This window comes from Salminus brasiliensis, chromosome 11, assembly GCF_030463535.1.
Source record: "Salminus brasiliensis chromosome 11, fSalBra1.hap2, whole genome shotgun sequence".
Lineage (NCBI taxonomy): Eukaryota > Metazoa > Chordata > Actinopteri > Characiformes > Bryconidae > Salminus > Salminus brasiliensis.
Genome location: NC_132888.1, coordinates 1,125,272 through 1,242,771, shown reverse-complemented (window position 1 = coordinate 1,242,771; position 117,500 = coordinate 1,125,272). Strand labels below are relative to the sequence as shown.

At 43.1% G+C, this 117,500-nt stretch overlaps 7 protein-coding genes, 1 long non-coding RNA gene and 2 other non-coding genes across 14 annotated transcripts in view; 6 read left to right on the top strand and 4 right to left on the bottom strand.

The window, feature by feature from the left end:
- glis1a (GLIS family zinc finger 1a) overlaps positions 1-17,675 on the top strand; it is a 38,012-nt gene extending 20,337 nt beyond the window's left edge. The window contains exons 3-9 of one of the 3 annotated variants that reach the window (XM_072690972.1): positions 671-832; positions 5,506-5,616; positions 6,758-6,887; positions 12,553-12,712; positions 13,519-13,619; positions 15,221-15,331; positions 17,276-17,675. In XM_072690972.1, the coding sequence (XP_072547073.1) occupies positions 671-832; positions 5,506-5,616; positions 6,758-6,887; positions 12,553-12,712; positions 13,519-13,619; positions 15,221-15,331; positions 17,276-17,409 (909 nt within the window). In that variant the 3' untranslated portion in view covers positions 17,410-17,675. Of the gene's footprint in view, positions 1-670; positions 833-5,505; positions 5,617-6,757; positions 6,888-12,549; positions 12,713-13,518; positions 13,620-15,220; positions 15,332-17,275 lie in introns of all 3 variants that reach the window. The other 2 variants (XM_072690973.1, XM_072690971.1) reach the window with 2 other exon arrangements.
- Positions 17,676-19,973: 2,298 nt separating this feature from the next.
- LOC140565381 (uncharacterized) lies at positions 19,974-26,810 on the top strand. The gene is made up of 3 exons (XM_072691265.1): positions 19,974-20,193; positions 24,568-24,717; positions 25,346-26,810. The coding sequence occupies exons 2-3, from the start codon at positions 24,645-24,647 to the stop codon at positions 26,584-26,586; spliced, it is 1,314 nt and encodes a 437-aa protein (XP_072547366.1). The 5' UTR covers positions 19,974-20,193; positions 24,568-24,644; the 3' UTR covers positions 26,587-26,810.
- A 13,698-nt stretch (positions 26,811-40,508) lies between these two features.
- On the top strand, positions 40,509-48,367 carry best4 (bestrophin 4). The gene is made up of 9 exons (XM_072691687.1): positions 40,509-40,660; positions 42,012-42,106; positions 42,525-42,758; positions 43,762-43,916; positions 44,995-45,072; positions 45,784-45,939; positions 46,473-46,553; positions 46,649-46,785; positions 48,067-48,367. The coding sequence occupies exons 1-9, from the start codon at positions 40,509-40,511 to the stop codon at positions 48,365-48,367; spliced, it is 1,389 nt and encodes a 462-aa protein (XP_072547788.1).
- A 1,028-nt stretch (positions 48,368-49,395) lies between these two features.
- Positions 49,396-70,888, bottom strand: rps8a (ribosomal protein S8a). Of its 2 annotated transcripts, none has more exons than XM_072691270.1 (6): positions 70,885-70,888; positions 52,379-52,486; positions 52,020-52,119; positions 50,818-50,993; positions 49,762-49,891; positions 49,396-49,556 (listed from the first exon to the last, which is right to left on the bottom strand). In XM_072691270.1, exons 1-6 carry the CDS (start codon positions 70,885-70,887, stop codon positions 49,447-49,449), a joined length of 627 nt encoding a protein of 208 aa, XP_072547371.1. In that variant the 5' UTR covers position 70,888; the 3' UTR covers positions 49,396-49,446. The 2 variants fall into 2 exon arrangements, with proteins under 2 accessions (XP_072547371.1, XP_072547372.1); XM_072691271.1 differs by lacking the exon at positions 70,885-70,888 and adding an exon at positions 53,435-53,495 and having other exon boundaries at positions 52,379-52,485.
- Positions 50,424-50,493, bottom strand: LOC140568450 (small nucleolar RNA SNORD38). Its single transcript, XR_011980629.1, has one exon. It is a non-coding gene; the product is annotated as a small nucleolar RNA SNORD38 (small nucleolar RNA).
- Positions 52,199-52,303, bottom strand: LOC140568451 (small nucleolar RNA SNORD46). Its single transcript, XR_011980630.1, has one exon. It is a non-coding gene; the product is annotated as a small nucleolar RNA SNORD46 (small nucleolar RNA).
- Positions 57,902-79,583, bottom strand: hectd3 (HECT domain containing 3). The gene is made up of 21 exons (XM_072691266.1): positions 78,950-79,583; positions 77,648-77,808; positions 77,322-77,414; positions 77,040-77,175; positions 75,647-75,768; positions 74,328-74,441; positions 74,132-74,214; positions 72,870-73,035; positions 70,654-70,735; positions 69,198-69,380; positions 68,613-68,665; positions 68,460-68,524; positions 67,058-67,161; positions 66,032-66,145; positions 64,671-64,760; positions 63,238-63,444; positions 61,893-62,022; positions 60,712-60,786; positions 59,674-59,755; positions 59,236-59,307; positions 57,902-58,118 (listed from the first exon to the last, which is right to left on the bottom strand). Exons 1-21 carry the CDS (start codon positions 79,295-79,297, stop codon positions 58,034-58,036), a joined length of 2,565 nt encoding a protein of 854 aa, XP_072547367.1. The 5' UTR covers positions 79,298-79,583; the 3' UTR covers positions 57,902-58,033.
- Positions 79,584-81,861: 2,278 nt separating this feature from the next.
- Positions 81,862-89,646, top strand: LOC140565380 (uncharacterized). Of its 2 annotated transcripts, none has more exons than XR_011980586.1 (2): positions 81,862-84,542; positions 87,728-89,646. It is a non-coding gene; the product is annotated as an uncharacterized lncRNA (long non-coding RNA). The 2 variants fall into 2 exon arrangements; XR_011980587.1 differs by lacking the exon at positions 81,862-84,542 and adding an exon at positions 84,555-86,581.
- Positions 89,647-90,120: 474 nt separating this feature from the next.
- On the top strand, positions 90,121-99,672 carry acadm (acyl-CoA dehydrogenase medium chain). The gene is made up of 12 exons (XM_072691269.1): positions 90,121-90,279; positions 92,775-92,883; positions 92,972-93,069; positions 93,190-93,259; positions 93,611-93,711; positions 94,522-94,602; positions 94,802-94,932; positions 95,839-95,947; positions 96,349-96,489; positions 96,936-97,031; positions 97,746-97,994; positions 99,118-99,672. The coding sequence occupies exons 1-12, from the start codon at positions 90,262-90,264 to the stop codon at positions 99,187-99,189; spliced, it is 1,275 nt and encodes a 424-aa protein (XP_072547370.1). The 5' UTR covers positions 90,121-90,261; the 3' UTR covers positions 99,190-99,672.
- Positions 99,673-100,669: 997 nt separating this feature from the next.
- Positions 100,670-113,870, top strand: rabggtb (Rab geranylgeranyltransferase subunit beta). The gene is made up of 9 exons (XM_072690978.1): positions 100,670-100,718; positions 104,266-104,373; positions 104,557-104,754; positions 105,706-105,811; positions 105,915-105,967; positions 106,892-107,002; positions 107,897-108,022; positions 110,023-110,172; positions 111,970-113,870. The coding sequence occupies exons 1-9, from the start codon at positions 100,716-100,718 to the stop codon at positions 112,108-112,110; spliced, it is 996 nt and encodes a 331-aa protein (XP_072547079.1). The 5' UTR covers positions 100,670-100,715; the 3' UTR covers positions 112,111-113,870.
- The last annotated feature ends 3,630 nt before the right edge of the window (positions 113,871-117,500 follow it).

The window sequence follows — 117,500 nt, the reverse complement described above, 5'->3', positions numbered from 1 at the left end:
ACAGGTATACAAACAAACCAGTAGATAAATAGACAGTCAGATAGATAGATAGATAGGCAGGTAAATAGGCAGATAGACAGACAGACAGACAGACATACAGACAAACAGACAGACAGACAGGTAATTAGATAGACAGACAGAAAGATAGACAGGTATACAGACAGACCAGTAGATAAATAGACAGTCAGATAGATAGATAGATAGGCAGGTAAATAGGCAGATAGACAGACAGACAGACAGACAGACAGACAAACAGACAGACAGACAGGTAAATAGATAGACAGACAGAAAGATAGACAGGTATACAGACAGACCAGTAGATAAATAGACAGTCAGATAGATAGATAAATAGATAGATAGACAGACAGACAGACAGACAGATAGATAGGTAGATAGATGGACAGAACGACAGGTATACAGACAGGTATACAGACACGACAGACAGGTATACAGACAGGTATACAGACAGGCAGACAGACAGACAGGTAGAAGGTGCTTCAGTACCTCAAACGCTTCCGTCCTTCTTCTTATCATAGTTTATCATAGTTCTTTCAGCTGAAGCTATGACTTGTGTAGCAGTGTGTATGTCTGTGTGAAATTTAGTGTGTGTGTGTCTGTGTGAAATTTAGTGTGTGTGTGTGTGTGTGTGTGTGTGTGTGTGTGTGTGCAGTTTGAAGGCTGCAGTAAGGCTTTTTCTCGGCTGGAGAACCTGAAGATCCACCTGCGGAGCCACACAGGAGAAAAGCCGTATATCTGTCAGTATCGTGGCTGCCTGAAGGCCTTCAGCAACTCCAGCGACCGCGCAAAGCACCAGAGAACACACCTGGACACGGTACACACACACACACACACACACACACCTTCACTACATACTCTAACACACTCTGACACATGTAGACAAAACCAGTATCACAGCTGGGACTGCCAGTACAGACACAACTCATACATTTACAACATGGGTGAACTTCATCAGTGTGTGTCTCACACTCTATCTGATCTGGGATCAGACAGGACCTGTTACACATCAGTTCCAGCTGTATACACTTTTCCTATTGAATGACATCACATCTCAGCCCAAAACCTAGTAATGAAAAAGCGACCCAGAGGGGATAAACACAGCCATGTGACCACCATATTTATTCATTCAGAAAAGATAAGAAACAATGGACCAGCCCCTCACCTGGGCCTGTAGACCACCTCTAATGCGACACACCTGCATTTGTGTGAAAGTCAAGGCCACTTTGGGTTGCTCAGAAACAGCGTGTGTGTTGCCTCTGTGCTAAGCTAACTACTGGGTCATCTTAGCCACGCCCCTTCAGCATCCCCCTAAGCAGCAACAAGAACTCCACTGTGGAGGAGTTCTGGTCCTGGTCCACTCCTACCTGCAGAAGTGCTTCAGCTCCAGCTAGTGAGAGGCAGGGTCTCACTAATCACCCTCAGGGTCCCTTTTATGCATTTTTAGGTGTTAAGATAAGATATGATGTCATTCAGTGTTTGAAATGTGGGCAAATTCAGGAATTCAGAAGAAACTAACACCTTTATCTAGAACCATAGCAGCTCAAAGAAGCACTGGGTTCTGAAATGGTTCTTCAAATTAACAGAAGAGGTTCTATATAGAGCATTAAGCACCAAAAAGGTGCTACATAGTTATAAGTATATATTATTTATGTGTAAATATATATATATATATATATTCTAGAGTTGCGGATACATTTCAGGGATGGAACCATTTGACTCACCAGTTACTGGTTAATACTTTAAACCATTTAACAGAGCTGACAGTAACTTTTCCACCATTTTGTGCTAATCTCAAACTAGATTGCACACGGCACGACTAAAAACAGAACTTTATGGATTTTTAACACATTATTATTTATTACAAACTGATCAGGAGATTCACTCAATATTACAAAAACAAATCTATTCTCAAAAACCAGATTTATCCTCAACATTTTATTAAAAAAATAGGATTAGAAGTTTGACATCTCTCACCGCTCACACTTATATCCGAGGTGACAGAACTGAACAGAACAGACATAATATGAATTTGAATTGGATTTGAACTTATAATCCTGTTCTCTTCACAAGCAGGCCGTTAGACAGTCGCTCCACTCTAGAGCAAATTTAAATTTACTCAGAACTGGGTTTTTATGGAGAGGAATTTCACAGCACTTGACCGGCCCTACGGTCTAACTGCTGTTCATCAAGTGTGAGGAGGCCATCAGTTTAAACCCCGGCAAGGCCTCAGAGAAGGACTGACTGTACAGTTTCTAGATTTTCCTCAGAGCAGCACCTGTTCTGAGCGCTCCTGCGTTCCTACTCTCTCTCCTGCTCTCCGAGCTGTCAGGCGCTGGGTACATATCAAGCAAATTAGCTCAGAATAAACAAGCAGTGGAAGTGTTGAGCTGTCAGTTTTTCCATGCCGGAGCAAAGCTGTTAAATATTGAGGGTTTTGGTTTACACACATGCTGGAGGAAGAAATTACATGCAGCCAAACGGTCATATCTCCTTTCACTTTAATGGCCGGAGGCTGCGGACGCTCGTCTTTCTGCACTGTGCTCACAGTGTGGCTTTCACACCAGCTAATAAAGCCACAGAGCTGCAGAGCTTACCCTCCGCTCCCCTCCACCCCTCCGTCAACAGCTCCCGTCCGCTCACTGCTGGGTGGTTTCTGAGTGGATGCAGACCTCCACCTCAAACACAGGGGAACACTTTATATGGAAAAGACACTTACATGCTTTATAGATCCTTAACCTCTACAGCCGAACACCTAAACTCACTGCAGTTTCCTCCAACGCTAAACCTCATCATTTACACTGGTCCTGATAATTCGCCAGATACACTGCATGGCCAAATGTTTGTGGACACCCCTTCTAATGAATGCATTCAGCTACTTTAGTTAAGCTTTTCTCACTCATTGCTGACACAGATGTGCAAATGCACACCCAGCTTGTCTTGTCCCTGAGAGAGAGAAGTACTGCCAATAGAATAGGACTCTCTGCAGGAGCAGATCAACATCATGACCCTATTGGCTCCATGCTGCCTAATAATGCCAGGCGTGGGCTAGAGGGGTATAAAGCCCCCCAGCATTGAGCTTGTACAGTGTCAGAAAGTACATAGGCAAGTCTATGAGTGTATGAGGATTTAGGCCTGCAGTTAACATCATGCTAATTAGTGCACATAAGCTGTAAAATTAAAGGAGCAAACACATCCTGGCTGATCAGCTACGGCAGGAGTCTCTTCACAAGCCGGCAGTTAGGCAGTCGCTCCACTCTAGAGCTGTGAAGCCGTGTCCATTTCTGAGTCTGAGAAAGAAGGGAAGGTAAATTTACTCAGAACTGGGTTTTTATGGAGAGGAATTTCACAGCTCTAGACCGGCCCTACGGTCTAACTGCTCCTTCTATTTTTTATGATTTTTTTGTTGAACTGTTCTTTTAACCACTGCCAGTACGGATCTGACAGCTACAGCAGAGCCTGGGCCATAAATCTGTGTGGAAAACATCTGCACAGAGCGCTCAGTGTTGTTATCGTTCTGTAAATCTGTGTTATTAACATACACCATGTTGTTATTCCCAGCCTGCAGACGGCACGTAAGTGTTCTTTAATAGAAGTGAGGAAGCATGAGTGCATGTCTGAGGACTTCCTTTCCCCCTGCCGTCTTTTCCGTCTCCCTCTGGCTCTCGGCTCTTTGCTCTCGGCTCTCGGCTCTCGGCTTTCGCACACCTGTGTGTTTCTGATGGTGCTGTGTTATTATTCAGCATGCAGCTCATTCACATTCCTCAGCGTGTGTTTGGAGTGTGCAGGTGCAGAGAGGAGACTGACACTTATACACTCTATCTCTGTATATCACACCGCACCTGCACCACAGGCCAGGAGATCTTTACAGCTGAGCATCACCAGAGGAGGATGAGGATAATCATGTAGACACGCCTACACTTAGAAATGTTCTCCATTATTTTACACATTTTAGAGCCTCTAAACTACAGCTCCGGAAAACATGAAGAGACCACCCTACATGATCAGTTTCTCTGGATTTACTATGTATAGGCAGTGTGTTTAAGGGAAATGAACATTTGCGTTGTATTTCCTTAACATTTTCCCTAAATTCCAAATATAAATATTTACTATTTAGAGCATTTATTTATTTGCAAAAACAACTGCTCAAATACTGCAGATGAATGATTATAATAATTATAATGTAAAGAAGTTATTATTCAGATTTAATCACAGTACTAATATCTGAACTTTGAGAGCATTCAGAATCACTATGCTGAAATAACCTCGACGGCCAATCACAGCTCTCATGTCTCGGCCGGCTCTCCTCTAGTCTTTCACACTGCTGTTGGGACTTTATGCCGTTCATAGTCTGCAGATTCAGCTAAATCAGCTCTGTTTGATGAAATACCTGGAATAAAACGTAGAGATTGCAAATTTAAGAAAATAATATTAAGTGTCTCAATTTTTTTCCAGAGCTGTATCTGTCTTACTCATAATAATGCTGCCTGGGAGCACCATCAACATCAACACATTCATGACACATTATAATGCATTCATATTATTAGTATATACTGTAAATTCTGTCCCTGTTATAATACACTGTGCAAGAATGTCTTAGAAACTGACAGTGTAAAGTAAACAGTTAATAATACATAATAACAAGCCTTACACACGCATCACGACATGTTATAAAATCTACATATAATATAAGCATTATGTTTACTATTTATAATGCATAATAAAATGGCTATAAAGTGCATTTTGTAAATAAAAGCCTTATGGGTGGAACACTGCTTCATACTACTTCATAATGCTCACTAATGGCTATAAAGGGTAATGCGTTTTTGTCCCGGTCATGTTTATAAAGTCTTATGAATGAACTATAGTGTGCATGAAGTGATTCCTATAGATGTGACATGACTATTCGCACAGCTGTACAGATGTTCATGTTCTGTAAATGTGTATATCATCTGTAACTTTCTGTACATAACAGTGTGTGTATAGATGTCTGCTCAGGCTACATATGGATAAATACTGATGTTTACATCTCTCTCAGCTCCCTCAGCTCTTTATTCGTTTTTTTATTCTATTTATCGTTTAGTGTGTTTTCCTCTCTCAGTGTGATGCTTCAGTCTGTGTGTTTGTTATATGTCATACTTGTGTTGCTCACACTAAGTAAAAGTTCTTGTATGGGTCACATACTTAGTGAAATCCTTGGTGAGATTCTGACATTCACAGAAAATATTACAATTTCAAGAATTCAAATAAAAAAAAAGTAAAACTACCTTCAGTCAGATGAGTCCAAACCCTTACTTGTTACTGTGTGTTTATATGCACGTTATTTAACGGGTTGCAGATTAGGCCCAGAGTAAATTCCTCTCCTAATTAACACTAATAATTAAAAACTAAACTGTGTAGTCTAAACTGGGCCTAATCTGTTTATTTAGTGCTAGTGTTTTTTTTATATGTGCTGTCCCTGACCTATTTGACCTCTGTGACTTCTGACAGAAGCCGTACGCCTGTCAGCTCCCGGGCTGCACCAAGCGTTACACAGACCCCAGCTCCTTACGCAAACACGTGAAGAGCCACTCCACCAAAGCCCTGCACACACTCGACAAGGTAACACCCGAAGGCCTGCCGGCTAAATTAAGATTACAGACACTGGCCAAAAGTGTTGGGACACCTGCTTATTCATTGTTTTTTCTGAAATCAAGAGGTTAAAAAGAGTTGATTCTGCTTTTGTTGGAGTAACTGTCTCTACTGTCCAGAGAAGAAGACTTTCTACTAGATTTTGGAGCAGCATTGCTGTGAGAATTTGATTGCATTCAGCAAAAGCAAGAGCGTTAGTGAGGTCAGGATGTTGGATGATGATCACAACCCAAACTCATCCTGAAACATTCTGGATGGAGCTCCACCATCATTCCAGAGAACACAGTTCCTCAATGCTGGGGGGCTTTATACCCATCTAGCCCACGTCTGGCATTAGGCAGCATGGAGCCAATAGGGTCATCATATTGATCTGGTCCTATTCTTTTAGCTGTGCTTTTCTACAGGGCCTAGATAAGTAATGGGTGCAATTTAAAGTAGATGAATGTGTTAATTAGAAGGGGTGTCCACAAACATATGGACATATCATGTACATTAGCCTTGTAGCTCCAGTGTAAAACTAAAGAAACAACAAACATGACTTGGCTGGTCGACTACATTTGGGATAAGAGCTTTATTGGGGTTGTTTATTTTTGCCAAGCTGTTCCTTCTACATCCTTTAGATTTAAATTGTGAGCAGAAATCCAGTTCTGCACTTCTAAGGGGGCTGCGTTCCTCTCTACTCGCTCTGCTCTGTTCTGAAAACAATGTAGAACTAATGAAATTAGCTCAATAATCGAACAAATTGATTTATTCTTGCTGGTACATTTTGTAATTCTGCTCCTTCCTCAGCAACCTCACTATGAAAGCTCTATTGTGTTTGGCCTCATAAAACAACAGTGGATGAAAAGTGTGGATTCTCATGGCTTTGGTTCTCTAAGCAAGAACACATGTGTTCCTGTAACACAGTGGATTATGCTATTCCCCAAGTGACCTAGATGGTGACACACACCAAACACCAAACATGCCTGCCAGTGAATCACAGCACAGCCCTGTTCTACGCTGTCAGAGGCATTCAGGCCTGAGCCTCATTACGGACAGGGGAAACAGCATTCTTTGCACTTTTCCAAGTTTAAACTGTAAAATGTTTGCTTTTTTTGTGTTCTGACGACAGCAGTCCTGTTTGGAGGCGGATTCGGAGTGTCTGGAGGAACATCTGACCGGCAGCTCCATCCATTCACTTCATACAGTTGGTCAGATGGAGCACAGTTCTCTCTACCAGCATCAGCAAAACAGCTTTAATGGTAGGTCCTGAAATAACTTACACATGAAGCATCTAAAGTGACAGCCTTTACATCTAATTTACCCCCCACCCTTACTTTAAATTCAGTCAAGCAGCCAAGATACATTTACACTGGGTACTATTGCTGGACATATAGGACTTATATATGGAACCATGGGCCTTTAGAAATAGAGGACATTGGAAACACTGGTGATACACACTGTGTGCAGAATTATTAGGCAAATGAGTATTTCGATCACATCATCCTTTTTATACATGTTGTCCTACTCCAAGCTCTATAGGCTTGAAAGCCAAATACCAATCAAGTAAATCAGGTGATGTGCATCTCTGTAATGAGAAGGGGTGTGGTCTAATGACATCAACACCCTATATAAGGTGTGCTTAATTATTAGGCAACTTCCTTTCCTTTGGCAAAATGGGTCAGAGGAGAGATTTGACGGACTCTGAAAAGTCAGAAATTGTGAGATATCTTGCAGAGGGATGCAGCAGTCTTGAAATTGCCAAACTTTTGAAGCGTGATCACCGATCAATCAAGCATTTCATGGCAAATAGCCAACAGGGTCACAAGAAACGTGTTGAAAAAAGGCCACCAGTTTTGCCATTTCAGAGCTGCAACGTTACTGGAGTATCAAAAAGCACAAGGTGTGCGATACTCAGGGACAAGGTAAGGAAGGCTGAAAAACGACCACCTTTGAACAAGAAACATAAGATAAAACGTCCAGACTGGGCCAAGAAATATCTTAAGACTTTTAAGAAAGATCTTCAGGTTTTATGGACTGATGAAATGCGAGTGACTCTTGATGGGCCAGATGGATGGGCCCGAGGCTGGATCAGTAAAGGGCAGAGAGCTCCGCTCAGACTCAGACGCCAGCAAGGTGGAGGTGGGGTACTGGTATGGGCTGGTATCATCAAAGATGAACTTGTGGGACCTTTTCGGGTTGAGGGTGGAGTGAAGCTCAACTCCCAGACCTACTGCCAGTTTCTGGAAGACACCTTCTTCAAGCAGTGGTACAGAAAGAAGTCGGTATCGTTCAAGAAAAACATGATTTTCATGCAGGACAATGCTCCATCACATGCATCCAAATACTCCACAGCCTGGCTGGCCAGTAAGGGGAACCTGTGGTCCCTCATAAAATGTGAGATCTACAGGGAGGGAAAACAGTCCACCTCTCTGAATAGTGTCTGGGAGGCTGTGGTGTCTGCTGCACGCAATGTTGATCGTAAACAGATCAAGCAACTGACAGAATCTCTGGATGGAAGGCTTTTGAGTGTCATGGTAAAGAAAGGTGGCTTTATTGGTCACTGATTTGCTTGTGGTTTTGTTTTTGAATGTCTGAAATGTTTATTTCTAAATTTTGTGTTATATTGGTTTACCTGGTGAAGATAAACAAGTGAGATGGGTATATATTTGTTTTTTATTAAGTTGCCTAATAATTCTGCACAGTAATAGTTACCTGCACAAACAGATATCCTCCTAAGATCTAAATCTAAATAAACCCCACTCCAACTTCCAAAAATATTAAGCTTTGATATTTAAGACAGTAAGACTCTATAGGGCTCTAGGAACATTGGACTTTGTGAATGTAGGTCATTGGACACTCTGGGAACAGTAACACATAGGGTTCTGGAAAATTGCTGCGAACATAGGACTCTGGGAACATAAGGGAACATGACTCTGGGAACGCTGGATTCTAGACACTTAGGGCCTTGGAAACCTAAAGTCGTAGAAACATAGAACAGTGGGCCACGGGAATACAGGACTCTAGGAACATTAAGGCATTTAGCTGTGGAAACATAGGACCCTGAAAACATAGGACCTTGGAATATTGGCCCCTATGAAATATAGAACCCTATGAGCATGTGGCTCTGGGATAATGGAACCTTGGAACAGTAAGAAGTAAGATGTAGGGCTCTGGAAATATCCTCATTATGGAATATGGCTCAGGGAACATCTGGGAATCTGGAATATTAAGGACATTGGAAACCTAAAGCCTTGGAAACATAGAACCCTGAGAACAATGGGCTGTGGAAACATAGGACCTTGGAAGCCTAGTACATTGAGAACATAGGACCCTGGGAACATCAGCCATTGGGAACAATGGCTCCTGAAAATATAGGACTCTGGAAACTTAGGATTCTGAGAAGGCAAGGCATATCGCTCTTAAAAATAGCTGAAAATATAGGACTCTGGAACATTGCTGAGAACATAGGACCTTGGACTCTGGGAACATTAGGGAATATGGCTCTGGGAAAGTTGGATTCTGGAAACGTATGGCATTGGAAACCTCAAGCCGTGGAAACATTGAACCATGGACAATAGGCCATGGGAATACAGCAGAATATTAAAGCATTTGGCTGTGGAAAAACAGGGCCCTTAAAACATAGGACCTTGGAACATTGGAAATATGGAACCCTATGAACATATGACATATGACTCTGGGATAATAGAACCCTGGAAACAATAAGACGCAGGGCTCTGTATGGCTCTATCCATAGAATTATAGGGACATTGGAACTTGGAAACAACATACATTGAGAACATAGGACCCTGGGAACACTAGTCCTTGGAAACATAGAACCCTGAGAACAAATAGACTCTGGGAACGTTAAGGCATTTGGCTGTGGAAACATAGGGCTCTGGAACATTGGCCCCTATTAAATATAGAACCCTATGAACATATGACATATGACTCTGGGATAATAGAACCCTGGATTAAGACAAGAAGACAAGCGTCAAGTGGAAGACAAGCGTCCAGGCTTTTTTCTGTCCTGCACCAAAGTGGTGGAACGAGCTGCCCCTGGGTGTCCGAACGGCCGAGTCGCTCGCTGTCTTCAAACGCAGACTGAAGACCCTCCTCTTCAGAGAGTACTTGGACGAATAGTTCTATGGACGCCTTATTGTCTTGTGTTTAGCAATGTTGAAGCTTGGTGGTATCTTTTGTATTATTAGTCTATTCTAACTAGCCAATTTTTTTATTGAGTAAATAGCAAAGCACTTTGTAAGTCGCTCTGGATAAGAGCATCTGCTAAATGCCGTAAATGTAAATGTAAATGTAAATGGAAACAATGGCTATTGAAAATGTAGAAATATAGGATTCTGGGAATTTTAGCCCTTGGGAACATATGGCTCTGGGATCATACGACCTAAGGTCATAGTTAAGCTCTTGTTTCCATTATTTATCAGCGTGACTCTATAATAATCATCATCTATAATAATTTAATAATCTATAATCGTCTATAATAATTTAATCATCTATAAAACTGGGCAAAGTAAGAAAGTTACCCAGCCAACGACCGCACCTATAGCAGCTACATTAGCCTTGCAGCTCCTCCGCAGAACTAAAGGCCTCAGTGGCTCTTGCTCTGATTCATTTTTCATCAGAAGCTCTCGTTATGCAGCATCGCTTCCAGGGCTACAGTAGACGCATTCAGCAGAAGTGTCAGATTCCTGTAAAATGTGTGCGCTGGTTTCTGATCAAGGCTGTGTGGTCATGTGGGTCACTTTAAATAAATGTTTACTTGTAAATGCCAGTCAGGATTAGTGAAGACATGGCGGAATGAGTGCAGACTGGAGGCCTCTTTCTCCCTCTTCCTCTTCTCTGCTCGCCTGGCTTCAGCGCTGCACACCTTCTCTGAGATCAGTTCTTCCAAACCCATCAGCTGTGTGTTTACCCAATTACTGCACTCGTCTTTCCAAGCCTTTCCACTCCCTCCATCCTCCTCCTCTGCCCCCGGCTCGCTCCTTCAGTCCTGTCACAGAGTCAAGAACCTGTCAGGTGGGCTACAGCGCTGAACCCGAAGTCCGTGCTGATTGAAGGAGACGAGAGGCTGTTTAGCTCAGAGAGTCGGTGGGGAAAGAAGGAACCGCATTATTTACTCTAGACTGATTCTGACCAGCGAGAGTTAGAAGATGATCACCATCAGCTGGGAGGAATTACGGTGGAGTCCCTCACGGCCTGCTGTGTTTATTTCTGTAGACTTTGATGGATGCGTGCGATGATTGGGGTTTTTATCACCATCAGTTTCTGCTTTATCTTAAAATACACCAACTTCTCAATCCAGATTCAGACCAGTAGAGCCGACGTTCTAATGGCCTATGAGGGAATAGGCCATCCAAAGTAATCCAATTACAATTTAGACAAAGTAATTACTCATTACTTTGTTAAGTATCTTCTTCATTATATGTAGTGTGTAGTGAGATTACTTTAACTCATAAGAAATCAGTAATCGGTAAAGTAATTCCATTACAAATTAAATGAAGTAATGAATTGGAAATTTATTTGTCTGTTGTAATTGTCTACATTTTTTGTATTTTCCTCAACACTGGGAATATATGTAGTCTATAGTGAGATTACTTCTTCTGGGAGGGAATCAGCAAAGTAATCCAATTACAATTTAGGCAAAGTAATTACTCATTACTTTGTTGAGTATCTTCCCCAACACTGGGAATAGATGTAGTGTGAATTGAGATTACTTTTACTAGAAAGGAATCAGTAATCAGTACAAGATATTTAAAAAATCTTCCTCAACACTGGGAATATATGTAGTGTGTCGTGAGATTACTTTTTCTAGGAGGGAATCAGCAAAGTAATCCAATTACAATTTAGGCAAAGTAATTACTCATTTTTTGGTTGAGTATTTTCTTTAATATATGTAGCGTGTAGTGAGATTACTTTAACTAGTAAGAAATCAGTAATCAGTAAAGTAATTCCATTACAAATTAAATGAAGTAATTAATTGGAAATTGATTTGTCAGTTATAATTGACTACTTCCTCAACACTGGGAATATATGTAGTGTGTAGTGAGGTTAGAATTTTGAAAGGGGATCAGTAAAGTAATATTTATAAAGTAATTACTATTTATAAGTAATCCAATTACAATTTATAATTGAGATAATTGTTACTAGAAATGAATCAGTAATCAGTACAACTACAAGTAATTCCATTGCAATATAAATGCAGTAATGAACTGGATTTGTCGGTTGTAATTGATTACTTTCTTTTAGTATTTGCCTTACACTAACTTAACACTGGGAATATGTGTAGTGTGTATTCAGAGGAGGGAATCAGCAAAGTAATCCAGTTACAATTTAGGCAAAGTAATTACTCATTACTATGTTCCTCCTTCTTCTTCCTCAACACTGGGAGTATATGTAGTGTGTAGTGACTTTTACTTGGTAGGAATAAGTAAAATAATTACATTACAATTTAAGTGAAGAAATAAATGTGTAATTGATTTGTCATTTGTAATCGATTACTTTTTTAGTATCTATCCCAACACTGGGAGTGTAGATAGTGTGTAGTGAGGTTACTTTTTCTAGGGGGTAATCAGTAAATTAAACCAATCACAATTTAGACAAAGTAATTTCTGATGACCTTCCCCAATACTGGGAATGTATGTAGTGTGTAGTGAGATTACTTTTACTAGGAAGAAATTATTACAGTAATTCCACACAATTTAAATGAAGTAATTAATTTGTAATTGATTACTTTTTTTAGTACCTATCCCAACACTAGGAGTGTAGATAATGTGTAGTAATATACTTTTATTTGGGTGGTGGGGGGGGTCAGTAATGTAATCCAATAACAATTTAGGCAAAGTAATTACTCATTACTTTTTTTTACTTATTTTCTGAAGTAATTACTGAGTGTGTCTGTCTCAGCAGGGTTGTCTGAGAACAGGATCAGATGTAGCAGAAGTCCAGCAGTGTCCAGCAGCGCATCGCTGACCCAGACATCCAGAACCAGCAGCACCGAGTTCAACTTCCCTCGAAACCACCCGAACCCTCTACACAACAACAACAACATCAGCCTCACGCAGAACAGGTGAGGTTAAAGGCCAGCCCCCCACCACTGTCATACCCGGGTGCGTTCACTCGCCTTCAGCGTGGCACAGGGGTTTAACCTTAATTTAAAGCCTGAACCATTGAATCACAACTAGACCTTCATTCTTTAGTACTGGATAGTTTATTTAGCTACTTTAAGCTGCACCCATTACTGACACAGATGTGTAAATGTACACACACAGCTTGTCTAGTCCCTGTAGAGAAGAAGCACTGCCAATAGAATAGGACTCTCTGGAGCAGATCAATATCATGACCCTATTGGCTCCATGCTGCCTAATAATGCCAGGCGTGGGCTAGAGGGGTATAAAGCCCCCCAGCATTGAGGAGCTGTGGAGCAGTGGAAGAACTGTGTTCTCTGGAATGATGGTGGAGGAGCTCCATCCAGTACTTTTGGGATGAGATGTATATACTGAACAATTTAAAATCTTCTACACAAATCATATGTAATATCCAGTCCAGTTCAACATGTTTCGGCTGATCAGCTGAATCTGATCAGTGATCAATCATGTTGATTAGAACTTCTCCTTTAATGAGTCACACAGGACCTGCTCCCTTCATTTAGACCAGAATATTAATATTATTTAACAGTGTAACTGATGACTTGTTAAACTGCATGTACTGTATATGCATACATTATTATTAACCGCTAATACTTTATTAATTATAAACAATAACAAATAAGATATCAGCAATATTAGTATTATTATTATTCCTCTAGTGTTAGACTCTCAGTGTGGGAACTACAGTTGTAGCTTTTAACCACTTATGATGCTCGTCTCCTTCCAGACTGACCTGTCCACTGTTGTCTGAAAGCAAAGCAGCGTCCTTTAGCAGCGCAGCTCAGAAACCCAGCCTGCTCCACCATGAGCACCCTGTGCACCAACACTGTGAGTAACCTGTGCATCAGTTCAGTCCTCACTCCTCATTTACCCTGTTCATATTACTCAGCATACTCTCATAACCCAGCCTCCAGTCAGTGTTTCCCATCACCTCCCAAGTTTCTGTATAGCTCAGTGTGGGAGCGGAGCTCAGTCTGGGCTTATATGGAATGATGATGGTAAAATTCCAGTGGTGTTGCTAACTGGTTGCTATGGTGCTATAGACTATGATGTTGCTACGTGGTTGCAATGGTATCCCAGATGCTACAGTGTTGCTTAGTAGTTGCTGGGCAGTTGCTGTGTCAGATAGTTGGAATAGTTTTGGTAAAAGGTTGCTAGGTAGTTGCTATGGTGTCCCAGGACATTGCTAAATGGTTGCTAGGTGGTTGCAGTTGTGTCCCAGGTGTTTACTATGGTGTTGCTTAGTGATTAATAGGATGAGGCTAGGTGGTTGGTAGGCAGTTGCTGTGGTACCCCAGGAGATTGCTAAGTGGTTGCTGTTGTGTCCCAGGTGGTTGCTATGGTGTTGCTAAGTGATTGCTATATAGGTGCTATATCGTTGCGAGATGATTGGCGTGTTATTTCAGGTGTTTGCTATGGTATCCCAGGACATTGATAAGTGGTTGCTAGGTGGTTGCTGTTGTGTGGCAGGTGGTTGCTATAGTGTTGCTAAATGCTTGCTAGATAGGTGCTATATCGTTGCGAGATGATTGGCGTGTTATTTCAGGTGTTTGCTATGGTATCCCAGGACATTGCTAAGTGGTTGCTAGGTGGTTGCTGTTGTGTCCCAGGTGGTTGCTATGGTGTTGCTTAGTGGTTAATAGGATGAGGCTAGGTGTTTGGTAGGCAGTTGCTGTGGTATCCCAGGTGTTATGGCGTAGCTGGTGGTTGCTCAGGTGTTGCCAAGTGGTTGCTGTGGCACCCCATGTGGTTGTTTGGGTGTATCATCATGACATAAGACAGAAAATATATTTACACCCCATTCATACAAGCCTGAATCACACAATCAGACCCAACACTCACAGTTGGAACGATCAAAATCTCGTAAACTGTGAGATGAGATACGCAGCAGAACAATAGGAGTTAACTGGAGGACTGATGTATAAACACTATATGACGCCTTGCTTTGCAATATACGACCTGCTCAATGCGTTAGGTCTAGTAAAGCTGCAGTAAATCTGATGCACTGTGGATGAAGAGCCACTTTCACAGGCCTCAGGAAGTCCCTCACTTACGGGAACGCTGCTCCGCTCATGAAGAGCGCTATTGTTGCTGTGGTGGATTTATGGTTTATTTGCTTGTTCCCCATTGTGAGTGTGTGTGTGTGAGTGTGTGTGTGAGTGTGTGTGTGTGTGGTTAGTTTGCCATAACGAGTGGTAATGATTTAACTCTGGCTTCATTAACCCAGCGGTGAAGGCCTGCTCCATGGCCAGTTCAATTAGAAGAAGGAATGGGATCCATCTGTCGGAGCGGATCCTGAAGAGAGACATTTCCACGCATCTGTAAACACTCCCTGATCTAAACGAGGCTCATAAATCCGCAGCCTGGCTGGGAGGAGATAATGAAGACGTGTGCTGGTTCTGACGTCTGATCCGTTGTGTTGTTTCCAGTGTTCCACAGCTTCTCCGCCCCGCCCGAGCAGAATTACGCCGACAGAGGGAGCGATCTGCACGGCTGTGAGCAGAACGGATACACCTACATCCCCGCCTTCAGCCCACCTGGTGAGGACCACCGTCATCCTGCAGGCCCGCAGTCAGCCAGATAGAGTTACAGTCAGTGTGATTAGGGTCATCATACGGTTCCTCTAGGGTTCTTTAGTAAAGGCACCGGTTCTGGGACCACTTGAAAGGTCTATTGGTTCTATGCTGGGTTAAATGGTTCTTTTGGTTCAGTGTAAAGATGCAATCAGCCTACATGTAGTTCTGAGTTCTCTTTACAGTACTAGAACCCTTCCCGGTGCTATAAAGGTTCCACAGTCTAACCCAAATATTAATACTAATATAGTACTAATATTGGCTCTTTCACTCATTATCTTTCAACGGGTTCTACACTCAAACAAACAAACAAATAAACAATTAAAAAGGGGTTCTAGATTTTACTAAAAGGGTTCTTTTAGTCATAACAATAATGGAAAACAATCCGAAGCTATACAGAACCTTTCAAACAGTTCTACACTCAGTCCAAACCGGTTCTATATAGTTCCAAAAATGGTTCTTTAACAATAGCGGAACCGTTTTTGCTACTATATAGAACCATCTTTCAAAACATTCTACCCTTTAAGCAAAAAAAGGTTCTATATATAGTATTGAGGTTTCTTCGAGTCATAACAGTAATGCACCTTTCTGGTGCTATACAGAACCTTTTTTTAATGTTCTGTAAAGAACCCTTTACTAAACACTTTCCACCAATGCGCAGAACAATTTAAGCATCCAAACCTGTTTCTATAAAGAACACAAGTTCTGCACTCTACACAAAAAAAGGTTCCGTATATTAAGAGGGTTCTTTGACTTTGCATGTTCTTTACATTTCTCATCTGCAAAACGTTCTTCTCTCTAAGCAAAAAGGGTTCTAAATACTACTGAAAACGGTTCTTTAATTTATAACAATACTCAAACCCTTCCAGGGGCTATATAGAACCATTGTTCAAAAGGTTCTACACTCTAAGCAAAAAGGGTTCTGTACGGTATTCAAATTGTTTTTGAGTTGTAACAATACTGGAACCCTTTCTGGTTCTATACAGAACCATTTTTGAGTTTTCCACTAATGCAAAAAACCATTTAAGCACCCAAACCTGTTTCTATAAAGACGGTTTATAAAAGGGGTGGAACACATTTGGGGCTTTATATAGAACCATTTGCCATCTGCAAAAGGTTCTTCTTTCTAAGCTAAATGGTTTCACATACTACTGAAATTGGTTCTTCGACTCATTACAATTTTAGAACCCTTTCTGGTCCTATGTAGAACCATTTCAAAAAGTTCTAAGCAAACATGTTCTATATAATAGTATGGTTCTTTGACAGAAGTGGAATACTTCTATATAGAGCTATATACTATATACCTACATACAGCACTGTGCATTAGTTTTAGTCCCCCTGTGATAATCAGAGAGTAGAGCTGCTGATCTGCTCAGTAAATCACTGATATCAGAATAAACACTAGTAATATCACTCCTACAGAAAGAGGTGGAGGTTCTCCATCACTGTGTTCATCATTAGAACATCTCCAAAGTTCTCCTCATGGAGTCTAGTATTATTTAGAGCTCTCCTCAGATCAACACCTGGTTTGGTGGTAAATCAGGGCTTAATGATGGTAAATCAGGTGAGCTGCTGCTGCTGCTGCTGCTGCTGCTGCTGCTGCTGATGGAGTTGAACACATCCTCCACGCTGTGCTGGCTGGACTGGGGGGCGTCCAGGAGAAACCTGGAGGAACCGAGCTCTGTTCTTCAGACTAGCTCACCGACAAAATCTCACTGCTTTCTTTCTTCAGAATGAGAAGCTCTTGTTTCTCCTTTTTACTGGATTTATGTTCAGCTGCTTTATCTGTTCTGAGGAGATCTGGAGCTTCTACAGTAGAACCCTCTCACTGCTGAGAGACGGGGGTAGAGTGATGGGATTAGGAGACTCTGAACAGAGCTGTTTACATGAATGCCTTCTTCTTCTCTTCAGCAGACTTCAGCTCGTGTCAGGATCCTCAAGCTGTCAGTGGACCTTTCTCCACCAGTGATGAAGGCCTCCTGCTGCAGATGGGTGTGTATGACCGCTGCCTGGGTCAGATCTGCTCCCTTTATGCTGAGACATGAACCCACCCATCCTTCCATCTCTGGAAAAGACTGACCTGGATTAATATCCACTGCACTGAGGTACTGGAGCAACCAGCTGGTCAGCAGGTTCTGGACTTTTGGATTTTCAGTTGTTATGAGGCACCGTACTGAAGATCCAGAGATCTGTGCAGATCTTCAGCCTGGAGAACTGGAGATGATGTTTACAGTAAAGCGTGTACTGAGTGTAGTGTGTCCTCGGCTGTTCAACAGTGTGTACAGATCAGACGGCTTCCTTTCTTAAATAAAACCTCTGTAAAAAGAGCAGATGGCAGTTTTCACCTTTAGTTTCAGAGCCACTCAAAGCCATTGTGTGTAAAACGTCGACACCTAGTGGTCAGTTGGATCACAATTTTTTATTATTAAAATACAATTTGTAGAAGAAAATAGCACTTTAGTTCATATTTTAAATATTATAACCATTTGGGGTTTTTCTTGTTATTGATTAACCTTAAAAGTGCTTATTAGTGAGCCATATTCCCTAATAATAGACCAAATACTTTAAAACATCATCTTCATCATCGTTATCATCATCAGCATCATCATTATGGCAACTGGAGGTAAGGCTCAGTGAAGTTTGTGCAGGTTGTGAATTTAAAATTGCAGTTTTATGTATTTAATATTGGAACTCTCCATTGTGCTAAATAAATGTGCCTCAGGCGCCCTAATGTAACTGCTGCACCATTTAAGGTGGAACGGAGAGTTCCGGTAAGAAGCTAAATGAATCATTGTTTTAGTGTTTTTAAGAACTAGAATTGTAATTTTAGTACAGCACATTTATTTAGCACAATGTTACAGAGCTATTCACAGAAATTAATCAATTTAAACTCGACAACAAAACACCTAGCTAGCTTTAACAACTCATTATTATAACCATTTTGGCATTTTCTTGTTATTGATTAACCTTAAAAGTGCTTATTAGTGAGCCATATTCCCTGATAATAGACCAAATACAGTTAGCATCAGAATCAGAAATACTTTATTGATCCCAGGAGGGAAATTACATTTGCAACCATTCATGTAAAAATAAACTATATAAACTCTATAAATAAACACTCTATAAATAAACACTCTATAAAATAAAATACATTTAGAACAAAGAGAGAAGAAATTGAGAAAACTTGAAAAAATTGCATATATATAAATTATATGAATATAGTAAAGTGACATATTGGTAATAACTGTGATAATAAATATGGAAAAGTACTGCACCAGAGGTATTGTACACATTAAATAAAATTCCAGTACTATTATTATTATTATTATTATTATTATTATTATTATTATGATTCTCTATTTACCCATTAACATCACAATGTTTCCAGTGTGCTCAACACTGTAGATATGAGGAGTAGCATATTACATCAACAGACAAACTATACACCATAGCGATATAATCTATAGCTGTACTCCAATCAGCCATAACATTGAAACCACTGCAAGCTGAAGTGAAGAACACTGATGATCTGGTTCCAGTGGCTCCTGTCGAGGGGTGGATCTACATATTAGTCAGCGAAGGCGATGAAGCAGGAAAAATGGACAAGCGTAAGAATCTGAGACACTTTGACAAGAACCAGACTGTGATGTTCTAGATAATGACTGGGTCAGAACATCTCCACCAGAACATCAGGCAGGTCTTGTGGGGTGTTCCCTCCCGGTATGCAGTGGTCAGTATCACCAAAAGTGGTTTCAGGAAGGATTAGCAGTGAACTGGTGACAGGGTCATGGGCACCCAAGGCTCATTGATGCTCATGGAGACCCACCTCACAACTTACAGGACTTAACAACCCTGTCATCAATAGCCCGGAGCCCTGACCGCTGAACCACCACTGCCCCTAAGCTTCACAACCCAGTAGAGGATGGTGTAATCCATTGACCTTTGGGTTATGGGCCACTCTGCTACATCTTCATCTTCACCCCAGATGGGACCTGAACCCACAATCCCTGGCTTAGAAGGGCCAGTGTGTTCAGATACAGCTTCAGAGGTCCTGAGAGGCCTTCAGAGCTCCTGTTCTGGGGGCAGGAAGGGGACCTACACAATATTAGAAAGGTGGTTTTAATGTTATGGGTTAATATTTGCTATTTTTGCAGAATTTTTAAATTATTTTTTAATATTAAATATTTATATTTAAATATTGAATCTGCCTTTATAATGATTGACACGCCTCTCAGCCAATCAGATGTTGTTAACTGAGCTGTGGAGCTGAGCGTTGCTAACATTAGCGAAGTCAATAACTGGCCTAATAACTATATTAGCTGTATTTAATCAATTTTCAAACAACACAGCATTTCTGCACTTGCAGATTGTTAAAATTAATCTATTTAACTATTTAGAATGCACTATTTGTTAAATTCTCCTCAATGCTAATGTTTATGTCTGTTACCACAAGCATAGCAACAGTAGCTAGCTAGCTAAGTGGTGTACAATTTTAAAAACGGCCATTACTTTTATTATTATTGTAGTATTTCATAAATTTATTCAAGGACCACTAGAATGACTAGCGCAGAATGACTTGTATTTGTGTGTTTGTGGGGTCGTCCAATGTTGCTGGGGACGCTGCAGCTCCCCACAAAGTGATAAATACACACGCCAACACAAACACACACACACACACATATACAGGGAGGAAGCAGAAAGCCTGTTGCTGTATGGACACACCCGCGACGGAAAGCAGCCTTACTTATCTACCCCAGAGAGGAAAATGACAGGAGCTTTGCTTTAAAACATCATCTTCCTCATCGTTATCATCATTATGGCAACTGGAGGTAAGGCTCAGTGAAGTTTGTGCAGATTGTGAATTTAAAATTGCAGTTTTATGTATTTCTTATTGTAACTCTCCGTTCCACCTTAAATGGTGCAGCAGTTACATTAGGGCGCCTAAGGCGCCCTAATGTAACTGCTGCACCATTTAAGGTGGAACGGAGAGTTACAGTAAGAAGCTAACTTAAATCAGTTTTTAGTGTTTTTAAGAACTAGAATTGTTATTTTAGTACAGCACATTTATTTAGCACAATGTTACAGAGCTATTTGCATAAATTAATCGATTTAAACTCCAATATCAACAATAATAAACCTACCTAGCTTCAACAACTCGTTTTTTTATCAGTTAAAAACTTTATTTTTTCACCTTTTTATCTTCATTACATGCCTTTAAATGTAAAAGCATTATTTATTTATTAAAAACAAAGCTTAAAATCTACTCTCTTACTCTTACTCTATTCCACACATGGGCTGTATCTCAAATGGCCCCTACATAGTGCACTACATAGCACATACAGTCACTGAAATAGTGAAATAGTAAATAGTGCACTAAATGTTAAACAAGGATCATGTCCCAAACCCAAATAGCTTTCTACTAGATGCATATTGTAGTATGTGGGTGTATTATGTGTTATTTTGTGACCCAAGTCGTGCACTACATAGGGTGTAGGGTGCCATTTGGGATGCAACCATATGTTATATTATGAAAACTCATTTGCATATGCATATGGATATATATATATATATATATAGTGTATATATATATATATATATATATATATATATATATAGTGGCTATTAAACTGTTCTTACAGTTCTACTACAGTTTATTTACAATCAAATGAATTAGTTAAGTGCAAAAGTTTGTGCACCCTTGTTTAAATGATGATGTGTTGATGTTGAAACTTAAATAGGACAATTTTCAACACATTATAGACATAATTGCTTATGTCCTACCTTATTTAACATATTACAAACAAATAAACATATAAAAGGGACAGATGCTTTGTACACGGCATGATTAATGTTGTATTTTTAGCACAGTCGTTTGTTAAATTCAGTAAATAAACAGTAAGTGTGTGTTCGAGTCTGCAGAAGAGTGTCTCTGAAGAGGCCGTATCAACTATACATATCAAATAACTACATAAATATAAGCAGCTTTAGGTTATGCTGCTAAGAATGAGTTGTTATTATTTAATAAGGGAACCTGTAAAATTCTGAGAGGTGACATCGCTATCTACAGTGTGTGAGAGGAAGAGGATGTGAGGGTGGAAATTATTGTTGGATGAGGTCATGATGAGGTTTGTGTCTGAATATAACTGTTCACTGAGTGGCTTTAGGTATACAGTACCCATACTCTTACTATAGTACAGTTTCAGCTCTTTAATTGAGTTAGATTGGGATACAGTACCCATACTCTTACTATAGTACAGTTTCAGCTCTTTAATTGAGTTAGATTGAGATACAGTACCATACTTTCACTATAGTACAGTTTCAGCTCTTTAATTGAGTTAGATTGAGATACAGTACCATACTTTCACTATAGTACAGTTTCAGCTCTTTAATTGAGTTAGATTGAGATACAGTACCATACTTTCACTATAGTACAGTTTCAGCTCTTTAATTGAGTTAGATTGGGATACAGTACCATACTTTCACTATAGTACAGTTTCAGCTCTTTAATTGAGTTAGATTGGGATACAGTACCCATACTCTTACTATAGTACAGTTTCAGCTCTTTAATTGAGTTAGATTGGGATACAGTACCCATACTCTTACTATAGTACAGTTTCAGCTCTTTAATTGAGTTAGATTGGGATACAGTACCCATACTCTTACTATAGTACAGTTTCAGCTCTTTAATTGAGTTAGATTGGGATACAGTACCATACTTTCACTATAGTACAGTTTCAGCTCTTTAATTGAGTTAGATTGGGGTACAGTACCATACTTTCACTATAGTACAGTTTCAGCTCTTTAACTGAGTTAGATTGGGGTACAGTACCATACTTTCACTATAGTACAGTTTCAGCTCTTTAATTGAGTTAGATTGGGATACAGTACCATACCTACACTGTAGTACAGTTTCAGCTCTTTAATTGAGTTAGATTGGGATACAGTACCATACTTTCACTATAGTACAGTTTCAGCTCTTTAATTGAGTTAGATTGGGGTACAGTACCATACTTTCACTATAGTACAGTTTCAGCTCTTTAATTGAGTTAGATTGGGGTACAGTACCATACTTTCACTATAGTACAGTTTCAGCTCTTTAATTGAGTTAGATTGGGGTACAGTACCATACTTTCACTATAGTACAGTTTCAGCTCTTTAATTGAGTTAGATTGGGATACAGTACCATACTTTCACTATAGTACAGTTTCAGCTCTTTAATTGAGTTAGATTGAGATACAGTACCATACTTTCACTATAGTACAGTTTCAGCTCTTTAATTGAGTTAGATTGAGATACAGTACCATACTTTCACTATAGTACAGTTTCAGCTCTTTTAATTGAGTTAGATTGGGATACAGTACCATACCTACACTGTAGTACAGTTTCTGCTGTGGTGAATTAGGTTACTAAGCGGTTCCTGGTGCCTGAGGTCAGACACTACCACCCACAGAAACCCTGATATGGACCAATACATTTGCCCTGAGGGTGTGTTCAAACATCATGCCACATATCAGTCCTGCTGGACCGTTTTCTAATGTCTGTTAATCTCTCCACTGCTGTCTAATCAGGCTGGGAGTGGACGGCTAAGAGAAAGCAGACTTATCTCTGCGGTTCAAAGTTTATGCTGTGAGATTTCTTGGCTGCATCGGCGCTCCCTTTTTAAACATTTTACAAGGTTATGAGATTCCGCTCTACGTCCTCGTTCCTCATGCCTATATATTTATATATTTGTATACACACACATATAAATACACCAGTGAGCTCAAACATTAAGACCCCTCCCAGATGAAGGTAATAGTGTAGATGATGTGGTAACAGTGCTGCAGCTGGACCTTTAGAGTGTCTCTCAAACAGCTACAAGGTTTACAGGGGGTCTCCTAGTCATCAGTGGTGAGTATTTTGCTGAAAGTGGTCTGAGGAGGGACAGACCACCAGCGACGACAGATGAAGGCTATGCCAGACGTTCTTCTGCGGCACAAGAACAGAGATGTTTAATGATGGTTACGGGAGGAGGAATGTGTCATATGAGCTGTGTATCTGCAGACTGGTCAGAGTGCCCATGCTAACCCCTGTCCACCATTGCCTACAGTTGACATGTAAGCATCATGGCAACAGTATTCCTCAATGGCAGTGGCCTGTTTAAGTATCTGCAGCTCTTCACACATACAGTGTATTTCTCAGAAACTGTTTGAGGAGCATGACGAAGAGTTGAAGGCCTCCAAATAATCCAGAAATACGACTACTACTGCCAACTTCCAGGATTTGAAGGATTTGCTGGAACGTCTTGCTGCCAGATACCACGGATCTCACCTTCAGAGGTCTTGCAAAATCCATGGCTTGGCGGCACGTGAAGGACAAACAGCATGTTCAGCATATTAAGCGGAATGTGCTGGGTCATCGCTGTATATATACACAAAAGAGGTTCTTCAAGGGTTCTTTAGTAAAGCTGATGGTTCTACATAGAACCAGGACCCAAAATCATTAATGAGAGGATTTTTACACTGAACACATGATTATGGCAAAATTTCCCATGTAGCATATTCAAATGAATAGGGCTGCAAATGGTTCTCTTGGTTATGCCATAGAGGAACCACCTTTGATTTCTTTTGAAAGGTTCCTTTATGGCATTGCTTAAAGAACAATTTGTAGCACCTTCAGTTTGAGATATATCAGGATGAAACTGATTATTAGTTATTGATTAAAGTCTCAGTACATTTAGACGGTTCCTCACAGTAACGTCTGTGAGAAGTACAGTAGAGCTGGAGATTGTGGAGGTGGGCTGGTCTCTTGGTTACTTCACACATTCCACTCTCCATTGTTTACATCAGGAAGGCCGTGCTGCTGTCAGGGCTACACTGGCACAGTAGGGGAAACACACACACACACACACACATACAGAAACACACACATTGCTAAGCAATAGGGTGGAAAATGTATCTCAGAGCAAAGTGCTCTCATCCACAGCCCTTATCGACTCTGCAGCTCTGAGGCTGGAGCAGAACCAGCTGTCTGCAGACGTCAGTTCAGCTCGGTTTTATTTATACAGAGCTTTTTTTCAATTTTTAAAAAAACATTTTTACAACCCCGTCACAGAAGCAGCTTCACCCAAATCTGCTAATTATCTCCTCACACTGCCTGAGCAAGTCCATCTCCAGTATTTGTTCTTTTCTCACTCAGCCCTGCTATCTCTCCTGTGTTTGCAGCGTGGACTCCTGATCCCAGCTCACCTGGTCACCATGGCAACCCCTAGACAAACCACAGGAGCCCTGAAACCTTGGCAATGGCTCTGCACCTGGAGACAGAAGCTTGGAGATCCCATAAGGTCTCCTCCAACAGCAGAGAAGGAAAAACACGTGAGTGAACGCAAGCATCCAGAACACACTTTAGGACTAGATTGATGCACTAGTGATGCACTATATGGACAAAAGTATTGGGGCTCTAAGCTCTACCAGCAGCAGCAGGTCTGGAGCTCTGCCCCCGCTCTGTAACTTTACGTGGTCTGACAGACACTCGGTGGCTGAGCTGCTCTCTGTGAGCTGTTCCTCCTAAACTCTTCCACTGTTCAATAATAACACCACTCACAGCTGATGGAGGAAGATCTAGGAGGGAGGAGATTTCACCAGCTGACTTGTTGTAGTTGGTGCAGCGGTGTCTCCTATTACATACAGAACCACGCTGGAGTTCAGTGAGCTCTTCAGAACCTCCCGTTCTTTCACTGGTGTGTGGAAGAAAGACAGACTGCAGGACTAGAGGCTGGATTTATACAGCTGTGGAAATGAGACTGAATCAGACACCTGAATTCAATGATTAAGAGGAGAAGTGTCCCAATACTTTTGTCCATATAGCATTATGAAATAAAATGCACCAGATTGAAAGATTTTAGGGAGAAGGGGGTGGAGCTGTACAGTCGATTTCTGGTCAGATCATCACTTTAAGATCTCTCCACCGTGTTTCATCTCTAACTCTGTGCTCTTCTTGCAGGAATCCTCTCTCTTTGTGCCGTCTTCACCATTCTTTACCTGGTCTCTGGTTCTGAGGGACGAACTCAGACATGTGAGTGCCTGAGAGCCACCAATTCAGACCAGTTTCCTTCCATGCTCCCCAACGACACCTGCTGTCTGAACTTCACGGGATCTTCATTTCTTGTGTCTTGGGAGGCTTTAGGGTCGTTGGAAAGCCTTGAGATTTTGGATCTATCCCAATGTAATCTCACCCATATTAATGAAACTGCTGCAGGACTTGTTTTCCCTTCATTGCGCGAGCTGCACCTGGGTCAGAACAGGCTCAAATCACTGCCCAGAACCTTCCTAGCTAATGCTGAGAGTTTGGAAGTGCTGGATTTGGGAGGGAATCTCCTGCAGGATCTGCCTGTAGATTTCTTGCTTAACTCAAGCGGTCTTCGTGTTCTGCTTTTGGATGGAAATCGCCTGCAGTTTCTTCCCAGCTCTGTCCTCAAGCCTTCGCTCCAGCAGCTAGATTTGGCAGGTAACCCCTGGAACTGCACTTGTGCTTTGGTGGAGGAGCTCCAAAATGTCCAGCATGGCAACTCCACCATACTGGAGGACGCTTTGCGTAATCTGACCTGTGCTTCTCCACCAAGACTGGCAGGCAAGATGGTGTGGTCAGTTCAGGCTAAAAACATTTGTCCGCCAGCACCCACCAGCCTCAGCGCCCTCTTTATACTCCTCCCACTTTTTCTTCTCGTCATCCTGCTGCTCTGCTGGTGCTGCGGCAAAAAAGAGAAGAAGAAAGACTCCCAAAGCTCCAGGACCTGCAAGAAGGACACCCACCTGAACAGAAATGGACGCTGGGCTCAGGAGAAGCCGCCTTTCGGGGAGAAAGCGGCAGCTGGAGACAGAGGTGAAGAGGCTGTGTTGAAGAACCAGCTGATGCTGCGCCCTTCCTCAGCTCTGCTAGGCAGCACCAGGGACATCTATGAAGAAGTGGAAGTCAAACTAGGGTCCGTGGACTCTCTGGGGCCTCCACCTTCAGCCTCTTCTGCAGATGGGATTGTGGGTAAGGAGGAGCGCGAGGAAAGGGAGGAGGAAGACAGCAAGCAGGACCTGGAGACGGTCAGCGTAACCGAAGTGATGAAAGACTCAGCTGACCGAGAGAAAGCCTACATGACTCAGTCTACCAAATACTACAGCCTGGTTCCTGGGCTGGAGATCGAGGATTCGGACCATGGAGAGTATGAGAGTGTGGATCTGTCCTGCTCCTGAAGTCTTATTGCTTAGATCTTCTAGTCTTCCTTGACGGTTCCTGTGCGGGTCTGTGCTGCACTGGTTGATGACCACAGAGAAGTGTGGAAAGAGTAAAAAAGGTCATTCTGATTCTGAAATTCCCACTCAAGAGTTCTTGAGAGAACATTCAAAAGTGAAAAAAAAAAACTTTTAATATTAGTTATGTTATAATATTTCATTTGAGAAATGTCCTACAGTTTATGTTGGTGTGTATCTTTTTAAACTATGTAAAAAAAAGAATAAAAAACAACAACAAAAAAAGGTTAATTCCATTAGTGACTACTCATACTTACACTACATGTCCAAATGTTTGTGGACACCCTTCTAATGAATGCATTCAGCTACACCAGAGGAGTTCAGGATGATGAGGTGGGGTGGTGATCAATCAGCCAACATCCTGACCTCACCAACGCTCTTGTTTCTGAATGCAATCAAATTCTCACAGCAATGTTCTTTCAAAATCCAGAAAGTCGTTACACCAACAAAAATACAGAACAAGAATTTGACAGCTGGACGTGAGAGTGTTGGTTTGCTAAGTTCGGTAAAGCCAGCAGTTACTAACCCCATAACTCATAAGACCCCATAAGACTACATAAGACCCCATCCCAGGTGAAAGTAATGGTGTTGATGTGGTATCAGAACTGCCGGTGAAGGTCAAGGTTCTCTGGTAGACTGGTAACTAACAGTTGGTTCTCGTGGTGGCCGTGTTGGATGTGGAGAAACTGGCAGTGTTAAGACTTGAGACACTTTGATGAGGGTCAGATCTTTATGTGCAGACGTCTGGCTCGTCTCAGTGTTTCCCAAACGCCTCCAGGGTCTGCAGGGGGACTCCTGGTCAGCGGTGGTGAGTACCAAGGCTCATTGATGCACGAGAGTGACGAAGGCTGTCCCGTCTGGGTGGAACCGACAGAAGTTCTACTGCGGCACGAGAACAGAAATGTTTTATGATGGTTACAGGAGAAGGAATGTGTCACAATGCTGGTCAGACCGCCCATGCCGACCCCTGTCCGCCCTGGCCCCAAATTGGACGTGCGAGTGCCAGGACTGGACGGCTGGGTGCATTTGCTTTAATAAACTTGTAGGAGGTGCAAGTCCAACTGTACCCCAGAACTTACAGGACATATTCTAAAGGATCTGCTGGAAAGTCTTGGTGCTAGATACCAAAGATATTACTTTCAGAGGTCTTGTAGAGGAAGCTGTTTCGGCACACATAGAGGAACAACAGCATATTAGGAAGATTATAGGTTTTAATGTTTTGGCTCGTTAGTGTAAGAATAGTTAAAGGGGCGCCATAGAAACGGATTAGTCTCAGAACAACACCTGAAGAACAGCTAAGAACATAAACACCACAAACACGGTCCTTCAGTCCAGTACTAATCTGTCCATGATCGCTCTGAGCTCAGAGCAGGTGAGTCATGTGGACAGGTGGAAGAGTGTCTGTACTGGCCTGAACGTGCCCACACGAGTCCTGCACTAGTCAAATCAGGAGGTTCTTCTGGATAACATCTCTATCTAATCAAACCGACACATCAGGGGAAGGATAGTGTCGCTCATTTGAATGGAAAGAGTGTTGGAAGGTCCAGAAGAACAGGAGAACGTAGTGTTACACTGAATGAGAGCTACTTCACCACAGAAGCATCTCACATCCATACCTGAATATCATCACCTCCTTAAACAGATATTATAATAAGCAGCGCGTGAACAGTCAGTTCTTGAAGGTGATGAAGGAGATGAAGCAGGAAAAATGGACAAGCGTAAGAATCTGAGACACAAGAAGAACCAAACTGTGATGTTCTAGATAATGACTGGGTCAGAACATCTCCACCAGAACATCAGGCAGTTCTTGTGGGGTTGTTCCTCGCAGTATGCAGTGGTCAGTACCTACGAAAAGTGCTCAAAAGAAGGACAACCGGTGACCCGGCGACAAGGTCATGGGTGCCCAAGGCTCTCAGTGATGCTCATGAAGGCCACGCCCACCTCACACAACTTGAAAGGACTTAACAGGACTGCTGCTAACGTTAGTCTTGATGTTCTAGATACCACAGGACGCCTTCCGAGGTTGTGTGGAGTCCATGCATCAACAGCTCAGAGCTGTTTTGACGGGACCTACTCAATATTAGGCAGGTGGTTTTAATGTTTTGGCTGATTTAGTATAGTTTACTATTGTGATCAAAGCTTTCCTATGCTGCCAAAAATATCATCTCAAATCTCTTCTAAATAGTTAATATCAGTTAAAAAGAATTTGGACACCTGCTTGTTTACTACGTCTTCTGAAATCAAGAGTATAATTGAGTTTCTCCTGCTTCTGTTGGAGTAACTGTCTCTACTGTCCAGAGAAGATACTTTCTACTAGATTCTGGAGGAGGAGCATTGCTGTGAGGATTTGATCGCATTCAGCAACAAGGATATTAGTAAGGTCAGGATGTTGGATGATGATGATCAGCATCCCACCTCATCATCCCCAACTTATCCCAAAAGTCCTGGATGGAGCTCCACCACCATCATTCCAGAGAACACAGCTCTTCCACTGCTCCACAGCTCCTCAATGCTGGGGGGCTTTATACCCCTCTAGCCCACGCCTGGTATTAGGCAGCATGGAGCCAATAGGTTCATGATGTTGATCTGCCCCAGAGAGTCCTATTCTATTGGCAGTCCTATTCTATTCAGTAGATGGGTGTCCACTAATTTAAATAATCTTATAATTATCTTACTACCATCTACAAAATAAGAAATATTAGATATTAGAGGAGATTTTAGATGATTTTGCTTGTTAGGATCTAGTGGTTGGTGGTCAGGAACCCTTCAGAACAGCTCAAAACACTCATTAATCGTTAAATCCCCAAAACAGGCGAGTTTTTTAGACTAAATTACATATAAACATCTAATAGAGTAAGTAAGTGAGAACATCCATAAAACAACAAAGACCCGGATCAACCCCTAATAATCATCGACTGTGATGGGATTGGCCATTTCTTCGTCAGCCGCTTTGTTCTAATGTAAACAATATTTTGCTTATGGTAACTTTAACGCCCCTGCGTCTGCGGTGCACGTCCTCCACAACAGGAAGTGAGGTGTTTGATTACTGGTTTTATGTCTGGAGCTTCTTTCCCAACATTCCTTGCCAGCATTTTCTACTGGATCCGGCTGAACCTGTAAACAGACCGAAACAGACACCCTGCAGAAGCTTTTAGAGGCCGGAAATAAAGCAGACATGTCCAGAGAGTCTCCATGAAGAAGAAGCAGAGTGTAAATGCCAGATGTTAAAACCTACAGGGTGGATGATTAATTAGCCGTGATTTAACCAGCCATAACATTAAAACCATTTGCGTAACATTGAGTGGGTCCCCCTTGTGCTGCCAACACAGCTCTGACCTCCACAAGACCTCTGGAGGTGTCCTGCTGTGGTCTCTGGAGCACCAAGATTAGCATCAGCAGCAGATCCTGTCCTGTGAGTTGAGGTGTGGGCGGAGCCTCCATGAGCATCAGTGAGCCTTGGGCGCCCATGACTCTGTCGCCGGGTCACCGGTTGTCCTTCCTTCCACTGCATACTGGGAGGAACACCCCACAAGACCTGCCTGATGTTCTGGTGGAGATGTTCTGACCCAGTCATTATCTAGAACATCACAGTTTGGTTCTTGTGTCTCAGATTCTAACGCTTGTCCATTTTTTCTGCTTCATCACCTTCATCACCTTCAAGAACTGACTCTTCACTCACTGCCTAATATGTAGATCCACCTCTTGACTGGATCCACTGTGTACCTGGCAGTGGTTTTAATGTTATGGCTGTTTTTTGTTTGTTTGTTTTTTTGTTTTTGTAACTCCTCCCTTCAGAAACGCAGTGTTTTCTCCTCTCTCTCTGTTTTACTCTGCAGTTCTGCCCCGGCTCTGACCCGTTTCATTCTTTGTCATCTGAAATCTCTCAGCAGCTTCGAGTCCCTGCTCTGATTTCAGCCTGTTTTGGGGGGTGTAATTATAGCGTTGGGTTTCAGAGGCCCATTAGAGCCACGGCCAGATTCACCTGGACAACACTGGCCTTTAAATGAGGGTTTCCACTCGTCTGTTTGGGTGGTGGCTCTCCATTATGCAGCATTACTCCCACACACACACACACACACACAAATACACGCTTTCACTCAGTTACACTCACTGATTTTACAGCAACAGAGCAGTTAGAGGAGAGGTTTCCCTTCTACAGGACCACATAAACAGAGCTATGAAAACAGTCGAACCTGAATCACTGTATTACAGAAGATCCAGGTCGGCAATACGGCACAAATGTAGCAATACCAATATACTGCTTATATATATATATATACTATTGTTAATATCACTTTCAGTAGACAAAAGTATTGGGACACCTGCTCATTCATTGCCTCTTCTGAAATCAAGGGTATTAAAGAGTTTCTCCTGCGTCTGTTGGAGTAACTGTCTCTACTGTCCAGAGAAGAAGACTTTCTACTAGATTCTGGATGAACATTGCTGTGAGGATTTGACTGCATTCAGCAACAAGAGAGCTAGTGAGGTCAGAATGTTGGATGATGGTCACTCCCAGATGGAGGGAGGTTAAAGCTAATTAACTTTAATATATATCACATCGGCTCTGAAGAATTCTTGCCCATTCCTCCGTACAGAACAGCTTCAGCTCTGGTATGTTTGTGGGTTCCCTTCAGTGAACTGCAGCTTCAGGTCCTTCCACAACATTTCAGTTGAATTAAGGTCAGCAGAACTTTGACTTGGCCACATTACCTTCATTCTTCTTTAACCACTTTCTGGTAGAACCTCTTATGTACTGAGGGTCATTGTCTTGCTGCATGACCCACATTCTCTTGAGATGCAGCTCGCAGACAGTGATCCCAACACTTAATTCATTTAAGATTTGCTGGTATCATTCAGGATTCATTGCTCCATCAATGATGGCAAGCCGTCCTGGCCCAGACCATGATACTGCCACCACTGCACTCTCAAGCTCTGACTGGCTCAGAGTAGTCCTAGGTGTCTTGGTGTCCTCCCTCACTAGTCTCCGTCCTGCACGCTTACTCAGTGTGTGAGGACGATCTGCTCTAGGCAGATTTTCCAGGAGATGTTCAGAGGCTTGGGCAGTTTTCTGTATCATTCCCTGACTGATCATCTTCAGTGAGCTTCTCTCTGAGCTGTGTGGAGGGTTCTTCTGTCTTCATGGTGTGACATTTGTGTAGCCAGGAATACTGATTAACCCGTGACTGGAGCCACAGTTCACTGCACTCAGGTGATCTCCATTTCACTAACTTCATTTTTCACGAACTATATTTCACAGGACCTACTGCCTGCTGGATCTCTGTTAACCCCTTCACACTCCAAGGCTTGTCACACACTACAGTGTATTACTCAGTAAGTACAGGGACTTCTGTACGGACCGGTGGGACAGCTCTCTGCTAACAGAAGTTTTTAATAACTTTTGGCCCACCAGCGGACCGTAGACGAATATAGAAGGGGGTCAGTTAGCTCAGTCCCTTCAAAGGGGGTGAATATTTATGCAGTCAGTTATTTTACATTATATATTTTTGTATATATATAATTGATGTTACTTTGTAGTTTACGTTACTTTTCACATTTAGTTTTTTAAATTCCTGTTGAAAAAGATAAATTATTTTGACCATGATTCCTTCAGCGACCGGCTGCTTCACCCCGAGTGAGTGAAGGGGGGGTATCACAGGTCCTTCCTTCCTTCTGCCGTCAGACTCAACAACCAGCACTGCTCCCAGCGGACCACATACACACACACTTAACTACACACACATGTTCAGGGAATAGAGATCCCTCAATGTAACAATACTATGTGCAATACACCCCCCACACACACACACACACACATGCAATTAAGAGTCATTTGCAATAACCTGTAAATAATATTGTTATTGCTTTTTTTAAATTCTTATTTATATTGTGTTTATAGTGTAAATTATTTATCCATGTTTTTTGTAACTGAGTGTCTTGCTGTCCCTTTCTGCTGACCCTGAGAATTTCTCCACTGTGGGACTAATAAAGGACTATCTTATCTTATATATATATATATATATATACAAAAAGAGTATTATGAAGTACTTTATCTTGATAACATCAGCTCATATTGGGTTACCTGAGGGAGCTGCCTGCCGCAGTCACTGTAAATAAACTCTAATGTTGTGGTGAGCAAAATACGGTTTCCTGTTCATCCACAGTTTTGAATAACTGATTGCAGATAATGTGGATGTGTCACTTCCTGGGAAATAACCTTTAGCATCTACTGCAGCAAAGTAAAGACAGTCTATTGTTTATTATATATAGATTATTAAGGATTTATATCAGAGTACTGTTATTAATAACAAATTAGTGAGTGTCATGAACGATTTAATTTATTTTCTTTATTTATTAGTAAGTGTTAATAACATGTTAGGAAGTCAAATACTGTTAACAGGAAGTGCAGCAGCAGTTTACTCTGATATATTCAACCCTGTCACGTTCCTCCCCGTCACACTCAGTGTAACAGGGCTGTTACTCTGACTGGTACTGCACAGCAACATACACATCATCAGTGAGGGGGCGGAGTCTGAGAAATTATACAGAGCAAAAAACTCCCCATATTCCAACTCCCACTACAACCCATTCAAATTAGAAACAGTAAGACTTCATCAATAACTTACTACTACTGTTAGACACTGTCTACTGCTACTACTGTTAGACACTGTCTACTGCTACTACTGTTAGACACTGTCTACTGCTACTACTGTTAGACACTGTCTACTGCTACTACTGTTAGACACTGTGTACTGCTACTACTGTTAGACACTGTCTACTGCTACTACTGTTAGACACTGTCTACTGCTTCTACTGTTAGACACTGTCTACTGCTACTACTGTTAGACACTGTCTACTGCTTCTACTGTTAGACACTGTCTACTGCTACTACTGTTAGACACTGTCTACTGCTACTACTGTTAGACAATCTCTAATACTACTACTGTTAGACACTGTGTACTGCTACTACTGTTAGACACTGTCTACTGCTACTACTGTTAGACACTGTCTACTACTACTAATGTTAGACACTGTCTACTACTACTACTGTTAGACACTGTCTACTGCTACTACTGTTAGACACTGTCTACTGCTACTACTGTTAGACACTGTCTACTGCTTCTACTGTTAGACACTGTCTACTACTACTGCTGTTAGACACTGTGTACTGCTACTACTGTTAGACAATCTCTAATACTACTACTGTTAGACACTGTCTACTGCTACTAACATTAGACACTGTCTACTGCTTCTACTGTTAGACACTGTCTACTGCTTCTACTGTTAGACACTGTCTACTGCTTCTACTGTTAGACACTGTCTACTGCTTCTACTGTTAGACACTGTCTACTGCTTCTACTGTTAGACACTGTCTACTGCTTCTACTGTTAGACACTGTCTACTGCTACTACTGTTAGACACTGTCTACTGCTTCTACTGTTAGACACTGTCTACTACTACTGCTGTTAGACACTGTGTACTGCTACTACTGTTAGACAATCTCTAATACTACTACTGTTAGACACTGTCTACTGCTACTAATGTTAGACACTGTCTACTGCTTCTACTGTTAGACACTGTCTACTAGTATCACTGTTAGACACTTTCTAATACTACTACTGTTAGACACTGTCTACTGCTTCTACTGTTAGACACTGTCTACTGCTACTACTGTTAGACACTGTCTACTGCTTCTACTGTTAGACACTGTCTACTGCTACTACTGTTAGACACTGTCTACTGCTACTACTGTTAGACACTGTCTACTGCTACTAATGTTAGACACTGTCTACTGCTACTACTGTTAGACACTGTCTACTGCTACTAACGTTAGACACTGTCTACTGCTACTAACGTTAGACACTGTCTACTGCTTCTACTGTTAGACACTGTCTACTGCTTCTACTGTTAGACACTGTCTACTGCTACTACTGTTAGACACTGTCTACTGCTACTACTGTTAGACACTGTCTACTGCTACTAATGTTAGACACTGTCTACTGCTACTACTGTTAGACACTGTCTACTACTACTGCTGTTAGACACTGTGTACTGCTACTAATGTTAGACACTGTCTACTGCTACTAACGTTAGACACTGTCTACTGCTTCTAACGTTAGACACTGTCTACTGCTTCTACTGTTAGACACTGTCTACTGCTACTACTGTTAGACACTGTCTACTGCTACTACTGTTAGACACTGTCTACTGCTACTAACGTTAGACACTGTCTACTGCTTCTACTGTTAGACACTGTCTACTGCTACTACTGTTAGACACTGTCTACTGCTTCTAACGTTAGACACTGTCTACTGCTACTACTACTGTTAGACACTGTCTACTGCTTCTAACGTTAGACACTGTCTACTGCTACTACTACTGTTAGACACTGTCTACTGCTACTACTACTGTTAGACACTGTCTACTGCTACTAACGTTAGACACTGTCTACTGCTACTACTGTTAGACACTGTCTACTGCTACTACTGTTAGACACTGTGTACTGCTTCTACTGTTAGACACTGTCTACTACTACTACTGTTAGACACTGTCTACTGCTACTACTGTTAGACACAGTCTACTACTACTACTACTGTTAGACACTGTCTACTGCTACTACTGTCAGACACTGTCTACTACTACTACTGTTAGACACTGTCTACTGCTACTACTGTTAGACACAGTCTACTACTACTACTAATGTTAGACACTGTCTACTACTACTACTGTTAGACACTGTCTACTGCTACTACTGTTAGACACAGTCTACTACTACTACTAATGTTAGACACTGTCTACTACTACTAATGTTAGACACTGTCTACTACTACTACTGTTAGACACTGTCTACTGCTACTACTGTTAGACACTGTCTACTGCTACTAATGTTAGACACTGTCTACTGCTACTACTGTTAGACACTGTCTACTGCTACTAACGTTAGACACTGTCATTCACCATGATAACAGGAACTCAGTGTGGGATTGGCCAGCTCCGCTGTGTTGGAGCAGTGGTAGTGTTAGTATGGGACTGATAGTCTGTCCTAACAGGAGTGACATGCCTCCAGGGAGTCGTCCTGGTATTAGAGAGGGTGTGTAACTTTCCTTTACATTCTTCAGTGATGAGAGCACTGCTGCTGCCCGGCCTGCAGAACAGCCTCAAGCTTAAAGGAGCAGATTAATGAGGAATCAGATCAAATCCACATGATTATTCTCTGATCCAGAATCAGTCCAACAGCCAAGACATTTTCGGCCTCCTGAAACACACCCAGAATCTTACTGTAATAAACAGCATGGATTTATACACTTACACTGGAACTACAGGAGTGCCCTAACCCTAACCCCTAGTCTGTCCTGGGATTTAAACACACAACCTTCTGGTTTCTGTGTTTTTACATCTCTGATCATCTTTGTGAGCATAGCAACCACCTGGCAACATCCTAGCAACCACTAAGCTAATTCATACAAACTATCAATCCATTATCTGGAACACCTTACCAACAACCTGGGATACCACAGCAAAACAATTTAAGGTTTATATTCAGTAATTCATATTTTATATGAATATTTATTCAGTAAGTAATGTTAATGTTTAGAAATTAATTTTGATATGAAATAATTCAGATTGTTATTCTGCATTTAAAATGCTATTGAATTATATTCAGTAATGTATGTCAATATTTACTTATTTTTTAGGAATCTAAGTAATTAATGTGTATATTCAGTAAATAATGTTAATAATAATTAGTAATTAAGCTTAATATTCTGTCATTTCTGAATTAAATAAAAAATATTACTAAACTAAGAGTGATTAGAATTTATGGGTTTATTGATCAAATAATCCTACTCATATAAAGGTGTGGGAGATGGTGGTTGGACGATATGGTCGTGTGGTTTGACCGGTTTGAGCACCCCTGTTCAAATGACATGTTTTTAAGGTTCTGAGTGTAAATAAGTGAATAAATATTCAGCAAAGAACTTTAATCTGATATTTCTCTGCATATTTTGACACATTTTCTCCAGTCTGTTAGATGAGTACATTAACAGTAGGTTTGACAAGGTTTGACCCTTGGGAATTTGACCCTTGGGAATTTAATCTGACCGGATATGAAAGGTTCTAATAATGCAAATCATAAAGACCAGTGTAGCTGCAAACACCCCACCCCTCAACTCTGTCTCTGTCTTCTGCTGCCCTCTAGTGGCAAACTCAATGAGCATCAACACAAACTGGGGGAAACTAGACACCATGGTCACTGTCAAAACATTACAACCACTGACAGGTGAAGTGAATAGCACTGGTGATATTAGGCAGCGAGTGAACAGTCAGTTCTTGAAGGTAAACACCAGGCAGGTCTTGTGGGGCGTTCCCGGTATGCAGTGGTCAGTACCTACAAAAAGTGCTCCAAGGATGGAGGTCCCACCTCACAGCTCACAGGATTGAAAGGATCTGCTGCTGAAGTCTAAAGTGGAGTCCATGCCTTGACGGGTCAGGGTTTTTTTTGTCGGGAGGAGGTTGTAGACAGGTGGTTTTAATGTTATGGCTGAACTGTAGAGATCTGTAGAGAACACCTGGTGAACACACCTGCTGAAGGTAACTTCAGTGTGAAGGTGTGAAGGCCAGTGCTCTGACAGCAGGGTGGATTTATGGGTATGATTCACTGTGTACGTTGTGAACCCCCCCCCCCCCCCCACCCCCACCCTTCCCCCCATCACAAAGCAGAAGTTCAGCAGAGGGTTTAAAGGGCCGGTATCCTTATATCATATATCATATATTCATAATTCTAAAAATAACTCTATTGATATCACTGATGAATATATTCAGACTATATTCACTGTGTGTAATTCAGCTGCAAGGCTCCCGAGAGGCACCAGGAACAGGGAGAGCATTACTCCTGCAGTCCTGCACTGGTTACCAGTCAGACAGAAAGATCAATTTAGCGCTTTATTGTATGATTGTATATGGCATGGCTCTGAGCTACACCTCTGACCTCCTTTCCTTTACCAGCCATCTTTATTTTTAATGTCTATGATGATTATGTTTAATAGTCTGTCTTTAGTCACTTTCAGGTGACCTTTTTGTTGGGACTCCAAAGACTTTACAACACAACGTCTCTTACATCTCATTGTTTCAAGTTAAAATGAAATGGAACAAAACATTTGACACTGCTTTCAATTGAAAGATTTTTCCTGGATTGGAGATACAATATTTAATATTTAAACACCTGGAGATCTGATCTTCATGTGATCTTCACTGAGAGATGGAGGTAATCTAACTAAACTCACACACCTGAAGAAATATCTTTAATCATCATTTATAAAATGAAATTAATAGAAATGTAAATAAATAGCTCTAATAGCTGGTATTTCTTCCTTTGGTTGAAATAAGCTCAATTAGATGTTGCCTATAACCATCTATCAGTCTTGACATAGACTGGGAGAAAGCTTTTTCCCACTCCTCCATGCAGAAGTCTTTCAGCTGTGTGATGTTTGAGGGGTTTCTGACATGTAAATCCCCCCATAGCAGCTCAATATGACTAAGAGCCAGGCTTTGAATCAGCCATTCCTGAATTTTCCATTTTGTTCTTTTGAGCCTTTCCTTGGTGGAATTATTGAAATAGGTTGGGTCATTGTCATGTTACATGATCCACCTCCAGCTTTAGTTTTTGTGTGCATATAGTCTCACATTGTTCTAAAGCACTGTCTGATACAATAAAGAATTCTTTGTGGATGTTTTGATGGAGAACATATACAGTTAAGGTCAATATTATTAGCCCCCTAGAAACTTTTGAATATTCCTCTAAAATACTGGCCAATCCTTGCAATATTCATAAAACGTTATATAGTAAATTATTAATCCATGATATGGCCCCATTTTTAGCCCCATGTAATTTTGTGGTTATAGATAGTGGACCTTCATTTTCAGGGGAAAAGGATATACTGCCATTTCCAAGTGTTTCAGGGTTTCTAGAACAGCTGTTCGTTGCATCATCGCAAAGCCCCGGACCTCTGCAAAGATGATTGTTGCTGAACTGGCTTCTTCTGGACTTCATGTTTCACGCAAGACCGTAGTGAGGACTCTTCATCGTGGTGGACTTTGTGGTCATCGTCCAAGAAACAACCTGTAGTGGCACATCAAAGCCCGGCTGAACTTTTCCAGAGACAATCTGAAACTGAGGGTGAGTTTTGGAAGTCTGTCCTTTGGTCTGATGAAACCAAACTTATAGATGCTGATTTTGGGCGAGGCCTTCAACCTTGAAAATACTGTCCCCATGCTGGTGGAAGCATGGGGACAGCCTGTGTGGCTGCTTTGCTGCTTCAGGGACAGGACACCTTGTTTGGGTGCATGCCAAGTGCTGCCAGTCTAGGGTTAGGTTGTCACTGGGTCACCCAACAAGACAATGACCCGAAGCATACATGAAATTAGTCCAAAACTTTTTGAAAGACAAACAAACTTACTAACTCCTCCAAACCATTTATACTGTCTCTCGACATCTCAACAGTGTAAACTGCTATGCTGAGCCAGGAGGGGGCGTCAGAGCTGAAAAACTGGGGCTTCACAGTTTCCTTTCGCCAATGACTGTAGAAAACATGGAAGCTGTGGTTCCGTTCCCTTCTGTCCTACCATATATTGAGAACAGAGGCAGAGCCAGATTCACCTACTCATTTGGTAGACCCGCCCCTTTCTCCCAGACTGAGCCTCAGTGTCTCAGACCGTCTTCACTGAGCTTCCAGTGCAGAAGCAGAGTGGATTTCCCCCTGGACTCCCAGTCTGTCCGGTAAGTGGACAACAGCTCCACCAGTAAAAGTGCAGCTCATGGAAGTTCCTCTACAGCTCAGCTTCTCCATGTACTGAACAGAGAGGACGCCATGCAGGTCCTGCTGCAGACGACCGTCCTCGTACAGACAAGACTGTCTGTCTGTCAATCACTTGCTCAAGATTCGGGTCCATGCTCGGAGACCAAGCGATTTGCATGATCTTGAACAATTTGCCAAGGAAGAATGGGCTACAATCCCTCAGGAGACGTGCCAATTTACTTAGAAACTACCAGAAGAGGTTGTTTTCAGTTTTGAATCAGATGGCTAATCATTTTGACCATTGCATCTTTTTCACTTCAGCAAACCAACAAAAATGTTCATTTGACCTCATACAGATGTTGTCTTTGTTCTTGTGGACGCACACAAACCATAACGACTCAAGGTCATGGCATATGTAATCGGAAGGATAAGGGTTTTATTTGATTTCATAAGGGGGGCTAAGAATTTTGACCTTGACTGTATGTATGTATAACGTGAAGTGTCTAGAAAACACTGCATTTTTACTGGAGAAGAAGGTCTGGAGAAGTGCCAGAGCCGATTGGGGAGCCACTGCATCCGCTTCAGCAGTGGAGGTATCTCTGTACGTACGTTGGTGCTTCATTAGTGATCAGAGGTTCTGCTTCTGGTGTGACAAACTTAGCGTAAACATTTGAAAATGAGAAATCACAGAAATCCCATAAATCTCCACTGTCCAGAGTTCAGCAGTAATAGAGAACACTGCAAATTACTCACACTGACAGCTTCCCTGCCTGGACCTCAGCTCTGGTTCCCAAACCACAAATCACAGCATGGATGGATGCTGCCATTCTACAGAGCTTATAAAGGAGGAGATGAGGGATGAGCTTCCTCTCACTGTTGATGGACCTGCAGCAGTAAAGGTAGGGTGAACATCAACACCTGCAACGCTTTAACACACATTAATACTCCGACCGGTCACTCAGCAAACTTACTAACTCCTCCAAACCTCTTATACTGAAGTTACACGACTAAACCAGCCACTGACCCTCTGATGCTCTACTGCTTTGTGTTCAGGTTTCCTGAGTTCTGACCATCATGACCGTCTCCTACACGTTGGAGGTCGCTAACGCCAGGTTCGCTGGCTTCACTAAGCTCCTGTTCAGATGGAAGGGCAGCATTTATAAACTGCTGTATAAGGAATTCCTGGTGTTCTGCTGCCTCTACAGCCTCTTCAGTGTCGTATACAGGTAACACCTCACACAAAATAACAGCGCCGGTACGAGCATGGGGATGCCTCACCTCCCTCACACACACACACAATATATGCACAATTTCCTGTGTGTGTGGGAGTGTGTGTGTTACACTAAGTGTCACAGTAACCTATATAGCAATATTATATATATCTGATAATATATTCACACCCACACACAGGAAATCTTATATAGGTATATATTATAATTATTTTTCTAACATATTCACAATATAGTTCAATTCCATAAGAGGTTCTTTTGAAGTTTCTACTAAAGTTTGATTTTCAATTACTTCATTTAATTCAAAATATGATGTTTTGCTAAAGTAAAGCAGATATTGGCATTTTCTATCCTCAAGCTCAGATTAGGTTAAAATGTGGTTTAAACATCTGAAAGGTTCGAGGGCTGATGAGTGCTCATTATTTTTTTATTATTACAAATATTTGTTTTTGCAAAACACGAAACAAAACATCCTTTTTTAATGAAAACACTGTAATTTAATGATTTAATTGTAAGTCACTGTAATTTGCCAGTGTAAACTGCTATGCTGAGCCAGGAGGGGGCGTCGGAGCTGTAAAACTGGGGCTTCAGAGTAATGACACTGCGTGTCCTCCTTTCGCCAATGACTGTAGAAAACATGGATGCTGTGGTTCCGTTCCCTTCTGTCCTACTATAGAAATTAAGCCAAAACTGTTCGCCATGTTCTCAAATCTACAACCAGAGTCTGCGCAGTAGAGAACAGAGGCAGAGCCAGACTCGCCTACTCATTTGGTAGCCCCGCCCCCTTCTCCCAGACTGAGCCTCAGTGTCTCAGACCGTCTTCACTGAGCTTCCAGTGCAGAAGCAGAGCGGATTCCCCCTAGATTCCCAGTTTGTCCAGTAAGTGGATGCTCCACCAGTAAAAGTGCAGCTCATGGAGGTTCCTCTACAGCTCAGCTCCTCCATGCAGGTCCTGCAGACGAGCAGTCTGCTCCAGCCAAGGCTGTAGCCCCGCCTTCTTAGGACAGAGCAGAGTGAGAGTTAAAAACAAAAATTAAAACTGGGTCAATATCAGCTCAGGGAGACTAACTGCTGGAATCTGGAGACACTGGAGACGGAGAGACAGTTTAGAGGAGGAGGAGGAGATGGAAAATGGGCGGAGCTGTTTTGGCACTAAAACATATAGGCATGGGTTAAGCGACACATCTTACAACCAGCCAGCAGAGGCGCTAGACCTGTGGTGGCTTCACTTTTCAGAGACGTTGTGCTGTCCATGCTTTCCACAGTCATAGTGTCAGTGAAATGCCCCCCGATCTGTCAACTCTCTCAATGTCGTTCATGTCGATGCTCTACCTGGTGCACGTTTCAGGTGTGTCCTCACTGAAGGTCAGCAGGAGCTGTTTGAGAGAGCTGCCCGTCACTGTAATAAATTCGCCAAGCTGATCCCCATGTCCTTCGTCCTTGGTAAGTCAAAGATCAGGCATTCATTTACCAAAGGTTTATCAATAAATCCTTAACAGCCAAGCTGACCACTGTCCATCCAACCGATTGGATGTGTTCTCTGGAATGATGGTGGTGTAGCTCCATCCAATACTTTTGGGATGAGTTGGGGCGATGGGGATGATGAGGTGGGGTGGTGGTCATCTATCCAGCATCCTGACCTCAGTAACACTCTTGTGTTGAATCAAATCCTCACAGCAATTCTGCAAAATATGAGCCCTGGGTAGAAGAGGCAGTTACTTTAGTAGCTGAAGGCTTTCATTATTAGGGGCGTCCACAAACATTTGGACATATAGTGTATCTAGCACTGTGTGTGTGTGTATGTGTGTGTGTGTGTGTGTGTGTGTGTGTGTGTGTGTGTGTGTGTGTGTGTGCTCTCCAGGCTTCTACATCACTCAGGCATTCCAGCGTTGGTGGGGTCAGTACACCAGCTTCCCCTTGCCCGATAACCTGATGATGGTGGTGTCCGGTAACGTCCACGGCTCTGATGAACGAGGGCGTCTCCTGAGGAGGACGCTGATGAGATACGCCAACCTGTCCTCCGTCCTCATCCTGCGCTCCATCAGCACACGCGTCCACAAGCGCTTCCCTACATTACAGCACATAGTGGATGCAGGTGAGATACGGGCCTGCAGAGTTCTGGAGTGTAATGTGGGTGTGTGCTTCATATCACTGTGAGACACTGAGGGGCCCATATCTCACAGGGTCCTGTATTGTCCTGAGGCCCACCTATTACATATGTGCTGGATTACCCACATTTTACCCTGATTGTAGGCCCACGCTTCAGTTCGCCCCTCCTCACAGAAGCACAACTCTGTCATAATTAACGTTAATTTCATAGGCCTTAAAATAGAACCCTGGGGGACTCCGCAGGATAAGCTAAACCAATCAGATACCAAATAATTCCCAATAGATTCTGCATTAGATTTAATAACAGAGTAACTAACATGGGCTGAAACTTTAGTGTGAGTGGGAGGGGCTAAACATCTATAAGGTCAGAAACGATCAGTTCAAAGCTGGCTGTCTTTGAAGCTATACGTTTATCTGCTAGGGTTATATACTTTAGTATAAATGAAAACTAAGGTTTTTATGATATAGGTTCTTTAATATAATATTAACATAATTACAACAAATATGGTGTCCCAGTGGTTGCTATGCAACTAGGGGTTAGGTTTAATAACAGTTATTAAACCTAACCCTGATTTGCATAGCAACCACTGGGACACCATATCAACTGCTTAACAGAAGCATAGCTCCACTTAGCACAGTTTAGTTTCCCTGGACTTAATTCTGAATGCTGTGTTTATATACTAGCTTTATATATTATTTTATCAGATTTTCATGATATGAACTCTTTAACGTTAATTTAACGTAAGTAAGGGCAAAACAAAAAGCCAGTTTCCCAGACCAGGATTAAGCCTAGACCGGGACTACACCACATTTTGGATGGATATTATCTCTGGGAGAGAACATACACAACAATGGAGTCCATCATTAGGCTTAAAGTCCGAACTGGCCCAATGTTCTCCACACCTTCAAACCATGCAGTGTAATCTAGGTCCTGGTTAGGGTTCTAACAGTTACAGCTGTGTAATGTAAGGTGTTTATCCTGAGTGTAGGATTTATGACGGAGGAGGAACTGAGAACTCTGGATCATCTGTACTCCGACTTTAATAAGTACTGGATGCCTCTGGCCTGGTTTGCAAACCTGGCATCGAAAGCGAGGGAGGAGGGCCGAGTGAAGGATGACATCGCCCTGAGACTGCTGATGGACGTGAGTCACAAAAGTTATAATAATAATAATAATAATAATAATAATAATAGTAATAGTAATAATAATAATAATAATAATAATAGCATTTAGTGATTTACACATATTGACACCATTCCAACTCCAGAATCCAGCTTTCTGATTGGACGTACGGTTTCCGAGTAGCAACCGCTATTCATTAGATTGTTTTTTATTAGAATAAATGGCGCCCTCTTGTGTTTTCATGATTCTAGTACACTGAAAACATCATAGCAACTACCTGGGATACTACAGCAACTGCATAGTAACCACTGGAACACCATAGCAACTGCTTAGCAAGAACATAGCAGCTACTTTGAATAGCAGCCACATAGTAACCACTGGAACACCATAGCAACTGCTTAGCAAAAGCATAGCAGCTACTTTGAACAGCTTAGCAACTGCATAGTAACCACTGGAACACCATAGCAACTGCTTAGCAAGAACATAGCAGCTACTTTGAATAGCAGCCACATAGTAACCACTGGAACACCATAGCAACTGCTTAGCAAAAGCATAGCAGCTACTTTGAACAGCTTAGCAACTGCATAGTAACCACTGGAACACCATAGCAACTGCTTAGCAAGAACATAGCAGCTACTTTGAATAGCAGCCACATAGTAACCACTGGAACACCATAGCAACTGCTTAGCAAGAACATAGCAGCTACTTTGAATAGCAGCCACATAGTAACCACTGGAACACCATAGCAACATCTTAGCAAGAACATAGCAACCATTTAGAACAGCATCACAACTGCATAGTAACCACATAGTAACCCTGAAATACCATAGCAACTGCTTAGCATAAGCGTAGCAATCATTTAGAATGCATGCATATCAGTTGTTATTATTATTATTATTATTGTTGTTGTTGTTGTTGTTGTTGTTGTTAGGATCACCTCTATTCTTATGCTATGTACTGAAGGTATTTACTGGTAGCATACGTCTGTCAGGAGCTCTGGTGTAGGGGTTTCTCTCACCTGCTCACACTGATAATAAATCTTGTGGAATGACGTCAGTGCAGCGATACCTCACATCAGCTACTTCCCGTTGTGTGTCAGGAGCTGAATAACTACAGGGCAAAGTGCAGCATGCTCTTCCACTACGACTGGATCAGCATCCCTCTGGTGTACACTCAGGTAAAGTGACGTTTATGGGGAACATCGTGACACAGCAGTCTGATTTAGAGCCCCTATCTGGAGTTTTCTACAGACACAGTCACTTACACTGATAACACTGCTGCTACTGCCTGCTACCCAGTCCAGTAACAACTGCTGACAAAAGTATTGGGACACCTCCACACTATTCCACCTACAGGAAGCTCTACCAGCAGCAGCAGCAGGTCTGGAGCTCTGCTGCAGTTACTGAGTCAGTTGGAGGCTTTTCTGCACTCTGCTCTGAGCTCAGCACTCGGCCCTGACCCCGCTCTGTAACTTTACGTGGTCTGACAGACACTCGGTGGCTGAGCTGCTCTCTGTGAGCTGTTCCTCCTAAACTCTTCCACTGTTCAATAATATCCCCTCATTCAATGATTAAGAGGTGTGTCCAAATACTTTTGTCCATATAGTGTATTTTCTTAAGGCATATTTATTCATATGTGTCTGTTTATGTGTGTATATGTATGGTTACAGTAATTAAGTAAGGGAACCACTCATCCACCCAACCCCATATCTATCTATCCACCCACACACCCATCAGTCCATCCCCCCCTAACCATCTGTCCACCCATCCTTCTATCCATCCATCCATCCATTCACTCATCTATCTATCCATCCACCCATCTGTCCACCAACCCACCCGCCCACCGTTATGCTGAATCTAACCCGCAGTCTCTGCTGACCTGTGTTCAGGTGGTCACTCTGGCCGTGTATTCCTTCTTTGCCTTCTGTCTGATCGGCCGGCAGTTTGTAAAACCTGAGAGAGCTGATGAGCTCAAAGTTCATGTAGATCTGTACGTCCCCGTCTTCACCCTGCTGGAGTTCTTCTTCTACGCCGGCTGGCTGAAAGTAAATATATCTGCATTACTGTCTCACCGTTCTCCCCAGCAGCCCCTGTTCTCACTGAAGGCTTGTCTGATGGAGGCTGCAGCACTGAGAGGCTGAGGGGTTGAGAGGTTGAGGGGCTGAGGGGCTGAGAGGCTGAGGGGCTGAGAGGCTGAGGGGCTGAGAGGCTGTGGGGCTGTGAGGCTGAGAGGCTGAGGGGTTGAGAGGCTGAGGGGCTGAGGGGTTGAGAGGCTGAGGGGCTGAGGGGTTGAGAGGCTGAGGGGCTGAGGGGCTGAGGGGTTGAGAGGCTGAGGGGCTGAGGGGCTGAGAGGCTGAGAGGCTGAGGGGCTGTGGGGCTGTGAGGCTGAGGGGTTGAGAGGCTGAGGGGCTGAGGGGTTGAGAGGCTGAGGGGCTGAGGGGTTGAGAGGCTGAGGGGCTGAGGGGCTGAGGGGTTGAGAGGCTGAGGGGCTGAGGGGCTGAGGGGCTGTGAGGCTGAGGGGCTGTGAGGCTGAGGGGCTGCTGAAGTGTCTCCTGAAGTGTTGGCTGTGTTTCTACAGGTCGGGGAGCTCATCATCAACCCGTTTGGAGAAGACGATGACGACTTTGAGACCAATCAGCTCATCGACCGGAACATTCAGGTTACACGTCACATTCACCAGTGACGAATTACCCCAAACTGCTTCCCTGTAAACAGACACCCGGCGTAACACACACACCTGCCCCTGTTCTCCAGGTCTCCATGCTGGCGGTGGACGACATGCACCAGAACCTCCCTCCGCTCCAAAAAGACAAATACTGGACTGATAAAAGCTTCAGTCTGCCCTTCGGCCCGGCTAAGCCCATCTTTATGGGTTCCACCTATGACATGAGGTGACCTTTAGCATAAACCTGATGACCTGAGACTACAGTAGCATCAAAAGTTTGGACACCCCTGACATAATTAATGCTTTCACACCACACACTCCTCCTCATTACCCAGCAAACACACAGTGCCACAAGCTGTCTGCCTCCTTAATACTGTATATTGCTACAATGTTGTACATAGGTGGCGCTGTTTACATTTCCTCCTAACAGCATTTTCACAACCTCATTTTAAGTAGCGTCACCTTTTAATCACCTTTCCAAACTTTCCAACATTATCCTTTAGATATTTACCACCACATATTTTACAACACAGTGAACTGAATATTAATAATAATTAATAATTAAAAAAATAATCATTTATAATGAGAAATAACATTTTATATTTTTTATAGAACATTGTTATATATAATTTTCTTCTTCTTCTTCTTCTTCTCCTTATTATTATTATTATTATTGAAAGAATTATAAATCAAATTTTGGCTCATGAGGGACGAATGGATTATGCGTAAATGTTTGCGTTTTATTAATATTATTTATTTTATTAATGAATTTTAAATAATATTTTGTAGGTTTTGACAGAAAGTGGTCTATTATTGTAAAAGCATACGTTCTTCGATTAACTTTTGGAGGTTCTTTCATTTGTAACTGTGGAGAACCTTTAAGAAAAGGTTTCTAGAAGAAAAAGGTTCCATGAAAGTTCCTCAAAACACCAAAGTTCCTCCACAGTTTCAAACTGAAGAACCCCTAAAAGTTCCTTGAGGAACTTACGCTTTTAACAGTACAGGAGTCTTTTATGGTGTTCTCACTACACTCTAGAACGTCCCACGCTTATACAGTAGACATGCTTATCTGGAAGACGGAGCAGTAACAGTCTACAGTAACCTGCTCTCTCATTCCTCAGGTAGAAGTGAGTGGAGATACGAGGGTTTAAAAGACTTCTATAGAAGCTGAAGTATCAACTGAAGCTTTTTACTCCAGTAAAAGTGTAAAAGTACTGGTTTCAGAACCACTTCAAATAGAAAAGTAAAAGTAATGGAAGGAAAATAAAGGCCGAAAGCTTAGGCAGCACCACAGGGGTCTATAGCGCACTATTTATCTGGAGAAGGTTTTTTTTTAATGTAAGCAGAAGTAGTAAAATTACTCCAGTATAGATAAGTATCTACTTAAGTAAAGTAATTAAGTATCTGTACTTCACTACTTGACCCCTCTGCTTCACCCTCTCTCGCGCCTTCTGTGACCACATTAAACACTCTGGTTATTAATGATGGCTCTCTGCTGGTCTTGCAGGGCGGTGGTTGATGATGATGAGGTGGAGGACCTGACCCACAGCTATCAGTCCTCAATGCTGCCGGTCAGCGTGTGGCCACCTACTCCACAAAAGCAGAAGAGCCGGGGACTGTGCTGCTGTGCCAAACAGAAGAAACCCAAAGCCCCGAACCTGGACACGGAGACCATCCACATCCTGTCTGCTAAACCGTGTGTGTGTGACCAGCGGGAGGCAGAGCGGAGGCCTCAGTGTGTGCTCACTTTAGAGGAGGCAGAGACTCCACAGGCCGCTCCGGAGGACACCAGCAAATCAGCGCAGTGACCGACTCTCCATCAGACCCGGAGCTGCTGATCACATGAATCTCTGGACACTTCATTGGTGGAGTTCTGACAGTTCACACATTTAAGGAGCAGTTCTGAACTTCTGAGCCCAGATTTAGTGGACTGGCCTAAGCAGGTGTGGTATGGGAGATACAGTGCTTCTCTAGTTTACAGCAGGAGATGATCGGCCAAATAGCTCCTAACCCCCTCTATAGACACACCTCAGAGCTCCTCCAGATCATCAGCTGGTAGATGGTCAGGAGGTTTAGGAAACAGTGGGACTGACTTTAGTCTATAAACCCAAACAGAACCACAGAGATCTGAGTTCATCTTAAAAAAAAAAAAGGTTCCTCTCTCCGTTCATACCAGATAACCTTGTATTAAAAACAAATCTTTTACATTAAGAGTAAAAAAATATTTTGGGCATGTGTTCAGAGATTGGGGACTGTCCAAGTCCAGGCTAGCCTCTTATCTCCTGCTGCAAACTTTTAATAAGAAAAAAATAATAGTAGAGCTCAGCGATCAAATCAACAGTGTTCATCTCACTTCGCCAGAACTGCTCCTTAAATGCAGAAATTGGCAAAACTCCAGTCTTCAGACTTTCTACATTTTTCACCAAATCGTCTCTTTAGAGAGAGAGGTTTTATATAGTCCAACTCAGCAGTTTAAACACTCAACTACAGAGGGGGGTTTTAAAGATACAGCCACAGAAACTGTAGTGACATTTATAATTATGGTCATCTGAAATAAAAGCCATTAAGTTCAGCTTTACACTAATTTACATTTGACGGTCCATTCTTAAATCCTTTACTACTTACATTAGCTTGAATATGCACAGGAGAGGTGCAGCAGAAGTTTTCCCCAAAAGCTTCTAATCCCAAGGCTGAAACTCAGTCAAGTGAGCATGAAAGCATTATTTTAAGCATTATTTTTTTTATTTTATTTTTTTAAGTGTAACCATGTACTCCAAACTTTTGAATTTCCGTGCAGCATTGCAGAGTCATGAAATAAAGACAAATACACCAAATCTGTAGGGCACTTTCCTTTTTAATGATGGTAATATCAAACAGAGCTGTACATTTATTTGCCTTTCCTGGCCTTGATCTTCCTCAGGTAGAACTCCAGTTCTTTACCCTCGAGAACGTAGCCATCAGCCCGACCACACTGTCCCGGTCTGGAGGAGATGCAGGCTGGGGTGGAGAAAGAAAAACACAAACACGAACACATGACTACGTATCTGAGTGCGTGTGAGAACGGCTCCACGGAGCGCTGCTGCACGGGTCAGAAGGTTGAGTGAGTTCGTCACTGGTCTCAGTAGCAGAACTGGTTAAGATCTCATCATATCAATGCTGGACAGTTAAAATGTGAACATTTTCGGAGGAGGTCGAGTCTTACCGAGCAGCTTGCCCTGCTGGAACTGCTCGTCCAAGATGGCACTGATCTTGCTGTTCTTTCTGCGTACATCTAACTTCTTCTGAACCTTCTTTGACCTCTTCTTGTTCAGAATTTCGTCGTCTTCAGGGCTCTGCGAGAACAGACAGGACGGGGTTAAACCAATTACTCAAACAAGAATTAAGCAAATGGAAGGGGGTTCTTTATCCTAATAGTTCTCCAATGGTGCACCGTGATGTTTTTGGTTGAATACGAGCCAGAACAGAAGTGCTTTATTTGGGTCAAAAACTCCAGCATGGGGGACTCTGGTCCTGGACGTCCAGATTCCTTCACAATTTGGTGATTTTCCTGCTTAAGCACATCTCAGCTAACTCAGCAAGGTTCCAGGTTTATTAAGTGTACATCAGGGAAATCAGTAAACTGTACTGTACTCCAGCTCTCAGCTCCTCATCCTCTCTCCCAGCCCCTATTTAAAGCTGGAAAGTCTGAATTCTACAGAGTTCAGAAGTGGGAAACTTCCCAATTTAATAAAAGCATGCCTCTTCCACCTGGCTTAATCCAACAGTGTTCTGGTATTAGGCATTTAGACCACATTAAAAGTTTCCATATCTAAAGGGCACTATTTAATAAAACCTTAAGGGCACGACATTGGTCACTTTGTTAGTCTTCCTCAGAGTCGTCAAGCTGCATCACTCTACTCAGTAGCAGAACTGGACAAAGCTATCATCACAGAAAGACAAAGACCAATCCGTTGACCCGAGATTTCACAAGCCCTTCAAGTTTGGTTGGGTGAAAATTTCAGTTCTCCTCAATGTAAAAACACTTAATCACCAAAGACATCAAGTTCAAAATCTGCTTAAATTAGTTTAGTCCAAGGAGCAAGAAGAGCGTCTACACCATCAATGGGGTGCAGGCTTCCAACACTCCTTAAACCCACCAGCCTAAGCAGCTGTACTAAAGCAGGGCTGATCAGCTACATTCAGGAGAACAGAAGACACATGATCTAACCAGCTCAACAGCGTTCGCCCTCGTTTCCACAAAAACTAAACCCACACATACCAGTTTGGATCCCTTCTTGCGTCCGAGAGGAAGGGCATAGTGAGCTTCATACCAATGCCTGAACGGGCCGCTGTCAACAAGCACCACGCAGTTCTTCACCAGGGTCTTGGTTCTCACCAGCTCGTTATTGGAGGCATTGTAGACCACGTCAATGATCCTGGTCTTACGGGTGCAGCCTGATGGAAGACGAGACACTTGATTCGCTGGTGCCAAGAGCACATTCTGAACAGGTAAGGGCTAAGGGCGCTTCAGACAGGTCTTTCTCAGCGTTGGAACACCGATATCCATCACAAATGTTCAGTAGCAGAACTGGACATGTTTTCATCACTGAAAGACTTGTTGTGTGTTTAGAAAGTGAGATCCAGCCAGATCCAGGTGGCGCCCCCTACACACTTACCCATTTAGCTACTCTCTCATACAAAATGCATTTGGACACTTGTCCCTTATTAAGGCCCTTATTGGTACACCGGTCCATGTGTGGGACCATGTGACCCAAATGGTACGTACATTAACGCTGACCCTGCACTGAATGCAGCTGCATACCTAGCCAATGCTTAAAATGGATCAATAACCGGTGTATTGGGGAAATTATCGGCAAAACCCTCCAACATTACCATCTAGAGTATGAGAAACATGGGGCTCAATAGAAAGTGGTGAAGCTTTAGCAAACCACTGATCCTGGACCCTAAAGCCTGGACTAGACTTAGACTAGCATATCACCAATTAATCAATTTCAGACTGGTTTCCTTCAGGTAGTCTCAATTCGAGTCCATTAATTCAATTTTCCCAACTATATATTTAAAGTTGTAGGATTGAGTTGATTACAGTATGGAAAGTAATGTTTGGACACCTGGAAGGAGCTTAACCTTCACACCCATCTACATGCAGGCTACAGAACCTTCAATCCACCACCCGCTGCCTAGTCCCGGCCCGGTGCTTAACAGCGGTCCAGTGTAGTGTAATGTTCTAGGACAGCTTAGCATCCTGAAGGACGTAGAGACACCTCAGTCTTGGGAAATAAGGACCAGGCTCAAAAGGAACCAATTAATAGATCTTGGGCGCTGAATGAGCCTAGTATTGGCCTAAACTGGCTTTATCAGCAGTAATCTGGGTCCATCAGTTCTACACTACTCCACCCCAACTTTTAAACTGTGGAGGATCTGGAAACATGGTGGAGAACGGCTCAGTTAAAACCCACTCACACTCTGAGCCCCATGAGAAGTTGCCCACATCCAGCTTCAGGGCACGGAACTTCTTGTTCCCACCACGGACCCGGATGGTGTGGATGCGCTTGGGTCCAAGCTGGAGAGCAGAGAGAACACATTAGACAGCCAGAAAACCACCTTCAGCAACATACAGCACCCACATCACCGAGCCGGGCCATGTGTCAGAGTAACTATGACAAATCCTAACACTGGACAGTCCAAAGCTTTGACCAAAACGGCCAAAAAGACCGGCCTAAGGACACGCTTACATCACTCACATGGGAAGGCTCACAGGGGCTGAACTATCCCCACCAGTACCCAGCCTAAACGAGCCATGCGGGCTCCGGACCCTTTACCTTGGTGTTGGAGGCCGGCCGGCCGAGCTCGTACTTCCTCCTCTTGTGGACGGGTTTGCGCTTGCCGCCGGTCTTGCGGCGCTTGTGCCAGTTATCCCTCGAGATACCTGCAAGAGAAGAACCACACGTTAGAACCCAACAGAAAGGTACGGCCCAGCCCAAAGACCTCAGGACCGAGAGGCTTGAGTGTTCAGTTCTCCAAGGTGTTTATCCACACGTTCACATCAGAGTCCGCAAAGAGAGTCATCATGTACACTCAAGCCCTCAGGCCCATTTACAGCTATCTAGAACATGTGGGACGGCATGAGGAACCATGAGGTTCTACAGGGCTAATACACAAAGCACATTCCCAACCCCTGAAGATCTGCATTAGAGAAACTAACAGTACTGGAAACAAGGAACCCAAACCCAGCAGATCAGCAGAACCCATGAGGTTCTACTGAGCCAAGTTAATGAATATGGGTCAAAAAGCAGATTACTGAGGCTGTAAAACAGCAGTATGAGCTCCTGAGGTCAGTCCTGAAACACTACACATCTGGATATGAGCTCCTGAGGTCAGTCCTGAAACACTACACATCTGTCTGAGCTGTGAAGCACGAGGCTGAAGCCCCTCCAGCTCCCAGTCCACCTTAAATAGTGCAGCAGCTCCACGCAGGCCTGCTCCGTTAAGGTGGACCCGGGCACTTCCACACGGCCACAGCGAGTCACAAGTCCCCTCCACCCCCAAATTTAACACACAGCTCCAACCTTCCCCGCAGAAACTCGCTGTAAGACACGTCCATGTCCTAAAAGGCAGCTCGGCCGCGCTCGAACCCCCGCGCTGCTCTAGCCCTGCGCGCCCAGCGCGGCCATCTTAAGCCATGTCCCCTCTGCTCCACAACTCCTCTCCGAAACAAAGAAATAAAACCGCTAAAACACCGCATAGCGCCGCAATACGGCTCTGCAGTCACTCTAACATATCTACTACACCGCTGAGTCTAAACATTAAAGCAGATAGTGGCGTTAGAAAGGCAGATGAGAGCGGATTATCGCCGCTCGGTCTCCGTAAACACGTACCCATTCTCAGGCGCCGGCTAGAAAGAGGGAGCCCAAAGCATCATGGGCATGTTTCAAGGACACACCTATCGCGAGATTCTGACGAGAACACAACGGGGAAGCGGAAATCGGCATACACGTTCCCTACCTAGGGCACTAGCGAGGGTACTAGCGAGGGTACTAGGTTTTGTTGCTTGCTGTTACGGATTAAATTACATTAAATAATATTTACGGACATGAATCGATCAGTTTTATTACTTTGAGGGATTGTTTATTGTATCGAAGGCAACGATTTATACCTATAAATATTTATTTCTACCTTTATACTTTATAATTTATACTATAATTTCTAAAGTATATTAATCATGTGAAATCATTGTTTTCAAAAATTTTAAAATCAGTTAGCACACAAAAATACAGCTGTACAGCATCAAAGCTTTATATATATATATATATATATATATATATATATATATATATATATTTTAAACATGTATATATAAAACATTGCAATTATATATAAGTATTATATATTCAGCCCCCTTAAACGTTTCAACCTCAACCTCAAAACATAAAGATATGAAATTGTAATTTTTTGTGAAGAATCAACAACAAGTGGGACACAATCGTGAAGAGGAACGAAATTTGTTGGATATTTTAAACTTTTTTTTTAGAAGTAAAAACTGAAAATTGGGGCGTGCAATATTATTCGCCCCCTTTACTTTCAGTGCAGCAAACTCGCTCCAGAAGTTCAGCGAGGGTCTCTGAATGATCCAGTGTTGACCTGGATGACTGATGATGATAAATAGAATCCGCCTGTGTGTAATCGAGTCTCCGTATAAATGCACCTGCTCTGTGATAGAGTTCTGTTTAAAGCGCAGAGAGCATCATGAAGACCAAGGAACACACCAGGCAGGTCCCAGATACTGTTGTGGAGAAGTTTAAACCTGGATTTGGATACAAAAAGATTTCCCAAGCTTTAAACATCTAAAGGAGCACTGTGTAAGCGATCATATTGAAATGGAAGGAGTATCGGACCACTGCAAATCTACCAGGACCCGGCCGTCCCTCTAAACTTTCAGCTCAAACAAGGAGAAGACTGATCAGAGATGCAGCCGAGGGGCCCAGGATCACTCTGGATGAACCGCAGAGATCTGCAGCTGAGGTGGGAGACTCTGTCCACAGGACAACAATCAGTCGTACACTGCACAAATCTGGCCTTTATGGAAGAGTGGCAAGAAGAAAGCCATTTCTCAAAGATATCCATTAAAGGTTCGTTTAAAGTTTGCCACAAGCCCCCTGGGAGAAACACCAACCATGTGGAAGAAGGTGCTCTGGTCAGATGAAACCAAAATCGAACTTTTTGGCCACAATGCAAAACGTTATGTTTGGCGTAAAAGCAACACAGCTCATCACCCTGAACACACCATCCCCACTGTCAAACATGGTGGTGGCAGCATCATGGTTTGGGCCTGCTTGTTCTTCAGCAGGGACCGGGAAGATGGTTAAAATTGATGGGAAGATGGATGGAGCCAAATACAGGACCATTCTAAAAGAAAACCTGTTGGAGTCTGCAAAAGACCTGAGACTGGGACGGAGATTTATATTCCAACAAGACAATGATCCAAAACATAAGTGTGTGTGTGTGTGTGTGTGTGTGTGGAAAAACTTGTATCTCCAAAATAGTGACTTTACAGGAGAAGGTAAAAACTCTGTGTGAACAGTAATTTCTCATAAAATGTGATTTGATCCTCATCCAGGTCAAGTGTGTCTAAAATAATAAAACAAAACAATTCTGATCATTCAACCAACTATTCATTCCAAAGGTTCACTTACCTTTCCCACTAACACTTTGAGCGTTAAATAAGTGTTCAATAAAGACCTGCAAGATCCTTTTTTTTGTGTGTTATTATTTTAGGCACATTCCCTTTGATTTCATTCCGGCTCGTCATCAATAAAAAATCCTCTCCAGATAAATCCTGTGAGTCTGATCCTGATTGGATGAGAAGTATAAACAGACACCATTCTGACCCCCTATTGGTTTATAAGAGATCCATCACACCTGCACACGTCCCGTCACTCTCCAGCAGCTCACAGCAGACGTCTGTAGTCTAGTATGAAGACTGTGTCCGTGGCAGAGACTCAAGAGAACTGCAGTGAAACGTCCCGACTGAGCCCCACATTTACACTCCAATAAAGCTTATTGATCACACGCCTCTGAAGTCTGACTTTCTGCAGCTTTACAGAACTTCTAGACAACGACTCCTCATATTTCCCTCCATGATGCTCATGTTGATGCTCAGTAGAGCACAGAGACGCTCCTTTAATAGAGCTGATATTACTGAAATGGGCCTCCTCTTGTCTGAGGATTGTTCTTGGACTAACACCTCCTGTTAAAAAAGCCTCTTTATTTCCAGAGGAGGGATCATTCATCTCCTCATTTACTCGCAGACTTTACAGATGCACCGTTGAGAGCGTACTGACCAACTGCATGACTGTGCAGTATGGAGGCTCTGCTGTGGCTGTCAGGAAGCACAGGGTGTTGAAGGTCACTCAGCACATCACCAACTACCTACCATCCACGACCTTGAGCAGGCACTGAGCACGCAGCAGCATTAGGGACTCTGAAGTCACTCACTGTATAACCTTCTACCCTGGGGGAGGAGATCTAGGAGCATGCCAGAATCAGCCGGCTCAGGAACAGCTTCTTCCCTACATCCATCACACTACTGAACTCCTCAATACACTGACAGGCACAATCTACCACACTGCACTGAACCCCACCCCACACTGGCTATACCCCCCCTCATTATACTTATGATGCACTGCTCATATATCAATAGTTCCTTATTTATTATTACTACACGTTTAGCTCTGTTTTGTTACTATTTGAACATCTGGAATATGCTGACTGCATTACATTGTCTTGTAAAGAGCAATGTCTATAAAGCTGAATCTATATATACCACCCTGGAAAAAATACATGATCAGTTTGATTTTACTATTTATAGGCAGTTTTAGGAAAATTATTTATTTATTTATTAGCAGAAATGAAACTGCTCAAATACTGCAGATGAATGATTATAATAATTATAATGTAAAGAAGTTATTATTCAGATTTAATCACAGTACTAATATCTGAACTTTGAGAGCATTCAGAATCACTGTGCTGAAATAACCTCAACGGCCAATCACAGCTCTCATGTCTCGGCCGGATCTCCACTAGTCTTTCACACTGCTGTTGGGACTTTATGCCGTTCATAGTAAATTCAGCTCACTCACCTCTGTTGGATGAAATGTCTGGAATAAAACAACTGCCAGACTCATAGAGATGCAGATTTAATAAAGTACTATTAAGTGTCTCTTCATTTTTTTCCAGAGCTGCATATAACCCCAATAGAACACTACTTTCTGTACATTCTGTGTATATTTTATATGTTTGTATATTTATTATATTATATTTAGTAATGTATATTAGTGTTATCCTGAAAGTAGGGAGAAGGAATGGGGGGTGTAGAAAGTAGGGTGTATGGAGAAGGGAGTAGGGTGTAGAAAATAGGGAGTAAGGAGAAGGAATGAGGGTGTAGGTAGTAGGGTGTATGGAGAAGGGAGTAGGGTGTAGAAAACAGGGAGTAAGGAGAAGAAATGGGGGTGTAGGTAGTAGGGTGTATGGAGAAGGGAGTAGGGTGTAGAAAACAGGGAGTAAGGAGAAGGAATGAGGGTGTAGGTAGTAGGGTGTAGGTAAGATCACTATTGAATGAAACGACAGTTTTTCTCTGAAGATGTTCTACTGCATTTTCCAACAAAAGAAGACAGACTGCCCCCTAATGGCGACACCCTGGTAACACAGAGTTACTCTATATCCATACAATAATTTAAATACTCACCCATAACATTAAAAACACCTGTCTAATATTGTGCAGGTCCCCAAAACAGGTCTGACCCGGCAGGACCTCCGGCACCAAGACGTCAGCAGCAGATCCTGTAAGTCGTCACACCTGGGTGTCCATGACTCTGTCACTGGTTCACCAGTTGTCTCTTCCTCAGAGCACTTTTGGTGATACTGACCACTGCATACCTGGAGGAACGCCCCACAAGACCTGCCTGATGTTCTGGTGGAGATGTTCTGACCCAGTCATTATCTAGAACATCACAGTCTGGTTCTTGTCAAAGTGTCTCAGATTCTTACTCTACGACTAATATGTGGATCCACCTCCTGACCGGAGCCACTGGACTCAGATCCTCAGGGTTATCAGACGGCTGCCTGGTGTTTCAGTTCTAATGAAATCATTTCCAAAATGAGGTTCTAATTCGTTAATATCCAGAACACAACGGAGCTGCTTTGCATCAGTTTAAATACACAGTTTATCTGCTGCTCCTGAAAGTCTGAAACACGGCTCACGGCTCACGGCACAGCAGCACTGCTTAAATACCACCAGCGTTCTACAGGTTTCAGTAAAGCTGAGAATGAGCTGAAGGAACAGCGGGTTTTAATATATGTGTTTATTATGTACAGCTGGAATTGGCAACAGTACAGATGTGTTTTTGTGGACAGTGATGCTAAAGCTACTGATGTAGAAAATCCCGAGGTGTAAAACTGGTGATCATGAGGTGGGTGGGTCACTCCTCCCAGGGGCTCATGTCTGTGTCGATGGCCACGCAGTTATATGCAGCATAGCGGAGCTTCTCTTCACACACCTTAGCACTGTGCAAAACAAACACACACACACACACACACACACACACACAGAGTGAATTAAACACTGCATATTTGTATACACTCTAGATCACAAGGACTATTTGAACTATTTGATGTCACAAGAACTACACAGAAATGATCGTGATAAATGATATTATTGACATTTTAAGATCATTTTATGTTGTTATATAAAATGATATAATTGAATAATAATAAAAATAAATCAATAAATAGAGAGTAGTTCACTTTTAATGATTAAAAATAAAACAGTTTATAAAAACACTTTTTAAACAAAGCTGACACTGCAGCTCATTCACACTGATTATCTCTTCATCAGTTAATCATAATGGGCAACACTGAGGTCAGCAATATTGAGTGAGGTCATTTACTGTGCACTAAATTAATAACATGATTATCGTGACGGGCCTGAAATACTCAAAACATCCTACATACCACTATTGGCAAGTATAGTAAAGTGTAAATAAGCCACACACACACCAGTGTCCTCAACATGACCCTGTTAGAGTTACTGGTGGGTTTTTATTTATTTGTTTGTTTGTTTTGTAATGGTTTTACCCTGTAATGGTGTGTCTGCCTGGGTAAAAGACAATTATTTTAATAAAGAACAAGGGTGTCCAAACTTCTGCATATGACGTGTACTCTCACTCCCACTCTCACTCTCTGTTCTTAAAGGAACCAAAAGTGGTTCTTCTATGGCATCAGGTCTATTGTCCCGTCACATTGCACAGGTGTAGAGGTGAGTAGAACCCCTCACTGGAGTAAAGATCTAGAACCTACACTCTGCAGTAAACATGACTCCAACCCCCACAATCCACTAAAACTACCACGACAGGAGCTCGCAACACGCCCACCGTGCTGAATCTGAGTCATTAATACTAATCCTCTAATAATACTAATTACTAATAACACTACTAATTGTTACTAATACTCTAATAATAGTCATTAATACTAATATACTCATTGATACTAATCATCTAATAATACTAATTACTCATAATACTAGTCATTAATACTAATACTTAATAATATTAATTATAATACTCAAATAATACTAATTTTTAATAACAGTAGTAATTAATACTAATACTCAGGGTAAAGTTACCTTGGGTATTTTGGTAAGTAGAGGGTGCTGGAACAGGTCGAGGACTGCGGGAGCGCGTCTGTAGTTTCAGATCTGAGGACAGACAGACACGATCCTGTCAGAACACAACAGCAGATACCACACACACACACACACACACACACATACACACACACATACACACACACATACACACACACATACACACCCCCACACACACACACACACACACACACACACACACACACACACACACACCCCCACACACACACACACACACACACACACACACACACACACACACACACACCCACCCACACACACCCACACACACCCACACACACACACACACACACACACACACACACACACACACACACACACACACACACCCACACACACCCACACACACACACACACACACACACACACACACACACACACACACACACCTCTTACCCCTGCTTATCTGGAAAGATGTAGATTGGAGCAGGAAGGCGACTTCTCCCCGTCACGAACCTCAAGAACCTGCTGCGGTCCTCTGAGAGACACACGTTCAAGTTTCAGGTTTATTTGTCATTTGCACAACATGTCAGGACATTTATGCATTGAAACGCTTGTGGTGAGGTTGTTGCTCTACAGGAGGACAAAACTGTATACATACTAAACATTAGTATGTATATAAATAAAGTTATCTAAAAATTATATTAAATAAATACAAAATACACAAAATATACACAAAATATAGAATACACAAAGACAGGAGGGATCTGTAGAAATTCTCTGATATGTACATTTATGAGACAGGTACAGTCTGAGAGAGAGTGGAGCTAAATATTAATATGTATGTTTATGTCTATTCCTGTTGTATAAAGTGACTTAGTGATGTTGTTCATAGCAGTGATATATAGAGTATTAATAATAAATACTATATTTATGTCTGAGTGCAGTGGTGTTGGTGAATAAAATAAATATGTTTAAAACATCTATTCTTTTTAAGACTTTAAAGGCCAGAGAACTCTGTTAGAACTCTGTTAGAGCTCTGATACAGGCGCTCTGAGACTAAATACAGTGTCCAGCAGCGCCCCAAAAAAACTGAGTCTAAATCGATCAGACGAGCGCGGAGTTCAGCTGAGTTCAGTGAAGAACTATAGGTAATACAGGGTGTCACTTTCTCAGAGGATGATGGGAAAAAAAAAAAAAGACACAGACATGGTCTATCCGGACAGGATCGACCATCGGCCATCGACTATGAGCTCCAGGCTGTTGATAACAGGGTTGTGGGTTCGTTACCCAGGCTTGGCAAGCTGCCTCTGTTGGGCCCTTGAGCAAAGCCCTTTACCCTCTCTGCTACCCAATGGCTGCCCACCGCTCCAGACACGTGCTCACTGTCCACTGTGTGTGTGTGTGTGTGTGTGTGTGTGTGTGTGTGTGAGACTTCACAAAAATGTCACAAATGCAAAATGAGACCTAGTCCTGGTCTTTAAATCCACTCACCGTTAGTGAAGTTGGTCAGGGCCTCCCACAGATGCTGCACTCTGATGTCCGTCTGCTCCAGATCTTCATAGCGTGCTGAAGGAGAACAGATAGCACTCATTACTGTGCATCCATCCATCCATCCATCCATCCATCCAGAAACAGCTGCCACTACTGCAGGCATTTACCAAGATATCAGCAGTAACAACCTTAATATTCATATATATTAAAACAGTATACAGTTCACCCCCAAGTCAAATCAGCCAAACCAGGTCTGAGGTCTAAGTTTAGCTTTTTCAGTCTAGTATTTTTCCTACAATCAGCTCCAGAAACAGATAAAACTACACTGCACAGCTAAAAACAGGGGCAGGATTTAGAAACCTCAACTGTGTCCACCTTCAGTCCACGGCTACAGAAGACCCACAGAGTCAGAAACCATGTGATCAAGACACACGAGAGTCTCTCGTCACTTCAAGACTTGACCATTGCAGCTCTCTTCCTGCTGGTCTTCCTCTGAGCACCATCAGACCCCTGCAGCTGATCCAGAACACAGGCACGGGTCGGGTCGTCTTCAATGCTTCTGAGTTCAGCCATGTTCAGCTCCTCCTCTGCTGCGTTCTCTCTTCACTGTAGCTTCCTGTAGCTGCTGCCCTCATCAGATTCAGACCCTGACTCTGGTCTACAAAGCCAAGACTGGACCAGCCAGCCCCTCCGTACTTGATGGAGATGGTCAAAAGCCGATCTGCACCAAGAGCCCTTCCAGCTTTAAGTACGGCTCGGCTCGACCCGCCATCCTTTAAGATCCACGGAAGACGAGCGTCCAGACTTTTTACTGTCCTGCACCGAAGTGGTGGAACGAACTTCCCCTGGGTGTCCGAACAGCAGAGTCCAACACTCACTGTCCTCAAACCCAGACTGAAGACCCTCCTCTTCAGAGAGGACTCAGTGTGCAGAGTGTAGAGTGTGTGGAGTATTAGGGTCTCCAGACTGACTTCTGTATTTAGTAGAGTCTAAGATTAGAGGATCTTCTGGACTCTAGTCTATATAAACTAGATAAGGCAGGGCAAACTGTAAATGTGACTTCCACTGTAGAGGAGCAAGCTATGGAGTGATGTACGTAACATTTGTGCAAACTGACCCTCATGTTACTCTGAGCTCTAAATCTGGTACAGCGTCTTGCTTATATAAGACTAATGACTCACTGAGGCGTTTGAGAGCCTCCACAGTGATCTCTGGGTCTCCACACACTTTCTTCTCCACCTCCTGCCACGTCAGAAGATCCAGAACAGCCTGCGGCACCACCTTCATAAGGCCTGCCTGGATGGCCGCTATCTACAATACAGATACAACAGAACGCTTAAGAAACAGCATATCCTAATAAAATTTTATTCATAGAGTAAAGAGCGCCCCCTACACTTCATGTAGTGTATTACAGTCTGTCAGAATGAGAGTGTGGATCATATGAACATTATAGAGCATTATAGAGCGCCCCCTACGCTTCCTGTAGTGTATTACAGTCTGTCAGAATGAGCGTGTGGATCATATGATCATTATAGAGCGCCCCCTACGCTTCCTGTAGTGTATTACAGTCTGTCAGAATGAGCGTGTGGATCATATGATCATTATAGAGCGCCCCCTACGCTTCCTGTAGTGTATTACAGTCTGTCAGAATGAGTGTGTGGATCATATGAACATTATAGAGCTTTATAGAGCGCCCCCTACGCTTCCTGTAGTGTATTACAGTCTGTCAGAATGAGCGTGTGGATCATATGAACATTATAGAGCATTATAGAGCGCCCCCTACGCTTCCTGTAGTGTATTACAGTCTGTCAGAATGAGCGTGTGGATCATATGAACATTATAGAGCATTATAGAGCGCCCCCTACGCTTCCTGTAGTGTATTACAGTCTGTCAGAATGAGCGTGTGGATCATATGATCATTATAGAGCGCCCCCTACGCTTCCTGTAGTGTATTACAGTCTGTCAGAATGAGTGTGTGGATCATATGATCATTATAGAGCGCCCCCTACGCTTCCTGTAGTGTATTACAGTCTGTCAGAATGAGCGTGTGGATCATATGATCATTATAGAGCATTATAGAGCGCCCCCTACGCTTCCTGTAGTGTATTACAGTCTGTCAGAGTGAGCGTGTGGATCATATGAACATTATAGAGCATTATAGAGCGCCCCCTACGCTTCCTGTAGTGTATTACAGTCTGTCAGAATGAGTGTGTGGCTCATATGAGCATTACAGAGCGTTATAGAGTGCCCCCTACACTTCCTGTAGTGTATTACAGTCTGTCAGAATGAGTGTGTGGCTCATATGATCATTACAGAGCGTTATAGAGCGCCCCCTACGCTTCCTGTAGTGTATTACAGTCAGTCAGAATGAGTGTGTGGCTCATATGAGCATTACAGAGCGTTATAGAGTGCCCCCTACACTTCCTGTAGTGTATTACAGTCTGTCAGAATGAGCGTGTGGATCATATAAATATTTACACGTTCAATAATGTCAGCGCTGCAGTTTTGTGTATAATTGTGTTGTACCTGCTCCCTGCTCTCCTCCAGCCTGGCTTTCTGCACCAGCCGGACGAACTCCATGCGGTCCTCATAACGCACCACTACTGAGCCGCCCCCAGGAATGAGCTCCACCAGCCGGCCATCGCTCAGTGGAGTGCTGTACACCAGCTCCTGACCAAACTTAAAGTCAAATGTCTCCTTATCCATGTGTTCCATCGCCTCCAACAGCTTCACCTGAACACACACACACACACACACACACACACACACACACACACACACACACGGGAGATATGAGAAATTTTGTATATATATATATATATTTTTAAAAAGTATATAAGTTAACTTGGAGAATATCTTGCTTTGTGAGATCCCCCCCATGTTCAATCAAATGTTATTTATATAGCACCTTACAGGTGTTTCACAAAGAATTAAAATAGGTTTAGAAACCAGACTTTTCAACTAAAGGCGATGTCAACAAAAACAAAATAGATGAAAAAAGTACTATGTAAAGTAAAAATTTGAAATGCTACTCAAATTAAACTTAATAAAAAGTAAAATTGATCAGAAATAAAAATAAAATGAATAAAGTAAAATAAATTAAATAAAAATAACAAATCTAAGACCATAAACAAGTTTAGAAAACACTAAACGAAGTGAGTCTAAATATGTACGTTTTCAGTTTGCTCCCCTCAGCTCTACTGGAAGGTGGTTTCAGCGGTTTGGAGAGTTATGACTCAAAGCAGCTTCGCCATTAAATTCTTGTCCTGCTTTGAGCAACAAATAAAGGATCTTTCTAGTTCATAAACCAAAAGTGTTTCTGAGACGTATCCAGCCTGACCCTGATGGAGGACTGACTGGGCTCTCCAACCTGCCCTAGACCAGCTGCTCCATTACTGACTACAATGAAGTTTACATGAACTTCTGCTTTTTTTATTATTATTATTATTATTATTATTACTACCATGAATTATCATTACTCATATTTTACCATCTCTACTATGATAATATTAGTTCTATTATATTATGCTAATATGATGATGTTGCACACCTGAGCAGTAAAGCAGTTTAGATGGTTCAGTGACTTTTATCAATAATGTATAAATAGTTCTGATCAGAGGAGGACGGGTCGGGTCCCCCTTGTGAGTCTAAGGTTTCTTCCTCCAGCTCTGAGGGAGGTTCTCCTTGCCACTGTCTCTGTTGGCTGCTTATAATTTAGTATATTACATTATCTTTGCTGCTGATCTTTAATTTTATTACCTGATTCCTGTAAAGCTTCTTTGTGACACCAGCCATAAAAAGCTCTATAATAAATAAAGTAATTAATTTGATTTGATCATTCTGTTTATGTTACTGTAGTTTGTGGTAGAGCAGATAGGAGAGCACTACAGCAGTCATCTGTGACACATTTGGCAGCGCAGACTGAAACAAAACACTGTTTATATACTGCCACTGCTGACCAGCACAGAGTCCACTGCAGGGAAATCTTCATTCCAGCTGACCGACTCTCCAGTGAGCTGCTTCCACACCAGCCCGGGCAGAGCCAGAACCTGCACACAGAAACCCACAGAAACACATACATGCTTCAGAATCCAGAACAAAGCGCTTAAACAAATCATTCAGCAACAAACAGCGAAATTTACTGTAAATTTCAACAGAATATTAAAACGTTGAAACATCGTCACTTAAGAGAGGGAAAATAATCCAATTATTTACCCACTTCTCCCTAATTTGGGGCACCAAGTACCCAACCCGTACATCCTCTCCCCGCCATCCCACACCATGCCCTAGTCACCAGTGAGGACAGACCAACAGGCCGACGCGTGCACAGTCAAGCCTCTAATTTCTCGAACTGCTGCCAGCATCCAAAAGCCCCTACCCGGATTCAACGCACCAGCCTGCAGACGCCAGTGACGGCCAGTACCGCAGCAAGGCGATGTGGGGAGAGAGTGCCATCGACACACCCTCAAGAGAGCAAGGCCGATTGTGCTCTCTCGGGGCCTTGGCTGCCTGACCGGGACTCACCCCAGTGATCATCAGGTCATAGTGAAGCGCCTTAGTCCGCTGGACCACTGGGGGCCCCATCCTAATTTTTAATGTACATTAATTTTCCCCCCAAAGTCATATCGGATCATTTCTATTGGCCCATTTTTGAGATAGAGGACCGTATTTCTGAATTATGCCAAACTATGTACTTAAATGAGTACAGGCTGAACTGTAGGATACATGGCTGTGTTTATCTGACTGGACCTCTCCTGTAACTCTGTGTAGGGTGGAAGTGATGTGCCTCTCGTGACGTTGGTCCAATAGCATCAATATAAAAGGCTCATCACATGACATCACCTGCAACACAAACGGGAGCTACAGGTGTCCGGACTGAATCAACTCCGGGTTTCAATCCTTTCCATCAGCTACGGAGCACGGCAGTAAAAACAGTAAAACAGTAACAGCATCCCTATAGTTTCTCCTGCTTCTGTTGGAGTAACTGTCTCTACTGTCCAGAGAAGAAGACTTTCTACTAGATTCTGGAGGAACATTGCTGTGAGGATTTGATTGAATTCAGTGACAAGATTGTTAGTGAGGTGAGAAAATTGGATAGATGATCACCACCCCACCTCATCATCCACACCTCATCATCCCCAACTCATCCCAAAAGTACTGGATGGAGCTCCTCCACCATCATTTCAGAGAACACAGTTCCTCCACTGCTCCACAGCTCCTCAATGCTGGGGGGCTTTATACCCCTCTAGCCCACGCCTGGCATTAGGCAGCATGGTCTTGATGGCTTTATGGCTTGAATAGGTGTGATTTTGACACTCACCAGAAAGTCTTTCCCACGGAGAGCTGCTCCCATGAGCTGCCCGATCCACTCAAACTTCTGGAACTCTCGACAGGATGGGTTCGGCACGTAAAAATCTCTCGCCTCTCCAGCCACCTGAATCACAAACATCAAACATCAAACACACACACACACACACACACACACACACACACACACACACACACACAGTCATTCTGCTGCTAAAACCATGTTTACACACACCAGCTTCACACAAACAGGCAAAGAGTGTAATCACAGTCAGTTCACCTAGCATACACAGACAAGCCGCAACATTATGACCACCTCCCAATACACTACTGTTCCTCTGCAAGTTGCCAAATGCAAGTGTTCTCAAATGCTGGCACCTCCTCTACCCCAGACTATCAGTGAGGACCTTCTCGGAGTTTAGCTGTTGGTGTTCAGCTCCTGGACTGCCTTACTGCAGATCACTCTTCTCACTCTGGAGCTGCAGTGTGTAATTTTATACCAACACACTCCGGCTCTTGTGCTGAGAGATGCTGGATGGAGTCGGAAGCTCGACTGCAGTTCTGTAAGTTACTCAATACTTCAGCAGTCCTTTTGTTCTTCTCTTTCACTGGAAGGTGGGGTTAGGACACTCTACACGCCTCTAGAGGGCACGGTAGGTAAAGTGTTTGCTGAGTAAGAGCACACAGGTTGTGTATGGCGGGAACACACCCAGCAAAGAGTGATATTTTAGAAAGTGAAATCCTATAAAATCCTGTCTAATATATTTATCCAGATTATTTCTACCTTATTTTGTACTTATTTTACCTCCTGAACGTGTCTTTATTACGCTAACAGCTTGCTTGCTGTAATTTTTAACAGAAGCTGAATTATAGATTATATAAGTTATATATATTTTATAATCACAGTGGGAGATAATATGTCAAAATTCTTATAATAATTCTATAATAACCTCAGAATGAGAAACAGTAGATATCTAGTCGAGGGCTACGCTTGCTGAGATATCAATAGTTTTTGCAGGGCAGGTGTTAGGGGAGTTACCTGGTTGGAGGTTCTGGTGAAGAAAGGCAGAGGCATGGCACATTCAGCTGAGCTGGGGCAGAGCTCCTCAGACATGTCCGCCAGACTGTCCCGGAAGCCTCCTCCTATAAGAGGGGAAGGAGGGAAGGAGCTGAGTGTTTACAGTGTTTAGGGCTTATTCAGTACAGCAGTGGTTCTCAGTTCTGGTCCTGGAGCAGCACTGTCCTGCAGCTGGAGGGTTTACCCTGCTCCTACACTCCCAGTTCAGCTGGGCAAGAGCTTATTCATCAGCCCAGAGCTGGGTCCGGTGTGCTGGGAGCAGGGCAGGGGTTCTCCAGGAAAGGAAAGGAATAGTTTAACCAAAAATAAATAAATAAATAAATAAATAAACAAATAAATAAAATCAGCTTTACCCAAATTAAAAAATAAAATGATGAGATCAGTGAAAATGTGTATGTGTTTTCTGCTGCAGCTCCGAGGCTGAGGTACTTAATGAACGTTTGGATTATTAAAGGACTGCGATCACAATGTTTCCTCTACTTTTTCTTTAAAACTTTAAAGTTAATGTTTAGTCCGCAGACCACACGAGAAAGATGAGCTCGATTCCTGTAGCTGCTGCCCTCATCAGATTCAGACCCTGACTCTGGTCTACAAAGCTAAGACTGGACCAGCCAGCCCCTCCGTACTTGATGGCGATGGTCAAAAGCCGATCTGCACAGAGAGCCCTTCCAGCTTCAAGTACGGTTCGGCTCGACCCGCCATCCTTTAAGATCCACGGAAGACGAGCGTCCAGACTTTTTACTGTCCTGCACCGAAGTGGTGGAACTAACTTCCCCAGGGTGTCCGAACAGCAGAGTCCAACGCTCACTGTCCTCAAACCCAGACTGAAGACACTCCTCTTCTGAGAGGACTTGGGTGAAGAGTAGAGTATTATGGTCTCCATATTGACTTCTGTGTTTAGTAGAGTCTAAGATTAGAGGAGCTTCTGAATTTTAGTCTGTATAAACTAGATAAGGGTCATAACATACATTAACATACATTCACCTACTCAGCCTGCAGCAGTTGATGTTGGCCCCACCCAGCAAATTCTACATTTTTTATGAAAACTAAACAATTAAGGTTAGAAAATGATCGTGGAAAAATTAATTATGTTTTTGGTTCCTAAATCCACACAAACAACAAACAAATCATATGTAAAGCTCAGGCTGGAAAATAAAAAACACACAAAACTAAAAACTACAATAGAAATGTTGTATATTTTGATAAAACAGCTCTGAAGACGTTCACCCCTCAGGTTGACGGTCTATAAAAACTGAGCTCCTCTTGTTCAACCGACTGAATCTGAATCAGATCAAAACACAGAGGATGCTCAAAAGGTTCAGGCTGCTCTAAAACTCCAGGGGGGTTGGTGTGAAGCGGATACCTTGATCGATGATGCCCTCTGCGATAAATTTGCATTCCCACCACTGGTCGTGGCGCGCAGGCCATCTAAGGTCATGAAGATGAAGTTAGTACAGCATTAAAAACAGAGCATTCTCCTGTCCTGTGCAGCTCTCAGTAAAACACAGCTCAGTACCTGTAGTCCAGAGTCTTCTCGTACTTATCTGATGGCTTCAGACCTTCATACACCTGAGAATCAGAGCAGAAACAGTGTCTCACCACTCGTCTCGTAAATAGCTCAGTTTACAAACACAGATACACAGTGAGTCCTCCAGTGTCCATTAGAGACTGCTGAACACCTCCAGACGGTTTGTGCGAGGAGGTAAAACCTGCACATACACATATACACTATCCATATGGAGTGAGGCACAATAAAGAGCAGCCAATCAGAAGAGAGGTCATTTACATATATATGAGTACTAAAGAGGCATTCTGTTTAACTCCAAGGGATAAAAGAAGTTGAGTAATATGAATTAAGACTGTATACACACATGCATGTACACACTATTTTCTATTTTATAATATTAAATTTCGTATTATAATTTTTTTACTTTGATGTTTATTCTGAATACAATGATAAAACACTCAAAGATGAATGAAGTCTTAACTAGTCGTGTCTTAAATGGAGCTCAGGGGATGGATATAGAAACCCTGGAACATGGATATAGAAACCCTTCAGATTTCAGAAACCTGTACTAAGTGAGCTGGCTGACAGGACTACCTGAGTGAAAACAGCGTTTTTGCAGGTGGGGTCAAGGCTGGGGTTGTCCCGGTGCTCCATGGCCAGACGGCGGTTAATATAGAGGCGAGGCATGAAGTTAGGCTTGCTGGATTCGGAATCTTTCAGGCACTGGATGATGAGGGCTGAGCGGCGCTTGGACAGAAGCAGGAACTGCTTTATACTCTAGGGGGCAGCAAAGAGCAAGTGGCATTATTCTGGAGGTTCAGAAATACTGCTTTCATATTCACACACTTCAGAGCTGTTGACAGTAGCTGTGTGATACAGTATATAAGGTGCGAAAGACAACAAAGAAAACTCCAGAATTCAGATTTTACACACATTTACAGGTTACACATCAAACATCAAAGGGTTTCTAACATGGAAAACTGAAACACAGCGTTCACTCCTCCAGTTCCTCCAGTCCATACACTGAAGCTGCAAACCCCCCCCCCACTTTTAATCTCATTTGCATATCTACAGAGCATGTGGTGCAGCAGATAACACCACTACCTGTCAGTGAGCCACCACACCATGTGGGAGACCGGGGTTCGATTCCCGGTCTGGGTGACTGTGCTGCACTACATTAATAAGAGTCCTTGGGCAAGACTCCTAACACTACATTAGCCTGCCTCTGTAAAACCAGTAACCTTGTAAATCGCTCTGGAGAAGAGCGTCAGCTAAACGCCGTAAATGTAATGTCACAGTTTAGCCCCGCCCACTGATACTGCAGCTCTCAGGAGTGCTTTCTAAATGGATCACAGCCAATCAGCTCATTTCCATATCTCAGTCTTAAAAGTGCTCTCTTTAATTCTAAGGGATAAATAAGTTTGGGAAATCGTCCTGAAAAATGATGAATTATGTAAATGGACCTCAAGAAAAAATATAAAATACAGATAAATGTAGGATAGTGGACTTTTTATGTAATTTAGACACTTCTAAATGTGCTTTTAAATAGTGCAAAAATGTAAAATATAAAATAACTAAATTCTACACCCACTTCACACTGCCTTCCATTTTCTATTTATTTTTTATTACTGATAATATTCTTATTCACTCATATTTATATCTCTGTATATATGTAAGGTTGTATTTGTCTCTTCTCTTAACTTTACTGCTGAGTACAGATTACAGTTATCATCATATAAAGGGTCATTACATCACTTCTCTACTGACAGGCTGGACTTTGGTCTGGGAGTGACCAGAGAGCACATCCAGCTGACGGGTCAGGAACGACAGCAGATTATGGCTCCAGGCATAAAGTACCACACCTGATTCAGGCAGGTCAGGAGAGCCAGGTGTGCTGGGTGTAGGTTAGAACTAATCTGCACAGGCCTCCAGATCTCCAGGATTAGGGCTAACAAACCCCAAATGAGCCAATCAGGGTAACATAAGGGTTCATAATCCTACAACAGCGCTAACAGGTGCTGGCGTCTGTCCACTGTGTCCGAGCACTCACTTTAATCTGGTTAAAGGTGCCCAGGCTGTAGTCCCAGGCTGGCACCAGGTGAGGCAGAAGGCCGTCCAGGAGTGTGATGAACCTGCAAATGTGTGATGAATAAAAGAAGATCAGCAGGAATTAGGGACAGACAGAAGATTGCTCCTCGTGGATAAAGCTGATAAAGCCGAGCAGCTTTACTGAGCAGTAAAAGAACCTGTATTACACAGCTGTGAATCATTCTCACTGAGTCATTCTCAGAACAGGTGGCATTTGCATCCGCAAAGTATAAGAGTATATGGTCATTTTCACATTTCCGTACTGACCAACATAAAACTTGCATCTAAAATATACACAAACAAACACACAAAAGTTTGTGGACACCCATTCTAATGGATGCATTCAGCTACTTTAAGTTGCCCCCATTGCTGATACAGATCTGAAGTACTGCCAATAGAATAGGCCTCTCTGCAGGAGCAGAAATACATTCACCTATTGGCTCCATGCTGCCTAATGCCAGGCGTGGGCTAGAGGGGTATAAAGCCCCCCAGCATTGAGGAGCTGTGGAGCAGTGGAGGAACTGTGTTCTCTGGAATGATGGTGGAGGAGCTCCATCCAGTACTTTTGTTTGGGATGAGTTGGGGATGATGAGGTGGGGTGGTGATCAATCATCCACATCCTGACCTCACTGACACTCATGTTGCTGAATGCAATCAAATCCTCACAGCAATGCTACTCCAGAATCTAGTAGAAAGTCTTCTTCTCTGGACAGTAGAGACAGTTACTCTAACAGAAGCAGCTGAAACTCTTTTAATACCCTTGATTTCAGAAGAAACAAGGAATGAACAGGTGTCCCAATACTTTTGTCCATGAAGTGTATTTCCAGGATTGTGTGTTCATGTTTATGTTAGATATATTTATTCAAAAAGACTTATTTTGTATAGAAATGATTTGATTTGGGTTTGATTTGATCCCAGTTTGACGTACCACCCTGTCACACTTCCCTGGTTTGTCTATAAATGACGCACTGTTGCTTTAAATGACATCACAAACAGGAAGCAACATCATTCGACCATCTGGAGCAGCCATTAGTTATAAAATTAATTTAGATTGTTTACTTGTTGCTTTTTTATGTTAGATGAAAAAAAAAACTGTCTCACGCAAAACAGTGATTGAAACTGTTATTTATGTATTAATTTATTTACATTTTTACAGAATTAATTTAAAGAAAACTATACTGGCACGAGTGCTAGGTAAGGCTACATGACTACATGAATAATTACGGCATTTTTAAGACGCAATTCTAATATTTTATTGCGAAAGCAGCTCCCACGTCTAAATAAAAGGCTAGAAAATATGTTTATATTTAGATTCAAATATAAATTATATGTTATGTTATGAACTGATTAAATCAAGTGTTATATCACATAAAATAACCAGCTAAATTAAAAGAAATAATATTTAAAATAAATTTATAATACAATTATATTAAATACAAATTAAATAAATAAATAAACAATCATACATAAAATAATCATAATAACAGCATAATAATAATAATAATCATAATAAAAGGTTACAGGAAAATAACAATAAATCATTTTAAGTAATTGTAAAACAAATACAAATGAATAGTTGTAACATTAAATATCACATTAAATATCCATATCACATAAAGCAATCAACTATTGAAACTAGTAGTTATTTATTGATTTTAATCATTTTAACAGAATTAATTCAAAGAAAATGAAAATGTCAGATTAATGGGCGTGTGCTAGGTAAGGCTACATGACTACATGAATAACTATGACGTTATTAGGACGCAATTTACCACCCCGTCACATCGTACTGTAAATGCAGCTCTGAATAAAAGAGTGGAAATATGTTTTATTTAGGTTTAAATATGAACACACATTTTATGTTATAGATTTTTAGAAATCAGAGAAATATTCACCCCCAGGCTGCGGGTTGAATAATTATCTACAGTATATTGTTGGAACTGAGCCAGGAGCTGTAAAGAGTCTCTCTGGTGATGATTATTTAGATTAGTGCTTTAAAAACCCACAGAGCTGATCAGAGCTTCAGTGATGAATATTCATATTTAGAGCAGGTAACCTCAGCGACACACGGCCGCAAAACAACCGCAACTCGTTTATCCCGGAGACGGGGCCGGCCTGGACTCTACAACCCGAAGCGTGTTTGCTTTAGAGCCGGTCGGAGCTGCAGGGGAGCTTTACCTCATAATGACGAGGGCGCGGCGGTACAGGATGTCAGGCGGAGTTCCCTCCAGGCGGGGGTAGCGCACCAGGTGAGGCGACTGGAACACCTCGGCGTTCAGCCCCAGGTCTCGCTCGCACGAGGACTTTATCTTCAGCCCACGGATCCGCACATCAATGCCCCCATCTGAGGAAGACCCCCCGTCAGGTTTAACAGTGTTTCAGGACCAGGACTATCAGTTTAATCATCAGTCAAATGACACATGATTGATCCCTGAGCCCAGATTCAGACCATCAGCCAAGACATGTTCAGTATCTGACGTGAGCTTCTTCAGTTTATCACAGGAGATGCTAGGCCAACACTGCTAACTAACACTGCACTCAGACTGTCACCCATTTCCTCTCTCAGAGCTCCTCCAGATCTTCATCAGCTGGTAGATGGATGAGGTTTAGGAGACGGTGGAACTTCCTTAAGTCTATAAACCCAAACAGAACCAGAACCACAGAGCTGAGGAACGCTGGAGGAACCGCTGAGTTTAAACTTTCGGCTTTTTTTTTTTTTTTAAACTTGTTTACACCAATTTTTGAACCATAAGCTAACATTTATAGTTCAGATTGCTAACAGCCTAAGTCCAGTGTTTGCTCAATCAATCAAATCAATCAATCAATCAAATCAATCAATAGAATAAACAGTTAAGCAAGCTATGAAAGTAACAGAATTAGCTTTGAGGTAAATAGACATTAAAGGAAATGTACTAAACAATGATAAAACAAATCAGACTATCAAATAAAACAAAACTACCAGTAAATAAAATAAAACTATATCACATAAAACAATCAGCTAAATTATTAATAATAAACTAAATTAATAAATTAAATTATCTGAAATAATAATAATAATAAATAATAATAATAATAATCAATTATATATTTTAAATGTCATAAAAATACCAAAAAAATGCAAATGACTAAACGTTAGTCTAAAGTAAAGTAAGTATAATTAAACCCACAGTAATAATAATAATAATAATAATGACAATAATAATAATAACAGTCACATCAAAATAAATAATAACTTATTTTATTAACTGTACTAGTTGAGACGAGATGGTTTGCTACATTGTTAGCAACATTAGCCTAGCCTCCCCTGCTGTGAACTAAAGAAGCTCACATCAGATCCCAAACACGTCCTGGCTGACGGACTGAATCTGGGCTCAGAGATCAATCGTGTCCATTTGCTCCTTTAATCCACCGGAGGTTGAACAAAGTCTGCCGGGTCTCACCTCTACACTCCTCAATCCTGATCTCGATAATCGGCAAGTGTATGGTCATGTCCTCCAGCACACACACCTCGCCAATCAGATTACTGTGGAAGAAGAGCGGAACAGAGAGTGTGTGCAGGGGGTTACGGCCGGGAATCGTGACGATGAGCTGCAAAATGTACCAATGTACTGTGGAACGCCTCTGTGAGGAACTCACTCATCGATGGTGACGTCGCTGTACTTCTTTAGGTTATCTCCCTCCCCTCCGAACACCGTCACTCTCTTAGGCATGTAGGTGTCGTCCGTCGAGTCCACCGTCAAGATCACTTTACTGAAGAAGACAAACACACAGAAACACAGTCAGCACCAAACCAACGTCCGGAAAAGTGTCCAAAAGTATCCTTTGGTTTCGTTAAATAAAGTGGCCAGTGAGTGGAAGCACAAGGTAGGGGTTTCTAATAAAGTGGCCAGTGAGTGGAAGCACAAGGTAGGGGTGTTTCTAATAAAGTGGCCAGTGAGTGGAAGCACAAGGTAGGGGTTTCTAATAAAGTGGCCAGTGAGTGGAAGCACAAGGTAGGGGTTTCTAATAAAGTGGCCAGTGAGTGGAAGCACAGGGGAGGTGTTTCTAATAAAGTGGCCAGTGAGTGGAAGCACAAGGTAGGGGTTTTTAATAAAGTGGCCAGTGAGTGGAAGCACAAGGTAGGTGTTTCTAATAAAGTGGCCAGTGAGTGGAAGCACAAGGTAGGGGTTTCTAATAAAGTGGCCAGTGAGTGGAAGCACAAGGTAGGTGTTTCTAATAAAGTGGCCAGTGAGTGGAAGCACAAGGTAGGTGTTTCTAATAAAGTGGCCAGTGAGTGGAAGCACAGGGTAGGGGTTTCTAATAAAGTGGCCAGTAAGTGAAAGCACAAGGTAGCGGTTTCTAATAAAGTGGCCAGTAAGTGAAAGCACAAGGTAGGGGTTTCTAATAAAGTGGCCAGTGAGTGGAAGCACAAGTGTAGAGGTTTCTAATAAAGTGGCCAAAACGAAACAAAAGTGTCCAAAAATATCCAGACGGCCCTTTTAAACGGCCCCTCGGCTGCTTTAAGGTGTCTGACGCAGGTGTTTACACACTGCAGTAAAGCCTCCATAGAAAAGCTCTTACTAACAGAATGAGGTGCTTTGGAGCAGCTGTGATCACGTGACCCTAAGGGCTTGGGCATGAGGGGTACAAAGCCCCCCAGAATTGGGCTTGGAGTTCTTTGCAGTGATGATGGAGCTCCATCCAAGACCTTTGGGATGAGCTGGAATGTCAGAACTACTCATCCAACATCGGAACCTGACCTCACTGATGCTCTCACTCTCGTGGGGTTGAATGCAATCAAATCTTCCTCACATCAAATGCTCTAACATCTAGTGTATAGCCTTCCCAGGAGAGTGGAGGCGGTTGCTGCAGTAAATGGGGACAGACTCCCAGCTAATTTCCCTGCTTTCTGCAGAAACTCTGGAAACAGGCTGGAAAATGCCGCTGTGATGAGGTAAGAGCTGAGCTGTCCTCACTTGACCACAGTGCCTCTCTTCATGTGCAGGCGGATCCAGTGCTGTCCCTGCATGCCGTCGCTCTCCCAGTAGGTCTCTGTGTCTCCATCAGTCAGGCAGCCAGCTCCACCACTCGGGTCCTCCTTCACAAAAACACATTTACTAACAACCTGATTCAACCTCCACACTCTGCTTCAGCCAAGCTCACTCCTGAGCCTGTCCCAGCCTAACGAAAGCCTACAGGGGGTTTGTGCTCTTGAGTGAAGCCCGGCAGACTCGGATGTACTGAGCATCGCCACGCTGCAGGACGAGAGGGCATCCGCGTACAGTGCAGCTTGACTTTAGGGTGCGTCTGTGTGTGTTTGCTATCGTAGGGGTGGGAAATTTTCACCTTGTGCGGCTCAAAACTCACAAAAGTCGTGTACTGAGTCTCTTAATTAATCAGGGGTGTGTTTTTTTTGGGCATAACGTGCAATAATAAACCAATCAGGGTGTCTCTCGCCGTTTCCTTTAAGAGCCAGGTGCAGTCTGATTTTGGCTGTTTGCTATTTCAGTGGCGTAAAGCGTGGGGGGGTGTAGGGGCGTCGGGCTGCACACCCCTGTCCTCTCGAGGGTGCGGTTGTTTTCGGTGTGATTACAGTGTTCACACCTGCACAAACGAATCACTGCAGTGCAGAACATAACGGCTGCCGATGAACTCATTATTTTCTGACAAATGAGAAAATATTAGAATTACAGTCCATGATTATATAATTACATCTGATTCTAGCTTATTATTATTATCTTCCATAAATCATTCAAAATAATTTAACAAATCTGATCAATTTCTGAAATATGGTCTGATCTAGCCGTCGTTGCTATGCCGTGTGCTCACTACACTTCATATATGGATTATAGTGTGAATTCGCTTCATAATACAATAATACATAATACAAAAAAAACTAACAAACAAAAAACACATGATCATTACTGATATCAGTATCGACTACAATGTGGCATCAATTATTGACAATGGTATCAGACTACACTCAGCACTCTCACTGGTTTATGTTTACATGTGTAGCATTTATCAGACTCTCTTATCCAGAGCAACCTACAGGAGAGCTTCACTGTCCACGCAGAAGATATCCCTAGCTAGGGTGAACAGACCAGAGTCCAAACACACCTCTAAGCTCAGCCTCTGACACGTATTAGTAATGGCTTTCAGTAAGGATGCCGGGCCAGACGCTAAGGATACTGGGCCAGACGCTAAGGATACTGGGCCAGACGCTAAGGATACTGGGCCAGACGCTAAGGATGCATACCTCTAAGCTTAGCCTCTGACAAGTATTAGTAATGGCTTTCAGTAAGGATGCTGGTCCAGACGCTAATGTGCAGAGAAAACTCTGCTCTAGTGTTTCTAGTCTCAACACACCGAGCATGAGGAGACGTCAACGCTGCTCACACACTGCTTCACACTGCCCAGGTTTTCATCCTCTTTGCCCACATGATCGTAAAAGTAGTGAACGAGGTCCTCATCACACTCAAAGGTCCAGGTGGGAGGCACGTATCTGAAAACCAGCACACAGAACACAAAGTTAGCTGTATTGGAAATTCAAAGTCAATCATAGCCTTCTATAAATATGCAGAACACAATTAAGGAAAACAGAAGAAATATTAATGCCTTAATCAACATCCTGTATCCAGACCCCCTCACCTGAGCTTCTGCACTGCAGTCTCATCACGCTCTGCCACTTTGGGTCGACCACCCAGGTGTAGACAACTCTCTGCATCCACCACCTGTTCCCACCTGTAAAGACAATAAAGTGGCCAGTGAGTGGAAGCACAAGGTAGGGGTTTCTAATAAAGTGGCCAGTGAGTGGAAGCACAGGGTAGGTGTTTCTAATAAAGTGGCCAGTGAGTGGAAGCACAGGGTAGGTGTTTCTAATAAAGTGGCCAGTGAGTGAAAGCACAAGGTAGAGGTTTCTAATAAAGTGGCCAGTGAGTGGAAGCACAAGGTAGGCGTTTGCACACAGAACAGACCGGTTGCAGGGTTTGTGGTCGTAGCCGAAAAGCTGCTGCTGCCTGCTAGCCGTGTCCGGAGCTTCAACGGGAACTAGCCGGTCTCCTCCCTCAGCATGTTTACAGGCCAGAATCCAGCCCTCTTCCATTTCCACTCCGCTGCGGTACTCCTCCAGCTGCTCCTGAGCAACACACCAACCAGCAGAGGAGAAAACAGCAGGGGAGTGAGGAGGGCAGCCTCTAAAGGGTCCATACCTGCCGAAACCTGGTGTTTTTAACACTGTTAAGCCTGCTCTGCTTTTTAAACACTGTACAATACAGAACAGCCAATCAGAACAGAGCTCATTTACATAAATCAGTCTTAAAGGCACAGTAACAAAAACAGCCTGCATATAAAGAGAGCTCAGAAAGGTCACAGTAGACACATGACACCCACGCTGCAACACAACCAGTAAATCCAGCATATGGGCCATTTAACAGTGTGCTGTACTGATTTACTGGTGACAGATAAACACCTCATGTCTGACTGTATCACATACACGTTACCTTTCACCAGTATTGATCAGTACTGGAAACTTACTGGACAGGCCTCAGGTAAACAAAACACTGGAAGACCCAGTATACGGGCTCTTTAACAGTGCTTTGTGCTGATTTACTGATGATTTCACTTAATGTATGTCCAAATATTTGTGGACACCCTTTCTAATAAATGCATTCATCTACTTTAAGCTGCACCCATTGTTGACACACATGTGCAAATGCACACACAGCTCGTCTAGTGCCTGTAAACTAGACTGAAGTACTGCCAATAGAATAGAATAGATCAACATCATGACCCTAAGGTCACCATGCTGCCCAATAATGCCAGGAGTGGGTATAAAGAGTGCTAGAGGGGTATAAAGCCCCCCAGCATTGTGGAAGAGCTGTGTGCTCTGGAATGATGGTGGTGGAGCTCCATCCAGTACTTTTGGATGAGGTGGGATCATCATTTAAATCCTCACAGCAGTGCTCCTCTTCCAGAATCTAGTAGAAAGTCTTCTTCTCTGGACAGTAGAGACAGTTACTCCAACAGAAGCAGAGTAAACTCATTAATAACACTGACCGAGTAGGTGTCCCAATACTTTTGTCGATTTAGTGTATGTTACCTGTCACCGTTATTAGAAACTTTTAAAAGCCTTTAAGGGGCTGATGTCTTCCGTCTCTTAGTTAACGAGTCGAAAAACAGATTTGGGTCGTTTTTAAGGCAAAACCGGGCCGGAACCAGCTGGCGTTTGACACCAGTAGAGGAGGAACCAGGACTGGGGGCATGCCGGGGTTCCGTACCTTGCTGATTTTGACCCACAGGCCGTGGCTGTTGTAGTACTCCTCTCCTGAGGTCCGAATGCATGTCCCTTTTTTGGGCTCGATGGTACATTTGGATGTTTTCCTGCTGGGTGGCTGGTTCGGGTGGTCCCAGACCGGAACCAGGGTCTTCCCTCCAGAGTTCCCAGACGAAGACGCCGAAGCGGAGGACCCGGAGCTGGTCGAGTCCTTGCAGATTTTGTAGCACACCTCCTTCGGCACGAAGCACAAACTTTCCGGCAGAGGGTCGCTGACCCTAAAACCCTCGATACACCGGTTCAGGAAGCGGATCCGACCCAGGAGAGTGTGAGGGTTCCCCCCCGGAGACATCTCTCTCTCTCTCGGCTTCTGCGTTTCGCTTTCGGTCCGCCAGCCAGAGTCCGGCCAGCAGCAGCGGGGGAGCTACCGTCAGTTCCTCAGCGGCCCGAAAAGCGCCCGGTTCTCCCTCAGAGAGCCTCACTTCTGCCCTCTCCGCCCGGCTCGGTGTCGCTGGAACGCCTGCTGTGACCACGGTCAGCACCCCGCCTCTAAAAAGAGCTCATTCTCCCGCAAACACTCCAGATCATTCTCGATAGCGCTTAGCCCTCAGCTAGCGCCCGTCACACTGGCTAACTCGCCCGACTCGACTGCGAATCGACTCCTCTAGACCGAGTCTTTTCACTGAAGTGAATCAAGCTCCAGCGGGGAGCGGCTGCTCGGACCGTGTTTTAGAAAAGTCCCATATAAAGTGAAAGTGGGACGAAAGTGTATGCTAAGTTATTACATTATAAATGAATCTGTTGAAACAATCACAATATAACTTAATTATGCAGCATTAATTATTAAGTTATGCAACATTTACCCAAAATCCACCAAAGAAATACATCACTGAATATATTTGATATTTCATTGTGTATAAATTGTGTTTTACTAATGTACGAAAGATTGTAGACCTGTGGTAATGTGACGTCACAAGGAAGTTAAATTAATTATTTATTATAAATTGTATATATACATCTAGAAAAACAGAATATAAATATTTTAAATATGCAAACATCAGATATGCATATATATATATGTTATGTTATGATATATCATATAGTTATATTATTGGCTTTTGTCAATAATTTATACATTATACATTGTAGTTCTGATCAGAGGAGGACGGGTCGGGTCCCCCTCGTGAGTCTTGGTTCCTCCCAGGTTTCTTCCTCCAGCTCTGAGGGAGGTTCTCCTGCACAGTGGTCTTTGGCTGCTCACTGGGGGTCTCAGGTATTTTTAGTCTTCTTATGATGGTGATTTCTTGTTTTTAACAAATTAATGAGTGTGTGAAGCTGCTTGGTGACAACACCAGTAAAAAGCTATTCAAATACATTTGATTTGATTTACTGTATATGTTACATACATTTATGTTACATATAACTATTGTATTGATTGTATTTTTTGTATTGATTGTATTGATTGTCTTTAATGTTGTCACCTATGTCTGCACATTGCACTTTCTGCAGTCTGTCCTGTACTGTATTGTTTTTTATTCATGTATACATTATATATAGTATAGTGATTATACTGTATAATATATATCTATATTTTAATTATTATTATTATTATTATTATTATTATTATATTTTTTTACAACCGCATTGTTGACCATTGTTGATGGGCACAGTTGGAATTTGGCTTCTGCATTTATCCCATCTGTGCAGTGAACACACACACACACACACACACACACACACACACACACACACATACACACACCAGTGAAACACACACACAGTGGACAATGAGCACGTCCGGGGAGCAGAGAGGGTGAACAGTGGCAGCTTGCCGAGCCAGAGTATCGAACCCACAACCCTGTCATCAACAGCCCGGAGCTCTAACCGCTGAGCACCACTGCCCTCAATGTATATAATTATATATTAAATACTTCTACATATTATAAATATTATATAATGTATAATGTAATTATACTGATTAATGCCTTGATGGTGGATGACAGAGACAACTCATGACTAATCTCTGAGGAAACTACAGTAGGGTTGACTCTGACTCACTCAGACCAAATAAAGTGTTGAATCAGGAAATCGGTTCTTAGAAATGAATAGTTCGTTTAGAATCGGTTCACTGAACTGAACCCGACCTGTAGGAGGAGTTCGTTACAAACCCTGCAGCCGGCAGAGGGCGCGGTAGCTGGGCTGAGAAGTGCGCCCCCTGCTGCTCTGTGCTGTTACCGCAGCTCTGTGCCCAGCACAGTTACAGGAAGACTGAGGCCCCCTGTCAGCAGCTGCTGTGGATCAGAACCTGCTGTAGATGTGATGCTCTCTGTAGAGCTCTGTTGTGATGTTAGTTGTGAAAATCAATAATAAATCAAAGTAACTGTTAATAAAATCTGAGTTTGATGAGTCTGATGCTGTTTATTGTAGAGAAACTTACAGACTCTTTACCCTGACAGACACAGCCCATCATTCACTTACTCGCCAAACCCACCAGTGCAGCTGCACGAGTCTTCTGAGTTTATATGAATTGATGATGATGATGATGATGATGGCCTTTTGTTTGAGGACTACTTTTAGTCGTAGTTGCATGTATCCCTCCACCATTTTAATGATCTGGTTCTAAAAGCAGGTTCTAGAGCCCAACTTTTCTCAGAACTCTGGTAGAACAGTGTCTCAGGCATCAGGCAGCGTCTTCATCACCATTAGGTGAAGAACCTTCTGTGAGGAGCTTTTAGTAGAGCTTCTAGACATCTCTAGAACAGCTCTGACTGGGGAAGGTTATCTAGAACCAAGCGTTTCACACAAAACCCACAACACTACGACACAGTGAACCCACCAGTGCAGCTACACGAGTCTTCTGAGTTTTATATGGAATGATGATGATGATGATGATGATGAGGGTAAAACAGTGAATAGAGAATCTGAACTAATGCAGTTCTCTTTAGGGACTACTTTCTGTAGCCGCACTACACCCTGCAGCATGTATCCCTCCACCATTTTAATGATCTGGTTCTAAAAGCAGGTTCTAGAGCCGAGCTCTTCTCAGAACTCTGGTAGAACCGTGTCTCAGGCATCAGGCAGCGTCTTCATCACCATTAGGTGAAGAACTTTCTGAGGCGTGTTGTAGTAAAATGTTTATTATACCTTGTGTTTGTTGACAAATTATCCTTAAATAATGATTACTCAACTTAGTATTAACAACTACATAATCATTGTGTGAAACCTTGTATTTTATATGCATCTATACAAATGATTATCCGATACTTATATCATGTAGGCTTACACACATAGCTAACAATGTATAGCTTGTTTCTAACCCACATAATACCCACTTGTAACACGTATTGGTGTGCGACATATAGAGTCACTTTGCATGGCATATTACTCACCCACTTACTAACTTACATGATATTTACTCATAAGACATATTATAACCTTATTACATTGTATGGCCTACTAACTCACATGACATGGACTCCTGAGACACATTAACATGTAACATATGGAGTTCTATGGTAAAGGCGGGTGATTCATGCTTAAAGACATTTGCGTTATTAAAACTATACATCAGCATGACAAGTGAGGCCACTCCATGTGTCTGAAGTCACTGTCATGGACCATCGTGTTGGCCCCAATTGGGACTGGTGTACTTTGTTTGAACTGAAGTGATATGGAGGGGATGCTGATAGGGTCGGACGGAGCGGCCTTCTCTCTGTGTGGGTAGAGGGGATGCTGATAGGGTCGGACAAAGCGGCCTTCTCTCTGTGTGGGTAGAGGGGATGCTGATAGGGTCGGACGGAGCGGCCTTCTCTCTGTGTGGGTAGAGGGGATGCTGATAGGGTCGGACAAAGCGGCCTTCTCTCTGTGTGGGTAGAGGGGATGCTGATAGGGTCGGACGGAGCGGCCTTCTCTCTGTGTGGGTAGAGGGGATGCTGATAGGGTCGGACAAAGCGGCCTTCTCTCTGTGTGGGTAACTCCCTAACCTGCAGCTGCCTCGCACACACATAGAGAATGCTACACTGTCCAGCTTTGAGAAAATACAAAACATAGTCAAGGTCAAGCATGATGGTGGAGTCAGACACGTGAATCTGAGTACTAACATGTGCCATCTTGCATATTCACATAGACTAATCTGTAGAAACGCCTCATCGGCAGGTTTCACGTCATTTGGGGTATAAACGTGGAGTCAGATGAGAACGGGGTCAGAACTTTGCTTTGGGATGGTTGATACACTGTCTTTAATGCATTTGTTCTCCTGGATCCAGCATTCTTAAATAAATACTTTGGTTTGCTTCTAACTTCACTCCACTCGTCTGCGACTCTTTCCACAAAACGAACACGCAAGGTGTTGCGCCCCGGAAGAGGGGTGGGGTACGGGCAACACTATGTAGACATTTTTCTACAAATTGGTGACCTCCGACGTGTGGGAAAGTTGTGACGAAAGACGGCATCCGGCACTGATCCACTCGCGCGCGCACCACAAAAAGGTAAGCAGAGCCTGTTAATCGAATTCTGCATATTGAATATCTGAAATTTGAGTGGTGAGGCGGTCCGAGTGCTGTCTGGAGGGGAGCAGGAAGCATATCAATTTATTTATGGTTAATGCCGATGGGTGATTCCGGCTAAGGGTAACTCCGACGGGTGATTCCGGAGCAAGGGTTAGGATTGGAAGCTGGCGTATCCCCCCGACATCTGACGAGGTGGTCGGATAATTGCCAGGTGGGAGACTCACCTCGAGATTGATCCACTCGCAAAGTAGTCATGGTTATTATTGTTGTGTATTTTTAATTGTATAAAGCAGAAGCGGTTCCTGCTAAAAGGGTTGTATTGTATGATTTTATTGTGATCTTGTGTATTAAAGCAGCTGTTTAATTTTGTTTCACTCGGATTGGCGACTCCGCAGGTATAGGTAATACCTGGAACATCGAACTACTATAACTAGGTTATAGTGGGACCGTGTGGGCGGCGCTTTGTCAGAGACAAGTAATTGGCCTGAATGTCTAGTTTAAAAGGAGTTCACATAAGTGCATGTGCGCACGGCGCTGTATGTCTCATATATGATATGTCCATATAAGTGCGTGCACACGGCGCTGTATGTAGTTTAAGTGTGAATGTTTAGTTTAAAAAGAGGCTGTATGGCCATATAAGTGCGTGTGAGCACGCCGCTGTGTGTTTCATATTTTGCCTAACTGTGTGAAAGGGGCGGAGGGCCCACAAGTGTGACTGGGTGCCAATTACAGGTACTTGCTTCTGTAAGCACGGCTCGGCCGGCTGGTCGGGGACCAGGCGTACCTAGCGTTGTGTAAAGGATACACACAAGAGCTTTTTCAGTGCGCCTGAGAGAGCCTTGACGAACACACGGTTGTGCTGTATATGATTATCAGACTGTGAAATTCTTCACTGAGCTGAAAGCTGAAATTTTTCCTCTTCTCTTTCCCTGTTATATACCGTCGAGGAGCGCGGAGCGCAGCGGCTGCTGCGGAGAAGCGCAGAGGGGGAGCCCTGGGAGGACACTGCTCGAAAAATCTCAATGCGTGAAACCCTGCGGTGTTAACGTAATCGCATTTGAGAGAGAAGTAGAGCGAAGACCCATTCAGGTGAGATCCATCCTTGATCAGCACCCTGCACACAGCATGGCTAGTAGTAGAAATTTGAGTAAAGAACTAAATGCCCTTTACGGCGTGGGAAACTGGGAATGGAAACTCTTTGAACTGCAAATAGAGAGGGTAGCCCAGGGGGTTAAAGAAGGTGTGATAAATCTGAAACAGCGAGATGAGGTGCAGAAAAGTGTGATCAGCAGGTTTGAGACATGGTGACAAAAACATACGGGAGAGAGAACATGTTTAATACACTGCATTAATCAGATGAAGAAAGAGTTAGAAGACAGATCAGGTCAGGCTGAAGCAGAAATGAAGCGGGCTGGTTTGTTCAAAAGAACAAAGGCTAAAAATAGCTTTAAAGCAGCACAGGAGGACTTAGCAGAGCTGAGAGCTATCACAACCGCATTTCTGAGCATGATACCCGATTTAGTCACACTGAAAATACAGGATCCGTCCCGGCCGAAGGCGAACGCACCATCTGCGGAGAAGGCGGAAGTGGACAGTGAGTATACAAAACACAAGGGGGAGGGGCCTGACGCCCTGCCTCCGCCATACAACCCAAGACACATCCCACCTGCAGATATTCTGTTGCCAGTCTTCACCATAGACACAGGGACAGTCAGAGTGGAGCAGCAGGAAAGGGGGGGCTCAGCCCGAGAGCACACACCACTAGCTGACACCACAGCTCACAGCAGAGAGCAGGCAGCAGATAGTTACGCACACACTGCAGATCCCTTTCTACTGCGCAGACAACATGAGACCCTTAATGACGACCAGACTGACACCCACTGTTATGACGATCTACATGCAAAGGGGACTAATAGAACTGAGGATAAACAGTGCCATCACTGTAAACAAACATTGGCCAAACCATCTATTAACTCATTACGCCAAAAAACAAAACCAATGGTCATTATTAAAGCAGCTTTAGAGGGACATGAGACAACTGATGATGACTCTGACGATCACGACTGCATACCAGCTGACGAGAGCAGGGTAGTGGGACATAGAAGGGACAGAACAGTAGCTGACTTGAACCGTACCCTACATGACATGGAGCTGTAGATCTAGAGTTACTTTCCTGGGGAGGGTAGTAACACAGGGGTCGACAGGCTTGTCAGCCACACACATGTCCGCTATACTGTCACACACAAGACCGGAGACTGTTAAAGACATGTTAGCATTCTTAGGACTGACAGGCTATAGTAGACAATACATTCCTGACTTTGTTGGACGAACACAACCTCTTAGGGACATGGTGAAAACCGTGGGGATGAGAAATTTGTCTGGTAACCTGACTTGGACGGTAGAAACAGAACAGGCATTTATAGATGTTAAACAGGCCTTATCTACTGCAGCTGACCTAGCCAGACCTAACTATTCACTACCTTTTTACTTGGATGTTTCTGAAACAGACACTTTGGTTAATGGTGTACTGTTTCAGAAAAAGGGGGAAGGTAGAGCAGTGCTAATGTACTTAAGTGTTCCATTGGACCTTATAGAGAGGAGACAACCACAGTGCACAAGACATGTAGCAGGACTGACCAAATTAGTCCAGAAAACAGCACATCTGGTAGCAGGATACCCATTGCACATACTAACCACACACGGAGTAGTGGCATACATAAACTCACAGTTGTTTACACTCACTCCCTTGCGACAGAGACGCATTCACAAAGCACTGACTGCACCCAACATCACCTACACACATGAAGGAGTCAACATGGCAGAGGGGATGCTGGAAGGCCCACCACATGAGTGTGAGGAACAGGTAGAGAGGCAAGGAAAAGTAAGACCAGATTTACAGGCCACACCCATCCCAGGGTCGTGGAATTTGTGGACAGATGGGTGTGGGTACAGAACAAACACAGGTGGAGTCAGAGCAGGATACGCGGTGGTCCAGGAAGCAAGGGGGGAGGCACATGAGTTTTTGGACATGAGTTTTGGGCAGAAGGGAGAGACGTCACTATCTACAGCGACTCAGCATACGTAGTGACAGCAGCACATGTAGACATTCCACACTGGAAGCAAGCTGGGTATGTCACAAGCGCTGGGAAACCAGTCAAACATAAAACAGAATTAATGCGATTAGAAGCAGCCATACACAAACCGAGCAAAGTAGCAATTGTAAAGTGTAAAGGACACCAAAAGGGAGACACAATGATAAACAGAGGGAATGAAGCAGCAGATGGGGCAGCAAAAAGAGCAGCAGGCTACACGGAACCCAACACCATGTTTGTGTTGGACTCCAGTGTACCCTGGGAACCGATTCCCACAGGACAAGAGCTTAGACGCCTACAGGATGAGGCAAGTCCAGAGGAGAAGTCAACGTGGCTAGCAAAGGGGGCTAGTCCAGACAGCCAGGTGTGGATGTCACAAAGGGGACAAGCAGTGTTACCAATGTCACTAGCGAAAGCAGTTCTAGAAGAAGCACACACAGTAGCACACGTAGGGAGACAACAAACACTGGAAAATCTAAAACAATGGTGGCACCCATTCATGTCAGCCTTAGTGGTAGATTACATCACCCAATGTCAGATTTGTAACACCCAGAACGTAGCAAAAGCACTTAAGCTAACACCTGGAAAGTTTCCATTGCCAGATTCACACGGAGAAGAAATTCAGATTGACTATACTGACATGATTGACTCAGTAAGGAGATACAGGTATCTCCTGGTGGTAGTAGACCGATTTTCAGGGTGGGTGGAGGCAATTCCCACCATAAAAGAGGATGCCAGGTCTGTGTGCAAGATGTTGATCAATTGTTGGATACCACAACACGGGTTCCCCAGGAAGGTTCACTCAGATAATGGGAGTCATTTTACGAGCAAGACACTGCAGTGGGTGGAGCAGTCGTTGGGGCTGCGCCATAGCTATGGTTGTGTGTATCATCCTGCCTCACAGGGTCAGGTGGAGAGGATGAATCAAAATTTAAAATCCAAGCTAGCTAAGATTACACTGACCACGGGCATGAATTGGCTAGATGCCCTCCCAATGGCCCTGATCAGCATTCGGAACTCAATTAATAGAAGCACAGGCTTCTCCCCATTTGAACTGGTCAGAGGCATAGCATTTCCAGGCCCAAAAACAAGATTGATACAGGCTCGCCTGGGATTACAACAGATACATATCGACAGCTGTTTTTGAAACTAAAATCAGTGTGTGAGGATTTATCTGTACAGGTACGGAGAAACAGAGGAGGAGACGAGGACCGCGAGATACCCCCGGAGGTGGCCGTGGCCCCATGGTTGTACCTGAGAGCCATTAAGCGAAAGTGGTCAGAGCCTCGCTGGACAGGTCCATTCCAGGTGACAGAGAGAACCAGCCACGCGGTACGACTCCAGAGCAAAGGCAGCTCGTGGTACCACCTATCTCAGTGCAAGCCAGCACTGCCACCCGGGGACCAACAGGTGCAGAAGCAAGCATCCAATCAGCAACAAGTGCCATCTGAGCACGCCTTGAGAGAGAGATGCGCGACAAGAGCGCATCTACCTGACCAACTGACACCGAGCTGACGACAAGCGACATCCGAGCACCCCTGGGCCCGAGGGGAGCCACCGAGGAGCTGTCCAGCACTGACGGTGACCCAGAACAATAAAACATTTTTTCTTTACAGGTTGCCTTGAACTAAGAGATTGTAAAAAAAAAAAAAAAAAAAAAAAAAAAAAAAAAAAAAAAACACACATTGTAACTTTAACACTTACACATATAGGGTTATAGACAATAGTTTACTAAGTAGAGGGAAACTTAGAGGGAAAACACATTTGTTGTTTAATAATGGCTTGGTACGGGAAAAGGGGGTGGCAAAGGATGGGAATAATGTCACTTCCTCCATTGACATGGGTAAAATTGGCCGCCTGGGGCAGAGGGGTTGTGAGAGAATTTTTCCTGTCAAAATTGGTTGGTTGGCTGCCGGACAGGTTTTCGCTCTCACAAATGTAAACCACATGTCAAACACATGTTTGGAGGAACTACAAGTGTGTTGACGTGTCTTCGAGGACACGTCAAAAGGGAGATTGTTGTAGTAAAATGTTTATTATACCTTGTGTTTGTTGACAAATTATCCTTAAATAATGATTACTCAACTTAGTATTAACAACTACATAATCATTGTGTGAAACCTTGTATTTTATATGCATCTATACAAATGATTATCCGATACTTATATCATGTAGGCTTACACACATAGCTAACAATGTATAGCTTGTTTCTAACCCACATAATACCCACTTGTAACACGTATTGGTGTGCGACATATAGAGTCACTTTGCATGGCATATTACTCACCCACTTACTAACTTACATGATATTTACTCATAAGACATATTATAACCTTATTACATTGTATGGCCTACTAACTCACATGACATGGACTCCTGAGACACATTAACATGTAACATATGGAGTTCTATGGTAAAGGCGGGTGATTCATGCTTAAAGACATTTGCGTTATTAAAACTATACATCAGCATGACAAGTGAGGCCACTCCATGTGTCTGAAGTCACTGTCATGGACCATCGTGTTGGCCCCAATTGGGACTGGTGTACTTTGTTTGAACTGAAGTGATATGGAGGGGATGCTGATAGGGTCGGACGGAGCGGCCTTCTCTCTGTGTGGGTAGAGGGGATGCTGATAGGGTCGGACAAAGCGGCCTTCTCTCTGTGTGGGTAGAGGGGATGCTGATAGGGTCGGACGGAGCGGCCTTCTCTCTGTGTGGGTAGAGGGGATGCTGATAGGGTCGGACAAAGCGGCCTTCTCTCTGTGTGGGTAACTCCCTAACCTGCAGCTGCCTCGCACACACATAGAGAATGCTACACTGTCCAGCTTTGAGAAAATACAAAACATAGTCAAGGTCAAGCATGATGGTGGAGTCAGACACGTGAATCTGAGTACTAACATGTGCCATCTTGCATATTCACATAGACTAATCTGTAGAAACGCCTCATCGGCAGGTTTCACGTCATTTGGGGTATAAACGTGGAGTCAGATGAGAACGGGGTCAGAACTTTGCTTTGGGATGGTTGATACACTGTCTTTAATGCATTTGTTCTCCTGGATCCAGCATTCTTAAATAAATACTTTGGTTTGCTTCTAACTTCACTCCACTCGTCTGCGACTCTTTCCACAAAACGAACACGCAAGGTGTTGCGCCCCGGAAGAGGGGTGGGGTACGGGCAACACTATGTAGACATTTTTCTACAGGCGGCAGTGTTGTGTTGGGGCAGAAAAGGTGTCCATAAATATTTGGACATAAAGTGTATGTGACATTATACAGTTATATATATTAGTATATATATATATATGGTAGTATTATATGTGTCTTTATGATTTAAAGTGATTTACTGGAGGAAATGTACAATAGGACCCAATCTAACGCCGTTTAATTGATGTTAGCCTGATTAGCCTCCTCTTACACAATCAACGCAGGCCAGGAAAGTGGGGCTAAGGTCGCAGGGGGCGGAGCCGCACAGGAGCACGTGACCCAACTCGCGTATTTGACTGGATGGAGACAAAATAAGCGACGTGCCAGCACATGTGCACGTGACAAACATGCTTGGCTGCGATTGGCTGCGCGCCTGGAGCGTCTGCTTGTAGGGCGAAGAGCTGAGGACGAGGCTCCGAGGGACCCGAGGCTTTCCTCTGCAGACCAGACCGGACCGGACCGGACCGAGCAAAGCGGACCAGACAGCGGACAGCGGACAGCGGACAGCGGACATGATGATTTTCAGAAAGGTGAACACCCCAGCCTTTATTTCACCGGCTCTGCCCGGCTCTGCCCGGCTCTACCCGGCTCTGCCCGGCTCTGCCCGGCCGGAGCTGCGTTTGCTTTGGGCTGAAGTTGGTGCACCGTCCTGGTGGCGGGGCTGTCCGCTCCACCTTAACTGGCGCAGCTGCTGCTCTCGACTTTGGCTTTTATATGGTAGCGTTTTAGCGTTTGATTCGAATTAGAGCACATTTAAGCCCTATTTCTGTATTATTGTCGTATTTTAAAACGATTTCCAGCAATATTTTAACATTTCTGCATGACTGGTTATATTGTAAACATGCGCTGCTGGACTATTTAAGGTGGACTGTGGTGAACACGGAGCTAACTCACCGTTTTCGTGCACGATTTAACATTAGATCACTAATAATCAGGATTAATGATCGATTATTGCTGATTAGATTATTAATATTAATATAATATAATATAATATAATAATACACTGCGTAAAATTATACTGGTACCGGTACAGGCCAGCACTCCACCAGCTTATATGCCTATATAAGATATAGATTGGATAATTAATTTGGGTATTATTTTAGTTAATACATATTTATGCCTTTTTAGTACTTTATAATTGTGTTTTCAAGTAATTTCCAACGATTTCACCACTTCTGCATGACCACATTGAATGCATGCGCTCCAATGAGAGTTGCACAATTTAAGGTGGACTGGAGAATTTTAAACAAGACTGAGGAACAATATAATAATCATAATAATAATAATAATAATAAGAAGAAGAAAGCAGTAATATACTGCTAAAAGTGTTTGTGCATGTTGTAAGCTGGCTACCTTAAGGCCAGTGTGACCCTGACCTCTGCCCCAATTGAACAGGACTGACTTCGGCCTTAAATTAGCTCTCTAACTGAGGACCCTGCTTTGTGACCTTTTCCTTTGTGGGATTTCCTTTGTGATCAGATGACAGAGAACGGTAATGCAGTGTTATAAAGATTTTGTGATGTAAATATCACCGTATCTCCCTCAGACGAGTGTCTAACACACCTGACCTCAGTCATGAAGAGTAGGGACAGGTGTTCGAGCGGTCAGTAGAGGACACAAATGGCTCCAGCTCTTAAACACTGATGAGCCAGAACTTTACGACCTCTCCCGGGTGGCCTGAGATCTGTTACACAGATTGTCTGATGTGGAGAAACGAGCAGAGTGAAGACCGGACATACTTTGATGAGGGTCAGATCATTATGTCCAGACAACTGAGGGTCAGAGTGTCTCCCACACGGCTCCAAGGCTTGCGGTCAGCAGGGTATCTTCCGTGGTCCGAGGAGGTATAGAACATGAAGCTCCCCTGAGGCTCATCCCGTCTCGAAGGAACTGACTGAAGGTCTTCTGCAGCACAAGATCAGAAATCATTAAGGGTACGGTTAGGGATTATTAATTATTAAAATTAGGGACGCACCGATCCATCTTTTTCTGTTCCTGTTCCGATACAGATACTGATACATGCACTTTGCGTATCGGCCGGTACCGATCCGATACTATTGTTGAATAAATAAATCATATATCTCGCCATCTGGGACTTAAGGCCTCAGGAATGACGTAATCTTTACTTCACTAACTTTGTAAAAACAAACTATAACCAATTAACACCAATATAAATGACCCCAATTTCTGTTTATTGGTCACTAAAATATAAATATAATAACTGTGCTGGACCTCGGCACACTGCTGTCTGGGCTCAGGACTTTTATTCTGAAATTCGAAGCCTGTGAGAGTAAAGCGGAGCTAGCAGCCCCTCCCTTCTCAGTTCTCCTTATATGGAAGGTGAGCTGGAAGGTGAGCTGAATTGCTTGCTGAGAGATGATGATGATGATGATGGTGGTGGTGATGCTGCTGGTGGTGTTGAGGGCACCACACTTGTTGTTTGCAATTTTTGCATCACATCTGTAAGTTTCTCTGATCCTGAGTTCTGAAGCCTAGAATACCGGTGGTGTGAGAATCAGGTTCCGTAAAACGGATCAGTCCCTTGGCTCAGACTAATCCGATACCCAAGCGAATTTTGTTAGTATCAGGGCCGATCTCTGATCCTAGTATCGGATCGGTGCATCCCTAGTTATGTGAGTAAGAAAAGTGTCACAACACGCAGTGCAGCGCCCCCTGCTGTGTAGGGGGCTGTGTAGCTGAACCCTGGTCAGAGTGCCCATGCCGACCCCTGTCCACTGTTTCCTACAATGAATACAGAAGTGTCCGAAATGGTCTTCTGAACGATGGAAGAAGATGGTCTGGTCTGTGTCCTGTTTTCAGGAGGTGCCAGAACAAGTCCAGTTAGCCCAGTTACTTAACTTGCAGGACTCAATGGATCTGCTGAAACATCAGGTTTACAGGTTTAGTGTGGAGATAATGCAGTGTTTGGACTAAACTGGGAGCCCTGACCGACACGGAGAAGAGTTTTCGGAAACGTGTGATTAAGCAGAACTGATGGAAGATGAACCCAGCGGTTTGTGTGCAGGTTTTGCAGGCTGGGGTCCAGACGGGTCGGCGGTTTCAGAGCAGTGGAGCTGCAGCAGGAGCTCAGTTAGCCAGTGCAGCAAAAGCGTCCCATGGAGGAATCTCCTTTGGTATGTGGCCGTATCACATTGTCACAGGTCAGCACCTCTGAGTGTCTGTGATTGTACATGGAGATGATTCAGTGTATCTGGTCAACAGAATTAACTGACCAACAGAAGGAATTCCAGGAAACGGCCAGGAAGTTTGCACGGGAGGAGATCGTTCCAGTCGCCTCGGACTATGACAAAAGTGGGGAAGTGAGTTTGAATTTGGGGCTTCAGAGCTTCTTTCATTTATTTATTTATTTATTGGTTTTACTTAAAATGAATCTGTAAATTATAAATAATCCTGTGTGGCTCCTCTCGTCTCCCCTGCAGTATCCAGTTCCTCTCATCAGGAGGGCGTGGGAGCTGGGACTGATGAACAGTCATATTCCGGAGGACTATGGTACGTCAGTGTGTACTTAAACACTGTTAGGGTGAGGAGAGTCCAGTGGGAGCGAGGGTCCTACTCACTTAACTACACTTAATCCACTACACTGTTACACTGCTTTTTTATATATATATAATGTGTGTGTGTGTGTCTGTGTGTTGTGTATGTATGTGTATTTATTTGTTTATTTATTTATTTTCTCATATATATGAGAAAATATATATTTACATTTCTGTATAGAACGTGTTCTCATCACAAACAGAACAGATAAACAAGTTTGGAGAGGAAACGGAGCTGAAATATGGGGCTGGTTCAGTGCTCCAGGTCAGTTCTGGTTGGTAACTGGTTGTATGGTCATTGTTCCAGGTGGACTGGGTCTGTCCAGCTTCGATGCTTGCCTCATCACAGAGGAGCTGGCTTATGGATGCACAGGAGTGCAGACAGCTATTGAGGCGAACTCTCTGGGAGTAAGTTGGGAACGTTTAACTGAACCTCCTCCTCATCCTCTTAACCTTCGCCATTAAAGGCAGTTGTGGATAAACTAAAACCCTCAAGTTTTATACCACAATGTTCAGAGCAGTCTCAGCTCTCACTGTAATCAGACACTGTAATCAGACACTGTAATCAGACAGTCACCTAGAGCGAAGAGCAAAGAGATAATCTGACCCCAAACCTGAAAAAATGAAGTCTGATTCAGAAATCTTTCATATGGCCTGTAAAAACATCCCTTTCCTGATGTGGATGAGTTGACTTGGTGCTTAGCGTCACTAAAGCAGTGGAGTGTCTGAATAAAATTTGTTATAAATGTGTAATAAATAATTAAAATGAAAATTGTCATTCTACAGATACAGACATCAGTATCATCTTCACTGTGTAAAAACCCATAACCACAATCAATGAATAAAAAAAACAAGCTATTCACACTATTTTCTGATTTGATCTGTAAACATATTTATTATTTATAAATTTATTTTAAATTTATTAATTTATTATTATTAGGACAGTCACACAAATCCATCAGTTAGACACGACAGGAGGTAGAAGAGCGTTTCTCTGCCTCGTAACTCTGGATGTGAGGCACGCACAATCTGGCAGTGATTGACCTGTGAACTGTGTTTCTGCGCTCTGTTACTGCTAAGATATGAAGATAGAAACATTGAGAAATATAAGAAATGCATTCGCTGACCCCAGAGGGTTAAACTGTGAATTACAGGAATTTACAAACTGGCCCCTGAACTTGTACTGTTACTCACACTCTGCGCACTCCCGTCCCACAGCAAATGCCAGTCATTATTGCGGGTAACGAGGCTCAGAAGAAAAAGTACCTGGGCAGGATGGTCGATGAGCCGCTAATGTGTGTAAGTGATTTTATTTATATATATATTTTTTTCCTTTTGGACCGTATTTAAAAAAAAAAAAAAAAAAAAAAAGCATAACTGTGAGACGAGCAAAATGGATACAGACCGGGTGGGTAGTACAAAGCAGAGTAGAGGTAAAGTCCCACATTGCACATCTCTTACTGTAAATACACAATTGTTTACTGTGTGTGTGAGACAGGCGTACTGTGTGACTGAGCCGGGGGCAGGCTCGGATGTAGCTGGAGTAAAGACTCGTGCTGTGAAGAAGGGAGACGAGTACATCGTCAACGGCCAGAAGATGTGGATCACCAACGGAGGGAAAGCCAACTGGTGCGTTTACTCCTTTCCTCCCTTTCTCTAAACCCCTGTCTAATGGAGCAGGGTCACGTGATTGGTCAGCTCACTTCATTGATAGATGGTATTAAAATAAATAATTATTATTATTAACATTAATAATGATTTCTACTAAGACTACTTTCTTTGGTGTGTCTCACACAGCAAGTTAACAGTTCATTGAAGGCTAGGATTGAGTTTCCTCGCATCACATGTTATTATATATCTATTATCAATCTCTAACTGCATCCAACTTTATGAATTTTGAACTGCTACCCATATAAAAAGTGCTCAATAAAAAAAGATTAATTTATTATTATTATTACTACTACTACTGATGATTAATAATAAGAATAATTTATTATTATTATTACTACTACTTTGGTGTGTCTGCATCCAACTTTATGAATTTTGAGCTGCTACCCATATAAATTATTTATTATTATTATTACCACTACTACTGATAATAATAATAATAATAATAATAATAATAATTTATTATTATTATTACTACTACTGATGATGATCAATATTATTATTATTATTACTACTACTGATGATCATTATTATTATTATTATCAGTAGTAGTAATAATAAATCATTATTATTATTATTATTACTACTATTACTACTACTTTGGTGTGTCTCAAAAAATTAATGAGCACGCTTCACACAGGTAGCAGCTCAAAGTTCTTCACAGTGGTAATAAAAGAAAGTAATTAAATGAATTGAGTGTGTATTCTAATGAGCAGAGCAGATATTTAAAGACTGAATTAATAATAATAGGTAATAAATGAGGAAATAAAGGTGGATGTTATGAAGGTGGATATGTTTAATGTAATTTCAGATTTTAGGTACAGGGGTTGCTGATGTAGGTCATGCTCTGGTTTTGTGTGTTTTTAGGTATTTCCTGCTGACCCGCACTGACCCTGACCCTAAATGCCCGGCCAGCAGAGCTTTCACCGGCTTTGTCGTGGAGGCGGACACTCCTGGAATTCAGCTTGGCAGAAAGGCAAGAATGTTTCAGCCCCTTTAAACCCAGCGGGGTGGACTCCTGTCCTGTCCTGTCCTGTAGAGCCACAGCTGTGTGGAGTTTAGTGTCCCGCCTCTAATAACATTCATCAGCTAATGATGATGTGTTCACCCAAAGGCCTGTTGATGCTCCTACATCTGCATATCTGCTTAGCCTTACGCTGTGTCCAGTTAATGTGTGCGTAAATACATCACATCCTCTACAGAGACACACTTCTATACACGTTAATACACGCCTACCGTTCCTGTACTGAATGTAGCAGTTTGGCTCCGTAATAAAACTGTCCGAATAATTATGGCCCTGATCTCCGTCCTACTCACTGGCGGGATGGTGTTTGAGATATCGGCATTGTTCTGTGATATTCCTCCTTCTGCCCACAGGAAATGAACATGGGCCAGAGGTGCTCCGACACCCGGGGCATCACCTTCGAGGACGTGAGAATCCCCAAAGAAAACGTCCTGATCGGAGAGGGAGCGGGATTCAAGATCGCGATGGGAGCGTTCGACAAGACCAGGCCTCCGGTAAGACTCCTCTCACAGCAGCTGCACTGCAGCATCAGAGTGGACCATGCCCAGCTGTGCTGTGAGGGGAAACCTGTGGACGCTGTCCGTGCTTAACTGCAACCAGGACGAAGATCAGCAGTTAGAATTAAACTAGCAGAGCTGCACAGTCAGCAGTTAGTGGAGCAGGACAGGGTCATCTTGGGTATTAAATTAAAGATTAAAGGTAGTTATACCACTTCAGACAAACAGGCGTGTCCTCCATGATCACAGCACTATGTAGGTATACCAGTTACATATGAATTAATAACAACCTTATATATGAATGTCTATCAGGCTCTGATTGAAGGTCATTTTGTTTGTGTAGACCATTTACTTTAAAAAAAAATAGTAAATGAAGTAAAAAAAGAAAGTAAAATGCATTTTAGTGGGTCTATAAAAATAACCTAATAACCGTCTGCTTTCAGGTTGCTGCAGGTGCAACAGGGCTGGCCCAGAGAGCGCTGGATGAAGCCACCAAATATGCCCTGGAGAGGAAAACATTTGGCAGGCTTATTGCTGATGTAGGTGATTCCTACCCTGTCCTGAAATCTCTCTACTTGTTTAGGCTTCTTTTGTTTCTAATAAAACATTATAGAGCGCCCCCTACGCTTCCTGTAGTGTATTACAGTCTGTCAGAATGAGCGTGTGGATCATATGATCATTATAGAGCATTATAGAGCGCCCCCTACGCTTCCTGTAGTGTATTACAGTCTGTCAGAATGAGCGTGTGGATCATATGAACATTATAGAGCATTATAGAGCGCCCCCTACGCTTCCTGTAGTGTATTACAGTCTGTCAGAATGAGTGTGTGGATCATATGATCATTATAGAGCGCCCCCTACGCTTCCTGTAGTGTATTACAGTCTGTCAGAATGAGCGTGTGGATCATATGATCATTATAGAGCATTATAGAGCGCCCCCTACGCTTCCTGTAGTGTATTACAGTCTGTCAGATTGAGCGTGTGGATCATATGAACATTATAGAGCATTATAGAGCGCCCCCTACGCTTCCTGTAGTGTATTACAGTCTGTCAGAATGAGTGTGTGGATCATATGAACATTATAGAGCATTATAGAGCGCCCCCTACGCTTCCTGTAGTGTATTACAGTCTGTCAGAATGAGCGTGTGGATCATATGAACATTATAGAGCATTATAGAGCGCCCCCTACCCGGTTTATTTCTGATGGCTGTATAAGCACTAATTTTATTTATTTATTTAATTTCCTCCTCCAGCACCAGGCCATTTCCTTCATGCTGGCGGAGATGGCCATGAAGGTGGAGCTGGCTAGGCTGGCCTATCAGAGAGCTGCCTGGGAGGTGGATGAGGGCAGAAGGAACACTTACTATGCCTCCATTGCCAAAGCCTACGCCGGGGACATCGCCAACCAGGTTGCGACTGACGCTGTCCAGATATTCGGTGGGAATGGATTCAACAGTGAATACCCCGTGGAGAAGCTGATGAGAGATGCAAAGATTTATCAGGTCAGAAAAAGAAAGGCCATTTCTGATGCCCCTCAGTTTGTGGAGGGTTTGAGAAATGAAAAATTTTGCTCACCTCTTTAGTCCTTGTTTATCACAAAAACATGCATCAGTTTAGCCCCGCCCACTCAAACTGAAATTATAGGGAGTGTTTCACCCTGGAGGTGCAGTGCAGAGCAGCCAATCAGAGCAGAGCTCACTTACCCACTTCTTGCAGGTCAGGGTTGCAGTGGGTTTAAAGCCCGCCCAGAATCACCGGGTGCAAAGCAGTAACATCTACTGGACAGAGCACCAGTCCATTCATTTACATACATACAGTCTTATGCAAAAGTTTGTGCACCCCTGGTCAGATTACATGAGGTAAATAAAAGCTGAATTTAACAGATTGGAATAAATATGTATATAATAAATTAAATCTGCCATAACCTTTTCCCAATGTAGAAGACCGAAGAATGAGAGTGTGGATCATATGACCATTATAGAGCATTATAGAGCGCCCCCTACGCTTCCTGTAGTGTATTACAGTCTGTCAGAATGAGCGTGTGGATCATATGATCATTATAGAGCGCCCCCTACGCTTCCTGTAGTGTATTACAGTCTGTCAGAATGAGCGTGTGGATCATATGAACATTATAGAGCGCCCCCTACGCTTCCTGTAGTGTATTACAGTCTGTCAGAATGAGCGTGTGGATCATATGAACATTATAGAGCGCCCCCTACGCTTCCTGTAGTGTATTACAGTCTGTCAGAATGAGCGTGTGGATCATTTGAGTGTTCTAAAGCATTATATTTTCCTAATGTTCTTCAAGTAAACGGTGATTGTGTGTAGAACATTTGCAGCAGTGTGTCCGTAGACCAGGTGTATTGTGTGTAATGTTAGCAGGGGCAGCCAGACTTGTGCATAAAGCTCCCTACACCTCATTTCCTAACTGTACAGTAATAAAAACAGCTGGTTTAATCCTGAGGATACCGTAGCCAGTAGTGTAATCAGACCATGACCAGATATTGTAGGATGTATGAAAATTGAGGATATGAGCCCTTTAATGTACTGAAACATTTTCTCTCTGTTTATTTATTTATTTTTTTGTGCTTTTCAGAAATGTTTATGGTCTCCTTCTCTTTTCAGATTTATGAAGGAACGGCTCAGATCCAGAGACTCATCATCTCGCGTGAGCATCTTGGGAAGTATAAGCAGTGAGCGTGTCCCAGCACTTCCCCAGCAGGAGCACTTCTTCTTAGTTTTAAGGGGTAGTTTGATATGACTTGTGTATTTAATGGTTGTAATCATAAGGAATCTCTGCAGGCAGTTAAAATGAGCCACTGTTCAACATTCATTCTCATAGCCATATCCTGTTATTGATAAAGCCTCTCTTCCATAGTCTCACTTTTGGGCCGTGTGCCGTTAAGGTAGTATGAACAGCTGGGTTGTAATGCTGACCGCAGTAAAGCCGTCCTGCCTTTAGAACAGGGTCTTTCTGTCCTCTACAGCTCTGAGGGATGTTTCTGCGCATGGATGTATGGATGGATTGGTGCCAGTATCATTTTTGCCTTAATCATATCGACTCGCTCATGTTTTGTATATTCTGTAGGACCTGTAATGTCGATGAAATGGTTAACTGAACAAAACGTTTTTCTAAGTGGAATGCATTCCGGAAATTAATAAAGATTAACAATAATGAAACTGTTATTATTTATGTGACTCATTATTGTTGGTGGTGTTGTAAATGAACTGAGAAAAAAAACTAATGTATTTACAAATTGTTTATACAGATAAACTGCATGTCCAAATGTTTGTGGACACCACTTCTAATAAATGCATTCAGCTACTTTAAGCTGCACCCATTGCTGACACAGATGTGCAAATGCACACACAGCTTGTCTAGTCCCTGTAGAGAAGAAGTACTGCCAATAGAATAGGACTCTCTGGAGCAGATCAACATCATGACCCTATTGGCTCCATGCTGCCTAATAATGCCAGGCGTGGGCTAGAGGGGTATAAAGCCCCCCAGCATTGAGGAGCTGTGGAACAGTGGAGGAACTGTGTTCTCTGGAATGATGGTGGTGGAGCTTCACCCAGTACTTTTAGATGGGATGAGTTGGGGATCAATCATCCTGACCTCACTAACGTTAATAAATCAATAACTCACAGCAATGCTCCTCCTCCAAAATCTAGTAGAAAGTAGAAACAATGAATGAGCTGCTGTCCCAATGCTTTTGTCTAAATAAAACATAACATTTTATATATATAAAATGTATAATTGTATTTGTAAATATGTATGTATATAGGTAAGCTCTAGCAGCTGATATCTCACTGATATAAAACATAATATTATATTTATTAATTTATTTTTGTAAATATAAGTCAGGGGCTTAAAGTAAGGGTTTTATACGTTTTATAGAGGAAATAAACCAAGCACAGTATCTGAAGTGAAATATTGATCTAATATTAATCTCCTTTTTGATCATTTTGGTGTATAATAAGCCATTAAAGCTCCAGTGTGAGAGAGATGAGCTAGGACAAAGATATTTTCGTCACAAATTTACTGAATGAATTTAAAAGAATTGAATGAAAATACTGTGAAAAAAATTTGTATTAATAATTATAGACATAATATTTAGCTCGGCTTCGTAACATTAACGTAATCGTAAAATGTCCCATAAGAGTCACTGTAGTGACGTAGCCGGCTAGCGCAGTCGTAGCTTTAGCCTTAGCTGTGGACCAGGATGGTGAGTGATTCTGCTGTTATTAATATGGTTTATTTACTGTTATTAATGTTAGAATGAGCAGATTTGTCTTTTCAGTGCGTGTTAGGCTGTTAGATGTTTAAATGTTTGTATACAAGGTTAACCAGGGCGACTAAATTAATCCAAATGCGGGTTATTGTCCTATTCCTCAGCGTCTTGTTGGAATTATCCGTTCCACCTTAAATGCTGCAGCAGTTACATTGGGGCGCCTCAGGCGCCCCAATGTAACTGCTGCAGCATTTAAGGTGGAACGGATAATTCCAACAAGACGCTGGCGAATAGGGAGCAAACGTTTATATTGGTTGATTTAAAGACAGTAGCTAGGTGTTTCTAATAAAGTGGCCAGCACAAGCTAGGTGTTTCTAATAAAGTGGCCAGCACAAGCTAGGTGTTTCTAATAAAGTGGCCAGCACAACCTAGGTGTTTCTAATAAAGTGGCCGGCACAACCCAGGTGTTTCTAATAAAGTGGCCAGCACAAGCTAGGTGTTTCTAATAAAGTGGCCGGCACAACCCAGGTGTTTCTAATAAAGTGGCCAGCACAACCCAGGTGTTTCTAATAAAGTGGCCAGCACAACCTAGGTGTTTCTAATAAAGTGGCCAGCACAAGCTAGGTGTTTCTAATAAAGTGGCCAGCACAACCTAGGTGTTTCTAATAAAGTGGCCGGCACGACCTAGGTGTTTCTAATAAAGTGGCCAGCACAACCTAGGTGTTTCTAATAAAGTGGCCGGCACAACCCAGGTGTTTCTAATAAAGTGGCCAGCACAACCCAGGTGTTTCTAATAAAGTGGCCAGCACAACCTAGGTGTTTCTAATAAAGTGGCCAGCACAAGCTAGGTGTTTCTAATAAAGTGGCCAGCACAAGCTAGGTGTTTCTAATAAAGTGGCCGGCACAACCTAGGTGTTTCTAATAAAGTGGCCAGCACAAGCTAGGTGTTTCTAATAAAGTGGCCAGCACAAGCTAGGTGTTTCTAATAAAGTGGCCAGCACAACCTAGGTGTTTCTAATAAAGTGGCCGGCACGACCTAGGTGTTTCTAATAAAGTGGCCGGCACGACCTAGGTGTTTCTAATAAAGTGGCCAGCACAAGCTAGGTGTTTCTAATAAAGTGGCCGGCACAAGCTAGGTGTTTCTAATAAAGTGGCCGGCACAAGCTAGGTGTTTCTAATAAAGTGGCCGGCACAACCTAGGTGTTTCTAATAAAGTGGCCAGCACAAGCTAGGTGTTTCTAATAAAGTGGCCAGCACAAGCTAGGTGTTTCTAATAAAGTGGCCAGCACAAGCTAGGTGTTTCTAATAAAGTGGCCAGCACAAGCTAGGTGTTTCTAATAAAGTGGCCAGCACAACCTAGGTGTTTCTAATAAAGTGGCCAGCACAAGCTAGGTGTTTCTAATAAAGTGGCCAGCACAAGCTAGGTGTTTCTAATAAAGTGGCCAGCACAAGCTAGGTGTTTCTAATAAAGTGGCCAGCACAAGCTAGGTGTTTCTAATAAAGTGGCCAGCACAAGCTAGGTGTTTCTAATAAAGTGGCCAGCACAAGCTAGGTGTTTCTAATAAAGTGGCCAGCACAAGCTAGGTGTTTCTAATAAAGTGGCCAGCACAACCTAGGTGTTTCTAATAAAGTGGCCAGCACAAGCTAGGTGTTTCTAATAAAGTGGCCAGCACAAGCTAGGTGTTTCTAATAAAGTGGCCAGCACAAGCTAGGTGTTTCTAATAAAGTGGCCAGCACAACCTAGGTGTTTCTAATAAAGTGGCCAGCACAAGCTAGGTGTTTCTAATAAAGTGGCCAGCACAAGCTAGGTGTTTCTAATAAAGTGGCCAGCACAAGCTAGGTGTTTCTAATAAAGTGGCCAGCACAACCTAGGTGTTTCTAATAAAGTGGCCAGCACAACCTAGGTGTTTCTAATAAAGTGGCCAGCACAACCTAGGTGTTTCTAATAAAGTGGCCAGCACAAGCTAGGTGTTTCTAATAAAGTGGCCAGCACAAGCTAGGTGTTTCTAATAAAGTGGCCAGCACAAGCTAGGTGTTTCTAATAAAGTGGCCAGCACAAGCTAGGTGTTTCTAATAAAGTGGCCAGCACAAGCTAGGTGTTTCTAATAAAGTGGCCAGCACAACCTAGGTGTTTCTAATAAAGTGGCCAGCACAAGCTAGGTGTTTCTAATAAAGTGGCCAGCACAAGCTAGGTGTTTCTAATAAAGTGGCCAGCACAACCTAGGTGTTTCTAATAAAGTGGCCAGCACAAGCTAGGTGTTTCTAATAAAGTGGCCAGCACAAGCTAGGTGTTTCTAATAAAGTGGCCAGCACAAGCTAGGTGTTTCTAATAAAGTGGCCAGCACAAGCTAGGTGTTTCTAATAAAGTGGCCAGCACAAGCTAGGTGTTTCTAATAAAGTGGCCAGCACAAGCTAGGTGTTTCTAATAAAGTGGCCAGCACAAGCTAGGTGTTTCTAATAAAGTGGCCAGCACAAGCTAGGTGTTTCTAATAAAGTGGCCAGCACAAGCTAGGTGTTTCTAATAAAGTGGCCAGCACAACCTAGGTGTTTCTAATAAAGTGGCCAGCACAAGCTAGGTGTTTCTAATAAAGTGGCCAGCACAAGCTAGGTGTTTCTAATAAAGTGGCCAGCACAAGCTAGGTGTTTCTAATAAAGTGGCCAGCACAAGCTAGGTGTTTCTAATAAAGTGGCCAGCACAAGCTAGGTGTTTCTAATAAAGTGGCCAGCACAAGCTAGGTGTTTCTAATAAAGTGGCCAGCACAAGCTAGGTGTTTCTAATAAAGTGGCCAGCACAAGCTAGGTGTTTCTAATAAAGTGGCCAGCACAAGCTAGGTGTTTCTAATAAAGTGGCCAGCACAAGCTAGGTGTTTCTAATAAAGTGGCCGGCACAAGCTAGGTGTTTCTAATAAAGTGGCCGGCACAAGCTAGGTGTTTCTAATAAAGTGGCCGGCACAAGCTAGGTGTTTCTAATAAAGTGGCCGGCACAAGCTAGGTGTTTCTAATAAAGTGGCCGGCACGACCCAGGTGTTTCTAATAAAGTGGCCGGCGCGACCCAGGTGTTTCTAATAAAGTGGCCGGCGCGACCCAGGTGTTTCTAATAAAGTGGCCGGCGCGACCCGGGTGTTTCTAATAAAGTGGCCGGCGCGACCCGGGTGTTTCTAATAAAGTGGCCGGCGCGACCCGGGTGTTTCTAATAAAGTGGCCGGCGCGACCCGGGTGTTTCTAATAAAGTGGCCGGCGCGACCCGGGTGTTTCTAATAAAGTGGCCGGTGAGGAAGCGCACTCTAGGTGTTTCTAATAAAGTGGCCGGCGAGGAAGCGCAACCCAGGTGTTTCTAATAAAGTGGCCGGCGAGGAAGCGCAACCCAGGTGTTTCTAATAAAGTGGCCAGTGATGAAGCACATTTTAGGTGTTTCCACTTATTGGCCACTTTATTAGAAACACATTATAGGAGGGTGTATATAATATAGGTAGCCTGTATTGGTCATTATTTCGGACAGAGGACTGACCACATGATCACGGCCACCTCTTTCGTCTTGCAGGGGACCCAGATAAAAGACGTGGTCATCAAGCCTGACGCTCCCAGCTCTCTCTTCCTGGATAAGCATGCTGACTATATCGCGGCCTACGGCTCCAAAAAAGACGATTACGTAAGTAGTTGGAATTTAAACGGTAGATCTGTGTGATAACACCCCCCCCCCCCCCCCCTCCCACTGGATTATGTGGTTTCTGACACTGCACTGACTCCGTTATCTAGAACTTGGGCTGATGGTGCGAAGCAGAGCTGTGAATCTGGTCAGACTCCGGCTGTTTCACCCTTCTCCTCATTACAGGAGTACACCCTGTCCGAGTATTTGAGGATGAGCGGTATTTACTGGGGTCTCACTGTGATGGATCTGATGGGTCAGCTTCACCGCATGAATCGAGAGGAGATCGTCGACTTCATCAAATCCTGTCAGCACGACTGTGGAGGGATCAGCGCCAGCATCGGCCATGACCCGCACCTGCTCTACACGCTCAGCGCCGTACAGGTCACACAGCCTGCAGTTCACTCTGCACAGTCCACCATTAGTTCATACTTAGGAACCAACTCTCAGATTTGCTGAGAATATATTATTATTATTGTTTTTATTATTATTATTTATTTTACCTTGACCTCACAAGTTCATCCTCTAAAATGATCAGTTTAAACAGTTGAGTCACAGAATCAGAATCTAATTTAACAGGATTAAAATGGAGATTCTTAAAGTCCTGTTATTTTCTACATGGGAAATGACGGCCTTCTGGCATCACACCGGCTGTTTCCTCCACCGCTGCTTTTCTGAGCACTTTGAATTTACCTGAATAATGAAAAATTACAAATGCTGTTTATTATAAGCTGTAAATGCAGCGATGCAGCTTAATTAAAATGGCTTTGGAACAAAACAATGAAGAATGTCTTGTGCTTCCTCGCTGGCCACTTTATTAGAAACATTTAGGTTGTGCTTCCTCGCTGGCCACTTTATTAGAAACACTTAGGTTGTGCTTCCTCGCTGGCCACTTTATTAGAAACACTTAGGTTGTGCTTCCTCGCTGGCCACTTTATTAGAAACACTTAGGTTGTGCTTCCTCGCTGGCCACTTTATTAGAATTGTGGCACTGAGTGGTATGGTGTTGGTTTTGAGAGTTGGTTCTGAGAAAGGTAGAACTGGTACCATAAAAGTGCTCACTTTTAATACCCAGCTCTGTCTAGCAGGATATTTTCTCCAGAGCACAGGTGTTTACATCCAGTCCCACAGCTGAGTGGCCTTTCTGCTTCAGTCCACTAAATTCAGCTCATTAACACATTCATAAAGCACTATGGCTAAATCCTGTATCAGTGTAAATCCGATTCCATTCTCTCATTTGAAATGAAGTCTAATACGATTGAATTAAGAGTTGAACAGAACTCTGAAGTTTAGGCCACCGTGCTTTTGAATAAATCTGTATTTCTTATTTTCCAGATCTTGACGTTGTATGATAATGTTAAAGCCTTAGATGTGGACAAGGTTGTGGATTATGTCCGAGGACTTCAGCAGGAGGACGGTTCATTCGCAGGAGACAAATGGGGTATTTCTCTACTGCTCAGTGTTTGAACTCTTAAATGAAAAGAGTAATTGGTAAAAGGTAATTGTAGAACGTTACCCTGTGTCTTTTTTTTGTTTGTTTGTAGGTGAGATAGATACCAGGTTCTCCTTCTGTGCAGTAGCAACACTGGCATTACTGGTAAGAACGCCTGAAACATTTTAATCTGCATACTTCTGTTATATTTTGGTGTGAAGATGAGCTTAAAGTAGATCATTATACTAGAAATAGGAGTCTTACTTAAGGACTCTGATGTGGTGGTGGGCTTGTCCAGTCAGGCACTCAAACCCTAGTCTGCCAGGGGGGAGGCGGTGGTGTTTCACACTACACTACAGGCCACTAATACTAAGCTTAACTAGGGTCTGACCCTCATATACTTTTATGACTGATTACAAAGCTGTAAAAATCCCAATTACTGAAATATTGGGTGTATAAATTGATATATTAATAATAATGGTCATAATAATAATAATAATAATAATAATAATAATAATAGTATATTATAGCTGTGATCGCTGTGAAATATCACCGCTGTGTAAAATACCATTGGGCTTACAGTTACTACACTTCTCTGTTCTGGTGTTTAATATAATGTTATGTACAGTGAGCTGCTAGTTATCAGTACTTTACTGGATGGAGACTGACATGGTCAGCTAACCAATGTATTGTAGAGGCCCGAACAGTGAGCACAACCCCAGTGCTGTTAAGCCATTTTTAAGTTAGCTCTGCTGTTCTGTTGGTGGTTGGTGTGGCGCAACAGATAACACCACTACCTGCCAGTGAGCTACCTCACCACATCGATTCCAGACTATGCTGCGCTACACCAATAAGAGTCCTTGGGCAAGACTCCGAACACTACATTGGCTCACCTCTGTAATACCAGTAACATTGTAAGTCGCTCTGGAGAAGAGCCTCAGCTAAATGCAGATAATGTAAATGTAATGTAATAACTCCAGAAAAACCCAACATATTGAGATACGCAACATCCATTCTAACAATGTCTTCTATTATCGGGATGTTGATGAAGGTTATGGAGATCACTCACCTTTCCTCCTGCTGTTTCAGGGCAGACTGGATGCTGTGGATGTGGAGAAGGCAGTGGAGTTCGTTCTGTCCTGTATGAACTTTGACGGGGGGTTCGGCTGTAGGCCCGGCTCTGAGTCTCACGCTGGACAGGTGAGGCTTCTTTAGTGTGGGTTTTACGCTACTGGCTTCAGTAAACACACACACACACATACACACACACACACACACACTCTTCTCCATCAGTATAAATTCAGAAGGCGTGAGTAGTGTTTAGGGGTGTGAAAAATGCATCAGTGAAATTGATTGGTCCAGCTTACTGTTGCTAATGACACACAAATGATCAATTCTATTATTATTGATCAGGGGACGCAGCATCAGTAAGCTCTGATATGCAGGGGAAGTAATGATCAGAGCAGAAATTCAGTGATCGGACTTCAGCTCAGAATAAATTAAATAAAGGTATGATAATAAGAAAGACCTCCAGCTCTACCATTGATGCTGAAGGTGATGGACAGCTTTTGCTTACTTGAATCAATTCTGTAATTTTCCTCCTGGGATTAATAAAGTATTTCTGCAGTGAATAAATACAACACAGACCAGCAGAACATGCAGTTCAGTAGGTCCCCTCATGCTGACAAAACAGCAGATCCTTTAAGTCCTGTAAGTTGTGAGGTGGATGGGGCCTCCATGAGCATTAGTCCTTGGAGCACTTTTGGTAGGTACTGACCACTGCATACTGGGAGGAACACCTCACAAGACCTGCTTGCTGACGTTCTGGTGGAGATGTTCTGACCCGGTCATTGTTTGGAACATCACAGTTTGGGTCTTGTCAAAGTGTCTCAGATTCATCACCTTCATCACCTTTAAGACCAGACCGTTCACTCACTGCCTAATATGTAGATCAGGAGCCACTGGAACCAGATCACCAGTGGTGTTCACTTCAGCTGCCAGTGGTTTTAATGTTATGACTAATCAGTGTAATATCTGTGAATTAAGCCATATCCTACAGAACTGGAATATCTCCGCTTGTCTCTGTTTCTGCAGATTTACTGTTGTACGGGGTTCCTGTCCATCACCGGGCAGCTCCATCAGGTGAACGCAGATCTGCTGGGCTGGTGGCTCTGTGAGAGACAGCTGCCGTCTGGAGGCCTCAACGGGAGACCAGAGAAGGTGTCAGCATCACAACCATGAAGACATTTCCATACAGTATTTACATATCATCCCTCACAACCCTCCAGAATCTCCAAACAGAAGGACTGAACCTTCTGTCTTAACCTTCAATGGAAGTGTGAATAGATGTTATTGTCAGTCATTTTGGAGCATTTCTATTGGTTCAAAAAACAAATGGAGGTTTAAGACTTTTGCAGTATGTAGAAATACACATATCTATGTTTATCTAGTGTTTCTGCTGCATATCTTTATTTTAAGTTATAGACATTACCGCTGCAGCTGGTTCTGAATTTTTGCGAAAGTCGTAATTACGAAACTCTACAGAGGGAGGAATGATGACCTGGGCTGTGTCCAGAATCTTTTGCTACTCCTCCTCCTCCTCTATGCCTGCTCTTCCGGAAGAAGGTGGAGGAATGGAGGAGAGGAAAGGAGCAGGAGGAATGGAGAGGAGGAGCAGTAATTGGAGAAATGGAATAGCTGATCCCTTTTCGATATGATGTTGAACTGAGCCAATCACAACACTCGCTTTCAGCACACCCCTAGTACTGCCTGGCCAATCACAGCTGTTGTTTTGAGCAGCGCATATACGACAGCTCTGTCCATCTGACTGCAGTGAATTCAACTCCTGCGCTTTGCAGAGATACAGTAAACAGTATCATCTAAATATAGTCATATAAAATAAAATATGCTAATATAAAATAATAATAATAATAATAATAATAATAATGTAATAACTTTAAATCAGGCCATTAATAAAGTTTAACTGAACGGACAGTACCTGTGGTTGTGTTCACTGCATAAAGCACATTTCAGCTCAGTTCCAGTGGCTATATCAGCCAGGTGTAAATAAGCACAGGGGTGTGTTAGTTTATCTCTACATTTCTATTATTGATCATTATATTTATTGATCATTATATTAGATAAGTAATATTGGTAAATATAGACGTTTATGACTTGTGTTGCTTTCTCCATTTCCCCGTGGTCTCTGGGCGTGCAGCAGTGAGGTGACTCCAGAATCTTTAAAAGACCTCCTGGGTAGGACATTCTTATGTCTCCTCTGCTGGAAGCCACGGGGAAAATGGAGAAGGCAACACACATCATAAACGTCTATATTAACTAATGTCACTTATCTAATATAATGATCAGTAAATATAATGATCAATAATAGAAATGTAGACTCCCCTGCCTATTTATTTTCACCTGGCTGATATAGCTACTGGAACTGAGCTGATATGTGCTTTATGCAGTGAACACAACCACAGGTACTGCCTGTTCAGTTAAACGTTATTAATGGCCCGATTTCTAACAAGTTATTATTATTATATTTTAGATATTTTAGTTAGGAGTTTAATTCACTGCAGTTAAATGGACAGAGTTGTTGTATATGTGCTGCTCTATGCAACATCTGTGATTGGCTGGGCAGTACTAGGGGTGTGCTGAAAGCGAGTGTTGTGATTGGCTCAGTTCATCACTCGTCAACATCCTATCTAAAAGGGATCAGCTGTCCCATTTCCCCAATTACTGCTCCTCCACCTCCTTCTTCCGGGAAGGGAGGAGGAGGAGTAGCAAAAGTTTCTGGACGCAGACGAAGACAGGGAGAGCAGAGAAAAGAAGTGTAGATTAAACTAGCCAGCGTTAAGTCAGAGAGGGTGACTGTGCATCGACACAGGAGGCGTTACTAAAGCCGCAGTAGATCACTAGTGTCACCAGCCCTGTACAGCTCGTAGCTTACAGCTGGAAAACAGCCAGCTCACCGTGGGTGAAAGATGCTGTATGTATAAATGAGTCTGAATGAATACTGTGTGAAGTTTGTTTAGAGGTCCAGTTTCACTGCATTTCATCTCTCTCATCATATTTAATCATTTCACCAGTTTGGGTCAGTCTCTCACAGCTGCTCATAAAACCTCCTTGAGGAGAGAGCTGTACAGACATGCTGGTAGCCTGTTTAAGGTGGTTTTGCGTGCAGGCCGTTCATTAGTGTGTTACTGTGTTGTGTTTAGTTGCCGGACGTCTGTTACTCGTGGTGGGTTCTCGCCGCGCTGAAAATCATCGGCAGAATTCACTGGATCGACAAAGCCAAGCTGCGGACCTTCATCCTGGCCTGTCAGGACGAGGAGACGGGAGGATTCGCTGACCGACCAGGAGACATGGTGAGGTTTAAATAAGGGTAATATTAGTGTATAATAACCGACCTTAGATGTCTTAGGTGTGTGTTTGGAGACAATGTGTACATTAGGCTGATCTCATAAAGCTTCCACAGCTTCCTATTACACTGTAATGAATACACCCCTCAAATATGAGAAGAACTCATTTGTCAAGACTTCAGCAGCTTCATGCTCTTACACAAGGCTGTACAGAGACTGCTAAGCAGCCACCAGCTGTGCGCCATTTAGATTATACCCTTATATTAGATTAGATTAGATTGGGTTAGACTTCATTGTCATTGAGAAAGTCCAAGTACAAGCCAGAGGAACGCAGTAACACCAGACAGTATACAAATATAGTAGAAATTACAGAATGACTCGACTCGTTCAATATGAGTAATAAAAGGAATGTCCTGATCCATTATTTATTGATTTTTGATTATTGTCTGATACGAATCCAATATACACAGCCATATAATTCAGATATGCAGGTCTACAGTTAATCGCTGGGATGAGTCTGTAGAACCTATATATTTTTTTTCATTGACCATAAACTAGTACTGATTTTAATCCAGTTTAAAGAGGCTGTGCCATTTAAGGTGGAGCATGATATTTGAATAAGAAACTACACCATCATTCAAATGTACCTTCTACACTAATTAATGTGGAACTGAATATGCAAATACAGACCTGCACCATTTAACTGTAACTGCTGAGCCATTTAAGGTGGAACAAAATATTAAAATGTGATTCTGCACCATATAAGATGAAATGCAATATTTAAATAAAGGACAGTTTATTCTTCCGAGTCGAATCTACCTGCACTTTAGCCAGACGCACTCCTCCCCATGCACTTGGTCTGCTTGGTAGGACGGACGTGGACCATGGCTTGTGCGTACACTGAGGTTGGATAAATGGTTGCACATGATGAACCAGTCATCAAATCTACCTGCTTTTCCTCGTCCGTGTCTCTCAGTGGCCGGACAAGCACAGACTATTCAGCCTCCTCAATCGCCTCGGTTCCGGGGCCATACGGACTCTCCTCTCCTCCCCCAGTGGCTTCTCTCTCTCTTTTGCTGCAGTTTCTTGTAATTCACTCCGGTTCAGTCGCCGTCGTTTGTAATACGCCTGGAGAGTCAACACCGCCCCCTCGTCAGACTGGTGTTTTGCCTGCAGAACGACACATTGCGCAACTAAGCACAAGTAAAATCCCCACTATGGCGTAGGATAGGCCATAGACTCAATAAACAACCTCAGCTGCTGCACCATTTAAGGTGGAATGAGATATTTAAATAGGAAACGGCATAATTTGAATACAACTAGAAAATCCTCAAAACTAGAACGCTCCTCACTGCTGCAGGCTGGGAGTAATGTCTGTTTATAGTGCCTCTGCTACAGGATCAGAAGTGGATACTGGATGCCTGAATCAGCCCAGAAATCCCAGGAACAACATTATTAATATTAATTAAAAAAAGAAATTATTACAAAATTACAAAAAATAATTCCAGCAACATTATTTATAAAAAAACAAAACAAATCTTACTAGTATATTAATGAATTATAAATCCCAGTAATTATTTTTAATTAATTAAAAAAGGAATCAATTATAGTATTTTTTTGTAATTAAAATGTGATATATTAGTAATAGCAATAGGGCTCCTGTATTCAACCATGATCAGCCAGTATCCCATCCACGGCTCAGCTGCAGAGCAGTGATTTACCATTGAGGATTCCTCTCGGTCCGGACTTGGGGCTCAGTCTGGGTCTGGGAAGCTAAACCTCCGCTTGTCTTTGTCTGCGCAGGTGGATCCTTTCCACACTCTGTTCGGAGTGGCTGGACTGTCTCTTCTGGGGGATGAGCAGATTAAGCCGGTGAACCCGGTCTTCTGCATGCCTGAGGACGTTCTCCAGAGGATCGGACTCCAGCCGGACCTGCTGATCTAAATCTGTAGACCATTGTAGTCAGCGGGCCACAGCACTGCACAGTGCTGCTCTGCTCCAGCTGATTCGGCACATGAAGGGTTTGAAGAAGAAGATGATGAAGATGAGTTGATGAGGGAAATGCTGATCTGTGCAGGGCTGTGGTCCAGATTGGACCATCTCCTTCCCCTTGTTCCTTCTCACCACACTGTTCTGTTGCAGACCCTTCTGTGGAGCACACACACACTGATCGGGGAAGCAGTGGGTATGTGAAAGCTTTGGGTCTTGCTGTTCGGCTCCAGTTCAGGAGAGCCACATTACTGCATAGTTTTCACCTTCAAACACACCAGATTCCTCTGTAAAGCTTGTCCAGCCTAGCAACAGTTGAAGGACACATTTATGGGCGGAGCCTGAGTAGATCAGTTGATGATTATTAAATGAAATGGTTTCACCAGCAGTGTTTTACGTAGGTTCAGAGCGATTGCCTGAAGCCTTGTTCTTGAAGCCGCCCTTAAAATTAACGCTAATTTTAAGTATGTTCAGAATATGTCCAGTAGGGGGCGGGTGATATATTGATCGTGTATAGTGGTGAGGGTGCAAATGAACTGAAATCGGCCGTGATCATATTAACTCTTTCTGTATGTTATTATACGGACATATCTGAGATGAGATAATCAGTCGAACCTCCAGGGTTAACAGCCTCTTAACAAATTCTGCACTGAGGTGTGTTCCCCACACTGGAGTTCCACACTGGTGGTTCTGAGGCCTCTCTGTTTTTCGTGGTGCTTTAAAGCAGTGGTTCCCAGCCCTGATCCTGGAGAACCTTCTGCTCTCGACACATCCTGATCCAGCTAATCGGCTCATTATCGAGCCCTTCCGGAGTGGCCGGCGGTGCGCTGGAGCAGGGAAGCCACTAAAACGTGCAGGACAGGCGGTTCCTCCAGGTCCAGGGTTGGGAACTGCTGATTTAAACCATCTATAGATTATTTATTTAATATTTAATATATATATTAACCATAAATGCTTACTTTAAACTCCTCCGCTGATGAACGTTACGCTTATTTAGGCTCCAAACAAAGATGAATCTTCTGAATTCCAAAACCAGTCTTAGTTCATGTGGTGGCTTTTCAGAACTGGATCTGGGCAGTAAGACGGGACCAGTGATACTGACCACATGGTTATAAAGAGACTGCACTGAGGGCTGTGCAGGTCTTATGAGTGTGATATGAAGTATCGTAAGGCTTTGAAAGCTCTCAGTGGATTGTTTGTATGTAGAGAGGTTAGGGGGGGTTATTTGTCACACTGTTTACATTTAATCACATTTACATTCAGACGCAGAGGCGGTCCAGCGCATCACTTCTGTCAGTGAAGGAAACTGTAGTGTGTACTTTACCCTGTTATTAAAGCCAGGTTTAGCTTCTGAGGCATTTAGTACACGTGAACTAGGGCTGGACCAAATACTAGTATTCTATTATCTAGTCTAGTGATGATGTTGAGGCTTGAAATACAGTAAATACAGTAGAACCCACTGCTGATTATTAATGTGAGCTGGATAAACACTCTGCTGGAGCTACATCTGAATACATATAAACCCTGAACTGCAGACGTGTGTCTGAAGCTTTGGCTCCAGTGTAGGCTGTTTCACAAAGCCTGATTTCTCTGAAAACTCACTGTAATATTATTGATTACTAACCTGGTTTTAGGTCTTGTTCTGGAGCCGGACCCTCGGACATCTCAAACTGCACAAATGTGGCAAATAATGAAATAAAACCTCTTAAATCCAACGGCGTCCTCGTCTGTTTATTGAGGCAGAGAAACCTGAGTAAACAGGTCTTAAAAATCTCAAAATACAGCTTTTAGATGGTTATTTTGGTTATTTTAGTTACCTGAAGAAAAGTAGCTCCTCCAACACCAGCTGGGTCCTGTGTGAAAAAGTAATATCACCCCTTTAGTTACTCAATCAACCAAAGAACCAAGTGTAGTTGCAAGTCAATGAATCTTGATTACTGAATCTGAACATCACTTAAATAGAACCTTACTGGCAGCGTGAGGTAGAGTAATAGCACTGACCAATAGAATGGGACACTCTGGAGCAGCCATGATCATGGAACCCCTAAGGTCACTGAACCCAATGCTGAGTGTGGCCAAGAGGGCTAATAATGCCTCCCAGCTTGGGGCTGTGGGGTTCTCTGGAGTGATGATGGAGCTCCATCTAATACCTTTGGGATGGGTTGGTGTGGCAGAACTAATCATCTAACATCAGAACTTGCCCTCACTGATGCTCTCACTCTGAATGCAATCAAATCCTCCTCACAGCAATGTTCCAACCTGTAGCGTAAAGTCCTCTGAGAAGATTAGAGGCTGTTAATGCAGCAAAAGAGGGACAAACCCCTGACTAATACTGTTGATTTCAGAAGAAGCGTTGGAGAAGTAGGTGTCCACAAACTTCTGTCCAGTGTAAATCAGTCTTAGAGGCACAGTGACGCACAGCAGGCTGTTTAATGAGACGATATAAGGAGATGTTTTGGTTCATAAATCCACAAAAAGCAACATAAGAGCAGATAAACCTGAGGAGCGGTGTAGAACAGGCCTTTGGGATTTACAGGGGGTTGTCTGACGGTCTCCGGCTTCGTCCATTAGGGCCTTTTAACCTGAGATTGGTGTTCTGGACTCTAGCAGCTCTAATATCATACAGACTGAACTGTTGGTCACTAGCGGTCAGGGGGACGTGCATTAGGGCTTTTAAACTGACTGAATTTCGCTGCAGAGCAGAAGATATTGATTCAGCTCACAGTGAAGAAGTGCAGCGTGAACATCTGTACATCAGCTCCGTCCAGGGTGGGGTTTCTGGGTGTAGGCTTTCAGCAAATGTTCCACATGCATCGAACCGCTGAAGTGTGCCATCCTAAACACTTCCACACTGTCAGAACAACTGTGAGGAAGTGTTTACCCCCCTGAGGTGCTCTATAGTTCAGCTCTTTTGATGTAAAGAACCTCATGAATCTGGCTTCTAACTAACTGACTCACTCACTGATTCACTGACTCATGCACTGACTCACTCACTGATTCACTGACCTACTAACTCCCTGAAAGACTCACTCACTGATTTACAGAATTACTCAGTGGCCCATTCACTGATTCACTCACTCACAGACCCACTTATTGATTCACTGACTCATTGACACTACTCACTGATTCACTGGCTTACTCACTGACAGACTTACTGATTCACTGACTAACTGACACACACACACACACACACACACACACACACACACACACACACTGATTTTGCTGACTCATTCACTGAAACACACTGATTCAGAGACTTGCTGACTTGCTGACACCCTGATTTACTGATTCATTCAGTCACTTACTGACAGTCTTACTCACTGATTCACTCACTCACCGACTTACTGACCCACTTAATGGCTTATTTACTTAGTTACTGACCTACAAAATGACTCGCTGATTCACTCACTCACTGACTAACTCCCTCACTGAAATTGCTCACTCATTGCTTCATGTACTGACAGACTCACTGATTCACTGATTCACTGACTTACTGAGACACTAATTGACTCATTCACTGACTTACACACTTACTGATTCACACACTGATTCACTGACACTCACTGATAGACTCATTGACACTACTTACTGAGTCACTGGCTTACTCACTGACAGACTTACTGATTCACTGACTGAAACACACACTGATTTACTGACTCATTCACTGACTCAGTCACTCACTGACCGACTTACTCACTGATTCACTCACTCACCGACTTACTGAATCTTACTGACTCTTACTGAATGCTGACTACTTAGTTAATGACTGACTAAATGACTCGCTGATTCACTCACTCACTGACTAACTTGCTGACTGACTCGTTGACTGATTCATTTACTGATAGACTCATTCTTGTTTAGCTAGACTGTCCACAAGAGGGCGCTACTGGTACATGAATAGCGTATGGTACTGCGCATCAGTGCCACTGTGAGTACCCCTTTAATTAACCCTTTAATAACTAATCAACTAACGAACCCAACCCGGCAGCATTAAGCTGGAGGGATAAAGGAGCTCCACCAAGAACCTTTGGGATGAGTTGGAGAGTCAGGACTCCTCATCCCACATCAGTACCGTTCTAGTGTGGCTGTATGCAGTCAAATCCTTCTCACAGCAAAGTTCCAGCAGCTAGTGTAAAGCAGCTGTGTGAAGCTGTAGAGCAGCAGATTAATGCAGGATGTAGAGCTCAGTGCAGGCGCTACAGGGCTGAAGCCACAAGGGGGCAGCAAGGCTCCATCAGACAACACCCTATCTCCCCCTTTCTCACTCGCACACTCTCTCTGGCCCTGTCCCACTACTCACACTCGCGCCCCTGCACCCCTCACATGTCCACTCAGGTGTGCAGGGCTGTAGGGTGTCCCGTCCTCGCAAGTGCACTTCAGACCACACTTTCAAGTAGATCAAGCAGTTCTACCACAGCAGCAGAGGCGTGTCCCAATTCTGCTAACAACCCTTCCAGCCCTTGCACACTCACACCCTTTTTATACAGCCTTTAACAGAGTCAGGAAAGTGTGCACTTCAATGAAGTGTGCATCTCTACGTAGGTCTCTTCACTCCTGCGTCTCTCTCTCTCTCCCTGTTTCTCTATGTCTCTTCACCCCGTCTCTCTCTCCCTCTCTGTCTCCCTGTTTCTCTATGTCTCTTCACCCCGTCTCTCTCTCTCCCTGTTTCTCTATGTCTCTTCACCCAATCTCTCTCTCTCTCCCTGTTTCTCTATGTCTCTTCACCCAATCTCTCTCTCTCCCTGTTTCTCTATGTCTCTTCACTCCTGCGTCTCTCTCTCTCTCCCTGTTTCTCTATGTCTCTTCACCCCGTCTCTCTCTCCCTCTCTGTCTCCCTGTTTCTCTATGTCGCTTCACCCCGTCTCTCTCTCCCTCTCTGTCTCCCTGTTTCTCTATGTCGCTTCACCCCGTCTCTCTCTCCCTCTCTGTCTCCCTGTTTATCTATGTCTCTTCACCCCGTCTCTCTCTCCCTCTCTGTCTCCCTGTTTCTCTATGTCTCTTCACCCAATCTCTCTCTCTCTCCCTGTTTCTCTATGTCTCTTCACCCAATCTCTCTCTCTCCCTGTTTCTCTGTCTCTTCACCCATCTCTCTCTCTCCCTGTTTCTCTATGTCTCTTCACCCATCTCTCTCTCTCTCTCTCCCTGTTTCTCTGTCTCTTCACCCCGTCTCTCTCTCCCTCTCTGTCTCCCTGTTTCTCTATGTCTCTTCACCCAATCTCTCTCTCTCCCTGTTTCTCTGTCTCTTCACCCATCTCTCCCTATCTCTCTCTCTCTCTCTCTCTCTCTCTCCGTTTCTCTGTCTCTTCACCCCGTCTCTCTCTCCCTATCTCTCTCTCTCTGTC

What these genes read in the sequence shown, in the direction of transcription:
- LOC140565381 (XM_072691265.1), top strand. Translation starts at nt 24,645, where the DNA reads ATGGCTCTGCACCTGGAGACAGAAGCTTGGAGATCCCATAAGGTCTCC. An exon ending in CAGCAGAGAAGGAAAAACAC is followed by an intron (nt 24,718 to 25,345) that starts GTGAGTGAACGC and finishes CTCTTCTTGCAG; the next exon opens with GAATCCTCTCTCTTTGTGCC.
- best4 (XM_072691687.1), top strand. Translation starts at nt 40,509, where the DNA reads ATGACCGTCTCCTACACGTTGGAGGTCGCTAACGCCAGGTTCGCTGGC. An exon ending in CCCTGAGACTGCTGATGGAC is followed by an intron (nt 43,917 to 44,994) that starts GTGAGTCACAAA and finishes GTTGTGTGTCAG; the next exon opens with GAGCTGAATAACTACAGGGC. An exon ending in TCATCGACCGGAACATTCAG is followed by an intron (nt 46,554 to 46,648) that starts GTTACACGTCAC and finishes CCTGTTCTCCAG; the next exon opens with GTCTCCATGCTGGCGGTGGA.
- rps8a (XM_072691270.1), bottom strand. An exon ending in CTTCTCATGGGGCTCAGAGT is followed by an intron (nt 50,994 to 52,019) that starts GTGAGTGGGTTT and finishes GTCTTCCATCAG; the next exon opens with GCTGCACCCGTAAGACCAGG. An exon ending in CCAGCAGGGCAAGCTGCTCG is followed by an intron (nt 49,557 to 49,761) that starts GTAAGACTCGAC and finishes TCTCCACCCCAG; the next exon opens with CCTGCATCTCCTCCAGACCG.
- hectd3 (XM_072691266.1), bottom strand. Translation starts at nt 79,297, where the DNA reads ATGTCTCCGGGGGGGAACCCTCACACTCTCCTGGGTCGGATCCGCTTC. An exon ending in GACCACAAACCCTGCAACCG is followed by an intron (nt 77,415 to 77,647) that starts GTCTGTTCTGTG and finishes TTGTCTTTACAG; the next exon opens with GTGGGAACAGGTGGTGGATG. An exon ending in GGAGGCTCTCAAACGCCTCA is followed by an intron (nt 60,787 to 61,892) that starts GTGAGTCATTAG and finishes GTTCTCCTTCAG; the next exon opens with CACGCTATGAAGATCTGGAG.
- acadm (XM_072691269.1), top strand. An exon ending in TCATATTCCGGAGGACTATG is followed by an intron (nt 93,260 to 93,610) that starts GTACGTCAGTGT and finishes TCATTGTTCCAG; the next exon opens with GTGGACTGGGTCTGTCCAGC. An exon ending in GAGATGCAAAGATTTATCAG is followed by an intron (nt 97,995 to 99,117) that starts GTCAGAAAAAGA and finishes TTCTCTTTTCAG; the next exon opens with ATTTATGAAGGAACGGCTCA.
- rabggtb (XM_072690978.1), top strand. An exon ending in ATTCGCAGGAGACAAATGGG is followed by an intron (nt 105,812 to 105,914) that starts GTATTTCTCTAC and finishes GTTTGTTTGTAG; the next exon opens with GTGAGATAGATACCAGGTTC. An exon ending in CTGAGTCTCACGCTGGACAG is followed by an intron (nt 107,003 to 107,896) that starts GTGAGGCTTCTT and finishes CTGTTTCTGCAG; the next exon opens with ATTTACTGTTGTACGGGGTT.